Source organism: Pinus tabuliformis, chromosome J, assembly GCF_031772625.1.
Source record: "Pinus tabuliformis cultivar Carrire ecotype Pingquan chromosome J, CPIR1, whole genome shotgun sequence".
In the NCBI taxonomy this organism is placed as follows: Eukaryota; Viridiplantae; Streptophyta; class Pinopsida; order Pinales; family Pinaceae; genus Pinus; species Pinus tabuliformis.
In genome coordinates, this window is record NC_142295.1 from 156,310,824 (window position 1) to 156,455,002 (window position 144,179).

Sequence of the window (144,179 nt, forward strand, 5' to 3'; positions counted from 1 at the left end):
AAGGAATGAATTGTACAAGATGAAGATAACAAAGGAAGGAATAGCTCCCTACTTCATGAAAATCTTTAAAATGAGATATGACAACTGTAGTACTCAATGCTCTACCTAAGGATTGGGGCAACTTCACATCAAGCATAAATGCCAAGAAGGAAGCAACCACTCTCAGTGAAATTTGATCTCTATGCAGGACAAAGGAAACCAAACTTAAGGCAAAGGAAGATATGGGATCAAAGGAGCAAGCATTTGCTACCATGGCCAAGAGAAAGGGAAAATTTGGCAAATTTGGTCCACGAAAAACAAACAACAAAGACATGTCCAAAATCCAATGTTTTGGATGTCAATAATATGGACACTACAAAAGGAATTGTCCTAAGCTTAAGAAGGACATCAACAACAAAATAAATAGGGAAGAAGCTTACATGACTAAAGAGGTGAAAGAAGAAGAAAAGAAGCAAAAGAAGGAAGATCCTCTAGATCTCTACTATGACTAGGTCAAACTCTTTACTTCAAGTCTTCTTTCAAGGTTTTTAGTAGGATAGGAGCAAGTAGGAATAAAATAAAATTACATGAATAGAAACATCTTCTAGAATCTAGAAGCATGAAGTACATAGAGTTCTAGATACTCATGAAGATATAGCATTTATAATGAGAATAAAAATGCATGGGCAGAAATATCTTCTAGAATATAGGAGCATGGTAGATATAGCTCAAGATATTCATATAGAATGAGCATACCTAGTATAGGACCTCATCCATGATAAAAGAAGATTGATCATGATTAATAATCTTAGAAGACCTCCATCATCAAAAGAAAAGAAACATTTGCAAGGCAAGGGTCTTTAAGATCCTATAATGGAATCTTCAAAAGAAGGTTCATGAACCAAAATAGATGTCTCATCGGGAATCCCATTCATGGGATTCAAGAAAAGGATGATATGTAGGCAAGCTAATATGAAGCAAGAAGGGCCACACCAAAGATAAACAAATGAAGCTAATATGATCAAAGGAGAATCAAGATGAGGTATGTATGCATCAAAGTTTAGTCATGTTATCATTTGTATATTATTGAGTCATAGAAATAGTTCTATAACATGATCAAGTTTGAAAGAATCTCTTTCACCAAGGACATGCATGAAGGCATGTACTACATTGCAATGAAGGTCAAAAAAATAATATGCTCACATAAGGAGTATAAGATTGATGACTACAAAGAAAGAAGAAATGTTGACTAGTCCAGGAAGCAAGCAATGAAGTAATGCTCTCACAAGAAGTATAAGATGGTTGACCCATATATAAAAGCAGGAACAAATGAATAAAGAGATAAATCATGTGAAGAACACCATGATCACTGTGAATCACTATCTGACAAGATACTTTGAAGATATCTCCCGAAAGAAGGCAGGACAACTCTGGAAAAGGAAGGAATGACACTTGACACTGATGAAGGCCTTGGAGATATAAAAATACAGATAATTGATTCTACTCTACGAAGATGTCGTGATGAAGAAGCCATCCAACAAAAGAAAAAGCAATGTTGAAGCAATATCAAGATGAAGTCATGATGGGCTACTAGGTCAAAGCATGTAAACAAGCAAGTACAACAAAGCATCCAAAAGAAGAGTATTCTGAAGCATGAATAAGATGACAAAAGAGTAGCCAGATGACAAGAAAACCTAATGAATGACATGAAAGCCACTTTCCACGAAGGAAGCAATGACATGAAAAACCAGTAAGGAAAGTGATCGATGGATGGTGCCCTACCTAGAAGAAGTTTGATCAAAGACTTCCTGACATCAAGCAAGGAAGAAGAGCGAGCAGTTGAAGGGCCCAGGAAGAAGAAGTTGTTGATGAATGAAAGAGTCCCTAGTTAAGAGGGATCTCTGACAAGTCCTTGATCAAGAGGGAATTTTGGATCACCCCTGATTACAAAGAAGTGACAATTGCGTTTTTCCATGGGTCATGCACTAGACCAAGACTAACAGTCGTAAGTCTAGATGAATGCCATGAATGGAAATGTAGACACAATATAGACACAACATTCTTGTCTTCACTTGGGAAGAAATAATGGGAGGACTGGGTAATCATCTGACATCTGATACTCTTTGAGGATGTGTAGGGAATCCAAGACAAGAGTAGGCAAGAGGACCGTTATTCTTTTAGGGTTGGGAACCCAAGACAAGAATAGTCCTAGAAGGTCATACTCAGTGAACACCCAGGTGGGGTATGTACTTTGAGAGACAATGATGAAAGTGTTTATAAATCATTGGTCTTGCCAGCATTGTAGCTCATGGTCTCATAGAGAGATGGATTTGTTATTAAAGGCCTTTCACTGTGAAAATGTTGATGGATATGATGCTATAATAGATGGATTGCAAATCTGATTTCTCTTATGTGAATTCTTCAAGATTGATAAGGGCCAAACACCTTGTAATGATGTATGAATACCTACCTAGTTAAGAGGGAGTCTTGAAGGAAATGTAACTAGATTCGGTCTTCATAAATGTACTTTTGATATTTGTATTTATTCAAGAAAAGAAATATTATTTTTATGATACATGTCAATGAGTTTCTTGCTCGTTGAAATAGGTCTAGCACTAGTTAAAGTGTTATAGGTGAGTCAAATAGTCAAAATAAAAAGGTTGAAGACCTTAAGGGCATGTTACACCTTGTATAAATATGTATTAAATTCAAGAGAATACCTCCAAGCAAAGTCAAGTCTCCTCCTATGCTAAGGCACCATCAAGAAGCTCCTTTAAGCATGCAATACCACCAAAGAAACCATCTAAAGTATACTCTTCAAGTCAGCCTAAATGGAGGGACAGTCCTCTATATATAGAGGTTGTCCACTCCTCTATAACGCATTCAATCAACTCTGAAATCCGGAAAGTAAACGAGGCAAAAGAGGAACGAAGGAAGACGAAGTAAAGGGTCTACAAGGGTAGCGAAGTAAGGAGGAAGAACAACAAAGGTAGGGGATTGCTTCTAGGGCTAGAAACAGTCACACGTGAAGGAGAAGGAGGAAAAATATGCAAATATGACAGCAAGGACAAGTAATCCATAATCTTGTGTTGCTTGGGTTTGAAACTAGGCCTACAAGGCCTCCCAAGACAAGAGAAGAATCTTATCTATATAACAAAGGAAAAGGACCCTAATTCTCTAAGGTACCTCTCACACGTGCGAGACTTGGGGCTACACTGCTATCACAACAGCCCTCCCTTGACAGTCATAAAGGTTCATTGGTTGGCTAAGAGAGTGAAGGGGTCACCATAAGGGAAGGGTCTCATCAAAGGCATGTCTTCTAGAGAAAGTATAACAAGACTTACCAATAATTGAAAGAAGAACAAAGTGTCGGAAGAAGTGTCGGGGAACAAAGTGTCGAGAAACAAGGTGCAGAAAAAGGGAAGGACTTGACTTGTGCTTGGAGGATATTCTTGTCAGGGGTCTAAGGTTTGGCATTAATCAATAGAAGCTTCAATAAGAGAAATTAACTAAAGGGCTTTCCTCTCAAGAGAAGAGAGGTTTTGGCCCTAGCAGAGAGCCAACATCTTGTGTTCTTGTTTTTATGTTTGGGTAGCAATTTGATGAAGTACACACATATGCACTAATAAGAAGAAGAATAAGAAAAATAAGCTAATAAGGAAAAGTAAAAATACTCCACAAATTGTTATCAGGTAATGAAGAATCACACTACACTTAATTGCCCTAGATTCTTCAACATGGTATCAGAGTGAAGGTAACACGCCAAGGAAAGGGCAACTCAAGAACACTCATCAAGGAGAAGCATCTACAAGGTTGAAGCATCAAGCCTGGAAGTCTCAATCACTTCAAGACAAGAAGGTCTACGATCCATCAATTATCAAGGAAGTCTACATAGCAAGAAGAAGAGCCTTACATAAAGGCACCTACAAAGAAGAGAAGATTGAAGCAGGACCTACATTAAACTACAAGTCATCAAGCAAGTCCACTTGAAGAAGGCAAATTGAAGAACATCAAAATCCAAGGAAGGCAAGCCATCAAGTCTTCAAGGAGGAAGAAAATCCATTACATTTCAAAAATCTATCAAGTACATGTCCCCTTCTGAATATACATCAACGTCTTTTTGCAAGGAAAGCAATAAATTGGTAGGTACCAATAACTTTCTTGCATGGAAGAAGAGGATTGATCTACTCCTCAAGGATAATGAACTCCTAGAACATGTCAAAGGGAATATCACTATATCACTATCCCTTCTAAGGAATAAACTCAAGCCTGAGCCAAGTACAATAAGGATGAGACAAGAGCTCAAAGGATTCTGATAGAATCAATCAAAGACTATCATTCCCTATGTCTCCAAATTCGAGACATCGAAATAAATTTATGATAAGCTAGTATAGTTATTCTCGGTATCCACAACCGGAGAAGTAATATCTCTAAGGAATGAATTGTACAAGATGAAGATAAAAAAGGAAGGAATAGCTCCCTACTTCATGAAAATATCTGAAATGAGAGATCAACTTCAAGAGCTTGGGGAAGTCATGTCTGACAGAGAAATGACAACTGTAGTACTCAATGCTCTACCTGAGGATTGGGGCAACTTCACATCAAGCATATATGCCAAGAAGGAAGCAACCACTCTCAGTGAAATGTGGTCTCTATGCAGGACAAAGGAAACCAAACTTAAGGCAAAGGAAGATGTGGGATCAAAGGAGAAAGCATTTGCTACCATGGCCAAGAGAAAGAGAAAATTTAGCAAATTTGGTCCACGAAGAACAAACAACAAAGACATGTCCAAAATCCAATGTTTTGGATGTCAAGAATATGGACACTACAAAAGGAATTTTCCTAAGCTTAAGAAGGACATCAAAAACAAAATAAAGAGGGAAGAATCTCACATGACTCAAGAGGTGAAAGAAGAAGAAAAGCAGCAAAAGAAGGAAGATCCTCTGGATCTCTACTATGACTAGGTCAAAATCTTTACTTCAAGTCTTCTTTCAAGGTTTTGAGTAGGATAGGAGAATGTCGGAATAAAATAAAATTGCATGAATAGAAACATCTTCTAGAATCTAGAAGCATGAAGTACATAGAGTTCTAGATACTCATAAATTTATAATGAAAATAAAAATGCATGGGCAGAAATATCTTCTAGAATATAGGAGCATGGTAGATATAGCTCAAGATATTCATATAGAACGAGCATACCTAGTATAGGACCTCGTCTGTGACAAAAGAAGATTGATCATGATTAAGAATCTTAGAAGACCTCCATCATCAAAAGAAAATAAACATTTGCAAGGCAAGGGTGTTTAAGATCCTATAATGGAATCTTCAAAAGAAGGTTCACGAACCAAAGCAGATGTCTCATCGGGAATCCCATTCATGGGATTCAAGAAAAGGATGATATGTAGGCAAGCTAATATGAAGCAAGAAGGGCCACACCAAGGACAAACTAATGAAGCTAATATGATCAAAGGAGAATCAAGATGAGGTATGTATGCATCAAAGTTTAGTCATGTTATCATTTGTATATTATTGAGTCATGAACAAAGTGCCGGAAAACGAAGTGCCGGAAAACGAAGTGCCGGAAGAAGTGTCCATGAACAAAGTGTCAGGAAATAAGGTGCAGAAAGAGGGAAGGACTTGACTTGTTCTTGGAGGATATTCTTGTCAGGGGTCTAGGGTTTGGCATTGATCAATAGAAGCTTCAATAAGAGAAATTCACTGAAGGGTTTTCCTCTCAAGAGAAGAGAGGTTTTGGCCTTGGGAGAGAGCCAACATCTTGTGTTCTTGTTTTTATGCTTTGGTAGCATTTGATAAAGTACACACATATTCACTAATAAGAAGAAGAAGAAGAAGAAGCTAATAAGGAAAAGTAAAAATACTCCACAAATTGTTATCAAGTAACGAAGAATCACACTACACTTAATTTCCCTAGATTCTTCAACAGACTTGAAGTTCACTGGTGATTTATTGCTACTGACCTTTGAAGCTGTTGAATACGGTGTTTTGTATTTAGGCATCTTTTGAGGCAGATTATTGGACTCTTTTGAATTTGTTTGCAATCCTCTCTTCCAACCTATTTAGAGCAAACTTAGCGCAGTTGGTAAGTGTCTTTTGAAGTGTTGGAGACCTATAGTTGTGAACCTTGGAGGCTTGTGTAAGTTGAATAACTTTAAGAGTTTGAACAGTGGAACATTTGGGGATTTGCACAAGAGAAATATTAGATCTTGAAGAACTTTTTGGAGAAGCCCATTGAAGACTCTCTTGAAGAAACCCATTAAAGACACTCTTGGAGAAACCCATTGAAGTCACTCTTGGAAAAGCTTATTGAAGCCATCATGAGGTGACCTTGAAGTTTTTTGTTTGGGTACCATGAAGGACAATGGAGACACCTTCATGTGAAGAGATCAAGGTTGTCATTGATGACATAACGTGGAGACTACAGTGAAGACGAAGATAGACAGGGCTCATTGAAGAAGACATTGGGAGCCATGAAGTATAACCAAATACATCTTGACAAAGTGAAGCTAAGGGTTGGAGCCTCGAAAAGACAAGGTTGGTGCCTTGGAAGATAGGGTTGGAGCCTTAGAGGATCGAAGTCCTCAAGAAACTAGGTCAGAGCTTGAACCGGATATAGGGTTGGAGCCCTTGGGGTTGGTGCCTCATAATTGACAAGGTTGGAGCCTTGGAAGTCCAAGTTGGTGCTTCACAAATACAGGTTAGATCCTGGAAGATTGAAGATCGATGTCTTCATCTGGGGTTCTATCCCTACATATATTGTACTTGATTCATTGTAAGGAATAAATTAATAAAAGCATTTATTATTATTGTTTATTTTGTGTTCTAAATATAAGTGATCTAACTGATAAAAATAACAATTGAAAAGAAATATCGATTCACCCCCCTCCCAGTGTTTCCAACATTGACCTTGTGCACTTTGACTTGTGTTGGCCCCTAATTTTGACATTTTTCACCATGCACATTCCACCATTCTATCATCCCTTAACACCATATCATGATCATATTTGTCATATTTTGGCCTCTTTTTGCACATTAAGGTAAAATAATTGTATTTTAATTTTTATAATTTTTAGTAAAAATTGGGTATTAAAATTTATTTTTGGCAGAAACAGAATCTCCCGTAATGGCTCCATTGAAGTCGTATATGCAGGACACCTGGGCACAAACTAAAGATAGATTCGAGAAGTACAGGAACTAAAAATGAATGGACTCCTATTGGCACACTCCAAATGAGTCAGAATATGCCCAGTCAAAGCTGGTCAAACTTGACCAGTCACTCAAGGAATCCCCTGATTTAAGGGCAGTGTTGTCATTTTGTGGAAACTTCTCATATTTTGTGCAACAAAGGGATGAATTCAACCCTAGTAGGTGGAATAGGACTCTCATTGGTTGGTATAGCCATTATAGCTAATTTAATTATATTTTTAGCTTATTTAAGCACAACAACTAAACAACTATGGACATATATTATTATCATTGTGATTACTCTCTTTTTGAATACATTTGAAGACTTGCTCTATATTTCTTATGCTTCATTGTTGTGGGATTTGAATGGTGAATTGTTGTAGCTGATTGTTTTAGAGGTGTACCAAGCAAAGGTGGAGGGCCCCCATTCTAAGCTAAGTACATTATTTTGTGAATTAATGTGCATAATTGTGAATAAGTTAGCATTTTAGTTTTTTGTATGATATATTGTGAATATTTTCTATATAAATTCATTAGCATGTTATGATCATTTAGATTTTGGAATTGATCTCCTTTCAGTGACTAGTTTGGATAAAGAAGGACAACCTAAGCCTCCAAGTTGGAGCCTCTTCTTTGTGGACTAAGAATTGGATTGAAATCTCTTTCTATGCATTCATCTTTTCTTATTTTCTTAAATCAAGTGTTATGCTTTATGGTGGAATTGGTTTTGTTGGAATAGGAATGATGAGGAAGGACAACCAGGACCTCTAAGTTAGAGTCTCTTCCTTGTTGGCTATACTCCACATAAAATCTTTGCACATTTTCTTTTAGATCAGAATTTCAATGCTTTCTTTACAATCAGTAATTTACATTTATAATTTGCATTTCCATTATTTTCATCTAAACAACTACTTCCTACGTTAGTTAAATCTAAGTTCCATATACCTTGGTGTGCTTCTAAGTTTACCAACCCAGATTGATATTTAAATACATTCTCTCATTTATCCCAATAAATTGGACTAACAGCTTGTTTGAGGAAGTATTATTTGGAGGGTTGACATGGTGCTTGAGGAGGTCTTGGTCTTGGTCCTTGGGTCTTGAATGTCTCACTTTGAACTGATTCTATAAGAAGAGAAGAATTTTTTCTAGGTTTTCGCATTGGAGGGGTTTTACCCTGGCTTGGAGCCTCTATCTTGTGTTCCTCTTGCTCTTGTGATTTTCATGTACTTTATGGTTTTGGTAATTGCTTAATGAAGAGGACATAACAAAAAAATTTAAATGCCAACAAATTTCACAAGTAATTATCAAGTAGGAAGAATCAAACCCTAATCTGTAATACCTTAGATTTCTCAACAAGTAATCCCACAACCCTTGGGGTACTAGGTTGTGTGGAGTTGACCCACCAAAATGATGTTTTGTGGGCAATGTATCCAAGTGGTGGGCCTTGGACAAAGCTGGTGGGCTAAAGACCCAAAAGAAATTATTGTTTATTCTAATTATTGTTGTGGAGGCACTTTAATGAAGCTAAGAGCCCCTAAGTCAATAGTTAGAGAGGATATAAATACAAGTGACCTAAGAGAGGTCGAATAAACATCATAGTGATCATCTTATGTCTATCTTTGCCCAGGAAAGGAGACGCATACCTCAGGAGGAGCCGCAACCTTGGAAAGAAGAGTATCTTATGGTTTGTCTTGTGTTGAAGAAGGCTGAGTATGCTCAAGAAAGGAGGTGAGTTTCTGTGTGAAGTGTGTGCGCTAGAAGAGGTATGTCCACATCAAGATAAGAAGTTGAATTTTGTGTGAGATTTGTTTTTGGTTTTGTGCATAAGGGTGGAGGACCGAGACCTAAAAGATGCCTACCGTGCCTCAGTTCAGCTTGTTGTGGAGAGTTGCAACGCCTCAAGAACAGCACAAAGTTTCTATGGTAAGGTTTAGCCCTAAAGGAGGCCAAAATTAGCCTCAATCCTGGACAGCAAAGCAACGAGTTATCTCAAGGACGAAAAGAGGCAAGAGGGACAAGTTGTGGGCTAATGTGGTGAAGTAGATTCACTGTTGAGGTTGTCCTTAAGTTTGTTCTTCTAAGTGTGTTTGAACAGTGTGTCAAAGGGCATTGTATAGTGACGTGGAAGGAGCTTACTCGCTATGAGAAACTGACCTTATTGGGCTAAGAATTCAAGATATTTTAAGGTACAAATAACCTTGTGAGTAGCTGGAGTGCAGAGGCAATGGAGCAGCGAAGTTTTTTATGAGAAAGGTGGCAAAGGATCTGCCAGGTACACTAATCGCAAGAGGACAAAAGGGTTGTAAGTGAAGGTCATCTACAGCAAGTCAGTGATTTGTTTCTTGTTGTTTGGGCAGATTGAGGATCATAAGTAGTTGACCGCAAGTCCTAGTTTTCCATGTATCTGGGCTTTGTAAGGGCCATGATCACTGGTACGGGAGCACTATGTTTGTTTTATCAAAGTTGTAATAAAAACAAGTTTTGGGTCTGCAAAATTTGTGTACTTAAATGATTAAATGTTGTTGCATTTCTATTATGCAAAGTGCTTCGAGTTGTGTGTATTTCAGTGTGTTTATGATCGTGATTAGACATAGACCCGATCTAAAGTACTAGGAAAAACCAACACCAAGAAATGAAGGCAGGCCTTGCCCTTCCCATCTATGCAACCATAAGACATCTGTTAATTTTAGGTATGTTCTATGCTTAGAGCAATTTATTTCCATTTTCACAGTTAGCTCAATATCTTTTCTAGATTAGCAATACCATCAGCATTAAAGTAAACTGCAGATAGAATATAAACATAAATTGCAGAAGACAAGCCAAGACAAGAAGACACAAGATGTGGCACTAGCCAGGGACAAACCCCAATGTGGGGAAACCCTTGATCAATTCTTCTTATATGTTCTTCAATAGTTCAGCAGAGAGAGAGAGAGAGATAATACGTTTACAACAGAAGTCAACACTTTGACTTATCTAGATAAGAGCATAGATCATCTCTAAGAAGATGATACATGAGATCAGTTGAAGACATGCTGCTTCAACTGATTCTCCAAGGTGACTCCTTCACCTATCGTAGTGCTGCATCTCGTCCACTTGTTGCACCTCACCGTGCTGCACCATGTTGCACTTATCATCACAGTGCTGGAACTAATGACCATACTATGCACTTCATGTTGTTGCTCCTGTCACTGTGCTACTCCAATCATTAAGCTGCTCTTATCACGGATCTGCACCTAATGTTTTACCATCACTAATCGATACTCAATGACTGCTATGTTGCACTTCATCATTAGTTGCACCACTGTCTTGCTGTCACCTACATGCTGCATACTGCAATACTGTAGCTCTGTCATGGAATAGCCTTAGCTGCTTGCTATGGCTTGCAGCCTAGCAAAGCAGCTAGTTGTAGCAAGAGATTCTTCCAACAGATCTCATGAACCCTTTATACATACCCCAACATAATCTTGTTACAACATTGTTTGTTATACTTGACTTAGTTGTCAGCACTTTGATTCACCAACCAAGTAAACAGTCCTAGGAACAAATCATGTCCAAACATATACGCTGCCACCTACAGCATCTTGTTGTAATACAATAACTCTTGCTGCAGTTTTAGATCCACTTTCCTTGTTGTGTCTAAGGGTCCTTTCATACATAGATAAGGGCTCCTTCAATTAAGGTTTTCCTCCTATATTTGTTGTAGCGAGGATGTCCTCCATTAGGACTATGACAAAGGGCAACACTAGCCCTCCTTTGACAGCGGATGAGGGCATATCGGAACGCATCTTAAACTTCTGTTTGGACAGCGGTTTAATGGACAATTTGACAACTGCTAGGAACCTTGTTAGCAGTGGCTTGAACCTCCTTCTTGGACTGCTGTTAGGGCAGATAGGAGCCTCATCAAACTGCGGATTAGGGCTCCTAGATTGGGCTACATATTAGTGCCTCTTGACTGCGTTAAAACTGCGGATTAAATCCCTTCCTTGGACAGCATATAACTCTCTTCCTTGACTGTGTGTGCATCTCTCCCTTGACTGCGTCTAGGGCACCAGATTGTGACACTTGATTGGATTGCGGCTAGAGCTTTTCAAGCCTTTGTCTTTACAGGGAATACATGCCTCCTTTTGGTGCCTATGAAACCCTTATTGACTCCAGCCTAGGAGTCTTCTTTCTCTATGGATATGACCCCTTCAAGACAACGTTAGGTTGCTTAGCATATAGGCCTCTCCTTGAAGCGTAATGGAATCATCCTTCACCTTCTTGACAACGTTATAGAGTATCACCTTCCATGGTTGTGATTTTATCTTCCTTAAGGCATTAGGGCATTAGGGCATCATGAGGCTTCTTCCTTTTACTGCTGATTAGGGCATCGTTAGGCCAGCGTATATCCTAGGGCACTCCCTCTAGATCTCATCTTCATCAAACCCAAAAACAGGATAAAGAGAGATCACAAGAGTGAGTGTGTGTCAAATTACTTAAAGTCCTCTTCTTTTATACTAAAACGTAGAGCACAAGATGGGATTATTTGGTTGTTGGCCGACCTTGACGAATTGTCCCATAACACAAATAAATTCATATCTCCATGACTTCTTACCGGAATTGGATGATCTTTAGATCAATCCTACACCTCTCGATGAGAGGGATCCAAGAAAAATATCATCTTCCATTAATAAGATGATCCACATGGAGTTTTGGCGCTAGTTGCCACTTTTAACATCACTATACATCCAATCATCAATGGCTTTCCATGATTGTCTTGGGTCCTCCAATCAACAAGAGATGTTGAACTTTCCAATTTTAAGGATTGGCCCTTGCAACTCATAAAAGGCAGGGGCCTTATACCCTAGGAAAACAAGTAAAAAAGATTGCATTCAAACCTTGCTTGTTCTTGACAATGCTAAACATAGCATTGTTCCATATGAAACACCTCCCACAACCTTGTTTACTTCTTCCTTCTCCTTTCTTTTAACCACTTATATGAGAGATGTTATATGTTGAGTCACCTTCTCAAAACAAAGAAAGGTGAGGTCCTTATGAAAGTTGAATCCAAGGAATCCCTCTCATGGTCCCCATCTCGAATATGCTTATGGTTCTTGAGGTTCTAGCTACTACAATAACAATTTGAAGTTGGAGAGTGGTTTTATCTTCCTTCTTATCCTTCTCATGAATAAAACAATGAGCAATGTGCATGATTTCTAGGCTTGAATTGGTACAAGTGTCAACCTTATGCTTTGGGATTCTTGCAAAGTGGTTTCTAAACAATTAATCCCTCCCATCATAGCTTTTCCACATATATTCGCTTTCCCACATAGATTACAACTTAATTTTGGTTTGTCTCATCCTCATGTTTGGAATAGTGCCAAAGTGGAGAGATTTGATATGTTGGCAATTTAATGTTCAACGTCAAATCTCGAACCTAGGGCAAAAACATGAAAATAAAACATTTAAAAATCTCATTAAAAAATAAACCTGTAAACTCATTATCTAACCCATTCAAAAATGATAATAAGCAATATCGCTGAAATCTGCATCAGGTAAAATCCACAAGGGTCAAGAAATAATGAAAAAATCGTAAAAATCAAGAAAATATTGGTAAAGATAGACAAACATCGACAATTAAAAAAAAAAATACAAATAAAAAGTGACTCGAGGCAATTCTTTTGGATCTTTTGGCAATTTTTACGATTTTTTTCCCCAATTTTATTGTGATTTTCCCTATTTTTTCAAACTTAAAAACTGGCAATTTTTCCGCCAGAAAAAGAATCATGAGGTGGCAATGTTATCACAATTTTTTCACAATGTTTGCAACACTGATAATAAGAGGCAAGCATTACGCACTCTGCAAATCCTTGTATAAAACTCTAAAAATTCAACAAACAAACAAAACAGAACCATTCACAACATAATTTTTACAGAACTCTTTTGTTCTCAATCCCTAGCAATGTAGAGAAAAATCACGTCAAAAGATAAAATTTTAGGCTTGTATAGTCATTTTTTATAGTGTAAATGATTTATCCCACAAATAAGGGGATCTCATACACCAATTTGGTGTTTGGCTTAGCCATGACCCTAAATATAAATCATTATAATTATTATTATTCATATAATTCATATAGTAATGCAAATTTTTGTATTAGGATGTCTTGATATATGGAGGTGCTTTAACAGGAAGGTTGGAGAATCGCAAAAAGTGGCCACATTAGTGCAACAAAAGTGTGTGCAAGGGGTTGTTTCAAAGTTGTTGAAATTATTAATATTCCTTGAAAATATCAATTATCTATTTATGTCAACCACATGAACACCTCCTCAAAACATCTCATAAATTACGAAGCAAAAACTAAACACATCAAAAATCTTATAAATAATAATATGAACCAAATACACACCATAGTTTTAAAAACTAGTTGGTTAGAATTGATAATCATTCAAACTAGTCAGTCAAATAGGCATGGCTAATGAACCAACAGAAAAACCTAACGAAACAGGTCGCCTAGGGTTTGATTTGTATCAGTTAGGTACCAAACCAGTTGGTTTGGTACCTAATCAGTACAAATCGGCACTAAGCGACCAATTCCAACCCCAACCGACCGGTCAGTTCTCATGTGTGGAGGAGATCGAGAGCCTCGATGGTGGTCTTTTAGGTGGTTTTGGAGGAAACTAAGGGGTTTTCCCTCCCAAAATAGTCGCCCTTGGCTATAAAACCAATCCTCCCCCTCCTAAACAATGTTGCATTAATCGTTATCGGGATAATATCGGCGCGAGGAAAAAATCGTTTGGTACAAAAATATTCATTTTTTTTCAATTTTTTTCAATTTTTTTCAATATCTAAACCATCTACAACATAAAATAAATACATTGACACATAAATATGATAAAATAACTAATATATAAGATGTTTAATATCATTTCTAGTGTTAAAATCACACATAACATTGAATCATGTCCTGAATAGTAAGTCCCGACTCCTGAGTCCCAACTCAGCGTCAAAATATCAACAAAAAATATAATAATGTATCTCATCATGTCATAATGTCATATACAATAAAATGAAGAAAACAACTAAAGTCTAATCCTATTGATTTCCTCTGCCCCTCTTGCGAGAAAATGCCACAGCTTTCCCTTTCCCTCTAGATGTAGATGTTGGTGCTGGTGGAGTTGGCAGTGGAGTCTGCTATGCTCTAGAAGCTGAAGAACTAGAAGTAGGAGCTATAGGAGATAGACCACATCCTCTACTGGTGGCAGGGGTAGTCCGGGCAGGTGGTGTCACCTGGAAACATTACAATCTCCCAATCCTGAAATCCTAAAAAACTAATAACTCTGCTGGATTTTGAATGAAATCTAAAATTCTACTTTCTCCATATGAAATCCAATGAGGCCGAAACCACTCTCAAACATCCTAAGTCATTTCATGGTAATGTTAAAAATTTAAGTAAAAGTGACATTCTCCTTAATCTTCATTTTCGTCATTTTACTTTAAGAATTTAACATTACTATGAATAGCATATCAATACTAGGGCCTAGACTTTATCATTAAGCTGCCCCGCTCAAAAATTATTTGTTTCTTTCAAAAAATTGCATTTCGAACATTTAGCATCCCTTATAAAACCTCGCTGCCCCGATTGCCCGTGATAAAATTGGAAAAAATCACGATTTTTTCCAAAAAAACGGGTATAAAAAAAAACTGGCGAAAATTTCGGATATTACTCGTGATAATATCGGCAGCGGGAAATTAACGCGATAAAACGATAATATCGTGATATTATCGTGATTTTAACAACATTGCTCATAAACCCTAAACCTAAATGAAAAACCTAACTCAACCCTAGGAATGCTAGCAATCAATGGTAATGTTAAATTCTTAAAGTAAAAGGATAAAAATGATCATTTCTCTTAAATTTTTAACATTACCATTAATTGTTTTAGGATGCTTGACAGTGGTTCCAACCTTATCGAACTTCACATGGAGAAAGTAGAATTTCATATCACACTCGAAATTCAGTGCATTTTTCAATTTTCAAGATTTTGGCATTGGAAAAATTGCAACATTTTCATTGAATTCCATCATGTATTGAGGGTATAGGATTAGCATTTGATCAAGAGCATGAACCCATTTAGTACCTTGATGTTGTCATTATCCATTGTTGAACTCCTCTAATGTTTTTGGTATTGATTGTCGAACTCCTTTGCCATGGCCTTAACAAAAATGTACCCTTCACTCGAACCAAAATAATTGGTTACGCATGTTAAGCTTTTTCTGATGGTTAAGAGCATGTGTTTCCTCCTACGAGGTCACGGGTTCAAAACCAAAGGGGGGTAGAGTATGTATGCCTTCGTAGACTTAGCAGTCAAATTGATGCGCGGAGGTGGATCCCTTGTCCCACAAACAAGGGAGTCTCATACACCAATTTGGTGTCGGGCTTGGTCGTGACCTTAAAATTGGATAATAATAATAATAATATGGTTTAGGAATCTGAGTCTAAAGACTTTGAGCTGGAGGATTTTTATGTAGTTGTTGATGATCCCATTTCCAATAGTGGTGAATGAATGATGAGTTCCATGAGTGATCATGTTGATCACTGATTTGTAGTAGTCCAGTGGCCTAGTAGCTTGTAGCATTGTTTTTGGAAACTCGGTTAGATAGGTGGGATGGTTCAAACTCAGTTCCAGTTTTTAAAACAATGCATCATACATGCGAAAACGAAGAAACAATTAAACAACAAAAAAAGGTACAACAAACAAAGGTGTATGCCCCCCACGGGGCTTTAAATAGACAGTGGTTTGATGTACTGTTAAAGCACTCCTTGATGTTAAGGTCATCAATTCAAAACCCATAGGTAATCCTAACTCCCTAACCAAAAAAAACAAAGGTGTATGCAAGATAGAAACACAAAAACCATCTAAATGATTGTCAAGAAATGGTGGGTTTAAGTTTTAACACTCTAAACTACTCGCTTTACCAACCCTTATCCAAGAGAAAATAATATGTCAAACAACCTGAAATAGCATTATAGAAAGTAAAGTCAAGAGTACAAATGGACAAAAAGAATACATTATCCATATTAAGTAATCGTAAAATGTTTGAAAATTTAAGATAGAGAAGGTATTTAACTTTTTAAGTAAACAATATCACGACTTGACTAGCTTAAATGCCATGTTGATGTACCACAATTCTTATTTACATAACATGGTAAGAAATAATAGTTGATCACAGAACCAAATCAATATTATCAGAAGTTTATTTTCAACAAAATAATGACAATCTCTAACTTCAAACCTGATTTTTGGGTCTTCAATTAGTAGTGTACCAGGAATCCACAAAAGCCCATGTTAAAAGCATAAACATCTCCAAGTTTTGGCATTGTTATCTATCCATTCCACATCAAAAAAATTGAGAACATCTGGATGCAAAAGGCCAGTAAAGCTATCTCGCTGGACAAATGAAAAGTTAAATTTTCCTTGCCTTGATTTTTTTATGCCTGCAAATCCTGTGATTATGGAATTATATAAGGCAAACAAATTTCAAGTATAATGTACATGGGAATATCAATCTACAGTGCACTTATCTGACGTGCTGGGGAGAAAGAATCACAGCATGTTTAAAGATAGAGGATGTATCCTAAGCTACAATGCGTTGCCATTGCAACTGAATATTACAAGTGGGGCAAAAATACTAATAACTCAAGTCTGCAGTGACTGAAATGCCTCAATAAAAGCTGAGGAATCGTTGAGTGTCTTTCTTGCACGCCAATAAACTGAACTAGCTGCATTGGATCTTCCAGCCTATACATGAAAATAAAATTTATTAAAATAAGAACTGAATATGATACACTTCCTTTCATATCAATTCTTCTGATTTCCGACAATCAAATGAAAAAAAAAAAAAATTAACAGAAGAGAAGTGTGACCTTTAACTCTTCTGCGCAATAATCCAGCCATAATTCTATGTTCTGATCATAAAGCTTCAAGGCAGAATCATATAGTTTGCACATATTTTGAGCAGCCTCCTCACAACCAACTGCTGCAAGTTGTGACTCAAATATAATACAGTGTTTGTAAAAGTCAAGACTTGGACCTGGCAATGCTAGGAGACTGCAAAAAAGAAGCAAATAAAAATTAAGGTCACACAGAAGCAAAACTTTGATTGTTAGTTTTCACCATCATAGAAGGGTTCAAAGAGTCTTTCTTGAGTACAACCAGAATCACAACCATAATAATTTATTCTCAAAATTTAAAAGATATAAATTGTATAAAAAACTGTCACTGATTGGCACATTCCATCTCAAGGCAAATTAAGAAAAATGATAGCAACCCAGCTGTCAACCTATGCTATGCTACTCAATGAGAGATTGTTGACAAAGTAGTTCCTTCATCAACAAATACTCAGTGATTGGAAGCTCATGAGAAGGAGTTCAGAGCCATGCAAGTAATCTTGGATGCAGTGAAGGATCATTTCATTACTCACTTGTCTGAGAAGAAGGCAACCAAAGAGATGTTTGGCATTTCGGTAAACATCGTCTCTACGAGAGTGAAAACATAACCAGGAAGATGGTATTGAGATGGTATTGAGGTATTGAGATGTCCAGATCAAATTCATTTATCAGTTACTTCATGAAGATCACTCAGATCCGTGATCAACTTGCAACAGTTGGGGAGAAGATTTATGCAGAATTGGTAAATACATCATTGAATGGATTCTTAAAGCCTTTGGAACCATTTGTCTAGGGTATCTGTGCATAGGAGAACCTTCCCACTTTTGAGAGACTTTGGGATGATTGTGTCCAAGAGGAGACTCGGAGGAGTCTAAAGCCAATAGGCAGGAAGGTGATGACAACTTGGCTCTTGTCAATCATGTTAATTTTCCATTAAACTCTGCAACTACTTAGATGAATAAATGAAAACAAGGAAACTGAAAACTGAAACCAAATTTACTTTCACCAAGATAAAAAGGTTCTTAACAATCTATAAGCAACAGAATAATCGAGAGATAAAAACATATCACACAAATTGACATGCTTGTTTAGCCAAGAAGCCCAAATGGGAAAACCTGTTTTCTTTGATGTGGTATTTTATTGATCGTTCTTGAGCAATTGGATCTATTACAAAGCAATTTGTCTTTGAGAAAGTGTTCTGCTTCTTCTCATTGATCTCAACTGATACATTTGATCTCGGCCTGCCTTGATCACTGCTTGATCCCAGCCCTATAACATGCAATTGTTGCCCTGCTGAATAGCCTTGACTTGCCCTACCTCTTGCCTGATCCCAGCTCCTATTCCCGTGTGCATTGGAGCCCCTGCTTCCTTGCGCACTCCTATTTCCTTGCGTACAAGGGAGCTCCTATTCTTTAGCACAAATCCCTATTTTCTTGCACACTTGTGATCTCCTATTTCTTAGGACACAAGCTCTCAATTCTGCACACAATCTCCTAAATCTTTGCGCACAATTAATGCTCAATTTTGCGCTCTCCACAATCAAAGATTATCTCACAAATTTGTGTGTATTACGTGCCTTCGTCCTCCTCTTTATAGACCCAATTTGAGTGTGCAAGGGAGGCCCATATCAATTTTAGAAGTCAAGTTTTGATAGCGAGTTAACTGAGAGTGATATTCTTTATCTCTCCAATCAACACTTGGAGTCTTCACTCGTTCTTCCTTCAATCAAGACTAAAGACTAACTCGCTCTAATTGAACTTATAATTGCCACCTCGTTCTATAATCAAACTGATGAAGACTCCACTTAACTGAAGCTCCAACTCTACACATCCCATCTTAATGATCATTCCAGTAAACTGGAAATAACCTCATCCTAACTGAAGTCTAACTCATGAGCTCGCACTCGTGCTAGAGAAAGACAAATTGAGATCTTCACTGGCTAAGGCACAAGCCAAAAGACCTTTACTCGCTACATTTTCAACAGATCAAATAAGGGCAAAGGAAAGGGCTTTGGTAAAGGAAAGAGTGAGAAGGGCAGAGGGAAGTTGCAACAACATGAGGTAGCAACGTTGGTAGAAACTTAGATGAGAGAGTTTGCTGCGAAATTTGACTTGTTTATTGCATTTCTACTAGCACAATTTCCAAGAATGCATGGTATGTGGACACTGATGCATCTCACCATATTAAATCATCATGGGATATGTTTACCAGTCGATGAAGCAAGACTCAAAAATACATGTGGAGTTTGATTATGCAATAAAAGGAGTCAGGGAAATGTCATTTTAGCCTGAGTCAGGTGGCTCGTTGGAAGTGAAGGGCATGTTATACGTTCTAGGGCTCAAAAAGAACCTGCTTTTAGTCTTGGTCATGGAAGATAAAGGTGTTGTCATGGTGTTCTATAAAGGGCAATCTTATTTGACCGAAGGATCTAGCCCTGACACAGCAGAAGTTATTTAGGTTAGGGAGAGCAATTTATATAGGTTACAAGGTGAGCCTATTCAAGCCTGTGCTCATAGCAATGACAACCTATGTGAGTTGGGACACAGGAGGATGGGACCCTTGCATTATAGGGAGTTTTCGATTCTGAGAGAGATTATCACTGGTCTTCTAGATTTCAGTATTGAGTAGCAAGGGGCGTGAAAAGGGTGTGCGCTTGGCAAGCATACCAAGGCTACTTTCCCATGCATCATGTCTAGATCCAAGGAGATTTTGGATATGATACATTGAAATGTATGTGGGTTGATGCCATTAGCATCAGTATGATGAGGCACGTATTACGTATCTTTTATTGATGAATTTTCTAGGAAGACATGTATCTACTTCATAAAGACCAAGGATGAGGTCTTCAATCAGTTTTGGGAACTGATATATTCGAATGCATGTGAGTTGATGTTAGTAGCATCGATATGGAGAAGCATGTATTACATATCTTTTATTGATGACTTCTCTAGGAAGACATCGATCTACTTCATGAAGACCAAGGATGAGGTCTTCAGTCAGTCTTAGGAGTTCAAGACTCTTGTGGAGAAGTAGACAGGAAAGAAGATCAAGGTCTTGAGGTCAGACAATGGGGGTGAGTATACCTCTAATCACTTCAAGAATTTCTAAAAGGAGGCAAGAATTAAGGAGCTAACAGTTTCTTACAACCGATAGCAAAATGGGGTTGTGAAGACGAAGAACAAGAACAAGTCAATCGTATAGGTTGCTAAGACCATGATCCATGATCAAGATTTGCCCATGTTCCTTTGGGAAAAGGCATGCGGTATGGTGGTCTGCATCTAAAACAGGAGTCCTCACAGAATCTTGGAGGACAAGACACCAAAGGAAACATACACTACACTGGTGTGAAGCCAGCGGTGAGCCACTTATCTATCTTTGGTTGTCTAGTGTATAGACAATACCAGGAGAGAAGAAAACCAGGATGAAGCCCTCCAACATAAAATGTGTGTTTGTGGGATATAGCAAGACTTCGGAGGCTTATAGTATTTTCATTCCAACATAGCGGAGGACTGTGGTGAGCCAAGATGTGAAATTAGAGGAGGACCCTTGCATCTAAGAAGCCACATGAAACTCTACCAGTGACAGAGGATGCGGAGCAAGAAGCTCCAAAGTTTGAGTCTAGATCAGTAGCTTCTAGTTCAGGAAGTCAAACTTCAAATGAGGAGGAGAGGTCATCTCCTCCTAGTTCTGTCAGGAAACCTCTAAGTTTCATGTAGACATTGAGGAGCATATGGAGGGTCCTTGGAGGGCAATCAGGGAGAGCAAGCCTTTGAAGAAATTTTCAAACTATATGGCACTAATAAGTAGCAAGAAGAAGCAGAAAACAGGAAAGTTTGGAGGAATGATATGTGGGGCATTGTGCCAAGACCAAAGGGAAAGCCAGTCCCAGGTGACTCTTCAAGAAGTTCCTTCCACACTAAGAGGGAGTGTTGATGTTTATAGCATCAGATAGGAACTTCTACACAGGTCTAGTGTCAGAATTTGGAAATCGACCAAAAAGGTCCTTTCTATTTTGTAATTCACTTCAATTAAAGTGAAGAATCTTTTATTAGTGAACTGATCAATGTCTAATAAAATGTAAAGTATTTACATTTGTGATTTACATGTTGATTGGGATTTAGTCTCAACCGTCAATCTAATTGAGACATTAGGGTTATGGAGACTTGGTCATCAACTCAAACTATATGGCACTAATAAGTAGCAAGAAGAAGCAGAAAACAGGAAAGTTTGGAGGAATGCTATGGTGGAGAATGATATGTGGGGCGTTGTGCCAAGACAAGAGGGAAAGCCAGTCCCAGGTGACTCTTCAAAAAGTTCCTTCCACACTAAGAGGGAGTGTTGATGTTTATAGCATCAGATAGGAACTTCTACACAGGTCTAGTGTCAGAATTTGGAAATCGACCAAAAAGGTCCTTTCTATTTTGTAATTCACTTCAATTAAAGTGAAGAATCTTTTATTAGTGAATTGATCAATGTCTAATAAAATGTAAAGTATTTACATTAGTGATTTACATGTTGATTGGGATTTAGTCTCAACCGTCAATCTAATTAAGACATTAGGGTTATGGAGACTTGGTCATCAACTCAATGTTATAAAAGAAAGATAAAGTTAAAAAAAAAAAAAGACAAACAGTGTAATACACACAGAATATTTGAAAAAACACAAGTGAGTGATAAAGGATTTTCACTCCGTTTGCAAGTCCAAAGGAGAAAATAAGAAACAGTGTCAACAACAAAAGAAGATTCACCCAGCTCTCAAAAATTAAAGGGGTCATACGCAGCAGGTGCAGAGGCAACTTTAGGAGGCTTTACAAATTACAACCAAGCAAAAGGGAAGGGAGGCCATACAAATTTATGGAACAAATTCCAGAAGTAGCAGCAGGGTTTTACAGCAGGCTTTCGTAGGGCCATACAGGCTGTACAGTATACTAGAACAGCCATGTTTTTCTGTAATCTTTTCTTGTTCCTTCAGTGAGCTATTTTCCCAGTTTGGGAGGGTACTTGTAAGCTTGTAGTAATTTTAATAAAAAGCTGATATTTGAAGGGAAAAAATCGATGTTGCAAACATCGGCATCGGGATAAAAATGGTAGGGATTTGGAAAACCAAAAAATCATAAAAATCGAGAAAATATTGGTAAAAATCAGCAAACATTGGCTAGGCCAACAATTTGTGATTTCAAGATTGTGTCGCAATAAAATCAATATGTTTGCAACAGTGGAAGGAATTTGTGTGTATTTTGGAAATTGGTTTTCTGTAGCTTTTGTTGATTTTCTATTTCCCGTTAAATTTCAAGCCAGTGTGTTTTATTCCATGAGCTAAAGAATTCAATTTAAATTAATTTTTCAGTAAGGAAATCATAAAGATTTAATTTACTTAGGTTGCTGGAACAGATATTTTACCATCAATTCACTAATAAAATTGATTTACAAGGGCAAAATGAGGATTTCCATGGCCAAATGATAACAGGAAGTTTTGAGCTTTGTATGCCCCAGTTCACAGATCACTTATACATGAAAAAGCCAATGCACTAACTGTTTTAGTCTCAACTCTTTAGCTTGGTGAAGATCTGACAAAAATTGTAAAATTTGACATCATCTTCCAACCTTTAATCCCCAGTGACTAAGTCGACTTATAGATTTGTCAAGAATGAGATTAATTCGAGAGAAGGAAGGATCAGGGAAGCAGTTGAGATACAACAAGATCTCAGGCAACATGTAGATGAATGATGTAGAAACCAACCATGAAGACGTACTTTTCAAAAGAATAATGAGAACTATCAATTCCCAAAGGCTCATTTCATAATCATGTGCATGAATCTTTCTGTTGTTCAGCAACCTATCAATATCTCCAAATCTACCCACAGATAGGACCACTCTAGGCACAAGGCTACAAAATTTTTGTGTATGGTTGTATTCCCAAAACATGCTTGTTTTCTGTAAAACTAAAACATTAGACACTGAATGATAGCCAAATTAGCATGATTTGCTTCAATACACAAATAATAGGAACAGATAGTCAAGACTCAGCTTTCAGTATTCAAAACTGACAGTGAAAACAACAACTGAAAAGTTGTTTTGAGAGATTGGATAATTTTTCACAAGCTACATGATATTTTCTTCATTCTTGAAACAGAAAGAGAATTCCTAAAACATGAAAATACATCCACTAAATATATATCTTATTCTGGCATTTTTTTTGTTAACATAACAGATATTCCAAAGCAATAACAATCAGAAAATGAGTTCAGTCCAATTGACAGAAATGAAAGCAATCATTTTACAAATTTCATGTCAACCAAATAGAAGTTTGGCACCTACAAAATGGTTTAAAGCTTGACTCAAAATACAAGGCAGTGGCAGATATGCTCACCGATTGTACATTTCTCTAGCACACTGAACCCCTCGATTTTGAAGAACCCAATCCAGAGCAGTACAAGCAAGGGTAGCTGCTTCCCTTCCTCCACTTCCAACAGAAATTACATGTCCAAGCATGTCCAATATCCAATCAAAATAATCCCTTTGGCTTGAAAAAAATTCCATGGCCTGCAGCAAACTAGAAAAAGTCAGTGCTCACTACTTCATGCTCACATGCAAGACGGAATTCATATAAGAAAAGAACTATACGTCAATTATATTTGCACTCTGAACCACAACCTGAAAAACTTAAAAAGTTTGAACGTATAACTACATATACTTCTTCACATACAACCTTACGATATTTAAGTTCTCATACTTGAAACTTCACATAGGTGGCGGTACCTCTCTACTTTCATTGTATAATCCAGAACCATAAGTAACAAATAATAACAGTACTCCATGCAACCAACTCGGTACCTCTCTACTTTCATTGTATAATCCAGAACCATAAGTAACAAATAATAACAGTACTCCATGCAACCAACTTAAGCAAAACATAACAATTCTGCCACAAAAGGGTTCTTCATAAGAATAGTTATTGCAAAAGATAATACTATAAATCAGTGAGACAACCAAGTAATATGACACCCATGCAAAAGAAAAAAAGAATGGACAAAAGAAAAAAATTTATATATCAATCATTAACGTCCACTAGTGATCAAAGATAGGGCCATGAGATTAAGTGTACAGCAATTAAACTAAGATAAATGGCAATTCTAATAGTTTGTGTTTTTGTGACACAATGATTGAAACAACTGGGCTGCAGCTTTTCATGAATTTAAATGATAATGAACTTTCAGAATAGGCAATTCCATGGCACTGTGAATGGGGGAATCAACTTTTGAAATTAGGGTCCTTTTTAACAGCATAATTTGCCTGCTCATCTGCAGATTCTTTTAGAAATACTAGTAAAAGGCATGAAATTTGAAGAGACATGTGCATGTAATAAAAAGTAGCTCAATAAACAAGACTGGAAAGAAATAACGAGTTGCCAGCAAGCATAGGACCAGCCTTCTCTCAACGAAGATAGAAGTTGAATCAATAGATCTTTATTATTTTAAGGGGTGGCTACTTCTAGCATCATTGGCCTTAAGATGAAGAGAATTTCTCATGTAGCCAGGATCCTTTCTAGTTCATCCCCTTTGGTTGATTTTGGAGGACTGGAGGCCAAAACTTGACCATTGCCCATCAATTGACTTTAGGGCCAGAGTGGTTTGTGCCTATCACCAAAGCATGCTTTAATGTCAGTCTGTAAAAGTGAAAAAGTATTGGGCATGTGCTTGAAGTTTTGAACTGTCTCCAACAAAGAAATAAGAAGCACTAAGCAGTACTGTCAAATCATCAAGGGGAAAGAGAACAACCAATATTGACATATAAAAGAGGTAAACATCTCAAAAATACCATATTTTCATAGGAAACAAAAATGGGTAGACCAATAGATTAAAACGTTTTCATAATTCCAGGTGAAGACTCTTACCATGCCCAGTGTTACTCCAATGTGACAAGTTCCTTGAAATTAAGAAATATATCTATTCTCTGGATAGGGTTCCACCTGAGCTGCATCCATCATCCTGTCCTCCCACTAAAGATACTGCAGTCCTAAGTGTACAGGGAAGGTTCCAGATACTGTTGCTATATCAATGCAACTTTTTATGTCTAATTTCAACTCAATCCCATTCATTCAAAATTTCATTTAGGTCCATATCCCAACACTGAAGCCAGACAACCTAGAGGGGCCATTTATATCAATCTCGTACAGATACTGAAGTAAAAAAACCCTCTAACATGCCTTTTGGCTCCTCTTTCAAGCAGGGCAGCTTGAAGCCGCATCCAAAATATCTGTTAAGGTGCATTGGTTAAACCCCCCCTCCCTCTCTCGCTTTCCAAGGGGTAGAGTCTCAAGATGTTATTTAGTGGATTTGATCATTTCCCAGTGCTAATATTTCTTTTGAAGAGTCTTATTTTAGCTAATGTGGTCCATGAGCAGGCTTTCATTTGCAGGTTTAAAAACTGGTGCAGACTGTTATTTCTTGAAGGAATGGTTGAAGTTGAATTGGACGGGGAAACTAGAGGTAAGCTTTAAGTTTTATTTGATTATCCGAGAGATAAGCTGCATATCATGCAAGAGGGCCATCAGTTTTGTGGGTAGATCATATTGTTACTGAATACTTGAAATCCCAATTTTAAGTAAACGCCCAGTCATCTTTATTCAACCTTTGTTTGTGTTTGCCTTATATCAGGATTTGGTTTCTCTAGAAGCAAAGTCAATGACTTTGTGTATTCCAAGGTGGTTGGTGATCATTTTATTTATTGGCTTTGTATGTGGATGATATGTCGCTGATTGGAAAAAACAAGAAAATCATCAAGGATGTCAAAACTCAGTTATATTCTGAAATTGATCTGAAATATCTTTGGTATTCCAAATTTATTTTGGACAAGGAAATTAGAAGATATCAGGCAAAGAGGGAACTCTGGCTAAATCAAAGGAGATATGTTGAGACAACAATGTAGAGGTTTAACATGTGAGAAATGAGAATGCAATCCAGTCAAGGTTCCTATTCCTGTGGATGTAAAGTAATCTACAAATCAGTGTCCCAAGGCACAAGAAGAGGTAGAAGACATGGCCGGTGTACCATACATGTGTGTTTTTTAAGTCTGATGTATGCCATGATCTACACTAGATTAGACATTTGAATTTCCCATGCATTGGGGGTTTTGAAAAGCTATGTAACAAAACCATGTTGATTTTATAGCCTCAGAAGTCTTCTACATTGGCTTGGTATCTTTATCATGTAGAAGATATTTGATTGCCTTCCTTGGTGGAGTAAGTGATTTCATGATTTCTTTCCTAAGGTTAACTTAGGAAAAGTACAATGATTAATTTAATTTTACTGTGGATCATTAAGCCAAAGTTCTAAGGATAAATAATAAAATTCTCTAAGTGATTTAGATATAAACTCAAACGTTGATCTCAAATCAGGCTTAAGATTTAATCCTAGCCACTGATCACTTAGGAGATTAGGGTTAGGGATTTTGGCTTATAATGAAATTATAAAATAAACATAAGGGAGAGGTAAAGACACACAATTGTTGAGGAAGCAATTTTCCCAAAAGTGAAAGGCTAAATTAAACTGAATAGAAGTGAGGAGAATTGCAGCAAGGAACTTCAGGAGAAATTTCAGGGAAGACGAAGCTAGGAAAGAGGCAGAGTCAGTTGAAGGGGAGGGCTGAATTGATGGAGGAGGGCCAAGATATCCAGAGGCCGAATTTCTTAACTGCATAGGGGCCATAGGAGGAAAAAGAGAGGGACCAAATGGCTGGTGAATGAGGCTAAATTTTCCAGAGGTCAAGTTTCTTCAGTAGTGCCAATTTCCAGGGGCTGATTTCCTTGAGGCCAATTTTTCCCAGTGGAGCCGAGTTCCAGGATCCAACAGTAGTATTTTTCTGTGTATTCTCTGTGGGTCTAGACCCAAATATTCCTAAGAAAATTAATATGAAGGAAGATTGTGTTGGATACAAATTTGTTGTTACAGTATGATTGATTACTCCAATTTATTTCCGCTGCATTTTATTTTCAGAGTTAATATACCAGTGTGCTTATTTTATCAGCAATTTCAGAAATATTTAAGATAAATATTTTCTGGGTTTCTAATAAATTGTTGAAGTAAACTGGATCTAGTATAAAAGGATTTAACATGGTATCAAAGCAATACCAACTCTGTGGTGGAGATTATATATCATAACGATTTTATGGCAGCGAATTATTTTTTGCAGCAGAATTTTATTTTCAATGAGGGTTTTGTGGCTAAAGTCAATCTAGTAATATGGCATCATCAAGTCTGCGATATGAGGAAAGGTTGGAGGGGCTGTAAACTTCAGTACATAGCAGCAGATCACCATCGTTTTAATGGAAAATGTTTTGTGGGAAATTGGAAGCCAAGAGATTCAAGTTCCTCAGTGTCACGCCCCCAGGCCGGCGGTAGTCTTCAACCGCTCTTGGCGAGGTGCGGCACCACCGAACGCTTTCTTTTCACCAATACTTATGTTCGTGGACTACGCCTAACCACTTATCCTACTTAGTTTGTGTTTAGCAACCAAATAATTATTAATGTTTCCTTTATAGCAATGAACACCCATACACATTTATTATCATCAGCAATTATACACGAAGAACATAATTGCACAGTATAAAGGAAGGGGCAACTCCATGAACAATGAGTCTGCCCGAATAATATATTATACAGTCTTTCAATATTACAAAGCTTTACAAGTATACTTGGAAACACCAAGTTTCATACTTAGCCAATTTTACAACTTCATCACACCTCCATGTGATAACCAAGATTTCCTTGCCCAAGGCGGGCGGGTGCGCCCTCACACGAGCTGCCTTCCGCACTTCACAACCAAACCTTGTTTTCGTGCACGACGGGCAGGTGACTCCACCAAGTCACCAAGACACCCTCTTCGCACAACCGGCTTCACCAACGTTCCACCATGCACCCGGCTTCACAACGTTCCACTGTTCACCAACTTCGCATGGCTTCATCAACCGGCGGGTACTCCTACCCGTGCCCTCACCCAAAACCAAGACAACGTGCTACCTTCGTGTGGCCTTGCCCAAGAACGGGCGCATCACCAAATTTGTGCCTATCCTTCTATTGTTGCAGCTACACAAGTCCTGCGCACTTCTCCTTCGTGGATGATGAGCGAAGTTCGTTGATGCCAAATGAGCCTCCACGCTTTGCTAACTTATACGCCTCCATGGTGTGGTCATTCCACCTCCCGGCCGACCTTCATTTAACTTCAAACCAACGCCTTCATTACCTTTGCGGTTGGTCGGCCCTTCGACCAACGCCCCAAACATAATTCTCCATCGTCAGTTTTACCAAGTGAACGCCCATGCTTTGTTCACCGTATATATATGTGTGACTCGCTCCTCACTTGTACGCACGCACTCCAAGTGTTTGCTCTGTCGTGTTGCTAACTCGTGCGCTCGGTGGTTGAACCAACTCGTCGCACTTCGGTCGTAGTAAGAACCACATGTCCTTACACTCAGGATGCTACCTAAGCAGTTGAACATAAGATAAAAGAAAAAAGAGACAAGAGCATCATTTTGGATGGTGTGAAGGATCACATAATCCCTCACATAACAAAGAAGGATTCAACCTATAAAATGTAGACGGCTTTGACAAAGCTATACTATAGTGACAACCAGAACAAAAAGATGGTGCCAAGGGAGAATCTGATTTAATAGCATTAAGATGAACAGATCTGAGACTGGCCCTCATACTTTGCAAGAATTCAGCAAATTTGTGATAAACTTTCAACTGTTGGGGAAGAGGTGGATGAGATGGATCTTGTAAAAGTAGCATTGAAAGGGTGTACCAAGCAGTGGGCTACATTTGTGACAGGTATCCTAGCTAAAAATAAACTTCCTGATTGGATTAGATTATGCAATGATTTCACCCAAATGGAGATTTGGGGGGAATTCACAACTAGTGGACAGCACAATGGTGGAGATGAGGAGAACCTTGATCTTGATGGGCAAGCAAAGAAGGGCAAAAGGGTAAAGCCAAGTAGAACCGGAGTGGAGGAGCTCCCGCACAAGGAAAGAAAGACATGAGAAAAGTCAATTGCTTTGCATGTCACAAGTTCGGTCATTATGCGTACAATGTCCAAACAAGAAGGGCAGGGAAAAACAACAATAGTTGCATCTACACAGATGGATGAATTGGCGAAAAAATTCGAGAAGGAATTTGCTCTAGTCTTTCTGGCACCATTACAAGAGGGGTGTGGTTTGTGGACAGTGGAGCATCTCATCACATGACGAGATCTTGTGATATCTTCACCAGTATGGCCAAGGAGCATAGAGATCTACATGTGGAGCTTGGTGACAACACCAAGTATGCAAGAAGGGCATTGGCAACATACAGTTCCAACTAGACTCAAGGAGTCTTATGGAGGTGAAGGAGGTAATGTATGTACTTGGGTTGGAAAAGAATTTACTCTCAGTTTTGGCCATGGAGGATAGAGGACTTGAGGTCAGTTTCATGAGAGGTGAGGTAGCTATTAGGCCGAAAGGGGCTAACCCTAGCATCAGGCGAGTTATAGGCAATCGAGAGAATAACTTGTATCTATTGAGAGGATAGCCAACAAAAGCCCTAATACAGAGCAATGGTCACTAGAGTGGGATTTGGTATAAGAGGATGGGACATTTACACTACAAGGCTCTAGCAGTATTACAAGAGATGGTCAATGGTTTTCTGGAGCTCAGTATAGAGCATGATGGTGTAAGGGCGGTGCACTTGGCAAACAAGTCAAGGTAGCATTTCCTAGTAGGAGCTCAGTATAGAGCATGATCGTGTAAGGGAGGTGCGCTTGGCAAACCAGTCAAGGCATCTTTTCCTAGTAATGAGACAAGGTCCAAGGGTGTGTTGGATCTAGTGCATTCCATAATCGGTGCCAGGTGGTCCTATGTTAGTGGAGTCTATCTTGGGATGTAGTTATTTTGTCACATTCATAGATGACTATTCCACGACAACATGGATTTACTTCCTGAAGGCCAAGGATGAGGTCTTCAGTCGGTTTCAAACTTTCAAGAGTTCAAATCTCTTGTGGAGAACCAAACCAGGAAGAAGATCAAGGTCTTGAGATCAAATAATGGCGGCAAGTATACCTCCAACGAGTTTAAGGATTTTTGCAGGGAAGCAAGAATCAAGGAGTTGATAGTTCCCTTCAATCCGCGGAAGAATAGAGTGACAGAGAGGAAGAACAGGAGTATAGTCGGAGTAGACAAGGCCATGATACATGGCCCATGATTAGGATTTGCCTATGTTCTTGTGGACAGATGCATGCAATATGGTTGTATACTTGTCGAATAGGAGTCATCACAAGGTAGTGGAGGACTTGGCTTCTAAAGATACTTTTACAGGACTGAAGCTAGAGGTGAGTCATTTGCGCATTTTCAGTAGTCTAGTGTATGTCCACATTCCTTCAGAGAATAGGCCTAAACTTGAGCCCTCATCAAAGAGAGTCATTTTGTTGGATATAGTGAGACTTCAAAGACCTACATGGTCAACATTCCAAGACAGAGGAAGATAGTTGTCAGGATTAGGATCTAATTATCTTCTTGTGGACAGATGCATGCAATATGGTTGTATACTTGGCAAACAAGAGTCCTCACAAGGCAGTGGAGGACTTGGCTTCTAAGGATACTTTTATAGGACTGAAGCTAGAGGTGATCATTTTCGCATCTTCAGTAGTCTAGTGTATGTCCACATTCCTTCTAGAAGATGCCGAAACTTGAGCCCTCTTCAAAGAGAGGCATTTTTGTTGGATATAGTGAAACTTCAAAGACCTACATGGTCAACATTCCAGGACAGAGGAAGATAGTGGTCAAGAGGGATGTTAGATTTGAGGAGGGTAGAACCTTTAGTAGGTCCCATCGAACAGATCCAACAGTGGCAGAGGATCAAGAGTGATAGGCATAGAAGGTTGAGAAGGGACTAGCGACATCAATAACAAGGACAATATTTTGATCAAGAGGAGGTGCAAGAGGTTCCTTCGAGCTCTGTCGAGAGGAGGCTGAGATCACTTAGGAGCATGTGGAGGCTCCTAGCATCACTTTCAAAGAGAGTAGACCAACAACCAGATTTTCCAGCTATATGGCCTTGACAAGCAGCATCTATGAGTCTGATCTTGTTGAAATGTAACTAGTGTTGGTCTTCATAATTGTACTTGAGTCATGACTTGATGTAATTATTGATCTACTTGTCAAAAGAAAAGAAAAGAAAAATTATTTTATTGACATGGGTTTCTTGCCCATCACGTTGTGGTCCTAGGTCAAAGCACACATTGAGTGCTCTAGGGTTCTTGTTGACAAGTCAAAAGGTAAAAGTCATGATGTTCTAGCCCCTTGAAGTCGCATGTAACAAAGAAGGAAAATTATTATTGTATAATGTGATGCCTAGAAGCCTCTAAGGGATGAGTCGTCCAACCCTCTTCATGTCGGCCCAAGGAGGCCTAATTCACTCTTTTGAAAGCCTATATAAAGAGGAACCTCACCTCATTTGGTAGACATCAATCAAGTGAAGTATCTATGTTTTCTAGCGATGTTTGGGCAAGGAAGAAAAGAGGAAAGTGAAGTTCTCATGGAAGCCAGCGAAGTTCTTTGAATATCAGCAAAATCTCTGTCCCTGCTGCCCACACATGTGAGTTTTGGAGGAGAACCTAGGGTTTCCTCAATCTTGTTTTGTAGAGAAGTTGTTTAAGGGTTTGGCTGGCTCATCTCTTGGAAGGTTTGGTCTTGGGTCAAGGTCAAGGTCTTGGAAGTCTTCATTGAGATTCTATAAGAAGATATTTTTGTGGGTTTTCCTCTCTAGGAGAGGTTTTGGCCCTAGCTAGCAGCCTACATCTGGTGTTCTTATGTTTGCATTGTGATCTTCTTATTGGCATTTGTCTTGATGATGAACAGAACTAAATAATAATGCTAATGCTCTAATATAACTCACAAGAAAATGTCAAGAATTACAGAGAAATCAATTTAATAATCACCCTAACAGTCTGCCCTAGATTTCTCAACATGGTTTCAGAGCTTGGTTCGCTTGCATAAGGGCAGGAAGGAGATCATTAAAGGCTTCAACACAGTCAAAGGACGACTGTTGGCTAGGACCAAGCTCCTAGAAAAGGGAGTTCCAAAATATAGGCATAATTTCTAGCCCTTGTCAAAGGGATAAACTCGCAGCCCTGTACCAAGAGAGTGAAGAGTTTTTGAGAACCTTAAGAGCTCTGTTTTCAAGGTCTGAGGAGTTGATCCTATGGGTCAAGGAAAGCCGAATTCATCTAGCAAAAGATCAAAGTCCTGGGGATGTTTTTCATGGTCTGAAATATTGTTATAGGAATACGAAATCTTTGTGCTACCTCAGATCCAGAATTTTCTGAGTATGAATATGAGTATGAATATTAATTCTTTTGGCTGAATCTCCAAGACCAAGTTCATTGAAATGTTTCCACCTTGAAAAGAGGAGCCGAGACTCCTATTGCAAAGTTCTGGGCATAACTATACATATTGAGAAGCATAACGTGAAGCTACAGTCGTTTGAAGAAAAGAACCGAACCCCCTACCTGAACAGAAAAGTGTAATCACAGACATCCTATAAGAAGACCGAGACTCATTCTAAACTTGTGCATTATAAACGGATTGTTTGAAAAGTCTGTCATCCATCTTCAAGTTCACTATAGTCTCCCTAAAGGAAGAAACGAAAGTCCTGGGCATAAGTATCCTTGGATTAGTGCTAAGTGTATTCACTGTCCCCTTGAACGAAGGTCAAGACCTCCTTTAGACTTGGGTTCAAGCATACTATCCTATCCATCTCAGAATTTGCATACTAGCCTAAACAAACTTATGCAAAATTGTAAACGGTGTCAAGGGTGCAGGTCATTAAAGTTTCTACATTTTTCATTTTACAATGGAATTTGGTCTAAGAACAAACAATCGAGCTGAACCAATGGCATGTAAAAATTTGTTGATTTTTGTAAACGAAAAAGGATAATCTCAAATCCAAGTTTATGGGGATTCAATGCTCATAATAAACTGGCTAAAAAAATCACAAGCATGCAAAATCTACTTCTAATCCCCATCTTGGAAGAATTATGGAGGATCAAAAACTCATATTTTCTTTGTATGTTCTCATATCTACAGGTAGCAAAATGGGCTGACTGATAGGCTCTCAAAAGCAGGTTTGACTATGGATCATGTTCTCTGGCACATCCAGGAGCAGCATGAGGATTCCTCCTAAGAGTACTATCACAGGCCATACATAGATCAAACAGTCCAGGCTGAAAGGACTTAATCTTTTGTATGAACACTTCACAGAAAAGATACATTCAATCTTATAGTCCGTATGACAGTTTTTCTAAAAAGGGTGAAAACAGTTGATTTTTTTAACCAATTTTTGTATAACACGATCTATGTAGCCATTTCTGAAAATCTAAGTCACCTAACACGGGGATTCGGGACACGTAGGATTCGATATTCGTGGTGTCGGATTCGGACACGCTGACCCCCCGGAACAGGACACGTTAGGACACGTTATATATTATTTTATTAAATATATATATATATATATATATATATATTTAAAAAATATACATATATATTAAAAATTAGATATTATCATATTTCTTACACAAATTTTAATTAATGATACAAATTTATTGATTTCAAACATAGATCTTCATCTATAGCTATTAGCATGCATAGTACACACAAAATTCAAATAAATGTCAGTGGTACTGGTCACATAAATGATAAATCTATTAAAAATTTAAATCATGATTCATAATTCATAACTGAAAGACAACTTACAACTACAAGATAGTAAGATAAACACACTGACAACTGTAGTTTTCTCATTAAGTCATCAAATCAAAATGTGTTACATAGGTAGTGTTGGTGCAATGCCAATGGCAAATAGAAATAGAAAATATAAAACAACTACAGGTATACAAGCCTCAAGGCATCAATCAGCATCAGAATCAGCATCACTGTCCCCATCATCATGGTCCCCACTGCTTTCCTCTACATCCTCCTACTCCGTTGTATCCATAGTCGCCTTTGCATCTGCTGGTATGGAGGTTGACCCCTCTAAGTCATCAAATCTAACAAGCTCTAGCACTGGATCATTGAGATCCATGTTGGCCAATGCCAACTCAACAGTGGTGTCTAGACCCATATCATCAGGAACAGTGTTACTTGGGAGCGGGAGCGAAAGCGGGGAGCGGGAGCGAAAACGGGAGCGGGAGCGGGAGCGACATATTCAGAAGCTCTTGGTTTGGTGCTCTTTATTAAATACGAGTTCCATACCCTAATACATGACAAAATTCAATGGAAACATTGCAATCCCCCAATCCTAAAATCCTGAAAAACTGATAAGTCTGTTGGATTTTGAATGAAATCTAAAATTCTACTTTCTCCATATGAAATCCAATGAGGCCGGAACCACTCTCAAACATCCTGAGTCATTTCATGGTAATGTTAAAAATTTAAGTAAAAGGATGAAAATGAAGATTAAGGAGAATGTCACTTTTACTAGGGCCTAGACTTGATCATGAAGCTGCCAAAATGCTTTACTCCTTGCTCCAACAGCACAAATCACTTGCCAACAGCACAAATCACTTGCCAAATGACAATTTTAATGAGCAAACACGCCCTTTTCATTCCCGCGCTGAGCTTAGCGAGTCCTGGAAACCGGACACATGTCCTAAAATCGCGACACGCTTTTGAAAATTGCGACACGCCCTCGGACACGACATGTCCTGTGATTTGGACACGAATCCGGACCGAATCGTGTCGGATTCGCCGGATTCGGGATTCGCAGGGGGTTTAGGACAAATCCGGTGACTTAGCTGAAAATCGTAAGGCAAAGCTGGAAAAACGTATCAGGCAGAAGCATGCTAGTTCTCAGTACAGGCACTCAACTTTTTCTTGGAATACACTTAAGGGAGTATCTGCAGAATGTAATCTTTGAATCATTTTATAAATGAATGAAAATTGTTTTTTCCTGTGGAGAAAACCTATTGGGTTGCTTAGTTCATGCTTGGAAGTTGAAAATATATGGTTTAATGTTGATCTTGCTCCATTGACAAGCATTTAAGTCATTAAAGGAAATTTCAGCCTAAACGTGCCAATGAAATTTTCATGTAATTTCCATGTCATAATATGTAAACCAATCAAAATCCTTTAAATTTGAAAAGAGGTACATGTAAATATTTAGGAAAGAAAAGAAGAGAACTATTTTTTTAATTGTATTTTTGGCTTATCTCCTTTACTCAAATTTCAAGTGTAGACACTTATTGAATGCGGGATTAAATTCCACATCCAACGAGTACCCATTATGCATATTTTTTAGAAGAACCACATTGATAAAAATTGAACATGTTTTTTAATGTATCTTCATTTTTTATCAATGTGGGTCTTCTCAAAAGTATGCATAGTGGGTACTCGTCGGATGTGGAATTTAATTCCGCATCCAACAAGTGTCTACACTTGAAATTTGAGTAAACCTATAAGGAGATAAGCCAAAAATACAATTAGAAAAAAACAGTTTTCTTCTTTTCCTTACAAAATTCAGAACTCTTATTTTATTATTTTAAGTTTTAACTATTATTTTGTTATTTTTCCTAGGAGGCCACTTTTACGCTGAAGTTTCCTTTAATGATTTATATGCCAATGTTGAGCTATTTTCATGACTTATATCCTGGATATGAATGAATCGATGCGACAGTGCAACAACCTAACTTTTTACTAAACGAATTGCATGTTTTGGAACTAAAATTTATTCTCAAAGCTTGATGTCTTATTTAAGTCCTCCTTTTCAAATCTGAACTTATTCGTAGTGAAATTGACAATTCTTATAGCATAATAGCACTCTTGATACTCACATGAACGAATACTTGTTATTTCACTTTTCAACATGTGGTAAGGGTGTTTACACACTGCTTAAAGTGTAACATTCCTTTTCTTAATCCCTGAGTTTTGTAATATAATTAAAGAATGATAATGTTGGAGGGCCAACATGGATATCTTGCAAAAAATGATTGATGTAAATATTCTACTAATTAAATTATAAAATGTTGAAGTTGAAGAGGAGGACCAGCTTATACAAATCTCGATGTCTGAAAAGATAGCTTGCTTAAAGAAGCCTATAAGGGGGATTGGGACATTTCCAATGTTCCGTGAAATTAATGTTTCTAACCCTTGATGTTCTAGTAGATCTACCAACTGCCAAGCAATTATGAGAAGAATGGGGGAGGAGGTACTGGACTACCCAAGCATGGGCTACGTACCATTCAACAAAGTCTTGGTTGACTCTGCAGCCAGGTCCCCAGACCTCTCATACGTGAGACAATGCGCATGAGGTGGAAGGAGGATGTCATTGTAGGCATTGTGGCCAATTGGAGTTCAAGTATTGCAGAGACCATGAGTGACTATAGACGTGAATCCTTGTGAACCCATCACGTGCCACAGAGTGGTAGCGACTTGTGAACCCATCGTAAGCAGGAAACTAGTAAGCCTGTGTTTAGAAATTGAACTATAGCGGCGACAAAAGGTTGACACGAACTAAGGGACACATAACAATCCCCTGGGTCATAGCGAGCCTATGAGGGAATCCATGTTTGAATTGTATTAATTGACGAAACTAGTGAGAAAGCCCTCAGACTGAGTCGGGCAGACCAAGAGGAATTCAGTTGTTTGGTTATTTCATGCACGTGAAGCACTGAAGAGAATGAGAACCCCAAGGGACTATAGGAAGCAGTGAAGGGATTTCCTTTTGTGTTGTGCAGGTCTTCAGTGGCCATATTTTGCTGTGTGATTAGCCCAAACTCAGTGCTTGAGAGGTAACATCCCTGTTTCCTGCTAATGAAGGAGAATGGCCTTCATACTTCCTACCCTGAGTTAAATCCTTGTTGAATCTCCCTAACTAAAGCATCCTTCAAATATTGGATCCGGCTCAAGGGTGGTCAACCGCAATAAATTTGCAATGTAACCGAGCCTAGATTGGGTGGAGAATGGTTGACCCTTCTTTGGTTTCTAGCAATTTTATGTGCAACAGATAAGTGTATTTCTTCCTTGTAAATGAAATGTAAATGTTGTTCAATGCTTCATGTTTAAATACTATGATGAATTCACTGTATATGTAGGCATTGCTGGGCTGAAATTTGTTGTATTGTCATATTGAATATGTATGATAAATGTGCTAAGCAACTAACATGGCTTGCTTGAACGTTGAATGCATTTATTTACGAGTAAAAACGTTATACGTGATGGAAGATTTTTATTTATCCTACTTGAGATCATTGTATGTTGTTTGTTCATAGATTAAGAGGTCAGTGTTGGTTGTAATAGTTGCATTTATTTATTGTATTATAACGGTGGTCATGGTGAATTATTGTATACCATAATGATGAAGGGAAGCTAGTATGTTCGTAGGAGCTTAAGCCTCTATATGCCTCTCAAGATAAGCCAATAGGTGAGCCTCTCTGTGGTATAAGAGCTAGAGATAAAGAGGCTTGATGCAGCCTAGTTAAAGGCAGTGGGTTGTTTTGTTTGGAAGCAGTTGAACATCTTTGTGTTATCGAATGTGCAACTAGGTAGAATTACCAAGTTTCCTTAAAAATTTGGAGATTGGAGTCTCATCCTAGTCCTTGGTCACATGGCTCCACAAGTGTCGTGACCAAGAACCAGTTGGGAGGAGGGGCTTATTGGAACTTCGAGCCTTGGAAGAATCAAAAGAAATGTCATTAGGAGTTGTCTAAAATAGCACAACTCCGGTAGATGGACCAACTCTTGACTATAAAATCCCTGTTGACCAAGCACACGAATAGACAACACCAAAGTATAGGAGCAGCAGGACTTCTAAAGATTGACGTCAAAAATGATGATGTGGTAATGCAAGGAGGACACATGTCACCTAGATTTGGCATTTTTGGCCTACCAACTAAGGAGATTTTGAGTGGCACATGGCAAACGTCAAGAGTATCACATGGCAAAGGACACATCAGCATCTACCACATGTTAAGGGGTGATTGGATGTTGGAGAATGATGTGGCATGTTGAGTTGTTATGTTTTGGCATATCTAGATTTTGTGAGGTTTGTACTATGGAAAATCTCTAATATCTCGGTATTTTGGTATACACAACAACAATGCCATGTGATGAGGGGCACGTCAACTTTTGCCACATGTTGAATTGTGATTGAATGTCAGAGACATGAGGTGGCATGCTAAGTTGGCCACTGGCCTATTGGGGAATTGTAGTTATAAGCGAATTCTAGATAACCCGATATTTCAACATCGGGATATCGACAAACCTGGATATTGTCGTATCGGCACCTCGAAGGTGCATTATGATGGATATCAATGTATCAAAGTTTCGAGCCACCAATATATCAGCATACCAGAGCATCGAAACATTGGGAAAGTGCACTTGCATAGAAACGTTGATATGGCGGAGGCTACAATATGATATACGACAACACAGGTGGACCAGTACGAGGAAGACACATGGCTAAGGGCCACCACATGTCAACCATGTGGCCTGTACGGAGCTGATGTAGCCACAAAAGGGTAATATTTTCAAATGGGCATACATTTGTGCATGGGACTTAAAATGAGATGAAATGTATATCATTGGAAAGCTCTAGACGAGCAAAAAACGATGGTGGTATTAGAATTATGATTCGAAATGAGGGGGGAAAGAGAAAATTTTGATAATGTCATCTTCATAATAAGCCTTGATGATCAAGTCTATTTATACCCTGCATCCTTAATCAGGCTTTAAGGGGATCGGTATGTTACGTACGGGGTGATTTTTAGTCTCGTTACATCATCATTTGGCAACGTTTTGGTACATTTACAATCTTAAATCAAATCGATGCAAGAAATGGTGGAACAACTTGGTTCTTAATGCTAATGTCACACTTAATTAAAAATTGCTTGGGGGTTTCAACACTTCTTTACTGCAGAGTTTGTGCTCCTTTTCGTAAACAATTACAACAGATAATCTCAACCAAACACATTTCATTGTCAGTACCTGTTACCCCTCTTTCAGCAGGGGTACCTATATCTATTGCAACATTCTTAAACACCATTGTAAGCCCATGGTCATAAGTCAAAAGCCATGTAACAAACATGAGGCACTGTAGATATCCTAGACCTTATGCCATGTTGAGTCAAAGTGTTTTTGGTCAGACCATCATTGGTCCCTTTGAGTTCATCTCAGATTCCTTTTGTCCTAAATAGGATTGGAGGGCTTTGGATGGGTTTATATTTAGACTCATGGTTTTATGGGAGCCTTGCTCATGTAGGGGTGATCACCAATGTAGGGGCCAGTCTAGCCCACATTGGGTGAACCTGTCTTTCCAGATGGTTAGGATTCTATAGAATCTGTAGGTGGACATGGCTTTGGTGTGTATCCCTTTAATGTTTCTCAAATATGGTAGTCTCGTGGTCAATAACATTTCATGCTTCCCATGGCAGTTCATGTTTCCCAATGCAAAGTGATCTTGAAAGTAAAAAATGTAACAGGGTCTTAGATTGCATAGCCCATTTTGCGAAGGCATCTCAAGATATGACTGGTCAAAGCTAGTCAAACAGGTGACACAGGTTTCTAGGCAACAAAACAAGGGGAGCATTGGGCGAATTTTCACATGCATTATGTCAAAAGTGGTCTACTCAACAATAGGAGTAAAACCCGTGTCTTTTATTTTCCAAATCCTCAAGGGCATTAGACATCATCTCTTTGGGTACAATGTCATGGCGGGACAGATTTCAGGTGGCATAACAGAGGCAAATTTTGTCATAATTTCACATGTAATATGTCACAATTAGTCTACAAAACAAGAGGAATAAAACCCATGTCTAAATTCCAAATTCCCAAGGGCATTAAAAATCCAACACATGGCATGATGACGTGGTAGACAGTGATGATGTGGCAACGTAGGGCTTAATTTGGTCCAAAAAAGCATGACCCAAATGAAATCAAGCCGAGCTATAACAAACGTAGGTGGCAGAAATAGCAAATTCATCAAGGCATTTGAGAACTAGAAAAGGCGGTCAAGTTCAAATTTCTATGCATGGAAAATTCAAGTCAAAGGGTGAGATAGCTATTAGAAAGGTTAAGGAGAATGTTGAAGCACTAAAGGCTACTATTATTCATCTTGTCCACTTTTGGATCCTTTGTTAGTGGAACATTGAGTTCCTTGGGTTGCGAGAGTCAATTCGACCCTTTAGTCGGCGAAGTCATGAATTTAATGTAATGTTTTATTTTAAAAAAAAATTATGAAGTCTCCACACATGGATGACTAGTAAATATTATTTTCTAGAGGGGGTCAAACTAACTGTTAACTGGCCATTATCTAAGTGTTATAGAATGTTTCATAAAAGGCTAGCCTCTCCTCTAGTAATTGTTGTTGATTGTGAGCTCGTTTGTTGCCATAATACAAAGAAACTTGTTTGCAAGACATATTCTCATATATTGAGTATTAAGTTGATTCTTCTATTCTCTTGTTTCTTGATTTTGTGCCTCTATAATCGTTCTTTTATGAAATTTGTTATGCAAGTACACTTCTTCCGACACAAAATCAAGGTAGAGATCCATTGAGGGATAGATAGCACATAAAAAGGAAGATTTCTATCTTGTCCTTAGCTAGTCACTAAGAATACACTTTCAAGTGTTGGACAAGCCATCTAGAGGGACTCTATACCAAAATTTGTCAATTATTAGTGCTACTATTTCTACTATGGTTGGGGAACCTTGAATGAGCATGTCCTCCTAGTGAGTGAGAATTTGTTGCGAACAAGGTCAAGGCTAAGAGAGTGGAATAGTTTCACCCCCAATTCTTCAGTCTTTAGTCTCAAAAGGGAAAAATCGACGAAGGAAGGGATGTGATCGCAACTCTACGAATTGGTAAAAGTAAAAGGCGAAAGCAAAGCCTCACTATCCAACTCTCTAATTATTTTTAAACTGTGTTTCACGGGTACCCGCACCCGGGGGTGGGGTTCTCGAACCCGTCCCGAGTTCCCGCACCCAAGTATCGGATTCAGGTACGGGTTCTTCCCAGACGAACCCAGAAGAACCAGGGTCTTCCATGAAGAACCGGGTTCTTCAAAAAAAAAATTGGGTTCTTTTCCTTTAACGGGTTGTTGGGTTCTTGGGTTCTTCGGGTGCTTGGGTTCTTGGGTTCTTTGGGTTCTTCGGGTTCTTCGTGTGCTTGGGTTCTTGGGTTCTTCGGGTTGGGTTCTTTGGGTTCTTCAGGTTCTTTGGGTTCTTCATAAAAAAACTATATTAAAAATTTAATTTCCAAATAAATTTTTTTTATTGAAATTTAAAAAATGATATGCCATAAACGAATGATATGCCATAGAATATAGAATATATGCCATAAACGAATGATATCATTTTTGGAGTCATTGATGGTCATTGGTCTGGATTGTCCTTCAGAGATGGTTGTAAGGTCTTCTGAATGTTTCTCAAGGAAATTTTCTGCCATCATTTCCAAAGATTACAGTTTCCAAAGACTGTCTTTGTTCACATGCCTTAGCATTGCTCTGTGGGCATGACGTGCTGCTCAAGGGTAATGAATCATTGTAAAAATTTATCAACAGTGATAAGTTTTTCAAAACTTATGAGCGACACAGTATTCTGAAATCATATATGATTATGATATCTGAATATTATAAAAGGAACATTATGGGTGTACAATCCCACAAGCAGAATGTCATATCATATTGGTTGTAGCTTTGTGGAAATATTTAATAAGGTGATGACCATAGTTGGAAAAAAAAGGGTAGTTGTTTGCACATTCATGAGTCCCTTCCTACCGCAGGAGACTCTTATGATCAGTCTCTCCATTAGTCTTATGCTATAAATTTATAAAAACAATTTCAAAACTTATGCCCAAGGTTTGTTAGAGTCTCAATGTAAATTATGGATCTCCTGTATTTGTGGATCTTCAATGCCTTTAATATTATATGGCATCGAAACCAGAACTGGAAAAGAGACCTCTTACTCTGTAATTTGAGCCTGTAGATTCTTGTAAATCAATTTGGAATGAATTTATGAAACATTCATTCCCGAGCCAAATAAGTTAATAACCATCAAATTATAAACTGTAAATTCACACATACAGGTTCAGACATTTTCAGTCAAATAGAAAGTAGGATTGAGACCAGCCATAAGCTGTAATCAGCTGATGCTGTTAAATGGCAAAGGGCTATTTTGGAAAATGGCTAAATTAAGTATCAAAATCTGCCAATTTCTCACAGCATTCTGATAACATCATGTTAAGATTAAAACTAGGAAAATATGCCTAAAAGAATAAGCATGTTTTGTGGAAGGGTAAGGCTGCTACTGTTTTAACTTTTTGGGATTGCTTTACCACAGAGCACACCATGCATGGGGCAGGTGGATGATTAGACATCAAGAAAAGTCTAGACCACTATCAGGTTGAGAAGAATCTCCTATGAAAAATTTGTGTTTTTATATGGGAGAGACTAAACATGTTTAAATGATTATCATTAAAGTTTTCTTGTTTAAAGTTGAAAAAATATACAAATTCAAATTTAATATATATTATTAATTATAAATTTATAATTTATAAAATATAATTATTAAAATTTAATATTATTGTATTACCCGACGAACCCACGCACTTTGTTTCCAAAAATGCCGTCCCCGTCCCCGTCCCCGCACCCACGTTTCCTGGCAACATAGTTTTTAAAAATTCCAAAAATATTTTCCTTTTTTTATTTTATTTACTAGCTTGCTGAAAATTATACATATTTCTAGCTAATAGTCCTAATATTAAAACTTAATTTATATTTAAACCAAGGGAAAGATGTTTGTTTCTTGAGTTTTATTTGCCACAATTTACACAGGTATATCTAGTTTCTATGTGTATATCTATAGGAACACATTGTTGTAGTGAATTTTCCTATTGCAGATCTTCACTATCAAGCACTCAACAAGGCATCATTATGTAAGTAATTCCTCTTTGTCTTGTTTTAGCTCAGATCTGACTTAATAACTTTTATCTTATATTTGTAGCTTAATTTCATTTGTTTCAGAATTTTAGAAACTTAATTTATAGCTGAAATAACTTTATGAGCAAATACCCAAGGGGTTTCGACCCAAAGACTTCCAAAAGTAAAATTTCAGCTTGCTGGAAATTCAATTTTGCAACAAATCTGAGGCTTGAAGTTGGTCTAAATTGACCAATCTTTAGTCTTTTAATTTCTCCACCAGTAGATCCAAGATTTAGAAGTGTTTCGGCACTTAGGGGGCCTTTTAGGGATTTCAGCGTGTTGATTTCTGCATTTTCTGCAGCAATTACAGACCTATAAAAACAGGGCAGCAAGCCATTTTACATAGCAACCCCCCAAACAAATGTTTGATTCGTAAAAGTACCTACATATTTGGTTAGCTAATAGCCCCGAGGGTTAGCTCAATTGGTCGTGTCCCCATCGTTAAAGTACCTTTGCTCTTAAGAGGTCACAGATTCAATTCTCTCAATACTTTCGGGGTCAATCTCTGTGGTTGATCCAGCAGGAATTGAGACCTTCGGGTGGATCTGCCTAGTACAAATATTTTGTGGAGTCTGGACATAACGGTCACCTATATCCGGGGTCTGTGAACCACATAGAAAAAAAAATTGGTCAGCTAATTTTCTATACACCAAATTTGACTGGTTACACTATATTTAATAAAATTTGACTGATTCTTGCTTGTTTAGTATTCTATTTGCATATCTGCAAACCTGTCAAAACAGGAGAGCAAGTAAATTTGTACAGCAACTCTTTTAACCAGGTGATAAATCATAGAAATAATTACATTTATGGTTAGCATATTTTTAGTATATTAAATTAGACTACTTACATGTTATATCTTGTCAATATTATATTTGTTTGCTAGTTTCGTACTTTATTTACTGCAGATTTTTATAACTAACCTAGCAGCCCAGCAGAATGAAACTCCTCTCTTCAGCCATCAAATTCCATTATAAAGCACTAGTCTTGTAGTGGTTTGTTGGAGTTAGATTACGGGAAGCCTCCTATAGCCCTATGGCAGGAGTTGGGCTTACAAAGTGGGGACCTAGGCCGAGGCAACAATGGGTCTCTGTCATGTGTGTGCTGACCATATCGAATTGTACGATCTTCAGCAATCCACTAAATGGAGCGATAATAGTACCTTTTATTCAGAGTCACATAGAGCTTGAGTTTATGGTAACTGCTGCCAGCATTTAGGGTATTTTATTCACTGCTTATAGTAATGTTCACCGTGTTCTTAATGTCTGATCTTTAAATGATGGCAATGATGGTTGATATGCTTTGAATATTGATACAAGCACTATGGGTATTCACTCTTTACTTGACACAATCTTACTGCTTGGTTCACCACTGAACACTAAAGATAATCTGCCCTAAACACAGCAGTGTATGTACCTTAAATAGAGATACCCTTTAATGATTTCTGAGTATGGTGGACTGCTCACTATATGGAATACCCTAAATGGTATCTTTGAAGGACTTTTGATGCATGGATTTGGATCATTTGATCACTGTTTGCAATGACATAATTCCAGTACTGTGTGGCACACTCTAAATCTGCTCTTATCATAATAACAGATCTGAAGTGATGTGCTCTGAATGCTGTTAAAGGATCACTGTTTTGATGGTTATAATCTGCTCTGAACGTACAGTAGCAAACATGTTTTAAACACTCGCATTTGCACTTGTTTCTAAGTGTTTTTCACACATGGAATGATCACTGTTTGCATCATACAATTTCACATTAAGCACACAAAGGATCTCTGTTCTCGCGTTTAAGAATGTAAATTGAACATCACTGTTGAATGAACTTTGCTCACTTTCAATGGTATAACTCTGGTATCATACACTGTAACGATATATGCTTCCTGTCCTTGTCAATCTCTAGCAGCGTAACTACATTTGGTAATATTTTGGCATATCATAACAAACACATAAATCTTGGCATACAACTCTTGATGATAATAACAAGTTTTTTTTAATCCTTGATAATGATGAGACAATTGGTTGATATAATGATTTAAATTTCATGATCACATTGTGCAGTTGAACACAATTTATTCCATGGTATATGATGACTAAATGATACAATTCTGTGGTCATTTTTCATTCTCACCTTCCAAGCATAACCTTTGAAGCTTAGTTTGTGATTTGATCTACCTATGTTGAAACCAGTGTTGCGAACATTGCAATTTTTTCGCTGCGCCGATATAATCACCAGTTTTTTTGGCGATTTTTTTATTTTCAGACACGGCAAAAGTGAGAGCTAAGGAGGAGAAAAATTCATCTACAAGGGCAAGAGAGGAGAAAAGTGAAGGAATTTAGCATACCAAGCAAGAAAAATTCAAGGTTGGACCAAGTTTTTTCAACAAAGGGTGGTTTTCAGGTATGGGCATCAAATTTGGCCCTTTTTTTTGTTTTTTCTTGTTTTTCTTTGGGTTTCTATCACCCATTTATTTTCAATGATTTTTTATTGGATTTGATTGTGTTTTTTTCATTTTTGTTGCATATAGTGGAAAGGGTTTATTTTGGTCAAAAATGCAAAAACTTGATTGTTAGATTTATTAGTTTAATTTCTTCTTGTACCCTAGTTTTTTTTCCATCATTTTTGCTTGTGTTTGAATGTGTATTTTTTCCATTATTGTTGCATTGAGTTGATTTTTTTTGTCAAAAATTCAATATGTTGTATGTAAATTTTATTTTTATTTTTTTAACTTCCAATTCTTCTTGTGCCCTAGGTTCAACTTCAAACTTCAAATTTCATCTTACATTAAAACTCAAGAGTTCAACAAAGTTACAAACATGCCAAGGAAATTGGATCCTCTATGGGAATTTGGTGAACTTGATGGAGGGTTTGACAAATCAAACTTGACTTGCAAGTTATGTGGGCCTCATATGACAGGGGAGTATACAAATTGAAATATTAACTTGCACAAATTCCTAGACATGAGGTAGGGCATTGCACAAATACAAATCCAGAAGTCATCCAAAGAGCCCTCAGACCATTGGAAGAAATAGAGGAAACCAAATTGTCCAAGGCAGCTCTGAAGAGTCAACTAGCAAGCACTGGGAGTAGAGTGTCAGGATTGGGAGGTGAACATGAAAGTAGTACTAGTTCTACTTCAGTGTCAGTATCTACAACCAACTCTGTAGTTGCCTCATCATTTTTTATTCCTAGAACCACACCTGGTTCACAACCATCTATCTCTTCAATTATTAAAAAAAGGGAGAAAGAAGAAGCTGACAAGTTGTTGGGCAAGTTTCTTCTTTGGAGTGATATTCCTTTCAGCGTTGCAAGGAACAATCCATTTTTCCAACTGCGGTTGATGCTATTGTTGTTGTTGGCCCAAGGTACAAAGTCCCTTCTTATGATGACTTTAGAGGGTGCATTCTTCAAAATGAAAAGGTTGACTGCACCAAGAGATTGGAGGAGTTTAGGGCATCATGGGCACACACAAGATGCACTGTGATGTCAAATGGTTGGACCGATCAAAAGGGTAGAAGCCTTATAAACTTCTTGGTTAATTGTCCCAAGGGGACAATGTTTATGAAATCTGTTGATGTCTCTGCTCATATCGAAGATGCACGATTATTATGTGATTTGTTGGATGTGTTCATTATGGAGGTGGGTCTAGAACATGTTGTCCAAGTCATCACGGACAGTGCTGCAAATTATGTGTTGCTGGCAAGATGCTTATGGAGGACACCTTGTGCTGCACACTACATTGACTTGATGTTGGAGGACATAGGAAAAATTCTTTTTGTCAAGGATATTGTTGAGTCATCAAAAAGCATTACAAAATTTATATATAATCATGCATTTGTGCTTCATTTGATGAGAACATTCACCAACAACAAGGAGTTGGTGCACCTTGCCATTACACGGTTTGCCGCCAGTTTCAGATCTCTTCATTCCCTCTTGAATTCTATGTGGGATGTGAAGAGAATGTTTCTTTCAGATGAGTGGCGTGCTTTGGCATTTAGCTACAAACCAGAGGGAGAGACCATATGCAAATTAGTTTCATACCAGGAAAGCTTTTGGGCAGGAGTGCAGGAGGTGTGCAACATTACTAAACCCTTGGTAAAGGTTCTTCGATTAGTTGATGGAGACAAGCCCGCAATGGGCTACTTGTATGAAGCCATGGGTAGGGCCAAAGAATCCATTCGGACCTACTATGATGATAAGGGGGATAAAGGGTTTCAGAAACAACTCTGTTGGCATTATGACACAGGTTTGGCACTATGACACAGGTGTTGTCCTTGATGGCAACTCACTCAGATGGCAGATCATTGTTCAGGCTCTTAGAATGAAAGAAAAAGAGATATACGCAGGTGTCCTTTGACGAAGTCGCATATACACGCGGGATTGCCAATCAAAAGTCGCGTATGCGTATGCACGCACTTTCATGCACGAAAAAGCGCGTACGTGTGGGAAAACTTATTTTTGGTCCATGGTATTTAGTCCTTGGTATTTGGACCTATGGTTTTGGACCATAGTATCTTGTCTGAAGTGTTGAACCCAGGTATTTGGTCCAAGGTATTGATTCTTTATGGTTTTTGACCATGGTATTGTGTAAGGCCTAAGACTATAAAAGGGGAAGGAGATCATTAGGCATGGATATGGACTTAAGCATTGAATATCTGATGAAGAGCTAAATCTGAAATACTGATCATTGGGTTATGGTGCATAGTTGGATCTGAATCAAGGAGGAACCTGAGCGCAAAAAGAAGAAGAAGTACTATGGATGGGTCAAGATCTTAAGGCTTGAATAGTAGTTTCTTTTTGTGATTTTGATCTGTTATTTTTGGGGCATGACTTGATCTATAAATTTGATAATCTGGGTATAACTGATGTCTGAATAAGTGAAAATGATGAATTATCTTTTATAGATCTGTACGCAGGTTCAGCGAAGCAAAGGTACGTATACACGCTGGTTATGTGAATCAAAATAGCGTATACGCAGGTTGGCCTTAATTCAAAAACGTATGCACGCAGGTTGTACACATTGAAGTAGCATACGTCTCTTGATATATGTTTTAGCTACTTCTGTTTATTGCTGCATTGTTCTGGGTTCAGAATTGGTGTCTGGTTACTGTTGCTATTTTCTGGGTACAGCATTCAGAGAAGTGACTATTTGATTCAGTTTTGTTTGGTGCAAAAGAGATTGGTTGATACAGATATATTTGATGTTTGATTGATGTTATTCATGGATCCAGTCTGAAAATTTATGAAACGTGGTCCCTGGAAGAAAAGAGAAGGTTGTAGCCTTCTGTAGGTCAACACCTACGTACTAGTACCTCAGCTAGTACAAGAGCTAAGGGGGTTGTAGCTCCCTTCCAAGAGAAGCTGGAGAATGAGAAAAGGTTGTAGCCTTCTGCAGGTAGCAGCCTGCGTACTGGTATAAGACTACACCAATACAGAATCATTGTAAAAGAAGTTTCTCATTAAAAGAAGATAGAAATGAATTGCAGCAGGTGGTTTTCACCCAAATTGGGTTTCCACCTTATATCTTTGTGTCCATGTGTGTGATGATCTGTTCCGTTTTACTGCTCTTGTTTACTATTCTTATCATTAATGAAGTCCTGATGCACTGATTAAAGATCAACAATTAATTAATCTTAAGTTTTCTGATATACGCTGGTTTCTTTAGACACAGTAGCGTATATAAGCAGTTTCCCATAGCTGAAGTAGCGTATACAAATCTGATTGTGAAATGAAAAATAATTGATTTGATAATACTGATTTACCCCCCTTCTCAGTGTCATTTCCAACAATTGGTTTCAGAGCAGGTCCTTCAGAAGAAGCTTGATCGCTTGAAGGAAGATCTATCATCATGAGCAACTACGAAAAAGAGGCATCGATCAGGCCACCAATTTTTGATGGGAGCAACTTCGTCTATTGGAAGGTAAGAATCACAGCCTATCTTCAATCTCTTGGTACAGAAGTCTGGGATATCGTGGAAACAGGATACACATTTCCATCAGCAACTCCTACAAATACGGCTGGTAAGAAGCAGTATGAAACAAATGCAAAGGCTGTCAATACTCTATTAGGGAGTTTATCTCAATCAGAATTCGTCAAGGTTATGCAGCTCAAAACTGCAAAAGAAATATGGGACAAGATAGTTCTGAGCTATGAAGGAGATGATCAGGTAAAACGAGCAAAACTACAAACTCTCAGAATTCAATATGAAAATCTCAGAATGCACAATGATGAAAGTGTGGCTAACTATTTCTTACGTATAGATGAGATTGTTAATTGTATGAAAAATTTGGGTGAAGAAATAAAAGAAGTTGTTTTGGTTGAAAAGGTTCTAAGATCTTTGTCTTCTAAGTTTGAATCAAAAGTTTCTGCCATAGAAGAAAAACAGAATCTACAGAGCATTACAATGTCACAGCTACACGGAATCCTAACTGCTTTCGAAATGAGAAAAGGAGGACCATCAGACAGGAGAGAAGCCGCATTCAAAGCCTCAGGAAAAGGAGATTACAATGATTCAAGACATATGTCAGAAGGAGAGGAAGAATCAAACTTTGTCAAGAACCTTCAACGGGGTTCTGGAAGATTCAGAGGTAAGCTACCTTTTAAATGCTTTGCTTGCGGAAGAGTCGGTCACTATGCAGCCAAGTGTCCTCATAAAGATAAGCTTGACAAAGGTAAGGAACCAGTTAGATGGAACAGGAAATAGAATGTAAGTAAAAAGAGCTATTATACTCATGAAGAAAGTGATGGATTTTCAAATAGTGATAAAGATGAACAAGATAATGATTATAGACTTTTGATGGTTTTTGAAGATGATGATTTCTTGGATGCTATAGATGAAGAAGGTCTTTATGAAGAAATTTCTCAACTCAAAATTTGTTTAGAAGAAAAGAATATGATTATAGATACTCTGACATTCCAACTTGCTGAAAGGGAAAAACACAATGTAAAGTTAGAATGTGAAATTGTGGGACTTAGAAAAGATATTGAGAAAACAAAAGCTCTTAATCTTAGATTTGCTTAAGGATCTAAAACTTTAGATGAGATTATCAAAGTGCAGCGTTCTCCTCTAATCAAGACAGGTCTTGGGTATACTGAAGAAACATCTCAAGCACAGAAGCCATCTACCTCCAAAAGTTATCTTGAAGCAGCAAGGAGAAGTGAACAGGTTGACAATCGACAGCAAAGGCACAATGAAGATCACCAGGTAAATCAGGGACAATTTACTTCAAGAATGAACAGAAATCACCAAGTAAATCAAGGGCAATCTACTTCAAGGATGAACAGAAGCTACAACCAACCACAGGTAAATCATTCTCAATTTGCCTCAAGAACGAATGGCTATTACAATCGCCTAGATGGAAGGTTTGATGATCGCAGGAATTTCTTCAATGGCCAATGTTTCTCTTGTCATAACTTTGGACATAAAGCAGCTCAATGTGTTGCCTACAAGACCATCATGACCAAAGAAGCACGAAATCAAAGGAGTGTGACTAGAATCATGAAAAGAACCTACAATAACTTTTCTGCTCTTGAAAATGAAATAGAATGTTCTATTTGTAACAACTTTGGTCATAAAGATTCTGAATGCAGGAGTAGGTTTCGGCAAACAACTCAGAAGGAGCAAGCTTCATTGAGCCCCAAAACATGGAGGAAGAAAGAACCGCAACCAGAAAGATGTGGTATAGCCTTATATGCGGAAGGGCAGGAAAACCAGTGGTACATCGACAGTGGATGCTCGAAACATATGACAGGTGATAAAGAAAAACTTCAATCATATAGTGCCTTAGAAAAGGAAAAGAAGGTCTCATTTGGAAATGACACCCCTGCATTCATAAAAGGTAAAGGTTTTGTTCTTTTGAAAGAAAAGGTCAAAGCTAGGAATGTTATGTATGTTGATGGTTTAAAGCATAATCTATTAAGTGTCAGTCAAATGTGTGATCAAGGAAATGAGGTAATATTTCGATCAAATGGATGTATTGTTCATGAGCTTGATACAGGAGAAACAGTGATCAAAGGCATAAGAACACCAAATAATTTATACATACTCAAGGGAGGACAACAACAATGTTATCTAAGCAATAATGATGAACACTGGCTATGGCATAGAAGATTGGGTCATCTAAGCTTCTCTCAGATAAGGAAAGCATGCAAATATCAGGCGGTTCGTGATCTCCCTGACATCAAAATTCCAGACAATACAATATGCAAATCATGTCAGTTTGGGAAGCAAACCAGAACTAATTTCCCTAAGAAGGATGGATCAGCTAATAGGCCACTTGAACTTGTCCATACTGATGTATGTGGTCCATCTAGGAAAAGGTCACCTCGAGGAGAAGAATACTTTATATTGTTCATTGACGACTTTTCCAGGATGTGTTGGATAGGACTTATGAAGCATAAAGACAAAACTTTCGAAAAGTTCAAAGCATTCAAAGCCTTGCTTAAAAACGAATCAGATCGCAGAATCAAAAGCCTCAAGTCCAATAGAGGTGGGGAATTTACCTTGAATGAATTTTTTTATTTTTGTGAAGAACATGGAATAAGAAGGGAATTCTCTACTGCTAGGACTCCTCAGCAGAATGGAGTAGTAGAAAGGATGAACAGAACAGTTCAACAAATGGCTCGAGCTATGCTTGATGAGTCTGGAACTCCTGCAACCTTCTGGGGTGAAGCTGCATTTGCTACCGTCACTATTCTCAACAAGACAAACGTTCGGGTGAACAGCACTCAAACTCCTCATGAACTTTGGTATGGTAAGACTCCTATGGTAAGATACTTCAAAATTTTTGGAAGCAAATGTTACATCAAAAGGACTGATGAAAACCCTGGCAAGTTTGAACCAAGAGCAGATGAAGGCATTCTCCTTGGTTACTCTCCCCATAGCAAAGGATATAAGTGCTACAATAAAAGACTTGGAAAAATTGTTGAAAGTATTGATGTAGTGATTGATGAAGAAGGAAACACTCCAAGGCAGGTAAAATTTGAAGATTTCGAAGATGATGAGGACTATCCTTCAACATCAAATCAGACTTATGATGAAGAAGAAGAAACCTATGAGGCACCAGAAGAACAGATAAGGGTGGAAGAAAAGACCCCATCCAGGTACGTCCAGAAGAATCATCCAGAGACTCAAATTTTGGGGCAGAAAGAGGCAGGTGTACAAACAAGAAGAAGTATTTCTGAAGCTTCAAGCTATCTAGCATTGCTCTCCTCCACTGAACCACAAAATGTAAGAGAAGCATGCAAAGATGAATGTTGGGTCAAGGCCATGGATGAAGAACTTGAGCAGATTGAAAAGAACAACACTTGGGAGTTGGTTCCTAGACCAAAAGATAAGAATGTCATAGGGACAAAATGGATATTCAAAAACAAGCTGAATGAAAATGGAGAAGTTATTAGAAACAAGGCCAGACTTGTTTGTAAAGGGTATACTCAACAAGAAGGTATAGACTTTGAAGAAACTTTTGCACCAGTTGCTAGACTTGAGGCCATAAGAATGTTCCTTGCTCTTTCTAGCTTTCAGAAGTTCAAAGTTTTTCAAATGGATGTGAAATCTGCCTTTTTAAATGGAGACTTGGAAGAAGAAGTGTATATTGAGCAACCAAATGGATTCATCCTTGGAAATGATCCAAAACTTGTATGCAGACTTAAGAAGGCACTCTATGGTCTTAAACAGGCTCCAAGGGCTTGGTATTATCGTCTGGACAAATACCTCCATCAACAAGGTTTTTCAAAAGGATCAGCAGATAGCAATCTATATGTAAAAATTGATAATGATAAATTGCTAATACTTGTTGTGTATGTTGATGATATCATCTTTGGTAGCAATGAAGAAGCCATGAGTCAAAATTTTGCTTTGCTGATGCAGAAAGAGTTTGAAATGTCCTTGCTTGGTGAGCTGACATATTTTCTTGGTTTACAAGTCCAACAAAATAAAGACGGTATCTTTTTGTCACAAACCAAGTACCTCAAGGAGATCTTGAAGAAATATGGCATGGAAGATTCAAAACCAGTATGTACCCCTATGGTAACAGGATGCAGCCTCAGCGCCAATGATGATTCAGCAGCAGTACATCAACCAACCTATAGATCCATGATTGGTAGTCTGCTCTATCTGACAGGTACCCGACCAGACATCATGCATGCAGTGGGAATAGTTGGAAGATTCCAGGCAAATCCGAAAGAAGCACACCTTCAGGCAGTTAAAAGAATCTTCAAATATCTTCAAGGGACACAAAACTATGGCTTATGGTATCCTAGAGATACAGATCTCACACTTCATGCATATACAAATGCAGATTGGGCAGGAAGCGTGGATGACAGAAAAAGCACTAGTGGTGGTGCATTCTTTATGGGTTCCAGATTAGTCTCTTGGTTCAGCAAGAAGCAAAGTTCAATTGCTTTATCTATAGCTGAAGCGGAATATGTGGCTGCTGCATCTTGCTGCACACAACTCCTTTGGATGATGCAAATTTTGCAAGATTTTCAAATCACTTGTACTCCACCTATCTCTATTTTATGTGATAATACAAGTGCAATCAACATTTCAAAAAATCCAGTCATGCATTCAAAGACCAAGCACATACCTATCAAATATCATTTTCTCCGAGAACAAGTGCTTGAACAAAAGGTCAAATTGGAGTATGTTCCCTCCAAGGAACAGGTTGCTGATATACTCACCAAACCACTGCCTAGGGAGACATTTGAATACCTCAGACAGAAGCTGGGAGTAGTTGATGCATCATCTTGCTGTTGAAACTTGTCTGTTTCAGAGAAAAGTGGTTGTACACGAGTTTAATAAGGAGAATCCGCGTACATACGCCGGTTTATGTGGTTACAGTCGCGTATATGTTGGTTTGAAGACAATCAGTGGGCCAGGCTCAAGATGAAAGGAGTCTAATATGGGTCCGACAGAGACCATCTGGCACAGGTTCAAGGGGAGCATATATATTCTTCTAACAATGCATTGTTGGCATTATCCTAGAAGATCTTGGTTCAAGATCACAGTGTTTTGGTTTCAGAGAGAACATGGTTGCTGGTCTGAATGATGATTGACAGATGCTGCTGATGATAGTTGTTGATAACTATCATAGTCTGGTTGTAGATATTTCGTCTCTATGTCATGTATTTCTTTTCTTATCAAGGTCATGTAACGGCCTACTTTGGTTTCCCCACTATGCCTGGGATGGATAATGTAATGTTCTTGTTTTATCTTGTGTAAACTTTTGGTGTATCCCCACTTGGTTGGGTGAATGAGTCAATCCCCACTTGGTTGGGAGATGGATGTATGTATGAGTCTTTGGTGGTAGGAAGGTCATTTATGATGTATAAAGTTATGTATCTTCTTGTAGAACATCTTCTTGCAGACCTTGCCTACAGTCAGGGGGAGCATGGACAGCACAGCAGAGCAGAGATTTCAGCATGAACTCAGGGGGAGCATAACCCTTTGCCCTTGATGTCAAAGGGGGAGAATGACTTTGAGTGACTTGGGGTTGCCATCAAGTCCAAAGGGGGAGATTGTTGGCATTATGACACAGGTTTGGCACTATGACACAGGTGTTGTCCTTGATGGCAACTCACTCAGATGGCAGATCATTGTTCAGGCTCTTAGAATGAAAGAAAAAGAGATATACGCAGGTGTCCTTTGACGAAGTCGCGTATACACGCGGGATTGCCAATCAAAAGTCGTGTATGCGTATGCACGCACTTTCATGCACGAAAAAGCGCGTACGTGTGGGAAAACTTATTTTTGGTCCATGGTATTTAGTCCTTGGTATTTGGACCTATGGTTTTGGACCATAGTATCTCGTCTGAAGTGTTGAACCCAGGTATTTGGTCCAAGGTATTGATTCTTTATGGTTTTGGACCATGGTATTGTGTAAGGCCTAAGACTATAAAAGGGGAAGGAGATCATTAGGCATGGATATGGACTTAAGCATTGAATATCTGATGAAGAGCTAAATCTAAAATACTGGTCATTGGGTTATGGTGCATAGCTGGATCTGAATCAAGGAGGAACCTGAGCGCAAGAAGAAGGAGAAGTACTATGGATGGGTCAAGATCTTAAGGCTTGAATAGTAGTTTCTTTGTGTGATTTTGATCTGTTATTTTTGGCGCATGACTTGATCTATAAATCTGATAATCTGGGTATAACTGATGTCTGAATAAGTGAAAAGGATGAATTATCTTTTATAGATCTGTACGCAGGTTCAGCGAAGCAAAGGCGCGTATACACGCTGGTTATGTGAATCAAAATAGCGTATACGCAGGTTGGCCTTAATTCAGAAGCGTATGCACGCAGGTTGTACACATTGAAGTAGTGTACGTCTCTTGATATATGTTTTAGCTACTTCTGTTTATTGTTGCAGTGTTCTGGGTTCAAAATTGGTGTCTAGTTACTGTTACTATTTTCTGGGTACAGCATTCAGAGAAGTGACTATTTGATTCAGTTTTGTTTGGTGCAAAAGAGATTGGTTGATGCAGATATACTTGATGTTTGATTGATGTTATTCATGGATCCAGTCTGAAAATTTATGAAACGTGGTCCCTGGAAGAAAAGAGAAGGTTGTAGCCTTTTGTAGGTCAACACCTACGTACTAGTACCTCAGCTAGTACAAGAGCTAAGGGGGTTGTAGCTCCCTTCCAAGAGAAGCTGGAGAACGAGAGAAGGTTGTAGCCTTCTGCAGGTAGCAACCTGCGTACTGGTATAAGACTGCACCAGTACAAAATCATTGTAAAAGAATTTTCTAATTAAAAGAAGATAGAGACGAATTGCAGCAGGTGGTTTTCACCCACATTGGGTTTCCACCTTATATCTTTGTGTCCATGTGTGTGATGATCTGTTATGTTTTACTGCTCCTGTTTACTGTTCTTATGATTAATGAATTCCTGATGCACTGATTAAAGATCGACAATTAATGAATCTTAAGTTTTCTGATATACGCTAGTTTCTTTAGACACAGTAGCGTATATACGCAGTTTCCCATAGCTGAAGTAGCGTATACAAATCTAATTGTGAAATGAAAAATAATTGATTTCATAATACTGATTCACCCCCCCTCTCAATATTATTTCCAACAAACTCCTCCTATGGGAAGTGATTGATGAGCGATGGAACAATACACTCCATCGTCCCATTCATGTTGCAGGGATCTACCTGAACCCCACATTTGCTTACTCTTGTGGTTTCTTATTTGATGTTGAGGTCATGGATGGATTCTTCACTTGTGTTCAGAGGATGGTGCCATTTCTAGTAGAACGTGCAGAAATCTCCAAAGAAATGGAGATATACAGGATGGCAGGTGGCACATTTAGCTTTGACATGGTTGTGGTTGATAGGAAGACTAAAATTCCAAGTGTGTTTTAGTTTGTTTCAAATTTCATTGTCTCTTCAAGTTCATAACTTCATACTTTGCTTCAACTTTCAAATTTCATATTTTTTCTTATGTTTATCTTATTTGTTGTAGATGCATGGTGGAAAAGCTATGGTGGCAGAGCACCCAATCTCCGAAGGCTTGCCATTCAAATGCTCAGCCAAACATGTATCTCCTCAGGATACGAGCGCGACTAGAGTGTTTTTGAAAAAATACACACCAAGAAGCACAAAAACTTAAAATATTCCAAATTTCCAATTAATTTTTTGAATTCATTAAATAATATTTATTTATAATTATTATTTTATTATTTATAATTTATTAATTTATGACCCTTGTACAGGTTGGAGTGCCAACAACTTAATGACATGGTCTACGTCTACTACAATCTTCAATTGTGAGTGAGGCAACTTGAGGGGACACCTGATGTGGACGCCATCTCATTGAATGGGATTGACACCATTGTTGCATGGAGGGTTAAGGCCGAGAGGCCTCTCATGGAGTTAGAGGTTGATTGGTTAGAGCAAGAGGTAGTGGAGGGGGTAGAGGAGGAGGAGGAGGAGCAACAGGATGAGGAGGTGACACCACCTACCCAGGCTACCCCTGTCACAAGTGGAGGACGTGGTCTACCTACTATAGCTCCTAGTTCTTCAGCTTCTAGAGCACAGCAGAGTCCACTGCCGACTCCACCGCTATCTACATCTAGAGGGAAAGACAATGCATTTTCTCGCAAGAGGGGCAGAGGAAATCAGTAGTATTAGTTATTTGGTTCATTTCATTGTATATGACATTATGACTCATGATATGAGATACATTATTATATTTTTTGTTGATATTTTGAGGCTCAGTTGGGACTCAGGACTTAGTATTCAAGACATGATTCGCTGTTATGTTTGATGTAGCACTATAAATGATATTACACATCATATATATTAGTTATTTTATCATATTTGTGTCAATGCATTTATTTTATGTTGTAGATGTTTTAGATATTAAAAAAATTGAAAAAAAAAAATGAATATTTTTGTATTTGACGATTTTTACCATTTTTTCCCTATTTTTTCGATTTTTTCCGATTTTGGACCCTCGCTGATTTTATCCCTATCACGATGTTCGCAACACTAGTTGGTACTTGTAGCTTGGGAGGTACTCCAAACCCTAGGCTAGAGGATTTTGGAGGAATGGGCTCCACAAAAGTGGTTTGTGGGCTTACAACCCAAGGTGGGGGTTTTGTACCCAAAGGTGTGGGGCCAAAACCATGAGGAGATTTGGTGACTTGGCACATGGAGAAGGAAGAGCACCCTTAAAGGAGCAAGGGGCAACTTCAAGAACCATGAGATCCCTTGTCAAAGTGAAGATATTAATTTTTGAATGTTTTGTGTGGGTGATTTTGTCTCAAGATCAAGTCGCCTTAGTACAAGGTGCCCCTCTTGATAGGTTGGACATCACCCTAAGAGGAAGTGTATATTTAGGAGTGACAAGGAGCCTCATTCTTCACTAATCAAGCCATTCAATCAAGTAAGACAAAAACAAGGAGGGTGAGTACTCTGAGGTGGCTATAGCCATAGAAGGAGAAAATATCAGTTTTGTTTGGGTTGGTTTTTGGGATTGTTTTTGGGTTGCGGTAATGCAGGTAGAGGCAGCGAATAGAAGGGGACAAGGCTAAGACTTTTGAAGGCGAATCTGAGCATGAAAACTCTCTCTAAATAGGCTAAGATTTCTAGACAGCTACAGGTGGACAAAATTGTGTTCCTTGGAAGGCCAAGTAGCCTACTTCGCAGCCAAGGATAGGTCGCATTCATCTACAGTAGGTGCAAAGAAATCAGAGGACGATAGAGTGAGTTTGCAGGTAGGTTGGATCTGCTTCAAGTTGCCCTAGTTAGAGCTGAGTTTCTTCAGAAAAGTCTCGCTCAGATCCAAGCGTTTTGGAGAGCAGAAGCAGATGTCTTCAAGGAGGTAAGTTCAAGGATTGGAGTCCTAGTTTGGGCAGAATTGGAAGGTCATCTTAAGGTTGTTAGGAGGGCAGCAACTAGATGGTCTTAGTAGCCCTAGATCAGTTGACAAGAAGGAATTTGGTAGCTGTAAGAAGGGTGAATATTTGTGTAATCTTAGGACTGATCCTTGAAGGACAAAGGAAGGAGGTCAAGGTGAGCAAATTACATCAGCCCTAGATTGTTGGTTGGAGGACATCTACAACATAAGTGGGCAACCCTCCATGCCCTAAGTGTGTCTTCATCAAGCAGCACAGGAAGGCACTAGTGGGAAGAAAGTCCCTAAGAGTTGTGTCCTTGAAGGACTAAGGAGCAACTAGTGGGCAAGAAGTCCCAAAGGTGTTGACTTCTTGAAGGAAAAAGGAGCAGCAAGTGGGCAGATGTGAAGACCCGAGGTGTTGAGTCATTGATGGACGAATGATCAACTAGAGGGCAGATTGGAGCCGTGTTCAGTGACCTAAAGGAGTTGGTTCATTGATAGAGGCAGGTTGGTGTTGCTGCAAATCAGTGCCAAAGGATTGCGCAGATGTGTTCAGGGTATGTGGACTGAAAGGGTTGTGTGTGGCCACCATCAGCAAGTAGGTCAGATTGTATCTTGTTCCGGGTTGATTCGTGGTCACAATTGGTGACATCAAACCCTATTTTATATTCTTGTATCAATGGATGTATGAGGACCATTATCCCTGGTAAGAGAGCCCTCGACAGTTGCATTACAGTTTGTTAATATAACAAAGTTGGGTTATTGAAAAATTGTAAAAAGTTGTCTATATTTTGTGCACTGATTGATTTACTATTGTACTTTGTTTCACTATGCAAAGTAGTTTGTTGTGGTATATTGGATTGGTAGTGTCAGTTATTTAAGACCCTAACCTTGATTCCAGTACCGTGGAACAACAACATGGTATCAGAGCTACTTTGAAGGGCCAATGAATTAGAGTGTGCACAAGGAAGCAGCTCAAAGAGAGCTGAGATTGTCTGGATCATGGAGCAAAGGGTTCAGCTGAAGACAAGGAGATGTGGTCTTGACTGGCTTGGCAGCGAGATTGGCTGGGAGTTCTGGTGGATTAGTGGTGAACCTGGTGAACAACAGTTTGTTATAGGGCAGGTTATTGATCATGGACTTCTTATGACTTGTCATGGATCGTTGGGACAACTCGAAGATTTCTTTGGCATGGACAAGATTGGTATGATCAAGATTACTTCATGTGATGGACAGCATGTTGGCAGGCTAGTTTCTTCATTGGATCGTGATGTTGCATATCCAAGATTGGAGGAATGTGCACGAGTTGTGTTTGATCCAGGAGGATGAGTGCTTGCAGGACTGGGTTGCAGTGATGATGGCCCGTGTTCGATCGCAGCTCAGATTGACCTTGTAGAACACGAGATCAGTAGCAGGTTGAGCCAATGGAGATCGTGTAGACTTAGAGGGAGTCTAGCTTCAGAGGGAGCAACCTTATGGAAGTGTTGAGGTCTTCTGGTTCAAATGAGATGAGGTAGAGGCACTACTGAGATAGCGTGGTTCGTTCTACAGAGTATGTTGCAGTGATGGACGCCAAATGGGCTAGTGTCATTAGTGATGATGATGGAGACATCCTAGTGTTGAGTACCTCCCTTGCTGAGAGAGATTGTTGAAATTTGTAGCTTGGGAGGTACTTCAAACCCTAGGCTAGAGGGATTTGGAGGATGGGTTCCACAAAAGCGGTTTGTGGGCTTAGAACCCAAGGTGGGGGTTTTGCTCCCAAAGGTGTGGAGCCAAAACCATGAGAAGAATTGATGATTTGGCACATGGCGATGGAAGAGGACCCTTAAAGGACCAAGGGGCAACTTCAAGCACCATGAGATCCCTTGTCAAAGTGAAGATATTAATTTTTGAATGCTTTGTGTAGGTGAATTTGTCTCAAGATCAAGTCAGCCTTAGTATAAGGTGCCCCTCTTGATAGGTTGGACGTCACCCTAGGAAGAAGTGTGTATATAGGAGTGAGGAGGAGCCCCATTCCTCACCAATCAAGCCATTCGATCCTCAAGGAAGACTGAAACAAGGAGGTCGAGTACCCTGAGATAGTTGCAACCCTAAAAGGAGAAAAGAGTAGTTCTGTTTAGGTTGGTTTTTGGGATTGTTTTTGGTTTGTGGTAATGCAGGTAGAGGCAATGAATAGAGGGGGCAAGGCTAAGGCTTTTGAAGGCAAATCTAAGCATGAAAACTCTCTCTAAACAGGTCGAGATTTCTGAACAGCTACAAGTGGACGAAATTGTGTTCATTGGAAGGTCGAGTAGCCTACTTGGCAGCCAAGTATAGCCCACATTCATCTATAGCAAAGGCAAAGAAATCAAAGGATGATAGAGTGGCTTTGCAAGTAGGTTGGATCTACTTCAGGTTGCCCTAGTTACGGGTGAGTTCTTCAGAAAAGTCTCGCTTAGATCCAAGCGTTTTGGAGAGCAGAAGTGGATGTCTTCAAGGAGGATAGGTGGAGGATTGGAGTCCTAGTTTGGACGGAATTGGAAGGTCATCTTGAGGCTGTTAGTAGGGCAGCAAGTCGATGGTTGTTAATTTTAGGTATGTTCTATGCTGAGAGCAATTTACTTCAATTTTTCATATTAACTCAATATCAATTCCAGATTAACAATCACATTTGGCATGACAGTAAAATGCAGATAGAACATAAACATAAATCGCAAAAGACAAGCCAAGACACAAGGACATAAGATGTGGTGCTAGCGAGGGACAAACCCCAATGTGGGGAAACCCTTGATCAATTCTTCTTATATGTTCCTCAATAGTTCAACACAGAGAGAGATAGCACATATACATCAGAAGTCAACACTTTGACTTGACAAGATAAGAGCAGAGATCTTCACTAAGAAGATGAACACATGAGGTAGCTGATCTAAACTCCGGTGAAGACATACTGCTTCAACTGATCCTGCAAGGTGACTCCATCACCATGTTGCACCCATCACTGTGTTGCACCTCATCATTGCACTGCTCTCATCATTGTGTTGCTCCCATCCCAAAGCAGTACCTCATCATTATGTTGTACCCATCATCAACAAGCTGACGTAATGCATCGTGTTGTTGCTATACATCCATGCCCATCATCACCATGTTGTACCATTGTTCTACACCATACTTGTGTTGCACTGTACTGCACCATGTTGCACCCGTCCTTATTGTCACCTATCTGTTGCACTTCTATCATTGTGCACTATGCTGCACCATTCATCATGTTGCACTAATCATTGTTGCAACTAAGCATGTCTCTAACACCATGCTGCATCCAACATACACTCATCCATGCTTGTTGTAATACATTATCATTATGTTGCACACACAGCATCCAAGCTGCCCACAAAAGTCACTGCATTTATCATGCTGCATCCATCCAAGTATGCTGCATTATGCACTGCTAGTCTAGGGCTACTTTGGACATCCACACGCTGCCCTCCAACAGTCCAAAGATGTCCAATCCACTCACTGCAATATGTGCTCCTAAGAAAGGCACTTAACTCTCCAAGTCAACCTTTCTAATTGGCTCCCATTGGCTGCAATATCAAACTAATCCAAACTGGTCAACTCATTGACCTAACAGACCTCAAACGCTGCTCCAACCCTGTTTGTATACTGTTGTTTGTGACTGTCTCGTTAGGGCACACTGTTGTAGCCCTAGACTCCTCCAACAGACCCCAAAAATCCCTTTGAAAGATTGCGGCACAATATAAGAGAGCCCCTCCCTTGCTACGTTGTTGCCCCAGGGCATATGCCAGCCCTTCAGTGCCCTATGCAAGCCCAGCTGTGGTGCTATGGCTTGCGGCCTAGCACAACAGCAACTTGTAGCTTTTGGTCCCTTAAAACATGCCCAAAGAAGTGTCAAAATCAACAGCATTTAGCCCTCAAGAACTCGGCCTAACAGCTAGCACCCTCGACCTCCATGACATCAACTCAAACCCTTGTTTTGACCCTAAAACAGCCCTTATCTCCTCACTATTTCTTCCTTCTGTGTTGCAACTAGGAGACTGCGTTTAGGGTTAGTGCAGTGGCCAGATCTCTGTGTTTAGGACTCTTCCTTATTGCGGCTAGGATCCCTTCCTTTAGGACAAAGTCAGGAAGCCTTTTTAGGACAGCGATAGGGTCTCTCCTAGACCTGTGATTAGATCTCTACTTGTTGCGTTATTGTAGCTTCATTAAAGCCTCCTCCATGGCAGCGTAAAACTAGGGCTTCTTCTTATTAGGGCTGCGTCCTCCCACCAAAACCCAAAGACAGTGGAGAGGAAGAGATCACAAGAAGAGTGTGTATGTCCAAATGACTAGCAAGCTACCTCTTTTATACTAAAACATTGAGCACAAGTGGGGGCGATTTGGTTGTTGGTTGACCTTGACGATTTGTCCCATAACACAAATAAATTCATATCTCCATGAATACTTATCGAAATTGGATGATCTTTAGGTCAATCCTACACCTCTCGACGAGAGGAATCCAAGTAAAAATATCAGCAAGCATGAATAATTATACCCACATGGAGTTTGGCCCTAATTGCCAATTTTAACACTCCCCCTCAACTAGGGAGAACTCCATCTGCCAGACTGTACTATCTCTGCCATCAGTGCCCTGCACTACTCTGCGCTGCTCTGTTGAACTATCAAGAAGAAGTGATCAATAATGTATCATACCATCCTCTACTGACCCGAAGTCAGTCCCATATAAAAGAGAGTGTTTCATACCACTCTTACTGATCCGAAATCAATTCCAAATAAAGAGAGTGTATCATACCACTCTTACTGATCCGAAATCAGTTCCAAATAAAGAGAGTGTATCATACCACTCTTACTGATCCAAAATCAGTTCCAAAAGAGAGTGAGTTATATCACTCTTACTGATCTGAAATCAGTTCCAATAAAGAGTGTCAAAACACTCTTACTGACCCGAAGTCAGTTCCAATTGATCCCAGATCAATATCATCCTAGCATAGGGAGTACGGTAGTAACACGATGCGTCCATCGGTACTACTATGGTCCCTATCCTCGTTTCCCTACTCATTGGCCAGATGAGAGGTACTTCCCATGAGTCCCAGACTACATGGGTAGGATGTCTCAGCAGGAGAAAGATGAACCACTTACCTACCTACATGTCACCATCGGGTATCCTAGGGGTACGCTAAACCACTCACCCTGTACACAACAAATCACTAGGGGCAAGTTGAACCATTCACTCCATGATTATCTCAGCAAGAGAAGGATGAACCACTCATCCTGCCTACATAGCAGACCACTAGGGGAAGGTTGAACCACTCACCCTATGGTTGCTCATCGCTCCAAGAAGTACCCCCAAGCCCCCCGGAGCTCCCAGAGCTCAATGTCCATATCATACAGGACCTTCAGGAGAGAGTCTCTCCACGACTCCTAGTCATTCTTGGAAAGTCAAGAATTTGACCTTTCCCAAGGGCTTCATCTGAATATCGGCAACCTGCACATCAGTCCCAATGTGTTGGAGCCTTCTTGCTCCCCGTTGTACCATATCCCAGATAAAGTGGTACCTGATGTCTATATGCTTGGAGCGATCATAGAACATGGGATTCCTCAACAATCAAATCCCCCTCTAGTTGTCACAGAAGATCACGATGGTATCTAGCACGAGTCAAAACAACTCACTGAAGAGCTTCCTCAACCAGGCAGCTTCACACGAGCTCATACTCGTAACTATGTATTTGGCCTCAGCAGTGCTCAAAGCAACCGACTTTTGCTTCCTGCTCATCCAGGATATCAAAGCAAAACCCAAAGAGAACCAGCACCCAGAAGTGCTCTTGCGATCCTCCACACTGCCTGGCTAATCAGCATCAGAATAATCATGCAGCATCCCATTTCCGATAGTGTATCTCAATCCATGAGAGATTGTGCCCCGAAGATATCTCAAAAGATTCTTAGCACCAATCCAGTAAGGCTCAACCATATATGAGCTCAATATGCTAACTGCAAAACATATATCCAGATGGGAATTCACCAAGAACATCAATGCTAGAATGAGTTTATGAAACTCAGAGGCATTTCCCAAATCAGGTCCGACATCACTACCACATAACTTCTGAAAGTTAAGCTCCATCGAGGTAGTCATGGGCTTGCAGTTCATCATTCCAAATCTGGAATCCAACTCCCTCTTACTTTTGCAAATGAGAGGGTCTGCACCTGTCAGAAAGAGGTCGTCCTCATAAGGTGCTAGTATGAGAGGTCTATCATCCATAACCTTTAAGCAATGGTTTGGATCGGCTTCACTCCTAGTGAATCTCAGCTTCATCAGACAGCTATCAATCCTCTCATATCAAACCCGGGGTGTTTGCTCTAAGACATAGAGAGCTTTCTTCCACCTGCATGCTTGAGATTCCCAATCATGAATCTCAAACCCCTCAGGTTGTTCCACATCTGAGGTCTTGCTACATGAGGGGAATGGTCCCCTTGTAAGTTTTCCTTCGGTACATCTCGGACATGTACCTTCATGCTCTTCTTGAATTCAGGCATCCCTGTCACCATCTGACTCACATCGGGTAGGGCCCCATAATAAGCAGACCTTCGGTGCTATAGAAGAGATGTGTCAACTGACATGGTCCCCAATGGACTTCCTGCAACTTGATACAAATTTCCAACCCTGAACCCAAGAATAAAAGCATCTTTGAAAATTCCATTTTCAAACACGTACCTTTCCATCGATGAATGCCACCTTGAAACCTTTGACTTCCATTGCTGAAATGGACACCAGGTTCTTCTTGAGATCAAGTACATAAAGAACTTCTTGTAAATGAATTGTGTTACCCTCATTCAATTGAGGGGTAACATTCCCTACACCCTTTCCGGGATAGGTGGCATTGACTCCAAGTATAATCCCCACGATTGTTTCCATCTCTACCAAATTAGAGAGAGCTTCCTTCTATCCGATGAAGTGCTTTGAAGCACTACAATCAATAAGCTAGATTCCCAAAGAGTCTGGAGAGGGCCGACATAAGATAATTGTTAAAATTGGCAACCAGGGCAAAACTTCATGTGGGTCATCTTATTCATGGCTGATAATATTTTTATTAGTTTCCTCTCGTCGAGAGGTGTAGGATTGATATAAAGATCATCCGATTCCGATAAGTATTCATGGAGATATGAATTTATTTTAATTATGGAATTATTATCAAGCCGACCTACAACTCATGTAGGCTCAGAAGCCCAACAGTCGCATCTATTCACCCACCAATGTTGTGTATAAATATAAGAGAAATTTTCCTCATTTGGACTCACTCATCTCATCACATCTCTCTCTCTCTCTACTGCGCAGATATGAGTCTCTTCTCTACTGCGCTGAAATGGGTCTCTCTCTCTCTCACATGTGAAGCCGGAAGCTGTTGAATTTGAAGCTGCAACTGCAGAAGTAAAGATTGACTTGCGTGGCCTAGAAGATCTCCTCTTTGGAACTGCGTTGTAGGTTCATATGAACCTCCTTTGAAAGCCGCAACTTTTGGTGGTGGAATGAAGTCAATCCGACGAACGGTTTGCAAGATATCGACTGCCCTAGTTTGAAGCCGGAAACTGCTGAAACTGAAGCTGCAACTGCAGAAGTAAAGATTGACTTGCGTGGCCTAGAAGATCTCCTCATCTGAACTGCGTTGTAGGTTCATCTGAACCTCCTCTGGAAGCCGAAACTTTTGGTGGTGGAATGAAGTCAATCCGACTGTCGGTTTGTGAGATATGGTCTACCCTAGTTTGATAATGAAGCCGCTAATGCTGATGCTACTGATCTAGGGTTTGCTACTGCTGATATGAATCAGATTTATTGTACTATTTCTCTCTGCTGAATTATTGAAGATAAAAGAAGATTTGATCAAAGGGTTTCCCCACACATTGTGGGGTTTGTCCCTGGCTAGCCGCCACATCTTGTGTCTCTTGTCTTGGCTTGTTTTCTGTCGATCGTTTAATGTTCTATCTGCACTTTACTTTATGTACATGTGATTGCTAATCGGTGGAATATAATAAGAAAAAGAAGTAAACTGTTATAAGCATAGAACATACCATAACTTAACATGGTATCAAAGTTGAGGTGAAGACAAAGCCCGAGCAAGAGCAAGAGCAATCATCGAAGAGAATATTGGCAAGGCTATCCTAAAAGAACTATGGGGTCCTCAACACTCTTTCCTGCTGAAGACAAGCTCCGTGAGAAAGCTGACTATCACGGATGGAAGATGTCTATCGATCTAACCCTTGAGAATCAAGGAGTGTTGGATCATGTGAGAGGCAATATTGTTGAGCCTCCATCAAATGCATCCGCTGCTGCCTGGAACAAATGAAAAAATGGAGAAGTCAAAACAATAGAAGATCATCCGGGATACTATCGACAAGCACTTGGTGGCCTACATCTCTGAACTGGACACCTCCAAAGAAATCTACGACAGACTGGTGAGTTTATTTAAAGTTAATGATGCAAATCAAGTTTTGTTTCTTAGAAATAAGTTGAGGGAAATCAAGAAGGGTAAAGATGAAAGTATGCAAGCATACTTCTTAAGAATCACCGAGATCAAGAACGATCTCCTATCTATTGGGGAAACTATTACTGACAGAGAAATGGCACTCACAACTCTTGGAGAATTGTCATTTGAATGGTATAGGACTACTCTTTTGAACTATAACGTAATGCCTGGTTTCGAGGAATTAATGGCTAGATGCATTCAAGAAGAAACAAGGGAAAAAGTGCAAGAAATGCCCATGCCTAAAGGTCCTCCTGCTGCCTTTTCTTCTCATGCAAAGAAAAGAAATAATTCCGGGACTAAATCAAAAGGAAAGGCTGGACCTAAGGCTAGAAGAAAATGATGATGTTACATTTGCGATAAAGCAAGTCACTATGTATGAGATCATGAGCATCATGATGAATGAGATCATGGACATAAAGGGCAACATGAGATCATGAACATATAGGATAGCATGATGATGATGCACACTAGTTTGAGCAGCATTATGATGGATAAAATCATGGACATGGGTAGCATGATGATAATCATGATTAGAGAAGCATGGTACAGTATGCAGTGGTGCAACTCGAAATCCCTCTGATGGCAATCAAAGGAATGACAAATTCAACAGCAAAGGTAAGAGGAAAGTTGGGAATCAAGGAAGAGGACAAGCATTCAAGAAGGCTAGAAATTCTAGGATGTATTAAATGCACCTGACCTCAAAAGGAACCTAGTGTCCATCTTGGCAATGGAAGACAAAGGCTACAAGGTAAACTTCAGCAATGACAAGATATGTATATGGAAAAATAATGTTAAAGATGCCTTTACTCTTGGGTTTAGTGTTGATTCATTATATCAGGTCGATGGAAGTCCGCTAGGTGTCATGTCTTGTGACATAACTCTTTATTCCGAACTTTAGCATCGGAGGTTTGCCCACCTTCATTACAAAGCTCTACCCGATGTAAGACAGATGGTAACAGGGATGCCCGAATTCCAAGTAGAGAAAGAAGGTGTATGTCCGGGATGTGCCAAAGGAAAGCTCAAAAAGGGGACCATTCCCCTCAAGCCAAAACAAGACCTCCGATATATTACAATTGGTTTACTCAGGCATACCTGAGGTTGGCATTAAGAGGGAGACTACACCACATACTCCTGAGCAGAATGGTGTGGTGGGAAGGAAGAACCACACGATGATGGAAGCTGTCTGGGCCATGCTACATGATCAAAGACTTCCAAAGTTTCTATGGGCTAAAACTACAATCACCGCTGTATATGTACAAAATCGATGCCCTCATCGAGCATTGGGTTCCTAAACTCCTGAAGAAATGTTCACCACCGGTCAAAGGGAAGTCGTGATTAGTCATGATGTCACCTTTGACAAAGATATGGCTCTCAACAAGGTGGACTATCTGCTGACTTTGAGTAGCTCTCAAGAAGCCAACACCAGGGAACTGAAAGAAAATGATGATGAATCAATGCCTGATGTAGAAGAACCCATGGATCCGATTCCACATGAGCCTTCCTCTTCTAGGAAGAGGCCTTCCTGACTTAGGGGGATACTTGATGATGCTGAAGGACATGCTGCACCCTGAGGAACCTTCCATAAAAGTAAGAAACTTAACAGGTATCAGAGATACCTGACCATCATGAGCACGATCATACAAAATGAGCCTTTGTCATTCTCAGATGCCGTCAAGCATCAAGTATGGAAGGATGCTATGACCGAAGAATATGAGTCTATCATAAAGAATGATGTTTGGGAAGTAGTTCCCAGACCCCAGGACAAGACTTTTGTTACTTCCAAATGGCTTTACAAGATAAAGCATACAGCAGATGGAAGCACGGAAAAGTATAAGGCTCGTTTTGTTGCTCGAGGTTTCTCCCAAAAGGAAGGTATAGACTATGATGAGATATTTGCACCTGTTGCCAGATATACGACCATCCGCTCGATCATAGCCCTTGCCGCTTCACAAGGATGGAACCTACATCAGATGGATGTCAAGACTGCGTTCTTGCATGGCTCGATCAAAGAAGAGGTCTACGTGGAGCAACCCGAAGGATTTGAGATTTATGATCGAAAATCTCATGTATGCAGGTTGAAGAAAGCTCTCTATGGGCTGAAGCAAGCACCCAGAGCATGGTATGAGAGGATCGATAGCTACTTGATGAAGCTGGGATTCACTAGGAGTGAAGTCGATCCTAACCTTTACTTTAAGGTTGAAGATGACAAGCCTCTCATACTGGTATTGTATGTGGATGACCTCTTTCTAACAGGTGCAGACCCTCTCATTCACAAATGTAAGAGGGAGCTGGCCTCTGAATTTGAAATGAAAGACCTAGGACTGATGCACTACTTCCTAGGACTTGAAGTGTGGCAGAAGCCAAGGGAAATTTTCCTATCTCAAGGAAAATATGTGGTAAATATATTGGAAAGATTCGGTATGATGGACTGCAAGCCTGTGACTACCTCGAGGATCTTAACTTTTAGAAGTTATATGGTAGTGATGTTGGACCAGACTTGGGAAATGCCTCTGAGTTTCAAAAACTCATTCGCATTGATGTTCTTGGTGAACCTCCATCCGAACATATGTTTTGCAGTTAGCATTGTGAGCTCATATTTGGTTGAGCCTCACTGGATTGATGCCAGGAATCTTCTGAGATGTCTTTAGGACACAATCTCTCATGGATTAAGATACACTGCCGGAGATGTGAGACTACTTGGATATACTGATGTTGATTGGGCAGGCAGTGTGGTGGACCGTAAGAGCACTTTCGGTTACTGTTTCACCTTGGGATTTGCTTTGATATCCTGGATGAGCAGGAAGCAGAAGTCGGTGGCTTTGAGCACCACCGAAGCAGGATATATTGTTGCTAGCATAACGTCGTGTGAGGCAGTCTGGTTGCGAAAGCTCTTCAGTGAGATGTTTGGATTTACATTGGATACCACTGTGATTCTCTATAACAACCAGAGGTGGGATTCGATTATTGAGGAATCCCGTATTCATCGATTGCTCCAGTAGATAGACATCATCTGGGATATGGTAAGTTGATGAGCAAGGAGGCTCCATCGCATTAAGATGATGTACAGGTTGATACACCTTGTCAAAGCCCTGAGGAAAGATCTAATCTGTGATTTTCCCAAATGACTTGGAGTCGGCAAGAAACCCTTGTACAAGGGTCCTACATGTTGCATACATTGAGCTCTGGGAGCTTTGAGGGCTTGCGGTTATTACTGGAGCAACATACGACCACAGGGTGACTCACCCTCCCCTGGTGGTGAGCACTGGAACAAGATGATTCGCTCTCTTGTGGGACAAGATGATTCGCTCTCTTGTGGAACAGGATGATTCGCTCTACTATGTAGCAGGATGATTAGTTCTCCTGTGAGGCCTAGATTGATGTGTTCTCCATGGCAGCCTGGATTGATGTGTTCTCCATGGCAATTGTAGCAGGATTGATGTGTTCTCCTGTGAGGCCTGGATTGATGTGTTCTCCATGGCAATTGTAGCAGGATTGATGTGTTCTCCTGTGAGGACAGGATTGATTAGTTCTCCTGTCGAGGCATCCTACCCATGCAGTTTGGGACTCATGGGAAGTACCTCTCATCTGATCAATGAGCAGGGAAATGAAGTTAGGGACCATAGTAGTACCGATGGACGCATCGTTGTAACTACCGTACTCCCTACGCTAGGATGACCTCCATTGATCTGAGATCAATGATATTGGTCTGGGACCAGTGGTAGAAGTGGTACTTACTATGAAGCTGACTTCGGGTCGGCTGAGACTGGTCTGGGACCAGTGGTACGCACTCTGAGACTGACTTTGAGTCAGTGGAGGATGATACTGGTCTAGGACCAGTGGAGTTGTACTCACTATGACGCTGACTTCGGGTTGGTTGAGACTGGTCTAGGACCAGTGGTACATACTCTGAGACTGACTTTGAGTCAGTATGATACATCCTTGATCATTTCTTCTTCTTCATAATTCGGACAAAAGCAGAGCAGAATAGAACAATGCAAGAGCAGAGCAAAACAAAGCAAAACAGTACAGATCAGTGCAGGGTAGAACAAGACAAAGCAGAACAGGCAGAATAGAGCAGAGCAGGGCAATGGTCAGGCTATACAGGGCAGTGCATTTGATGGATGAATAGTAATGACTGATAGACAGATTGCAGATGAAGTTCTCCATGGTTGAGAGGGAGTGTTAAAATTGGCAACCAGGGCAAAACTTCATGTGGGTCATCTTATTCATGGCTGATAATATTTTTATTAGTTTCCTCTCGTCGAGAGGTGTAGGATTGATATAAAGATCATCCGATTCCGATAAGTATTCATGGAGATATGAATTTATTTTAATTATGGAATTATTATCAAGCCGACCTACAACTCATGTAGGCTCAGAAGCCCAACAGTCGCATCTATTCACCCACCAATGTTGTGTATAAATATAAGAGAAATTTTCCTCATTTGGACTCACTCATCTTATCACATCTCTCTCTCTCTCTACTGCGCAGATATGAGTCTCTTCTCTACTGCGCTGAAATGGGTCTCTCTCTCTCTCACATGTGAAGTCGGAAGCTGTTGAATTTGAAGCTGCAACTGCAGAAGTAAAGATTGACTTGCGTGGCCTAGAAGATCTCCTCTTTGGAACTGCGTTGTAGGTTCATATGAACCTCCTTTGAAAGCCGCAACTTTTGGTGGTGGAATGAAGTCAATCCGACGAACGGTTTGCAAGATATCGACTACCCTAGTTTGAAGCCGGAAACTGCTGAAACTGAAGCTGCAACTGCAGAAGTAAAGATTGACTTGCGTGGCCTAGAAGATCTCCTCATCTGAACTGCGCTGTAGGTTCATCTGAACCTCCTCTGGAAGCCGAAACTTTTGGTGGTGGAATGAAGTCAATCCGACTATCGGTTTGTGAGATATGGTCTACCCTAGTTTGATAATGAAGCCGCTAATGCTGATGCTACTGATCTAGGGTTTGCTACTGCTGATATGAATCAGATTTATTGTACTATTTCTCTCTGCTGAATTATTGAAGATAAAAGAAGATTTGATCAAAGGGTTTCCCCACACATTGTGGGGTTTGTCCCTGGCTAGCCGCCACATCTTGTGTCTCTTGTCTTGGCTTGTTTTCTGTCGATCGTTTAATGTTCTATCTGCACTTTACTTTATGTACATGTGATTGCTAATCGGTGGAATATAATAAGAAAAAGAAGTAAACTATTATAAGCATAGAACATACCATAACTTAACAATAATACTCAGAAGCAACATTTGATTCTTCATACCTGGAGTTCCTTGCTTTCTTGAAGAGTCTGCCATTTCCTTGATGACCTGCATTCCTTTTCCTTTGCCATTGTACCTGTCATTCCTTCAAGATGCCACTGGAATGATTGTTGTCATCATCAAGTGATGTCTCCCTTCTATTCGGACACTCCTTCGCATAAGGGCCAAACTTATTGCAAGCAAGGCATCTGCCTTTCCTTCCACCCATAGATCCAGACTTCCCATTGGAGTGATCTTTAGGTAGACCATCAGATGCTTCCGTTGCACCACTCTGATAATATTCTCTGCTTCGACTTCACCCTTGGTGAGTTTGAAGAGGGATGAGGAACCCATTGACTTCACCCTTGGTGAATTTGAAGAGGGATGAGAAACCCATTGAGTCTTTTGACCTTGTCCAACTATCTTCAATCATTGCTCTTTCACTCTTGCTTGGGCTTTGTCTTCACCTCAGCTCTGATACCATGTTAATTTTAGGTATGTTCTATGTTGAGAGCAATTTACTTCAATTTTTCACATTAACTCAATATCAATTCCAGATTAGCAATCACATTTAGCATGATAGTAAAATGCAAATAGAACATAAACATAAATCACAGAAGACAAGAGGACACAAGATGTGGCGCCAGCCACGGACAAACCCCAATGTGGGGAACCCCTTAATCAATTCTTCTTATATGTTCTTCAATAGTTCAGCAGAGAGAGTGAGATAGTACATATACATCAAAAGTCAACACTTTGACTCGACAAGATAAGAGCAGAGATCTTCAATAAGAAGATGAACACATGAGGTAGTTGATCTAAACTCCAGTGAAGACATACAACTTCAACTGATCCTGCAAGGTGACTCCATCACCATGCTGCACCCATCACTGTGTTGCACCTCATCACTGAGCTGCTCTCATCATTGTGTTGCTCCCATCACAAAGCAGTACCTCATCATCATGTTGTACCCATCATCAACAAGTTGTTGCAATGCATCATGTTGCTGCTATACATCCATGCCCATCATCACCATGTTGTACCATTGTGTTGCACCATACTGCACCATGTTGCACCCATCCTTACTGTCATCTATATACTGCACCTCTATCATTGTGCACTGTGCTGCACCATTCATCATGCTGCACTAATCATTGTTGTAACTAAACATGTTGTCTCTAACACCGTGCTGCATCCAACATACACTCATCCATGCTTGTTGTAATACATTATCATTATGTTGCACATACAGCATCCAAGCTGCCCACAACAGTCACTGCATTTATCATGCTGCATCCATCCAAGTATCTTGCATCATTCACTACTAGTCTAGGGCTACTTTGGACATCCACATGCTACCCTCCAACAGTCCAAAGATGTCCAATCCACTCACTGCAATATGTGCTCCTAAGAAAGGCTCTTAACTCTCCAAGTCAACCTTTCTAATTGGCTCCCATTGGCTGCAATATCAAACTGATCCAAACTGGTCAACTCATTGACCCAACAAACCTCAAATGTTGCTCCAACCCTGTTTGTATACTATTGTTTGTGACTGTCTGGTTAGGGCACACTGTTGTAGCCCTAGACTCCTCCAACAGACCCCAAACAACCCTTTGAAAGATTGCGACACAATATAAGAGAGCCCCTCCCTTGCTACGTTGTTGCCTTAGGGCATATGCCAGCCCTTGACTACCCTACGCAAGCCCAACTATGGTGCTATGGCCTGCGGCCTAGCACAACAGCAACTTGTAGCTTTCGGTCCCTTAAAACATGCCCAAAGAAGTGTCAAAATCAATAGCGTTTAGCCCTCAAGAACTCGGCCTAACAGCTAGCACCCTCAGCCTCCATGACATCAACTCAGACCCTTGTTTTGACCCTAAAACAGCCCTTATCTCCTCATTGTTTCTTCCTTCTGTGTTGCGACTAGGAGACTGCGTTTAGGGTTAGGGCAGTGGCCAGATCTCTGTGTTTAGGACTCTTCCTTATTGCGGCTAGGATCCCTTCCTTTAGGATAGCGTTAGGAAGCCTTTTAGGACAACGAATAGGGTCTCTCCTAGACCTGCGATTAGATCTCTCCTTGCTGCGTTATTGTAGCTTCATTAAAGCCTCCTCCATGGCAGCGTAGAGCTAGGGCTTCTTCTTATTAGGGCTGCATAGTTTCTTAGGATCTCTCCTCCCACCAAAACCCAAAGACAAGTGGAGAGGAAGAGATCACAAGAAGAGTGTGTGTGTCCAAATGACTAGCAAGCCACCTCTTTTTATACTAAAATGTTGAGCACAAGTGGGGTCAATTTGGTTGTTGGCCGACCTTGACGATTTGTCCCATAACACGAATAAATTCATATCTCCATGAATACTTATCAGAATCAAATGATCTTTAGATCAATCCTACACCACTCGACGAGAGGAATCCAAGAAAAATATCAGCTACCATGAATAAGTATACCCACATGGAGTTTGGCCCTAGTTGCCAATTTTAACAATGGTCTTAGTAGCCCTAGATCAGTTGACAAGAAGGACTTTGGCAGAGGTAAAAAGGGTGAAGATTTTTGTAAACTCAAGATTGATCCTTGAAGGACAAAGGAAGGAGGTCAAGGTGAGCAAATTATATCAGCCCTAGTGTAGCCTCCATGCACTAAGTGTGTTTTCATTGGACAACACAGGAAGGCACTAGTGGGAAGAAAGTCCCTAAGAGTTGTGTCATTGAAAGACCAAAGAGCAGCTAGTAGGGCAAGAAATCCCAAAGGTGTTGACTTCTTAAAGGACAAAGGAGTAGCAAGTGGGTAGGTGTGAAGACCCAAGGTGTTGAGTCATTGTTGGACGAATGATCAACTATGGTAGATTGGAGTTGTGTTCAATGACCTAAAGGAGTTGGTTCATTGATAGAGGCAGGTTGGTGTTGTTGTAGATTGGAGCCAAAGGACTGAGCACGTGTTCGGAGTATGTGGACTAAAAGGGTTGTGTGTGGCCACCATCAGCAAGTAGGTCAGATTGTATCTGATATGCCCACAAGTTGCCTTGAATTTCAAGCCTCAAACTACCTCGAAATTCGAGCTCTAACAGCCTCAAAAAATAGTGCTCAACAACCCTCAAACAACCTCAAATTTCGTGCCTCTAATAGATGCAGCCCAGTTGCCTCAAAAATCACGCTATCTTTGCCTTGAATTTTGTGCATGTTCTCTACCTTGGAATTTGTGCTACCTAGCTGATGTCTTCACTATTGTACCTATTGTACTTTTCCCTTCTCTGCTAAACTTCTCCCTTGGCTCTCCTCCTCTTCTCCAAATCTCATGAAGAAAGAAAAAAAAATTGCCTCTTCACTCACCCTTCTCCTTTTATAGAAGTTTGTTTATAAAATATGTGATTTTGAAAGGCTGAAATGTAAGAGTATGTGGAGGAGTTGAGTTGTTGTTCGTGAGTTACCTAGAAGAAAGAAATAGAGATAGAAGAGCAGATGTAAAGCATATTTGAGAAGAGGCAGAGACAGAGATGAAGGTATTCAAAATTATTGTCCAAGTAAACCAACACATTATAATTTTTATGTATTAAGGGATTGTAGTCTCCTTTCAAGTTGTAGCTTGAAAAGGAACAGGTTGGAGCCTATTGAGGTAGGAGCCTCTTGTGAGTTGTAGCCTGCAGAAAAATTATGTAAGTGGGAGTAGGAGCTTCCTAGCAAGTTGTAGCTTACAAAATAGAAGAGAAAGTTGCAGCCTCCAAAAGTTGATGTTATAGAGGAAATAGGAGCTTGCCTTTGCATGACAACAATAACAAATTCATGGTTTTCTCCCTTTATGGGTTTCCACTTATATCTAGTGCCCACATGTGATTGCTTTTACGTGTTGATTTTATGTTTTCATGGAATGTTGTTTATATGTTAAATCTATTCTCTATATGAAGTATTGTTGTTCATTGAACAGTTCAAATAAATGTTAAAAAGAAAAATAAACATAGTTTGATGTCCATTGAATGCACTAAATTGATTCACCTCCCTCTTAGTGTAGTCAAGTTTCCAACAAAAACCACTAATCCTTGATCTCAATGGCCAAGCTTAACTCTTGTCATCTCAAGATCAACGATTATGACTTAATCTCTCATTGAGATCGCTTAAGTCACTTTTAGAAAAAAACACTTTCTAAAATCACTTAAGCTACTCAAACTTTATAGAGTCACTTTTAGTAATTAAATAGAAAAAGCCACTTACTAACTTTATAAATAAAGTTACTTTTTCACAAGGGGTTCACTTTACCACTTTTCCTAAGCTAGGCACAAAGCACTAGGAAACACTTCCATGGTACCATTTCTCAACACTCTCATCTTGTCCCTGAAGTAGATGTGCTTGCCCCTTGGCAAGGACTTCATGAGAATGTCTATAACCTACTTATCAGTTGTTATGTACTCTAGGTTCACTGCTACTATCTAAACCTAATCCCAAATGAAGTGGTATTTGATGTCAATATGCTTTGCCCTGTCATGAAATACTGGATTCTATGTAAGTTTGACACAATTATGATTATTGCAGTAGATCATGGTTGGTCTTAGTTGTTGACCAAATAATCCATACAACGTCTTGTAAAGTCGAATGGCCTCACAACTAGCCTGACTAGTTGCCATATACTCTGTCTCTACAAAACTCAGTGCCACTGATCTTTGTTTCCTGTTGAACCATGACACTATTGTCGAACCCAACATGAAACAACATCCTGATGTACTCTTCTTGTCACTAGCACTGCGTACCCAATCTGAGTCTATGTAGTCAGTCAACCTGACTCCATCCCCCTAGATATAGTCCAGTCCATAATCCACTATGCCCTGTAGGTATCGCAACACATGTTTTGCAGCCACCCAATGCACCCTCCTGGGCTCCACCATGAACTGACTCAATGTATTGACTGCGAAACAAATATTTGGTCTGGTATTGACCAAATACATCAACAAGCCAATCAACTAAGGATATAAAGTGGGATCTACCAACTCGGAATCAGAAGCATGCAACTTCTTCTAGTTGGTAATCATGAGCATGCTCATGGGCCTATAGTCCTCCATATGAAATCTCATCAGTAAGTCCACTGCGTACTTGCCTTGTCCTAGGAAGATATGCCCATCCTCCTACCAAATCTCAAATCTTAGAAAATAGTGCATTAGTCCTATATCTGTCATCTCAAGTTCTAAAGCAAGGTCTCTCTTGTAGTACTCAATGGGTTTCTCCTCTCCTGTAATAAACAAATCGTCTACATACAGTGCAAGAATGAGCGGATCTTCGCCAACCACAATGTAATATAGGTTCAGATCCACGTCACTCTTCTCGAAACCCATCTGCTGCAAGTAGAAATCAATTTGTGAATACCATGCTCTCGGTGTCTGCTTCAGCCCATATAAGACCTTCTTCAGTTTGCATTCATGAGAATCTCTCCCATGCACCTCAAAGCCTTGTGGCTGCTCGATATATATTGTTGGAAATATTGAGAGGGGGGTGAATCAATATTTCCTTAATAATTCACAATTGGTTAGTTTTCTTAACAATTAGAGCATTAAAACAAACATATAAATCATCGTCATATCAATGAACAGTACAAAAAGATTTTGTCTCAACCAAGTGTTTTGTTATGTATGATGTACACACAAATTTACCAGATAAATCTGGAAGGAAGTACAAGACTCCCCAAATGTTTTACCAGCAAGCTGAAAGGAAGCAAATACTCTCTGAATGGTTTTGACTCCCGTACCAGGGATAATGGCCCAACTACAATCAAGCTGCACCTCACTGCCACTGTTGTCCATTGTTGCTGCTGTTGTCCGCCACTACCACTGCTACCATCCACCACTACTGCTGCTACCACCACCGCTGCCACCCACCATTGTTGCTGCTACCATTACTGCTACCATCCACCACTGCTGTTGCTACCATCACTGTTATTATCCACCACTGCTGCTACTAATCACTGTTGCAACTGCTGCTCCAACCTTCTTTACTGTTGCCACTACCTGCTTACCTTACTGTTGCCCCACTATTACAATACCTTAACCAGATGAGCTCACACTGTTGTAATACTCCAAAGATCACTTATACTGCTGATGTACACTAGCCAAAAATGTTGTCAAGTTACTGCCATATCATATCCTTATCAAACAGGTTTCATAGTCACAAACTCTGTCAAGGCAACATATAAACTCTCACTGACACCCTTTCTTCAATAATCCACAACCAAACTCATCTCACTGACAGTCATGTACATTCAGCAAACATAGCCTTCTGCACAGACCTAACTGCTCACGATCTCTGTGAACAACACATCAATCCCATAAGTCCAACAAAATGATATCAATCTCATCAAGCTCTCACACAAACAGCTGTGCCATCATGCCATCAGTAGCTATCAACACAAAACTGTAATATGGAAAATGCAAAACAATCTCTGTCTATAAGTTCATCTACAACACAAGCTCTTCTGGTAGCTGTGTCATTTCTTTTTTAAGTATGCTTGCAACACGAACAGATGATGCAGACATTGCTCTACTCCATATGCAGCAATTCAAGCCTTTTCTGCACTTAACATGTTGGCAGTAGCAATATAACATTGAATCAAATCTCCAGCAGTTTCAACATGATCTGTACTCTTGTATATTGGTTAAGTGCCTTACGCCCAGAGCTTACACCTCAGTCAAATCCTTTGAGTATACTTTAGATTAGAGAAACAACAAATAGATCTCTGCAACTTATAGCAGTCGTATTAAAATGCAGCTCACCCAGTCATTCGAAACCTCCATCACTTATTGCATATGCCATTGATCTGCTTTACCCAACCATTGCCATCACACCATAGTCATGCACATTTTACAGTGTAAATGTATTGTGTCTCGTCCATAATTCGCACAGAGATCTGCCCTTAGTTAAGGGCCAAATAGACAACAGAAAACTTAAGTATTTGTGCCCAGAAACAGCTGCTCCAGGATGATACTTGATGTGAGTTTTAGCCAGAGTTCATTTGCAACAGATCTGAGCCTCTTCCAGCAGAGCAAATTCGCACTTCATAGACAAGCGCTCGGGTCATTGGTGCATACTATTCTAATTTAAAATGCAGTGTGTCCAGGCAGATAATTTAATGTGCAGATGCTCTATATATATATATATATATATCAACACCTATCAATCTGATTCAGAATGCAATAGACAGTGCACAGGATTGGATTATCCTTGGAGAAGGACAGGGCCCGAAGGCCTCAGAGATCAACGAAAAACCCAGACCCTAAAATAAGGATTAGCACACAAAAATAGTCCTTCCTAGCCACAGAGGATAGAGATCATAAAAGATCTACGCCACAGCGAGATCCACCTTCAAGTAATTCACGAAAACAAGCATTCATATGAAAAGTCACGATCTCATATTAGGTCCGCTTTAGAGATTTGTTTTGCTGTTGAAACCCTGACCTCGCTTGAGGTCCGCAAATCACAGACTTCAAGTCACAAATTCCAGAAAACTTCGAACTGGCCAAAGAGTGTTTCAAAAGTTCTCTTGCTTCAGGTAAGTGTTTCTGGAAAATTCACATCATGTGCGCTCCTCTCAAAATTTCAATAAGCCGCAGTCATGAATGCTGCAGAAAGAAAAAAAAAACAAAACAAAACTTTGCACAGAGGTTCTTCAAGGATTGAATTAGTTTTCAACATATGCTTCAATCCCAACCTTCAACTGTTGTCTTTCCAGGTGAAAGGACTACAAACAAATGTTCTGTTCCAGGGCGTATTTCAAGACTAAATGCTCATAACAAAATGACGCAAAACTTGCCTATCCTCAGAACTTATGGAAGCTCCCAAGTTTAGGGCTTAGACGACGGCAATTTGAGGACTGAAACTAGGGCTAGACCACCATTTCTGGGAGACCAAGACCGATGCTAAATAGAAGTGAATGAAGGACTGAAAAGTACTTCTTTCAATCTTCCTTCACCATTCCGAACTATCATGAGTTTGCACAGTAGTTTGCCTTACGGAGGGATGAAGACTATTTCAGATCTATGTCAAATCACCAACAAATATAACATGATAGCCCAGCGAAACCCATGAAACCAAATCAAAATGTAGCCCAGAAATTAGTCAACATGCCTGCAATTAGGTCACTGTGATTTGCTTCAAAGATGGTCCTTGCTGCTTCACTGAACCATACTAGTTAACTTCTTCGTTGTAGCAGAGATAAGCCTTTTAGTCGTAGGAAGAGACCCTTCTTCCTACGATAGAGCACTGAATCCTATAGCCAAGCCCAAACACAAACCAAAACCCAGAATAAAAAAATAAAAAAAAACCTTTAGCAGACTTCGATCTCTTCCAAGGATATGTTGGCCGCAGGGATATTTCTCATCAGAGAAACATTGCACAAGATTAGTGTGTTTGATGATGCCTGCGGAGGACAAAACTAGCATATTTATATAGGTCAAGGTGAGCTTTAAATGGGCAGCCGACTTATACATTTCAAGCAAAATAGAGATTAACAATTTGAATTTTAAACTCAAATTATTGGAGCCAAAATACTCCCTTCGAATTTTGGACCAAATTTGAATTTTACCTTTTGGACCAAAATAATATTTGACTTGAAAATTTGATTTTTCTCCTAAAAAAGAACTATGCTTCAATGTAATGATGCCACCTATTTAATTTGATTTTCAATAAGAAGGCCTCTTGACTTCATGATTTTTCCAGACAATAACAAAATGCCACATCATCTCCCTTTGGGGCTTTGAGCCACAAATTGGGTGTACCAACTTTGACTGAGCATTGAATCAACATGACGAGGAGAATCCAATGGCAAATGGTACAAAGACAAACTCACTGATCTGTTGCTCGAAAAACTCCAACAAAATCAGGGTATGAACATCATTCAGAGAATCCAAACCCTAAAGCTAGGGTTTCATCAAGCATCATCAAGCTGCAACCTGCATTATCCTGTGGATATCATCACCTCAATGATCTCCAACTAACCTTGACATCAATGACGATATCTGCACTCACTCTACATCCTGCACCCGCTTTGACATCAATGACAACATACTCAACATATACCTCCTCCTAGATGATCCCATTGAGAAAAGTAGTCTTCACATCCATGTGATGGATCTTCCAACCCATCTCTGTTGCAATGGAGATCACTACTCTAATCGAAGTGTACCGAGCCACAGGTAAGGTCTCATCATAGCCAATTCCCTCTACTTGTGAGAACCCCCATGCCATAAAACAAGCTTTGTACTCCTCAACGTCGACATCTGCAGCATATATGATTTTGTAGAGCCATCTTGAAGTCACAATTGATTTCCCTCAAACCTAGGCACAATCACCCACACATCGTTCTTCGTGATGGAAGCATACTCTTCCACCATGGCATCCCTCTAGACTTGGCCTGGAGCCTCCTTGTAGCTAGATGGCTCGGTCTCCACAATGCTACTCCCCACAACCAAATAGCTACCAAGCCTTTCGGATGGTATGCTTTCCCTAACTAACCACTTGGGCTTTCCCACTGTCTCTTGGGCTTCCTATAAGGTATCACGAAGCCATTTAGGCTACCTCTTCCCTAAAGTAGCCTCCTGAACTAGGATGGGTATATCCTCCTCAATAATCGGTACTCTTGATGATGATGCCCTATGGTCTGCAGTGAACCTATACTCTGGGAACCAGTTCCCAGTGTACCTATAACCTATGGACCCGTCACCCCTGAAGCCTGTGAACCACCAAACCCCTGTGATCTTGGACCCTATGGTGAACCTCCCTATTGCGCACTACTCTATTGTGTACTCTATTGCTCTACATGACCCAAATCTCTTGACCTCCTCAAGGCTCGCTCCTCCTTGAACCTCACATCCTGCCTCACCACCACCTTCCTCAAGGTTGGAATATAGATCTGATAAGCCTTTGAGGTCTCGTTGTACCCAAAAAAAATGCCCTTCTCTATCGTGGGCTCCAACTTTGTCCTCTTCTCTAAAGGGACATGTGAATATGTAAGGCACCCAAAAATCCTAAAGTGCCCCACCTCTAGCTTCCTCCCAAGGAAAGCCTCCTCAAGAGTCTTGCTCCCCAACACACTGTGTGGACTCTTGTTCTGCAGATATACTACAGTGTTGCATGCCTCTACCCATAAGAAGAATGGTAACCCCTAATCATGTAACATGGCTCTCACAGCCCCAAATATGGCCTTCTTCCTCTCAGCAACACCATTCTATTGTTGGTTGTAAGGAACTGTCCACTCTCTCTTGATGCCTGCACTAGCACAAAAATCTTTGAACTCATGGGAGGTGTACTCGCCCCCATTGTCAGACCTCAAGACCTTGATCTTCCTCCATATCTAGTTCTCCACGAAAGCTTTGAACTCTCGGTACCTCTTGAATACCTCATCGTTGGCCTTCAAGATAAACATTCAGGTCTTCCTGCATTAGCCATTAATGAAGGGGCATAATAGAAGTATCCACTCAAAGAAGATGAAGGCATAGGACCACATACATCTGAATGAATCAAGTCTAGGATACCACTCACCCTGTTGTCACTACTCAGAAAGGTTGTCTTGGTGTACTTTCCCAAAGCACACCCCCTGCACACATCATGATGCTTTGTGCCAAACACTGGTACACCTATAACTATCTCCCTCAAAATGTGCAATGCCACATGATGTGAGTATGCAATCCTCCTGTGCCATAGCTCACATAAATTGCTACTACTAACAGTGGATACCTATGCTCCCATTGGTTGAAACAAAAGTCTGTATAAATTCCCAAAGTGAACTCCAAAAATTGATGTTGGATCCCTTGGGATACATGAGGACCTCCTCAACCCCGAAACATATAGGACCTCCGTCACTTTCAAGGGAGGATGTGACTCCCTCTGAAAGGATACGATCCCCACACCAAATGCTCTAATTGTAGAGTCATCACCCAACACTACTTCCTGATCTATGTCTCTTGCAACCAGATTTATGAAGTGCCCTCTGACACCTGTCATGTAGCGTGAAGCTCCACTGTCTAAGTAGCACTTGTTGGAGGATAAATCTGTGACAAGGTTCACCACCATAGAAAACTCTCTGTCTAGACTCTAACTGTGTGGCAATCTCATTTATCTCTGCAGAAGCTGCAACATTCTTCTTCTTTCCCTTCTGTTGGGACACTGAAAGGTATAGTGACCCATTTTTTAGCAAGCAAAGCATATCACTTTGCTCATGTCCTTGTCTTGTGTCTTATGTTTCCTTTCTACTTGGCTCCTGGACTTCTTCTTGCCCTTGGTTGCAAGGGCAACATTCTCCTCCTCATCCTCCCCACCACGTTGACTGCCACTCTTGGCATTCCTCCTGATCTTCTCCTAAATGAAATCATCCCACATCCTTCCCCAATTTGGAAGACGCTCTCTAGCCATAATGCCATCCACGAATCCATCCTACTTATTAGGGAACCCACTCAATGTCATCCTGACCAATTGGTCATCGGGAATAATCTCTCCCACTGTAGCCAACTCATCTCTCACCTATGTGATATTGGTAAGGTATGAGGTCATTGTGTCAGTCTTGGTCATCTTGGTGTTTCTCAGTTTCTCACGTAACACCATCTTCTTGTTTTCATTAGTGCTCTGTCAAGTTTTATCAAGGAAACCCACACCTTGCAAGAAAAAAATTTCCCATAAACATAAGGTATAAGGTGGTCTTTAACCACATCAAAAAGGATTATCTTAGCCTTCACATTGCGCTTGTTGAAGTCTGACAACTGAATAAGATCAATAGGTGGTTGTACTGCCTTCTTGACAATATCCCACGACTCACTCCTCAAGCACCAAAATTATCCTCTCCTTCCATGGGCCAAAATTTTCAGCCCCACTCAACCTATCCACCCGCAAACCAATAGCCATTTGACCCTCTCAACCAACACAACTATCCAACATTGAAAATGGAAATAGTGTCTCAACTACCAAATCTCTGGGTATGTAGGTTGAATATGCTTGTTGTTCAACACTTCTCAGCTGATAGGTTCATTGTTGCTTTGATACCATGTAGAAAATTGTAGGCCCAACCTGGTTTCGTTTTAGGAATCGCATCAGTTTAATACCAAACCTAGCATAGATTTTTGTTCATGTTTTTAAACATGAATATTTGCTAAAACATGAGACACATAAGCCTACTCTACTCTCACTTTCTCTGAGAATAAATGCAGTAGTCACGCAAATTTAACACAGTGATTTTTGGTCCACGCCAAGAACCAATATTAGACTACCCAAGATACCAAGACAAACCCTTCTCCAAGTCACCTGCAAAAGTCAAAGTCAACGCTAGTCAAATATGCTCCAATCTAGTCAAACTCAGAAAATTTTGGTCTTGCAACTAGGGCCAAAATTTGGCTTGCAATTACCCAAGAAGAAACTCAGCCTAATCACAGAAATTAGTCCTTCACACGTGCAAGTTGGTAAAAGTCTGAAATTCGGTCAAAGATGTTGATTTCTTCTTGCTATGACTTGCCTCTCTCTCTCCTTTGACTCGTGTTTTTTCTTCCTTCGCTAGGTGCAGATGATAATTGTTGTGTTTTTGAATGAATGATCTCCAAATGGGTCAAATGGATCTTCAATACATAGTTGTCTAGAAGGGTCAAATAGGTGTGACTTGGAGGGCTAGGTCAACTTGTCCAAGCAGGGTTGACTGTTCAATTTGTGGGCTTATTATGACTCATAATAAAAATGCAAATTCTTTTTCTTTTAAATGTCCAAATGGGACATGAAATACATAATTTTTGTTTTGACTAAAAAAAAATTCTTTTGACTCTAGCATGAAGAACATGCTTCTGACAAATCATAATAAATACATTAATGACAACTATACATTATGAAGACCAGACCTAGTTACAATTTCAACAATTCCTTCTATGGAATTGGATGGTTTAAAAGGTAGGAATTTTCCAAAGCATTAGACTACTAGGGTTGACCCTTGGATAAGTTGTGGAAACAAGCACATTCTTTCTAAAGGCAATACAAAGCTAAGCCAGTATGGCATAATACATCTTGTAGATGCTATATATCTAGGTAAAGGTATATTATAGTAGCATGGATGGAAGGAAATAAGGATAGAGAAAAGACTTAACAAATTTGAAAGGGGAGTTGGTGGAAAATTTACCTCTAGATGCTTCATTGGTTTAGTCTTGGAACCCATCAAGGGAATACTTTGCCACTAAGTTGCATGATATGCATTTTTGAAATGGAAGTGTGTTGGGAATGTGACGCCCCCAAAATTTGAAAAAAGGGAAACACTATATATATATATATAGAGAGAGAGAGAGAGAGAGAGAGAGAGCTATTTTGTAAATAGCACATTATATTGAAACTTGGAAAGAAATAATTATAAATAAATGAGCAAGAACATTTAAATGACAATCATAAATGTCGAGCAATTTTCCACCATCTCTTACATTGGGATCCTCATCATTAGTAGCACCCTTTGCCTCTACCTCAATCCTCTAAGGGCATCAATTAGCAACACCCAATTTTGATGAAACTACCTAATCCAAGCTTTAAAATATGATACAAAAAACTTAACATGCCTAGTCAATAATTTTGGCTTAAGTGAAGCCTGAAGGATACATTTTTGCTAAAGCCGCAACAAAGGAGTCCAACAACCAATATCACTAACATCAAGGTACATAAAGGACATGGTAAGTTGGTTCTCTTGATTAAATGCCAACCCCATACCCTCAAAAAGCGATAGAATCTAGTGAAAATGTTGCAATCTACCAATCATGAAATCCTAAAAATCATTAAGTTTGTCGAATTTTAAATGAAATATGAAATTCTACTTTCTCCATATGAAATTTGATGAGGTTGGAACCACTACGAAACATCCTAAAACAATTACTAGCAATGTTAAAAATTTAAGTAAATGGATGGAAAAGGAAAGATACAAGAAATGTCTAGCATTACCATTAATTGCTAGCATTTTTGGTGTAAATCCAACCTTAAAGGCTTCTAGAAGTCTTAATTCATAATTAACCTCTAATTAGGCTTTAAAACCAAAAATTCAGGTCCCAACAATCAAATTAAGGAAAAATCAAACAACGTTTTTTTTGGAAATGTGCATATGGACATTGAAACACATTTCAATCTGTATGATACATGTTTCCCACAAGTGAAACATGTTTCAAGTGTGTTTCAGCATTTTGATACAAAAACACAACTGATACAAGGTGGGGGGCATGAACCTGCAACATAGCTCTGCCAATATGGATTATGAGGCCATATTAGTTGATTGTAATACTAATGAATGTAGGTGGTGGAAGCCATTGTAGGTTCACTCTGGTTAGTTCTAAGTCATAGTCTTTTAACTTGGGACAATTTCCAAAAGAGACGTTGGCAAGGACCAAGTTTCAGTTATCTAGGGAGGTTAGAAGAGGAGATCACTTAGAATATTCTATTGGATTGCCCAATTACAAAATAACTCTAGAAAGAGGTATATAGTTTATCTAGAGGAGTAGGGCAATGGAATGGTGGTGGCATCATACCTAGTGATGTACTATAGGGGTTGAAGGGCCCATTAGAAGTAAGGTGGACATTTAATATAATGTGGATTGGATCCACTATGTTTGTTATTGCTAAATAAGGCCCATTGGGTAGTTATCATGCAATAAATGGAATATGGCCCATTGGGTAGTTATCATGCAATAAATGGAATATGGCCCATTCATTAATATTGAGGCCAATAATGGCTAAGGTTAGGGCTTGTTAGATACAAATAAATAAATACATCAATGGTTGTTATTGTATTGGAGCATTGCTCATTTGGAGGCTCCCGCCTTGAAGAGGTAAGTGAATAGGAGTTTATCATTCCATTCAATATGATGTTTCCCTCGCTTAAGGGTTTTATGATTTTTAATGAACTAATAAAGTAAAGGGGAATTTCTATCGTGTTACTCAATATATTGCTTGTTATTCATCTTCAAAATCAAAGAACATAACAAGCGGTACCATGACACCTTTTTAAGGCATAATGGGAAGAAATTACCTTTATTTTTTTCCTTTTGCAAATTTTGAAGAGGTAAAATTAGGTCACAACATTCAAATCAATTTTTTAAGTTCTCTCTGCAGAATCTTATAGAACAAATTGCATATCTAGATTCCTTTCAATTTCAAAATATATATTGACGGCAGATCGGTATTGATTGATTAAACTCTTGTTGATATGCTTACTGGAAATACAAAAACAACAAAGCCAAACATTCCCCAGAAAAGCAATCATAACAAACATTCAATATATAAAGATGGCATGTATGACAATCCTCATAAAAAATACATGATTTCAAAAAAAAGAACAAAGTCATTAAAATTGGAGTCTAGAGTATCGTTCATTTAAAATCAGTGATTTAAGGGTTTAATATGTTATGGATGCAAATTTATTTTAGGTGTTGCTTTTGACAGGCTGCCCAGAATGAAGCCAGATCAAAGCCATGTTAAGCACTTCAACAACTACAATTTGACATACCAAATGATATATCTCTGATCCATATTAAGGGAGTTACAGTGATTTGCAATTGTAGCCTCAAAACCCTACTGAAATGACCAAAAGACATGGATGGAAAAGCATTCAAAAAACAGAGGGAAGTATGTAAAAGTATTATGGAGACATGTATAAATTCACATTTGAGTGGCCATCGACAGGGTAAATACCAGAGAAGAGAACAAACAACCAATTGCAAGGTATGATTTAGAAATAACTTGTAAAGAATAGTAAATGGACATTTTTCACCTTCTATTTGATGAAACTACACCTCTAAATGAAGCCAAAATCAACATAACCAGCCTTAAGCATGTGGCTGATTAAAAAAATTTAGCTTAATCTTCTTCAATGGCAATGTTCCACCAAATACACAACCAATTTTTGACGTTCGTAGCTATTTTCTAGATCAACATGACCATGGTGGGCATTTTGCACACAACACTCAACCATTCATCACTTTCATGTGTCATTAGTAGGAAGCCAACATGTGCACCCATACATGGGTCCCAGGCTTGTGTACTCATTTCTTGGATGACTTCATTCTCAACATTGAGCGTAGCACCAATACTTGAGATCTGGACTTATGGGTGCATTTCTTGCATGACTTCATTCTCAGCACTGAGAACAGTGCCCATACATGGGACCCTACCTTATATATGAGCCCCTTATGGACACAATTCCTGGACTACTTCACTCTCACTCAACATTGACAGTGATGCACAACCCTAGCTTATGGGTGCACATCCTAGGTTCAAAAGTTGAGCACAACACTTCTCAAAGGGGGATGGAGTGGTGGAGATCTCCTTAGTGATATATTGGGGGTTGAAGAACCCATTAGAGTTAAGAATAGTATATGTACGGTAGCCATTTAATGTAATGTGGACTAGGTCCATTATTTTAATTATTAAATAAGTTCCACTAGGTAGTTATAATGCAATAAATCTAATATGCCCCATTCATTAATGTAAATGCCAGTAGTGGTTAGGATTTGTTAGATAAATACAAATAAATATGGAGTCCTCCTTGACATTGTCCTCATAAAATGTCAAAGATTGTTATTGTATTGAAGCATTGCTCATTTGGAGGTTGTCCCTTTGAAAAGGCACGTGGACAAGAGTTTATCCTCCCATAAAAGAATTATTTTATGAAGTACCTATAGTGCTCCGCTCTAGTTGACTGACCTTGATATGACATTAACATCGATTTAGCCTTAAGGCTCACACATTATTCTTTGAGGGCCTCAGGTTGACTCTACTATTTGTGGATGTTATGGATGTGTTTATTTCCTAGTTGGTGTTAGGATAATGATAACTTTGATGGATATGTATATTTTCTATTGATGATGATAGTTTTGATGGATATGTATATTTTCTATTGATGATGATAGCTTTGATGGATATGCATGTTTTCTATTGATGTTATGATGATGACAGCTTTGATGGATATGTATGTTTTTTACTGATGTTATGATGATGATAGTTGTGATGGATGTGTTCCTTATGTTGGCTACTTACATTAGTTTTGGTTCACGATGAATAACGATGTGGATGACTATGTCATGTTGATGATGCTATTATGACAATGACTAACATTGTGAAACTTTGTTACTGATGATTATCGAGTATGGCAGGAAACCACCAAATGCACTCGCATGTGATGAGTCGATGACATCTAGTTTGATGGAAATGAATATTTTGTCTTTGAAATTTTAAAGTTCAGTTTGAATCTTGCTATAAATTCTAATGACATGTTAGTGGTTGCAGGCACATGTTAGTTGCACTCACACATGGGTGATGGGGTTGTACAAATGGATGAAACTGCATGGGAGGGGTGGGACAATGTCCCTAATTTCACCCGCTAGCACTCTCGTTGTGACTTGGGCTAGAAGGGTTGGGACACCTTCGCCTTGGAGTTCACGATGTCATGGGGGCAGGTCCCAAATTACGTTGCTCGCGAGGATTTACTGGGTGGCGTTCACAAGGAAGATTCATTGATCCCCAACATCGTTAGTCTCATTATAGCGGAAAACACGAGAGATGATAGCAGTCTTTGTCGTTGCACCTAGATTTCCCGTCGTAGCCACTGGATGCTTGAAGGGCAAGCGGCATGGCACGCTTGAAATTTCAAGGGAAGTTCTTTAAGGGCACGACCGACTTGGTACCCTTGGAACTTCAAAAGGAAGTTCTTAAAAGGCACGACTGACTTGGCACCCTTGGCATCAAAAAAGAAACTAATAAATATAATCAAGATATGAAAATCCCACTAACTCACATCAGGTGGTAAATGAGGTTAGAACCAAGGCAGTGAAATCATTAATAAAACTTGGAGTAAAGGGAGAATAGCAAGAAATAAAAATATTGTACCTTAAGAACTCTACCCTTCCCACATTGGAAAAAATACTTGGTAGATAATGAAAATAAGTATTTTAATTGGAAAAAGGGGGAAGAGGGACATAGAGTTAATTATAAAGAATAATTCAAAAATAGTTAAACTCCATTAAGAAAAGCGGGTGGTGAATTAAAATAAATATTAATAAATTAAATTGGAGAAATTTAGAGAACCCCCATGTGGCAAAGAGCCAACATAATAATATGCATCTTAAGAGGCAAATTGAGTTAAACTAGGAGGTAGTTAGGGGACCAAATCTGAGACTTATCAATTGACTTTAGTAATGAACACAAATTAAGGAGTAGAAAAGGGGGATCAAGAGACAACTAGGAAAAGAAATAAGGAGTCTTGTTGGGGTGAGGAAAATTATTATTTTTGAATTAAAATTTGAGTTATAATTTTGGAGAACCTTGGTGAATAATCAAACTTTTGGATTAATAGAAATTATTAATTATGCATGGAGTGCCAAGTGTCACCTATGAAGCCCCTATAATAGAAGGGGCAAGCCATCACTGAGAGAACTTTTGCTCAAGGTTACTTGGGAGCAGGAGCAAAAGCGGGACGCGGGAGCGGGGAACAACATTTTCAAAAAAACTTGGATTGAACCATATAACATCAATCATCTAGAAGTTATAATCTTCATCAACCACGTCCACAAGTTAGTAACATACAACATATTGAGTCCCATGATGCATCAATCTTAAAGTCTCAAGCTTTCAAAATTCAATATATAACATTAATCGTCATTGATCACTAAAGTTGTAACTTGTACTTGTAACCATTACCATTACCAAGTAACCAAATGATAACAAAGAATATCTAACATGAAATGAAATGTTTCAACTTTCATGAAGCATCATATTCATAATTCATTACCAATGAGTTATAAATACCAACATCAAACTTCAAACTTAAAATTTCCATATATTGTTTACAAAAAATACCATAATAAATATGAAAGAATCAATAGTTATAAAAAGTACTAGAAACTAGAAAAGACAAGTAAATCTATTATCTATTGCTTGACCCTCTTACCACGAGAAATTTCTAAATTCTTGTCTCATGCTTTATTGGAAGTCTCCTCCTGCATAGTCGAACAGTCTTGTTGCTCTTGATTGAATACAAGTTCTATAACCTAATACCCTAGGTGCTCTTGATTATTGGGAGTCTCCCCTGCATAGAGGGCTTGCTGCTCTTGATTAAATACAAGTTTCATACCCTAGTACATGACAAAATCCAATGGAAACATTGCAACTCCCCAATCCTAAAATCCTGAAAAAATGATAAGTTTGTTGGATTTTGAGTGAGATCTAAAATTCTACTTTCTCCATATCAAATCCAATGAGGTCGAAACCACTCTCAAACATCCTTAGTCATTTCATGGTAATGTTAAAAATTGAAGTAAAAGGATGAAAATGAAAGATAAAGGAGAATGTCATTTTTACTTTAAAAGTTTAACAATACCATGAACTGCATATCAACACTACGGCCATAGGCTTGAACATTAGGGTGCCCCACTCAAAAAAAATTGTTTCCAATCTTTAATAGCTCCCTCTATCATTCCTGAATTGGCAGGGAGCGAAATTTTTTTTAGAAAGCACGCTCCCAAAATTCACTCATGCTCCGAGAGCGGGTTCGAGAGGGGGGGGCGCTCCCTCGCAACCCTACTTTTTCTTACCCTATTGCTGGATGGATGAGATTATGTCATTGAGTGGCTACGAGCTATAGTTAAATTTGGTGTGGTAGAGGTGTTTAGAGAAGGGATTCTTGAGCCAAGGAGTGCTCACCTCTATTAGCTAGCACACTTCCTCCATTGTACAGCCTCATTGCAGCTCGGGGGTCTACAGGGAAGAAGAGTACCCCAAGGAGTAGGTTGAGAGGCCAACCGGTGGGTCACTACATTCGGTCAGAGCACATCATCATTGATACTTAGAGGCGAACAATAGCAAGGGATTGAAAGTAGCGGCAAGGCCAAGATCGAATCTCCTCTACTGGTGAATGGTACCTATGGTATTTATGATGTTCTGTTATATGATTTTGTAGTGCCTATGGTTCATAGAATGTAAAACACATGATAGGTGGAATGTATTGTAATTCATGGATGTTTGATGTAAATGCCTTAATATCTCGGAGTTTTCAATGTTTCTCTGCTTGTGATTGTATTCCAAATTTATCTGCATTGTTTACAAAAAAAATAGTATATGGACGGTCCCTCCAGTACCTTAAGGATTTTATGATTTAATGAAGTAAAGGGCCATTCTATCATATTCTTAATTATTGTTTGTAAAGGAGTTTGGATGAGAGATTCTACTTTGGTAGAACATAAAGCCCTCCTATGTGTTATTGTTGGGGCATTACGGATCATCCAAAATGCAATCTTGTTTTAGGATAAATCTTTCCCTCTACTAGAAGACTTCCATAGCAATAAATATATTTATCAAGACATGAAGAAAAGCCATTGTTCAAAAGCCTTCTGAATACCTAACCCTCCAACAGTAGATAAATCATATGCTTGGGTTATTTTGATGGAGCCAACCAAGGCAACACAGGTCCATATTGTTGGGGAATTACGGATCATCCAAAATGCAATCCTTTTTTAGGATAAATCTTTCCCTCTACTGGAAGTCTTCCATAGCAGTAAATATATTTATCAGGACATGAAATCCTAAAACCTTGAAAAAATGATAAGTTTGTTGGATTTTGAGTGAGAACTAAAATTCTAGTTTCTCCATATGAAATCCAATGAGGTCGAAACCACTCTCAAACATCCCGAATCATTTCATGATAATGTTAAAAATTGAAGTAAAAGGATGAAAATGGAAGATAAAGGAGAATGTCACTTTTACTTTAAGAGTTTAACATTACCATGAACTGCGTATCAACACTAAGGCCATAGGCTTGAACATTAGGTTGCCCCACTCAAAAAACTTGTTTCCAATCTTTAACAGCTCCTTCTATCACTCTTGAATTGGCAGGGAGCGAAAAAAAATTAGGGAGTGTGCTCCCAAAATTCACTCCTGCTTCGCGAGTGGGTTCGAAAGGAGGGGGGCGCTCCCCCACAACCCTACTTTTGCTTACCTTATTGTTGAATGGATGAGATTACGTCATTGTGAGTGGCTACGAGCTGTGGTTGAGTTTAGTGTGGTAGAGGTCTTTAGAAAAGGGATTCTTGAGCCAAGGAGTGCTCACCTCTATTAGCTAGCACAATTCCTCTATTGTACAGCCCCATTGCAGCTCGGGAGTCTGCGGAGAAGAAGAGTACCCAAAGAGTAGGTTGGGAGGTCAACCGGTGGGTCACTACATTTGGTTAAAGCACATCATCATTCACACTTGGAAGCGGACAACAGCAAGTGAGTGCAAGTAGCGCAAGGCCAAGATCGAATCTCCTCTACAGGTGAACGGTACTTGTGGTATTTGTGTTGTTCTGTTATATGATTTTGTTGTGCCTATGGTTAATAGAATGTAAAACAGATGATAGGTGGAATGTATTGTAATTCATGGATGTTTGATGTAAATGCCTTAATATCTCTGAGTTTCCAATGTTTATCTGCTTGTGATTGTATTCCAAATTTACCTGCATTATTTACAAAAATAAAATAGTATAGAGACAGTCCCTACAGTACCTTAAGGATTTTATAATTTAATGAAGTAAAGGGCCATTCTCTCATATTCTTAATATTGTTTGTAAAGGATTTTGGATGAGAGAGGCAGAACATAAAGCCCTCCTATGTGTTATTGTTGGGGCATTACGGATCATCCAAAATGCAATCTTGTTTTAGGATAAATATTTCTCTCTACTGGAAGTCTTCCATAGCAGTAAATATATTTATCAGGACATGAAGCAAACCACTGTTCAGAAGCCTTCCCGAAGACCTAACCCTCCAACAGTAGATAAATCATATGCTTGGGTTATTTTGATGGAGCCAGCCAAGGCAACACAGGTCCATATGGTGCTGGAGGTGTCCTGTATTTGTTTGATGGATCATCTATGCAGGACCATGTGGTGCTGGAGGTGTCTTGTATTTATCTGATGGATCATCCTTCTCATTCAAGTTATCCCTAGGGCATGGAACAAATCACTGAGCTGGAATGCATGAATTCCTAAACCCTTTTGAAATTGACAATGGGAAAAAACTTTGCAATTTATTCAAAGCCATGAGTGACTCCAAGCCAGTTTTTGAATGGGTTCAGGTCACTTTTCGACTGCAGAACCTCTCTTAGACCCTTCCAAATCAGATAATGAATGCTGCTGAGTTCTTTGAGGTAGTAAGTTTCAAATATGTCTATCAAGAATGGCATTCTGAATCTGATGGATTATCCAAAGCAGCAGTATCAAGCCAATTAAGCTGGCAATTACTTGAATGAAAATGGCCCACAGATTCAGTTAGCGAATATCTTATTGTTTTTCTTAATGTTTTTTGATCAGATATGAAAGCAGGTATCATTTTCGTGATACGTTTTATTGTATCCAAGGATGAAAGCACCTCCTTTCTGACAAAATATGTAAGGCTGAGGCATAAGCTGGACTTTAATCTGAACTTTCCTAGAGATTGATTAGTTACTAGGCTGAACTTTCGGACTGTTTGGTAGACTATTTTTTTCTGCTTCTTCAGCACATGCTGAACATAGCTTTGTTTTTCATCTCAACAATATAAGTTACAAATTTTCCTTTCGAAAACAATGTGTACGTATGCACGTGTGCATAAGCAGTAGTAAATAAGAAACCCCCTAAAAAACAACCCTTGGGAACCCTACTGTGAATTTCTCCAAGAAGAAAGCAATGTTATAAAATTTCAACAACTTTTGGTGAAAGTCACAAAAATGGGAACTGAAAGGTGTATGGAATCTAATTAATTACCCAATGAAAATTTCGAATAAGACAAAAAGCAAAAAAATGTTACAGAAATGCATCTCGTCAAAAAAAAAGTGCAATAACGTATAAGGATCTAGATATTTTCAGCCTAAATGTAAATAACTCAAATAAGAATAGGATATCCCATTTGGAATCTTCAGATTGTACCCCAAAAAACACAAGGCTGTGGAAATATTAAAGTACATCATAAGAGACACATACAAAATAGAGAAATAACAAAACAAAAATTAAATATACAGTACCAAACACCAGAAAACCAAAAAAAAAAAAATATGCCCAAAGGGATATATCTACCATAAAGAAGGAAATTTTAGCCATCTACTTGATTGAGGTTTTCAAACCATACAAATGAAATGTCGATCAACAGCACAAGGGCACATACGTGCCACTAGAAATTGATAGAGGTACATATTTTTCATTAAAGAATCCCTACAAGTTATCTAAAACATACATGCAATAGTATAGACTTTATATTTAGCATGCCAATAGCATATAAGAATGAAATAATTGCAATGGAACCAGTTGAATGGCCTCGTACCATGTGCCATAAGTCACGAGCATCTGAAACTGGCATTCCCATCAATGTTTTTTTGAAAAGTTCAAACAAGTAGTGCAAATCAGCATTGCTCATTGTTTCTGACTTCATCATCGCTGACTTTATTTCCAGCGACATCCTTAAAACCCATAATTTCACTGCCTTTGAAAACTCGCCTGTGCAAAATTTTGTTGCTAACTTCCTTGCTGCATCAACATCTCCCACTTTCAAGAGGAAGGAAACATGCTGCTCTGCAAGATCTTCATTTGAACATCCAGAGCATGCAGCCCTTTCATAAAGCTTCGGCAAGTTTGTCATAATTTCTTCTATATTGGATACAAATTTCCTAATAAAATGCAGGCCATCCACAGATTCAGATTTATCAAGGTCTATAAGGTCCTGCAAAAACTTAGCATAATATCCATACATCTTTGCAGATGGAACAGATTTCAGGGCATCTTCATAAACCTGCAAATAAACATGCTAAATTACTTCAGATTAGAATGGAAATTGTTATCCACTAATTCATTTGAAAAGTAAGGTAAAAAGAATGCTATTTGACACGGAACAGTTTCAGAGCATCTCTATAAACCTGCAAAAAGGCATGCTAAATTACTTCAGATTAGAATAGAAATTATTATCCCTTTCATTTAGAAAGTAAGGGAAAAAACATAATATTGAAGCCTCTGCCCACCATGAGAAAGATGGATACAATATAAGTTTTCCCAAAAACATAGAAGTGGCATTTTTTTGCATCAAAGCCTGTTCCCCTCCTCTCCTCCTCAAACAAAAAGAAAAGAGCAGAACAGAAAACTCATCTTCTGTATATTCATTGGGCATAACAACGAAAAGCCAGATATAATCTTTAGAACAAAATTCTCTTCTAAACAAGCAAATACAACCAATAATTACTAAAAAAAGGGAAAGCTTCATCTCCCCAAGTGATAGGTTCACGCAAATGGCAATAATTTTTGAAATTTCTCAAACCATGGTAAACAGATTATGCGCTCAAAGAATCACTAAACCCTAGGTAATTTTAAAACTGAAAACCTACCAAAACAGAAATCTTTGAATATGCTAATTTATAAACACATGCTGCTGGAAACACTAACAGGAAATACATGGAAAAACAAAGCTCTCAAATCTGAATCACTGTTTTAAATTCAATCTGTCAACTAATCAATTCTAATGCTATAGCTCAAAAGCATAAACTCCCCAACCAACACAATGATCCATCCTCCATCCCCTTTATAGAGACAAGAGAAGATGCAATGTATCTGGACTCATGCATGAAGTGTCCCTAGCTGACAGAATCAAAGTCAAACCCTAGTTCTAATCAATTCAGCGAGTGCACCCTCCAGCATGAATAGCAATGCCAAATATAGTGCACCCCAAATGGAGGGTGACTGTGAATGCATTCACACTACTCCTTGGATCTGCATCCTCACTTGGCTCCTTACGCCAAAGCCCTAACTACCTAGGGGTCTGTGCCCTTCTCTAACATTAGAACCTAGATGGTGAAAGCAAAAAATCAAAGTCTAGTTAATGGAAAGCCAAATTTGAAGAGCCGTTCTAGTTCTGGAAAAATTAGATAATCCATGCAAAAGCAAATTCTGCATGCTTACCACCCTCTCCATCTCTGTCCTACATAAACTGCTGTGCACCTACTTAACTCCACTCTACAAACTGTTCTCTCTCTGCTTCTGCGCACAGGAACCAAAAACAGTCCAGCTGGTGCACCATTACTGCTGGAGAATACTAACTGAGCAATCATGTCAAAAAACTAACAATAATGAGGTGACGACTACCAGCCTACTTGGCTGTCAATAAGACTTCATGAATCATAGTATCAATTATCTTCTTTGCATGATGTCCTTCGATATTGTATTTTCTGACAATGTGACTTTTGGGCTTCGTTCTCACAGTTTTTGAGTTTCCTTTGCAAGTTTTTCAGTTTCCTTTCTTTGATTGTCAGGTTTTCTTTTGTATATTTGTTTTTTTTCTAATACACATAAACATATTATGTATACAGGATTAACCTACAGGGCAGCTAAGAGAACGGAAAAAACAGTATTTAAGCTTTGCTTTGCTGATTGGAATCAAGAATATATGTATTGAACAAGATATGAAGATGAAGCTATAATTCACTCATTCTGGCAATTTGATGATTTTAATCATCCTTACAGTAGCTTCACAAGTCCTTGGGAAAGTTCTTCCCTGTATTTTAATTTTATTCATCAAACATTAATTTATCCTCATCAAGAACAAGCATCAGCCCCTTCTGCCAATTTGGTCTAGCCCGGGCAGTTGTGAGACACAGCATTATCCTCCCCACCCATGTTCAATTCTCCCAAGTGACATGTTGAGTTCTTAACAAGTATGTTGTTTTAACAACCTTGAGCCCATGTGTTGACAAAGCCTCAAGCTTCTGCAGAATCCAGTTTACCCTCCTCAAAAAGAAGAGATGTACCTGACAGGTTTCCTCAGGATGTGTATTTCAAGGAAAAATCAGCCCATCCAGAATGACCCTTAGAATAATGATAGAGGAGTTTCTAATAGAAACAGCCATGTTCTTTGACATGTTGCTTCAAAATTTAAATTTCATTAGTCAATCACTAGTTGAACTGTTCACTCAAGCTTAAAGTACAGACGCATAATTCATAGAAAGACCAGATACGGGTAATACAGTGGACATTGAAAGCTGATAATAATCATCATGTCGTTGCTGCATCTATTTTAGATCACACTTTTATCACTATACATTAGTTCTAATTTAATCAACAAGTTGTTGTGGAAAAATATAAATGTGATTAAAGGCACTTGAATATTACCATTACCTAGTAATTGCATTGTATGCAAATAAAGAGGGGAAAAAATGACATGCAAATAAATAAAAATATTCTGATGCACGGCTGACCTGAATTGTTTTATTCAATCCAGCCACAACCTTTTTTTTCCCTATCTGTTTTCCCCGCTGCAATTTTGTAAGATGTCGCCTTGCTAACCAGTCCCAACAACATTCATCGCTTGAAAAGTCTTTCAGCATAGTTCTGCATATTTCATCCTCTAAGATAGTTGCTTTTTCAACTTCAAGACTGTCTAGCATTTCAACAAAGAGCTGACGAAATCTGAGACTAGATGGAATGGCATTGATTGCTTGATTAAAAATAGCATAAGCCATCTTGAAACTCAACTCCCTTATGGCAATCACATCTGCATTAGTTTCCGATTCATTATTCTCATTTTCCACAGTCCCTTCATCGTCGAGCTTCTCTCCATTCAGTGGCATAAAAAGATCACTATTCTCTTCTCTCCATGTTTTCTCGTCTTCCTCCTCGTGCAAAGATGAGATGTTGTCAAGTCCCAGAGCTATTTTTCGAGCTCTCAATTTGTTAACAAAAGTAAGTTCCATGCGGAAATACTCTATCCAGAGTATCTCTGATTTGGGGCATGCTCGTATTCCACTTAGCATAAGAGCACGTGCAGCATTTACATTCAAGTTATATTCAAACTCCCAAGCTGCAGCATAAATCCAAAGACCAGGAACATTTGGATGAAAGCTCAGTGCTTCGCCAAGAACCTGCATGTTTCAATTTATTCATTAGTTGTCCGATCTTTCCAATATGAATTTTCACACAATTTCAGTCATTTTCTCTCTTCTTTACTCCACATTGAAAGAAAATAATATTTACAGTCTCAAACTCACTCATCAAACAATTGCTCATTTAATTCCTATATCCAACAAAATTCGACTCAACAGGAGTTCATAATAGGATTTAGGGTCTGGTATTTGGGGTTTTGGGTTTAGTGTCGTAAAAATACGGATCACACCACGTGAAACAACCCAAAACAATCCATCCAATATACTATTCTGAAGGGCAAAACAAATTAATATACGTCTAAATAAAAAACCGGAATAGCATGAGCGCGTAGTGAAAAAACCTAAAAGAAAAATAACAGACCTGTCTTGTGTGACGACTCTCCTGTTCTCTGCAATACTCAGCGTACTGAAACCAGAGGTTCAAATCTCCCTTGTACTTCGAAACTAATTTTCCATAAATATACTGGATCCTCCCTATACTTGTCTTATCACACAGAGAAAACGACCATTTTTTGTTGTTTTCTTTCAGGCGTCTGACTATCTCCTTCTTCCTCAACTTTCTCAGAGCTTCGAGTTGTTTCTCGTATTCAATATAGCGGAGGTAATCTTCCTTAATGGGGCTTGGACGCTTCAGGCGATATTCGAAGTCCCTTCTTTTCTTCACAATTTCTCTGATCTCCGACTTACTGAAGAGGCCTCTCTTTTCTAAATCATCGAGTTCCGGAATCATCTTCTCGAGTCGGTATTGAACCACGTCAGCCATGGTTAACTTCTATAGATTACCTCCAACTAAGCTCGGTACCCTTCGAACAGAACCTCAGTAGGGAGTACCTCAATGGGCGTAAATAGCTATCTAGCGCAAGACGAACACACCAATTAGGCTGTATGGGCTGGGCTGTTCGTCGTTCAAGAACTACCCAATGGTAGTTGGTTTAATCCCAGGTTGCACCCAGTTAAGAGGAGTAACTGTTTTCACTTAAACTGGCTAAGAGGAGTTACATAAGGCCAGGTTGCAGATCCTTCCTCGATATACTAGGTCATTGAACCGACCGTTGTTCAGTCCCCTCGGGTAATCGAGTCCGAAGGAGCCTCTGGGTTCTGTTTCGAATCTTAGCTCGTTTCTGTGTTTTCCCCTCTCTATTCTGAAGGGGAATTTTAGGGTTGACGGGTAAATTGTAAAAATTTTCGGGAGACTGCGTTCTGTTTTTTTTTAGACTCAACAATTTCTACCTTACCAGTGAGAAACCGACCAGCGCGTTTAGTCCCGGTATTAAGAATCTTCATTTCAAAACAATAGGTGCTTATGGGGTTGTCCCCTTTAGATTCATGTAATGAAAATGAAAGACGAGTAAGACACGCTGATAACGCTAGTAAGAGTGGTAATGTAAGAGTGGAATGGTTAAATCACATATATGAAAATATGTCATTGACAATATTGGGCATGGGAATGGGGATTAGATTTGGGGGAGTGGTTGTTGTCTTTATGTTACGGAAAAGAGCTAAAGACAGGGTAGTGCCCCAAACATACCTCGTCCTTTCTTGGAGTATATCGATTCCCTACTTAAAAGGGCTAGCCAACTCAAGAATTTTAGCTTATTGTATGGAAAAATAGAATATATGATTAATTAATAATTTATATTAATATTGACGTAATTACTGAATTATGCATTGTATTCCCATAATGGAACTGTGAGCTCAATGAAAATGGCTTACTCACCTATCATGATGCAACAATTTCAAGCAGTTGATTGAATAAAGTGATTAAAAAAACTTATCCCAAAGAGAAAAATGATCCATGTTGCTACAACAAAGTAACTTATGATTAATTCACTTCAAAATATTATGCAAATATGAACTTGCACGTTGATCTGCAGATAATATATGTGAGTTCTATTTCAAATTAAAATTATATAGTGATAACATGATTTATCTTTGGCACTTCCATAATTATAGATTTCCAATTGTCCTATGGAAGGAAATGTTGAAAAGGACCAACCTGTTGTAGCAGCTACAACCACCCTCCAAAATTTTGCCTTAGCCTGTTTTGGAGCCTCCCTACCAACCTTACACAACACTTTGTCTTGCTTCGTCAAGTACTCAAGCTTCAAGTGTTTTCCTCGCACAAAGGCAGCCTGTCAATCACAGTTGATCCATTCCCCTCACAGGTTGCTCACCCAGACTTGGTCCAGCTGCAGGCTGAGCAGCTTCCCCTTGAAAATTGTGCATTTCTAGAGGGCAACCAGCCTTCCCTCCAGGAATTGTGCAATCCTCTTTGACAGCCTACTGGGCTCCAGGATTGCGTAATCCTGCCAGCCAACCCTCCCAACAGGATTTGCGCAAATTTTCCCAGCAGCAGGTTGTTCAGCCCAGGATTTGCGCAAATCTGGGCAGCAGTTAGCTGCTCTGCCCAAAAATTGCGTAAATCTCCTAGGCAGCCAGCCCAGCTCCCAGCCAAAAATGCGCATTTTTCTCTAGCAATCAAGTAGTCTCTTGCATGTGTAGCTGAGTTGACTAGTTCCCTCTGGGACTGAGCAAAGCATACTTGCATGCATGGACTACTTCTCCCAAGGTAGCATGCAAATGCATCCCTTGTTCCAAAGATCTATGTTTAGCAGTTGGAAGTTACATGCAAGGAGCAATTCTGAAACCTCCCACCAAGTGTCGCTTCCCCTAGATTCGTGGCATGCGCGTCACAACCTCGATGTTATCAAAACTCATCAATCGGACGTTGCAGAGCTCATTCCTCACATCAACCTTGCAGCTCTGACATCCCACATCACATCTAGGAGCAGTGGCACATTCAACTCAGCTGTTTTGGGGTAAGCCCACTTCCCATGCCTTGTGCTGCATTTCTGTCGCTTTTTGTGTTTTCACTTGTAGGAGTATTGTTTTCTTGATTTATTTGAACGCTTGTTGTCGTTTACATATATACTAGTTTTTCCTAGCTCTGTTTCAGTTTTTGTTGCTATCTCACTGTTGTCGCATGCATGAAATTGTTTTGCACGAACATTCGCCCAACCGACGAACTGCCTCACCCACATGCATGTTGATCTGTTTGTTGAATCTTTCATTCATGTTTTGCATGCATTGTCAATCACTTCTGTTATCACTTAGTGTCGCCATGCATTCACTGACTTACTTGCTTTCAGTCGCTCGTCGGCGAGTTGGGCCAACCTTGGCCCGGGCTCTGCCTTCACCAAGGCTGCATTGCGCAATCTGGGAAAGGAAGGCTCACCTTCCTCTCTAGATTTGCGCATTCCTGCCTGGCACTGGCCTCCAGGACTATTTTGCGCATTCCTGGAGGACAGTGGCTGCTTGGCCCAAGAATTTTCACAGATATGTCCCTAGGCCAGCACTCCTTCCCAGCGGAAATTGCGCATTGCGCAATCCCAACTGTCAACAGCCACACTTAACTGTGCATTGCGCAGTTCCAGCAGTCAACCAGTCTCCCAGCAGCCCTGACTGTGCCTTGAGCAGTCGGTCTCCTAACCTCCCGGCCGAAATTGCACAACCTTCATGATCATTCACCGAGGTATGTTGCAAGTCAGTTCTCATGTTCATTTTGGTTTTCGACTGGGAAATTGCTTGCTATGAGTGTTGCCATGTCTCCAGATATCGCAAGTGTTCATCTGCCTCTCAGCAGTACAAGTACAATGGTTTCTAGGAGAGCAGAGACGAGGACACCGTTCAAAGCACGCTTGGGGATGCAGTGGGTCAAGTGTTTATGAGCTTGCCTACTCACGAAGACATCAAGTTGTTCATAGACAAGGACATCAAGCAGCAACATCACAACGAGCAGCATCATGAACATCAGCTGAAGAAAGCATACCAAATGCAACTAATGCAAGAGGAGAGTTGTTGACAACACGGAGGCGGAACAAGGTTGCAAGCTCAAGCAGGTCCATTAATGATGAAAGCAACTTTGGAGACTCCGGCTATGGAGTGACGGCGTGACGTGAAGATCGTGTAAAGGCAAAAGATGTAACAAAGAAGGAGTTGCATGTGTTGAAGCAGCAACTCAGGAAGAACATGAAGCTGCACAGACAGAGGAATGAGTTGCAGCTTGATCAGGAACAACAATGGGCGCAATGTGCACTCACAAATGAAACTATGCCTGAACAAGTTAAACATCCATGCGAGCAGCTAACATGGAGCAGACATGGTGAGCAGTGTGGTTGATCGCATGCAAGGGATTCAACAGCATGCATGTCATTGTGTGCACGCATGCAATCTAACCCATTCAACAGACTCACCAAGGCGAAGATAAGAAGCAAGTCCAACTGGAGCCGAACGGGTACTTTGACAAGTTGATGTGCATGACCACCAGCACACACTTGAAGATCAACACGGACACTATGCATTAGTGTGTTGCCGGTTCAGCCGCACCTAAGAAGACCATGCGCATGTTAGCAGACGAGTTGGATGAAGGAGCTGAACCAATGCACCGGTTGCAACGGAAGCAAGAGTTCGCTTCAGCAAGATGTCACCATGAGGTGCATGCACACCATCACGGATGACCAAGCTTGGCATCAACTCACCAGCTTCACCATCACAAGCATGTCAAAGAGTTGGTCTCACCATAGTGGACCAAGTGTCAATGATGTCTTGCAAGGCTTGCTCAAGCCATGTTGTCTCACATGAGTACATGTGCATTGTAATGTTGAGTCATGTCAAGTGTAAGTCAAGTGTCAATGGTTGGATGTAACAGTCATAGAGTAGGCGAAGAGTCATGAGGGTAGTTGAATTGTCACAAAGGGGAATGTCAAGGATCACCCCACCCTTTGCTATAAATAATCCCTCATAACTCATTGTATAGGCTTTTGGTCAGCCAAGCTTCTACTAAGATTATTTTGAAGAAGGCTTGGATGGTATTGTAATGTGTCTTGGCTTGTCCACTGCACAAAGCTAGTACATCTCTTTGGAGGAGCAAGTGGATGTGGCTATAATGTTCCATTGTTGGGGCTAGTAGGTTTACATGGATGTATTGTATGATTGTGACTTACACTTCTTTATATAATAAGAGCCAGCACATTTTCATGCATATGTTGTTATTGTAGTTGGACTGCTCCAGTTTCTTTAATGATATATGTTGTTTAACTTACGTACTTGTGTATGAACTAATTCACATGCAATTATATGAATCTTGTTGTTAATGTGTTACATATGTTGTTAATGTTGTCACCGTCTATGTCGACTGCTTTGTCGGACATCAGACAGACCTTTCACTTGAACCTTGCCATAACAACCATCGCACTCGTCTCAGATTGATCTGTGAGTGTTGTACGTGTTATCTTACCTTGTATGATGTGACTACCGCATCCGAGTGGACTGCTCCACCGGAAGCTGTGCATGTCCTTTATGTTGTGTGTTCCTAGACGAGTTGGGACTGATCCCTTTCAACCTAGAACTCACCTTCACCTCTTTCCCCCTTCGAAGTGTTAGAACCTCTCATACACCTTCCTTGACTCACTGCATCAGTCACACCCTTTCTACTGACAAAGTTATTCTACTTGCCTCTGTGCGACATCGCGATCAAGGCAGTACCTTACAACCCACTGCTGGGACTCCTACACCAAACAGTCTGAGGTCTAATTGGGACTTCTCATCGGGGAGATCCCCTTGACATGTTGGCGGGTCCAGCACCGTCAACATTTCTGGCGCTAGAAGGAGGGTCTGATAACAATCAGTGTCCTCTCATCCAGTTTTGAACCTTTGCATATCTTTCATCGAGTCTTGCACTCTTCTTCCCTCGAGGTGTTTTTCGAATCGTGAAAATGTATCCATCTCAGGGAAGCTTTTCGATCTCTTGTCCACTCACACGTATGGTGGTGAAGGCGAAGTGGCCTAGCCTGAGAACTTACATAACTTTCTTTCCATGATTCATGAGGAAGATGAGTTTTTTGATGAACATACCAGTTTGTTGCTTGCATACACACTTCGCGAATCTCCATTTCGTTGCGTGCTCAGCCTACCGGCTGATGCCATGCACTCGTTTGAGCACTTTTGTGATCTTATTGAAGACATGTTCTATCATTTTGATCCATACCATCTTGACCGGAAACTGTTACAACAACGGAGGGCTCTACATGAATCCATTATTGATTTTTGGTAGCGCTTCTGTGACTTGTAGTTTCAAGCTCCAAGGAGCCACATGAAATTTTCTTATCTTTGGGACCGGTTCGAGTACTGCCTTAAGAAATCTGCTCGTCCTAAGAGAAAGTTTGAGATCAAGCCTTGCTCAACATTCTTGTTGATGGAGCTGCGCAATCTCATGTGGAAGCGGTCACTGTCTCAACTGACTATCCGCCTTCCTCTTGTTCAACAACTCCACCACTGCTCAGTGATGTTGAGGATCATGCTTAAACACCTATTTATCCTTCACATCCTCCCAACATCACTTCACTCAATTTTCTTGCAGATTTGGTTGTGAATCCTTCGAGTTCTCGTATTCATTCTTTTCTATGACCTCCGTCTTCACACCCGGGTGTTCCTCCATATGATGTTGTCTTATGTTCGTCCATTGCAGACTCTTCATTTGTTGTGAACGAGGAACAACCCACTGACTGAGTTGGTGTTGCACAACTGACATGCGTTGTCATTCATGAAGAGTATGAGTGGGAACTTGAGCATCAACACTCGGCGAAGGATGACTCCCTTCCATCTGAGCCCCCTTTGTTCTTTCCTAACATCGTTAGTGAACCTGCCATCCATGATTTCGCATGTGTGTCTTCATCCATGGATGCACCCATTGTTGATCTTTCACAGGACACACCGTATGTTAGCCCATCATCCAACAATGGAGAGGACCAATCATTCATTGGAAATCCACTTCATCTTTCATCTGCCTTTTCCGAAAACGCGGAGGATGAACATCCTTCCTCCTCATATACCCCTCTGTGTGATTCATCAAACCATGAGGATGCCGACCAACATCCTGAATTTTCTGATCTTGGTTTTCGTGATCTCTTCACCTCATCATCCGATCACGATGTTGATTCACTCATTGTTAATTTGTCTAAGCCACTGGTCTACGAAGATCCATCTATCAACGAAGTCGAAACCCCATAAACCGTCGAGGCACTTCAACCCGAGTTGATGGTTATGTCAAGCCCTCGTTGTCTTGAGGTTGGTTTCGCTTCCGATCAGGAAATTGTTCAAACACTCAAGGCTCCTCATCACTCATCTGTATGCACTCAAGATCAATCTAACACTCAGATTTTACTTCCTCCACTCGAACTACACGATCCCATTGCTCATGCATTGGAGGAGTCTTACATTGCAAGCACTCATGCGCGACACAAGTTATCTTTGTTTCTTTCATTTGCTTGCATGTCACAGTCAAGAGTGTGCTTATGCTTCAAAGTTGCACATAGTGTCACACAACACCATGATAAGTCCGCGGACTTCCCGTCATGCGCATGCACTCACTTATCTACCGTGGGCACTTTGAATCACGAAGTGTAGTTGTCTTCATTGTTTTATCTTTCTTGCTTGCTGGTTCGCACAACTGGGTTGCTCGCGGACCAAACCTTCACCAACATGGGTCTACCAATGCGTCGACGGCTACATTGGAAGTATCACTTCACGTGATCAGGCCCATTACTGTTAGTGTAGGAGTAGGAGTAGTGTTTTCTTTTAGTTGTTTGCTTACATTCTTTGTTTTCTTGTTTATTTGCTTTCTTGTTTGCTTACTTGCTTTGCTTTCACTTTTGCTTTGCTTTTATGTTTGTTAGTTCGTTTGTTTTGTTCGTAGGTTAGTCTTGCATGAAACCATGTATGACTCTTGAAGCAAGTTGGGTAAAGTACAAGAGGGCTTGTACAACTATCACTACTTGGTTATCTGTCATCTTGCCTCTGTATGATGAGCTTGTTACTCTTAGTCCATGATACGTCGAAGGAAAATACGTACTGTTCGAAGTGAACCTTGGTGAAAACACAACGCTTGTGTGTTAACTAGTGTCACCTTCTCTAGTCGGTTGTTTTTGGGTTAACCCTTGTCAGCCCAGTCAAGTAGAGTAAGGTGAGGGGGAAAACCTTAACAGACACGTCAGAGATATAATAAACTACTTCTCTGTTGGAACAACCTCTTCTGCTCTTAATAAGTCAGGATCCCTCTTCCGCCTCTGAAATGAATAAGTGCTATGCCCAATGAAAATGAAAAAAATGAAAAGTCAAAACAAAAAATTCAAAATGAAAAATGAATAAGGCAAAAGAAGAGAAATACTTCTTGCGCAGGGAGGTGATGCAAGTAACTCTGTCGGGGTACTGACCAGGCTCGCTGGCAGCGGAGCCATGCTTGTGTTCCTATGTGACTCCATTGAGGTACTGTCCAAGCCTGCTGGCAGTGGAGCAACACCAGAGATGAAACTAAGACTCTGGCGACTATACTGCTTGTGCACCATATACCCCTCAACCCCAATCGAAATAATTGTGTTGCCTTGGCTTGGAATGTGTGTCAATCGACCAAGAGTCTGGCAAATGCTACATCTTATAATTAAACTAGTGTGAAGCCAAGATGAGCTGAGAGCTGAGCAATACTTCTAAAGGTGTTATACTTGCTTTTCATGAACAAGGTCCATTCATAGAGCTGGAGTTCTACCAGTGTGTCGCCAAGTGTTGTAGCAGTTACAACCACCCTCTAAAATTTTGCCTTAGCCAGTTTTGGAGCCTCCCTACCAACCTTACACAACACTTTGTCTTGCTTCGTCAAGTACTCAAGCTTCAAGTGTTTTCCTCGCACAAAGGCACCTTATCAATCACAGTTGATCCATTCTCCTCATAGGCTTCTCACCTGGACTTGGTCCAGCTGCAGGCTGAGCAGCTTCCCCTTGAAAATTGCGCATTTCTGGAGGGCAACCAACCTTCCCTCCAAGAATTGTGCAATCCTCTCTGACAGCCTGCTGGGCTCCAGGATTGCGCAATCCTCTCTGACAGCCTGCTGGGCTCTAGGATTGCGCAATCCTGCCAGCCAACCCTCCCAGCAGAATTTGCGCAAATTTTCCCAGCAGTAGGCTGTTCAGCCCAATATTTGCGCAAATATGGGCAACAGTCAGCTGCTCTGCCCAGAAATTGCGCAAATTTCCTGGGTAGCCAGCCCAGTCCAGCTCTGAGCCAGAAATGCACATTTTTCTCCAGCAGTCCAACATTCTCTTACATGTGTAGTTGAGTTGACCGATTCCCTCTGGGACTGAGCAAAGCAGACTTGCATGCATGGGCTACTTCTCCAAAGGCAACATGCAAAGTCATTCCTTGTTTCAGGGATCTATGTTTAGCTTGGAGGTTACATGCAAGGAGCGATTCCAAAACCTCCCACCAAGTGTTGCTTCCCCTAGATTCGTGGCATGCGCATCACAGCCTTGATGTTATCAAAACTCATCAACTGAATGCCGCAGAGCTCATTCCTCACATCAACCTTGTAGCTCTGACATCCCATATCACATCTAGGAGCAGTCGGCACATTCAACTCAATTTTTTTGGGGTAAGCCTGCTTCCCATGCCTTGTGCTGCATTTCTGTCGCTTTTTTGTTTTCGCTTGTAGGAGTATTGTTTGCTTAATTTCTTTAAATGCTTGTTGTCGTTTACATATATACTAGCTTGTCCTAGCTCTGTTTCAATTTTCGTTGCTATCTCACTGTTGTCGCATGCATGAAACTGTTTTGCACGGACGTTTGCCCAACCAACGAATTGCCTCACCCACATGCATGTTGATCTGTTTGTTGAATCTTTCGTTCATGTTTTGCATGCATTGTCAATCACTTCTGCTATCACTTAGTGTCACCATGCATTCACTGATTTACTTTCTTTCAGTCGCCCGTCGGCGAGTCGGGCTAACCTTGGGCTGGGCTCTACCTTCACCAAGGCTGCATTGCGCAATCTGGGAAAGGAAGGCTCACCTTCCTCTCTATATTTGTGCATTCCTACCCAGCACTGGCCTCCAGGACTGTTTTGCGCATTTCTAGAGGACAGTGGCTGCTTGGCCCAAGAAATTGCGCAGATCTGTCCCTAGGCCAGTAGTCCTTCCCAGCTGGAATTGCGCATTGCGCAATCCCAACAGTTAGCAGCCAGACTGGACTGTGCATTGCATAGTTCCAGCAGTCATCCAGTCCCCCAGTAGCCCAGATTGGACTGTGTATTACGCATTTCTAGTAGTTAGCCAGTCTCCCAGCAGCCCAGACTATGTTGAGAATGCAACAAGATGATGGAGCTTAGTGGAAAGGAGTCGCCTTCACTAAGTGGGCCCGCAGGCAAATTATGGCGCAAAGTCTATTTTTAGACTATGTCTATTTTTAGACATATGGATCATGGTCTATGAGTTGCAAGATGCTGTTTATGGATGATTGGTCATGTTGGGAAAAAATAGATGGACTTCTATTTTTGGATCACAGCAGGAGTGATTAGAGTCTATTTTTAGACTGCTAGTCAAAAATAGAAAAGTCAAATATTATTGTCTCATAATAATATTTAGACTATAAACATTATCTTATCCTCTTATAGCACTTCAGTTTGAGCTACAGATGTGGCACATGCAGCTGTCAGAAGGAAATACGCTTTCTTTGTGGGTCAGTTGAGCTATTGCATGCAGGACTTCAGTTAGAACTCAAGCAGTTGAGTTTGGTGGAGTTGAATGTGGAGTTGATGGAGTTTTGTTCAGTTTGACTTGGTTAATCTAGTTGTAATTAGTTTAACTGCAAATAGACTAGTGATGAGTTATGTGAATTAATTATTAACTCATAAAGCAACTAAAGAATACATCAGTTAACTCAGTTGCATGTCAGTGCATGTACAGTTCAGTGGAGACAGGTGTTAGAGGTTGAGATTGCTATCAGTTGTGACTATAGTTGTGCATGAGATTTGCACAAGCAGGGATTGAGTTATGCCAATGAGTATTGCGCAGTATTGGCCAATGCCCAGTAGAATAGCCTGTGCTCACGTGATTTCCAGTGTGAGTGATTCTTAGCAGGTATTGTGCAATAGAGGCAGGCAAAGCAGCAGAGGAGATTTGAACCTGTGACTTGTTCGGATCTGAGCTAGTTTTGTGTGTAACAGGTGGAGATAGTACTGAGTACTTGTGAGGAGTATTGTACTATGTAATGTTACATGTTCTCAATCATTAATATATAGATAGTGTGGTGTTTTCAGCTGTAAGTTTTCCTCGGGTTACATACTGTGTTAATGTGTGCATGCAATTGATGTTTCATTGTTTTTTACGCTGCTAAATTGATGATCAACGTAGAGGAGGTTATGTATTATGCATGTATTTCGCAATAATGTATAATCGGGATAATCTCTGTTGAATAAGTGTTTATTATTCAAAATTTCTACATGGTATCGGAGCTGTTGATCATCAGATCTCTTATTCAAAAAGTGTTTACATTCTATTTCTTCAGGCAGAGTCTGTAATCGGGCTAGGTAGCCTCTGGATTCATCCTTCCTTTGGAAGGTGAGATATCCGGTAAAAGCCCATACAATCAATCTCTGTACGAGAAATACTTTGTTCTCACGAATTCTAGATTAGAGGCGGTTGAGTTTGGAGCTGGTGGAATTCGAATTTGCAGCAGTGTTTTCTTGGTATCAACGTGGCAATGTCTTTCAACGGATTGCGATTAGAGTATGATTTTGAGGGCAGCTCGAACTATATTGCATGGAAGGACATGATGGAGGCAATGTTGGATGATAATGGGTTGAAGGATTTCATAGAGGCTGATGTCCCAAAGCCTACTGATGCTGCGCAGGTTGATGCTTAGCAAAAGAAGACAACAAAGGGTCGAAGGATTCTATTGGAGGGCATGAAGGATCACATTGTGTCCAGCCTGCATGGTAAGGCTTCTCCATACTTGATGTGGAAAGCGTTGACAGATCTATTCCAAAGCAAGAGCGATCAGAGGAAGCTGGCACTCAAGGATAAACTCAGAAACATCAAATGTGAGAAGGGAGACAATATGCCCAAGTATCTCACGAAGTTCACTTAGTGCATAGATGAGCTGGGAAGTGTGGGGGTGACTGTCGATGATGAGGAATTGGTGAGCTTGGCTCTCCTTGGTCTTCCGAAGAGTTGGCATTCCTATCAGGACTCTGTCAATGGTCGGGAGAAATTGCTAGGATGGGAGAGACTTTGGTCAGATCTTGTGCAGGAGGAGATCAGGCGGAATACTAGGGACGGATCTTCATCAAAGGGAACTGATGAAGAAAATTGCGCTTTGGCTGCCAAAGCAAAGAAAGGGAAGAGCAAGAAAGCTTCTCAGTCCGGTGCGAAAGGCAAGAAGCAGGACATGTCCAAGGTGAAGTGTTTTCACTATCACCAGCACGGACACTATGCCACTAATTGTCCGCAGAAGAAGAAGAACAAGCAAGCTGCTTGATCTGCAGCAGGAGAGGCTCTAGCCTCACAGTTTGAGCTTGATTTTTCATTAATCGCATGCTTGGTTTCAAGTGTGATGGGATCGGTATGGTTCTTGGACAGTGGTGCGTCTTTTCACATGACAGGAGATCGAGATTTGTTTTCTGATGTGGAGGACAAAGATCTTGGAGTGCACATCGAGATGGGCGATGATGGTAGATACAGTGCGACCGGTATTGGTACCATTTCCTTTGAGAGGGAGTCTGGTAAACCCTTCGTATTGAAGGAAGTGATGCATGTTCCAAGATTGAAGAAGAATCTTATCTTTGTGGCGATGTTAGAAGACAAGGGATATGATGTTGTTTTCAGTGAGGGAAAGGCTTTCCTGCGCAGCAAGACAACTGGAGAAACCCGGAAGATAGGGGTTCGAGTGAGGAACCTTTATCAGTTGCATGTAGATGGCTGCGCAGCAATGGCATGCAAGGCAAAAGGATTGGTGAGCCGGGATGATGGCGAGCTGTGGCACAGGAGATTGGGTCACCTTCACCATGGAGCCTTGAAGATACTGTAGCAAATCACTACAGGGCTTCCTAAAGGCACTCTTGCGCAGTCAGATCAGTGCAAGGGGTGTACTTTGGGAAAGTTTATGAAAGCCACCTTTCACGAGAAGGATAGTCACACCACGACGATCCTTGAGAGAATTCACACAGACGTGTGTGGACCTTTCTTAGTAGCTTCGACAGCAAAACACAGGTATTATGTGATTTTTGTTGATGATTTTTCTCATAAGTGCTGGATCTTCTTCATGCAGAAGAAGAGCGAAACATACTCAAAGTTCTGTGAGTTCAAAGCACTGGTCGAGAAGGAGTCGAGGAATAAGGTGAAGGCTCTTAGGAGCGATAATGGTGGTGAATACATCTCTGGCGAGTTCAAGGATTTCTGCAGTGCAGAAGGGATTCAAAGAGAGCTCATAGCTCCCCATAACCCACAACAGAACGGGGTTGTTGAGCGGAAGAACAGAATGATCGTGGGTGCTGCACGGGCGATGTTGCATGATCAGGGCCTACCCCTTCACTTGTGGGTGGAAGCATGCAATACAACAGTTTATGTGCAGAACCGTTGTCCTCACAGGATACTTGGCATGAGTACACCCGAGGAGGCTTATTCTGGTAAGAAGCCTGATCTTTCTCATTTGAGGATTTTTGGTGCTAACGTTTACATGCATGTGACAAAGGATGCCAGGAAGAAGTTGGAGCCGACCGCAGAGGTTGGGATATTTGTGGGGTACACTGATACACCCCACAACTATCGTGTGTATTTGCTAGATAGTGGTAAGACTGTTGTGCGACGGGATATAAAATTTCAGGAGGAGAAAGCCATGAAGTGTTCGCTTGAGAGGGAGCCACCCTTGCATGTAGATGAGGAGCTATTAGTTCCTAAAGATGAGCTTTAGGATGTGGATCAGCCACAGGACGAGGTTCATGGAGTGGAAGAAACCACTCATGCAGCGCCAACCATCAGAGGGCGAAAGTGCTTGACAGAAGCTGAGCGACTGGCTCAAGATGCAGAGAAAGTTGTAAGACCACCTACAGCCCAACGCAGGCAGAGACAGTCACCTGATCGGTACACTAGATACATGGCTCTCGTGAGCAAATGTGTTGTGACTAAGCCATCCTCTTTCGAGGAAGCTGTGGAGTATCTTGCATGGGTAGACGCCATGGTGGAAAAGTATGATTCGATTGTCAGAAACAATGCATGGGAGATTGTTCCTAGACCGGAAGGGAAATCAGTGGTCGGTTCGAGATGGATCTATAAAGTTAAGCAGGCGGCTGACGGGAGTGTGGAGAAGTACAAGGCAAGATTTGTTGCCGAGGCTTTTCATAGATAAAGGGGATTGATTATGATGAGACCTTTGCACCTGTCGCAATGTATTCTTCCATACGGACGATTCTTGCTCTCTCAGCGCAGATGGGGTGGCACATTCATCAGATGGATGTGAAGACTACGTTCCTCAACGGAGTCATTGAGGAGGAGGTGTACATAGAACAACCCGAAGGTTTCGAGATCTTCAGCAGCGAGTCGCATGTGTGCAGGCTCAAGAGAGCGTTGTATGGGTTGAAACAAGCACCACGTGCTTGGTACACACGGATAGACAATTATTTCACCGGACTTGGATTCTCTAAGAGCGAGGCGGATCCTAACCTATACCAGATTGTGGTGGAGGGAAGTTGCTTATCATTGTACTTTATGTAGATGATTTGATTCTAACGGGTGATGAGCTGTTGATACTTTCATGCAAGGATGATCTTGCTAAGGAGTTTGAGATGAAGGACTTGGGCCTCCTTCATTATTTCCTGGGATTGGAAATTTGGCAGCGCAGTGATAGACTATTTTTTTCTCAGGGTAAGTATGCTCGGGAGATACTGGAGAAGTTCAACATGCATGGCTGCAAGCCTGTTGATACTCCTCTTCCTGGAGGTTGGAGGAAGGAGGATGCCACTTCGGCAAAAGAAGTGGATGCCACTGTTTATCGACAGTTGGTGGGTTCGCTTATGTATCTGGTCAATACACGACCCGATATATGCTATGCTATTAACCAGCTTTCACAAGCTATGGTTAAGCCAACTAAGCTCTTCTGGAAGGCAGGCAAGCATGTATTACATTATTTGAGAGGCACATCGAGATATGGATTGTGGTACAGACAGGAGGATGAGGTGAAGCCATGTGGCTTCACGGATGCAGATTGGGTAGGGAGCCCAACGGACAGAAAGAGCACATTAGGAGGGGTCTTCAGTATCGGGTCGACAGAGTTTCTTGGTACAGCAGGAAGCAGAGATCCGTGGCACTCAGTTCAGCAGAGGCCGAGTATATGGCAGCAAGTTTGGCTGCATGCGAGGCTATATGGATGAGGAAGATCCTGGTCGGTTTGTTCGGTTCTCACTTGGATCCTACTGTGATTTACTGGGATAACCAGAGTTGCATTAAACTCTCGGCTAATCCTGTATTTCATGATAGATCTAAGCACATTGACATCAGGTGCCATCATATCAGAGATTGTGTGCAGCGGAGAATCATGTTACTTTCATACATTCCAACGGAGGATCAGGATGCTGATATCTTGACAAAGGCACTCACCAGGAGCAAATTCGAATACCACCGAGGCAGGATAGGGGTTGCTGATAATCCATATCTTGTTGAGAGGGAGTGTTGAGAATGCAACAAGATGATGGAGCTTAGTGGAAAGGAATCGCCTTCACTAAGTGGGCCCGTAGGAAAATTATGGCGCAAAGTCTATTTTTAGACTATGTCTATTTTTAGACATATGGATCACGGTCTATGAGTTGCAGGATGCTGTTTATGGATGATTGGTCATGTTGGGAAAAAATAGATGGACTTCTATTTTTGGATCACAGCAGGAGTGATCAGAGTCTATTTTTAGACTGCTAGTCAAAAATAGAAAAGTCAAATATTATTGTCTCATAATAATATTTAGACTATAAACATTATCTTATCCTCTTGGAGCACTTCAGTTTGAGCTACAGATGTGGCACATGCAGCTGTCAGAAGGAAATGCGCTTTCTTTGTGGGTCAGTTGAGCTATTGCATGTAGGACTTCAGTTAGAACTCAAGCAGTTGAGTTTGGTGGAGTTGAATGTGGAGTTGATGGAGTTGTGTTTAGTTTGACTTGGTTAATCTAGTTGTAATTAGTCTAACTGCAAATAGACTAGTGATGAGTTATGTGAATTAATTATTAACTCATAAAGCAACTAAAGAATACATCAGTTAACTCAGTTGCATGTCAGTGCATGTACAGTTCAGTGGAGACAGGTGTTAGAGGTTGAGATTGCTATCAGTTCTGCATGAGATTTGCACAAGCAGGGATTGAGTTATGCCAATGAGTATTGCGCAGTATTGGCCAATGCCCAATAGAATAGCCTGTGCTCACGTGATTTCCAGTGTGAGTGATTCTCAGCAGGTATTGTGCAATAGAGGCAGGCAAAGCAGCGGAGGAGATTTGAACCTGTGACTTGTTCGGATTTGAGCTAGTTTTGTGTGTAACAGGTGGAGATAGTACTGAGTACTTGTGAGGAGTATTGTACTATGTAATGTTACATGTTCTCAATCATTAATATATAGATAGTGTGGGGTTTTCAGCTGTAAGCTTTCCCCAGGTTACATACTGTGTTAAAGTGTGCATGCGATTGATGTTTCATTGTTTTTGATGCTGCTAAATTGATGATCAACATAGAGGAGGTTATGTATTATGCATGTATTATGAAATAGTGTATAATCGGGATAATCTCTATTGAATAAGTGTTTATTATTCAAAATTTCTACAGACTATGCCTTGAGTAGTCTTGGCAATTGGTCTCCCGACCTCCCATCCGAAATTGTGCAACCTTCATGATCATTCACCCAGGTATGTTGCAAATCAGTTCTCATGTTCATTTTGGTTTTCGACTAGCAAATTTCTTGCTATGAGTGTTGCCATGTCTCTAGGTATCACAAGTGTTCATCTGCCTCTCAGCAGTACAAGTACAATGGTTTCCAAGAGAGCAGAGACGAGGACACTGTTCAGAGCACGCTTGGGGATGCAGTCGATCAAGTGTCTATGAGCTTGCCTACTCACGAAGACATCAAGTTGTTCATAGACAAGGACATCAAGTGGCAACATCACAGTGAGCAGCATCATGAACAACAGCTGAAGACAGCATACCAAATGCAACGAATGCAAGAGGAGGGTTGTTGACAACACGGAGGCAGAACAAGGTTGCAAGCTCAAGCAGGTCCATTGATGATGAAAGCAACTTTGGAGACTTTGGCTATGGAGTGATGACGCGACATGAAGATCGCGCAAAGGCAGAATATGTAACAAAGAAGGAGTTGCATGTGCTGAAGCAACAACTCAGGAAGAACATGAAGCTGTGCAGACAGATGAATGAGTTGCAGCAAGATCGGGAACAACAGTGGGCGCGACGTGCACTCGCGGATGAAACTACTCTCAGACAAGTTAAAGATCCATCCCAGTAGCTAACATGGGGCAGACATGTTGAGCAATGTGGTTGATCGCATGCAAGGGATTCAGCAACATGCAATCCAACCCATTCAACACACTCACCAAGGCGAAGACAAGAAGCAAGTCCAATTGGAGCCGAACGAGTACTTCGGTAAGTTGATGTGCATGACCACCAACACACACTTGAAGATCAACACGAACATTATGCATTAGTGTTTTGTCGGTTCAGCCACAGCCAAGAAGACCATGCGCATGTTAGCAGACGAGTTGGATGAAGGGGTCGAACCAATTCATCGGTTGCAACAGAAGCAAAAGTTCGCTTCAGCAAGATGTCACCATGAGGTGCATGCACACCACTGTGGATGACCAAGCTTGGCATCAACTCACCAGCTTCACCATCACAAGCATGTCAAAGAGTTGGTCTCACCACAACAGACTGAGTGTCAATGATGTCTTGCAAGGCTTTATCAAACCATGTTGTCTCACATGAGTACATGTGCATTGTAATGTTGAGTCATGTCAAGTGTAAGTCAAGTATCAATGGTTGGATGTAACAATCATAGAGTAGGTGAAGAGTCGTGAGGGTAGTTGAACTGCCATAAAGGGGAATGTCAAGGGTCACCCCACCCTTTGCTATAAATAGTCCCTCATAATTCATTGTATAGGCTTTTGGTCAGCCAAGCTTCTACTAAGACTATCTTGAAGAAGGCTTGGACAATATTGTAACGCACCTTAGCTTCTCCATTGCACAGAGCTAGTACATCTCTTTAGAGGAGCAGGCGGATGTGGTTGTAACATTCCACTATTGGGGATAGCAGGTTTACATGGATGTATTGTATGATTGTGACTTACACTTCTTTATATAATAAGAGCCAGCACATTTTCATGCATATGTTGTTATTGTAGTTGGACTGCTCTAGTTTCTTTAACGATATATGTTGTTTGACTTACATACTTGTGTATGAACTAATTCACATGCAATTATATGAATCTTGTTGTTAATGTGTTGCATATGTTGTTAATGTTGTCACCGTTCGTGTCGACTGCTCTGTCAGACATTAGACAGACCTTTCACTTGAACCTTGCCATAACAACCATCACACTCATCTTGGACTGATCCGTGAGTGATGTATGTGTTATCTTACCTTATATGATGTGACTGCCGCATCCGAGTGGACTGCTCCGCCGGAAGCTGTGCATGTCATTTGTGTTGTGTGTTCCTAGTCGAGTTGGGACTGATCCCTTTCAACCTGGAACTCACCTTCACCTCCTTCCCCCTTCGAAGTGTTGGAACCTCTCATACACCTTCCTTGACTCACTGCATCAGTCACACCCTTGCTGCTGACAAAGTTATTCTACTTGCCTCTGTACGACATCGCGGTCAAGGCATTACCTTACGACCCACTGTTGGGACTCCTACACTAAATGGTCTAAGGTTTAATTGGGACTTCTTACTGGAGAGATCCCCTTGACATGTTGGTGGGTCCAACACCGTCAACACAACCATAGTCAATGCAACAATTGTGATGATTATGTTTTTAGATGAAGCCACTAAGAGCCACACTAAATAGAGAAACAAGACATTAAAATATTCCCAATAATCATTGTGTTACATATTCTTGTATTAGGGTCACCATGGACACATTGGGAATGATTGTTCTCCATTGCTATAAAAATGCAACAAAATGCAAAATTCTTAGAGCCCTTGCAAGGTAGAGGCTTGAACTTATATTTTTCAAAATTTTCATTTTGAATTTGATGGCAATGCGAATTCAAGGAAAATAAACATCACTATTGCGGAGATCCTCAATGCCATCACTTCTTTTTTCTCAATCTGTAATATTACAGAGATATTATGGGTTTAAAATGTATTTGTATAGTGTTCTCGATCTCCTGTCTTGCTTGCAATGCAACACCATTATGGGTCAATCTTCAATACATATACCAAAAATTTATCATCTAAATTCACTAAAGGATATGCATATCAAAGGCATCAAAATAGTAATATTATACAAAATATTTCAAAACCCTTCAATGGATACACGTAAGAAATAGGATGAAATGAAGGGGGAATTTGTGTCTTGTAAAAATCCACAAGTATCAGCACCTACCATTGGGATTCTAAACAACCAAAAATGGCTAAAATTCAAGAAGAGAAAAAATAGTAATTAAAACACCTACAATTATAGACAAAGAACTGAATAAATAAAATTACCCTTGTGTTGAGAAGCTCCTCGATATGACCCTCGAGGAACTGACCCAACAGACATTTCTCTTGCCCAAGCCACGACATGCACTGGAATGTTTGAATCTCATCTTCCCTGACAAAGAACAAATCCATGCCCTCTCCATAGATTTGAACCAAGGCCTTCCTAAGCTTTTTCCCCTTCCTTGTCTTCCAATTACACTAAAATACCTCATTCGTCATGGCACGCTTGAGAAGCGTGATTTCTAGATGATTTGCATCCATGACATCCCTCCAATTTAGTGCCAAGGAGTGCAAAACAAACTTGCCTTATTTAAGCAGCTTGCCCTCTATGTACACAAATTATGAACGTCATTACCCCAATTTTCTCAATCTAAAAATAGTGGTTTGGTGCACTGTTGTAGTTGTATTTGTTGTCTAAGGTAGAAGAGGGCCATGACAGACATACTGATATAGATTTGCTAAGTTCTTTTGGCCCTAAGAAGATATTTACCATGAAAATGACAAATGTATTTGGAATATGTGAAAATTTGTGGTTATAAAGAGCTCTATTTACAAATGACTGATAGATAAAAGTATACTCTTCCACATGACATGGATGACGAATCTAAGTACCATTGAAAATCAGTTGTACCTACACATCATCTCCATTGCATTTAGTACTAGTGTGGATGCATAACATATTTTGACATAGCAGACATCTTGTTATGTATCTATAACTGTGAATGTAACGTGTGTGCAGGTTTGATGAACAAGACTGATTTTATCAGAAGAAAATGAAAGAAACTATTGTTTCATTTAGTTTAGTGTGGACGCATAACATATTTTGACATGGCAGAGGTCAAAGATTAACACTCAAAGGTTGGATAATTGAGCTATCTATGACAACTTGCTTTATATCTATAAGTAATTGAGATTGTAATGTGTGTGCAGGTTGGATGAAGGTGAGTGATTTTGATGAGCCACTAATCACAAGATCAGTAGAAAGCTATCTCCTCATATGGTTTGAAATTTCTTCTTCAATGTTGAAATTGGAATCTCATCTGATGTTACCAGTTTAGAATTGAAGGCTTAAAAAGGTTTAAAAATATTTTAGGTCTACAACCTTCTGAAAATGAAAGTGTGTCTCTTTTGGGCTTCAGAGGCCTCGAGCTAACTTGATGGTGTTGGTGTGTTGTGTGTGAGTGATAAAGAGATTTGATTTATTATAATTGTGTTTCTCCTTCCTTGTGCATACCCAATATAGTTGTCTTGAGTGGAAAATTGTTAATGTCTTTCTTGGTTGATGCAAAGAGCATTACTATTATGATGTATAGGTTGGTTGTTTCTATAATTATGGATCTCAAAAGAAGATTCAAATCCATGTGAGAGTTTTTGAGGGAAGATGTCCATGCATCAAAGGCCCAAATCCACCTCCAATCTTTTCTCGGGATACCAATAACGACGGATTGTTCGAAACATGTCAACTTAAAGTTTCTTTATGTGATTTTTACCAAAATATCTCTCAACATTCAGATAAAAGGATATTCTTCCACATAACAGGGATGACGAATCTAAGTACCATTGAAAATTAGTTGTACCTACACATCATCTCCATTGCATTTAGTATCAGTATGGATGCATAACATATTTTGACACAACAATGGTTGAAGATTAACACTCAAAGGTTGAACAATTGATCTATCTATGATAACTTGCTTTGTATCTATAATTGCAAATGTAATGCGTGTGCAAGTTTGATGAACGATAATGATTTTATTAGAAGAAAATGAAAACATTAGTCATCTTGGCTTCAAATATCTTCTCTTCGATAGACTTGAAATTGTATTTATCAGCAGAGGTATGGCGAGGAAGTACTATTGGAAAAGTTGATGCATGGATCCCATCAAATAGGTAGTGATCATCAATAGAACCACTAAACAAATATTTTCCTAAAGAGATTGTAGTATGGTCTGCTCGCGGTGTCATAATTTTGCCAGTCGTTTAATCTATTCCCAAAAAAGAGTTTAATGGCCATGGATGACTTTGATTTTTTGTACATTTTGCACATCTTGTATAAGAAACAATGTATGCAAGACTGCAAAAGAGTGCTCCCCTGTAATTATTTTTACTATCGCAACCCTTTGTAGTTCCCAAAGTATGAGACTGCCACTGGTTATAAGTGATGCTCAATTTAAAGAATGAAGAGGATGTGCTTGCTTATCCAGGGCTAAAAATGAAGACAATGCTGGATATATAGCTCACAGGAAGCATCGTGGCTCTAGAGCACCGAAAAGGCAATGAAGATAAATCCAATAGTTTGTGGGGACACCCTCTTCATGAAGTAGCACAAATATAAGTCTTGTTAATGGTTGCAGGTGTGGGCAGTGCGAAAATGCAACACCAAGTGAAACAGTGACACAAGGCCTCCCAAATTCAACAATTTTGTAGGCATCTAGGCTCCAACCATGATGCTTGAAATTATGTCCAAATTCATTTTGGATGATACAGGCAAGAAGATGTTTCTTGTTGTAAGCATCATTTTTTATCAGGTGCTCAAACAAATACGACAAAGAAACATGACCCTAATCGATCCATAATGTCGTAAAGATTGTTTTCTAAAAATAATTCAAGCATAATATATTCGATGCCAAAGAACAATCATGTTCACATTATATGGCGAGACTCTGCAATAAATTAAAAATAAAATTCATGAACAAGAAAACCATAGACATTCATAAATGCATAATTTTATACAATTTTTCTGTGACAACGACTATGGTCGTAGAGGGAGTGCAATCATTTCCTCCTTGTGCGAAGGAAAACCAAATTCCTACTTCGAGAACATGGTGTCAAACGCAAATTGCCTATAAAATCCAAGGACAACAATGGTGACCCATGGAAAATTTTAAGGGCTAATATTTGCAGGTGGGCTAATTTTCCATTTTTTTTCAAAAAACAGATTCGTTAATTTCAATTTTTTCTAAAAATTTTTCACCCAAATTTTATGGTATAAAATTATTTTCGCTTAAAAATTGCTAATATTTTATGTAGAGACTATATAAAATTACTAGAATTTTGATTTTTTTACATAAATATCACCAAACATTTTACAAAATAAATATCATGGACTAGTGAGATTCGCCAAAGATTCTAAATTTTAAGATGAATTTCCATTCTTAAATTTTTCCCTTGAATGGTCCGGTTAGTCAGTGCAAACATAGTGAGTTAAACTTTACCTAAGAACCATTTCAAAAGGGAACAAACAAGACTAAGGAAAAATCCCGCCAATCTATAAAATTATCTATCAATTTGTTAGAGATTTTGGAGAGATTTTGGAAAGATTTATGGAATAACATTGTGTAATATGTGTGATATGTCCAACGTTTCGGATGGTAACTCCATCCATCATCAGGGACCAAAGAGAGCCTTGTGAGTAAACGAGTGCTTGATAGCCTATTAATAGGAGAAAATGAATTATGCACTCGTTAGATTAATGGTCAAATTTTAAAAATTAATAAATAATCATTGACCAATTTCACTTTTGACAAATAAAAATAATGATAAATTAGGATTTATTAATTTTGAGGAAGATTAGAAATGAAATAATTGAAATAGGAATTAGATTTTAATTTTGAAACTTAAAAAAAAAAGATTAGAGATGACATAATTGAAATAAAAATTAAATTTTTAATTTAAGAATTAGCTGAGAAATGGTAGCATAAAATTAATAACAAACTAGTTGAATTTAACCAAATTTTTATATAAAATAAATATTATTAAGATGAAAAGGAATTAATATTTTTATTTTTATTTTATAGTTAATAGTAACAAATAAAGAAACTAAAAAGTAAAGCTAAAATATTTTTTTTATTAAACTTTGTTGATTTATAATATATATATGTATCTATATTTATTAATGTTTTAATAATTTTTTGGTCATCTTAAAGAACTCTTATTTCTTAATTTTATCTAATTAATAACAAATATATATATATATATATATATATATAACAACCAAATTTAAAAGAAAAAATTTATTCTTGCTTTAATTTTTAGTCTCTTTATTTTCTAGTTATTTTTTACTATTAGCTATAAAATAAAAATCTTTTTAATTTATTAATTCCCTTTCTTCTTAATAATCCTTATTTTATTTTAAAAATTGGTCAAATTCAACTAATTTATTATTAATTTTATGCTTACACCCCCTTTTTCAACTAATTCTTAAATAAAAAATTTAATTCCTATTTCAATTATGTCATTTCTATTTTTTTTAAAATTAAAATTAAAATCTAATTCTTATTTCAATTATTTCATTTCTAATCTCTCTATATCAATTTTGTTAATTTTTCAAAATTAATAAATCCTGAAGTTGGTCAAAGATTATTTATTAATTTTTAAATTTTGACCATTAATCCAACGAATACATAATTCATTTTCTCCCATTAATATGCTCTCCAACACTCAATGAATACATAATTCATTTTCTCCTATTAATAGGCTCTCTAGCACTAGTTTACTCACAATGCTCTCTTTGGTCCCTAATGGTGGATGGAGTTACAATCCGAAACGTTAGACCGATCACACATATTACATTATTCTAGAAATCTCTAACAATATGAATAATTGTGGAAATCTCCAATCACCCATTATCTATCAATTCTAAATGGGTATGTTGGTAGGGTTTCTCCTATGAACAACATGCCATCTAACACCCAATTCAACAACACTTGAATGCCTTACGACATAATTATTAACTAATATATCTAAACCACATAAAATTTTATATCAATAGATAATTTTAAAATATCACAAAATTATATATATTATTACATTGTGTCTATTTTGGAATGAGAATTCCATAATTTTAATCAAATTATCAACAATTATTAGGTGAACATTAAGGAGCTAACCTCCCCAAAAATGCTAAAATATTTTTAGTAGTAGTCACAAATCAAAGGTTGAGATTTATCTCTAACTAGTTATGCCCTTTAATTAAATTTATTAATTGAAAAAATATTGTCAAATGAACATGCGTAATATGAATATGAATTTGGGTATTTTGATCACGTAATATTAGTAAGTTATTGTATTAGCCCATAATAATATAACAAAACTTATTCACAAATTACAAATTTCTATAGTAAAGTAAAAATAAATCTTCATAATTAAAAATCTTAGAACATAATTTTTTAAGTTATGTATCTATTTAATTAATACATTAACTTTTCTCATACTTAATAATACTAATAATTTAATCTAAATTTATAATTTAACTATGATTTTATTTATTTATTTTTAACCTAATCTATCTCAACACACCAAACAAACATTATTTGACGGCATGAGCTAATAGAGGGGCGTATATATATGTTTCTTGTTCCCAAACCAATCCCTCTAAATGAGAGATTTTGGGTAGGAGGGAGAATATTTATTTCACACATGAAATGAGATAGAAAAGGGGCCCTTTCTATAGAATGATTTGATAACAACGGATAAATACCTTTTTCCATATTTCTAAGATCAATGTATGGAATGGAATAGGCATCTGCTCGGAGGAGGGTGTGGTTTAGGAGTTGGTCAAGTGTTCGGTTTGCAATATTAGGCAAAGTAGTAACATTGTTTTAATGCATATCAACATATAACTATGTTAACTCGTAAATATGAAATAACATATTATATATATATATATATATACTACAACCACCATTAATAAATAATAATAAAAGACACTATTAATTATTTTATTTCACTGTAACAAGACGACATAAAGTTTGAAGACAAAACTCAGTTGGAAGTCGTTGTTACCCAAGCTCTTTGACCAATGAACGAGAATTTACAGAAGTACAATATGTATAATAAAGAAGAATAAAATTTCAGGGCCAACCAGGGGGCAACCTTGTTGTTTGACCAAATGTCAAAACTCATATTAGTGGTTTCTTTCCCTTGCCATATCTATTGTTATCGCTAACATTCAATATTTACTCCCACTCTACCACAAATTTCAAAGGCCGAAAGAACATCTGTGATTAATATCCATGGTTGTTGTCATCTAAAATTTTTGTGCAATAGGCTTCAAACAACAATACAAACTTTGAAATCATATTCGAAGCAACGAGTTTTATTAGGGGTCGTGAAAATCTGTGGAGGTGGAGGAGTTTTGGAGGTCTTGGGGTGGAATCCTTCTTCAGACCCACACACCTGCCTTTTTCGCAAACTCGATGGTATTCACCACCGTCTAGCTGTGACACTTGGTGTCTGCGAACGGAGGTTCTCCAAAAGTAACGTGAGCGCTCAGGGAGTCTAGCAAATTTTTATTGCACTCGACGTTCAGGTAATTGTGGGTTCAGGTGATGCAATAGTTGTGGGTTTTGTAGCAGTTGTCCAACCCATCACAAGGAGCTTCTTCGTGGCATCCCGTGTAAAATACTTTGCAGTATCGCCTGTACCTTCGAATTGGAGCCTCTGCAGTTAAACTAGCGATTGCATTGAGAGGTGCAAAGGAACTTCGAAGGAATAGAAGATTCAAGAAGATTTTATAATTTCATTCTAATGTTCTGTTTCTACAGGGAATAAACATAGTTACCAATCAAATAGGAACTATTACCTCAAAACGAGTACTCTAGCCCAAAAACTCCAAAAAACATGAAAAAACAACCTAAAAACGAAATGGTGCATGTGAGAATGATGTTTTTTTTAGGGTAAATTTTCAACATTTTTTTTTTTTTTAAATGGAAGTAAAAACCATTTTTTTTTTGCAAAATAGATGAAAAAAACACCCTAAAAAAAGTGTTGATTTTGGAATAAAAAAAAAACGGGTTATAATTTTGACATTTTTTAGCAATGGAATTAAAGATAAAATATTCGAACTTTGAAAAACTCTAAAATTCCAACAATTCTCGAACATGATGTTAAAGATAAAATATCATGTCTCAAATCCCGATAATTCCAACAATTTCCATCCATGTTGTTAAAGATAAAATATATATATATTTTTTTAACAAGATCGAGTACTTATGTATTATAAAAAACTGCTAGGAGCAGAGGAAGATACATATATGCTGGAAGAAGAGTGAAAGAGAGGAAACTAAACTGGGACGCAGCCCTGGAAGCCTTATAGATTAGCTTGAAGAAGAAAAACTGAAAAAGATGCCTGCTATACTGTCTTACAAAAATGCCATCTAATAGGCAGACTTTACAGGTCATGAGATTAACACCAAAATTGATTGACGGTTTCCTCCATGTGGTCCTCTTGTTGCTGTTCCTTTTGACTTTCCTTAGTGGAGGCTTCTGCCTGCTTACTCGCTGTGATGGACTGAATGTGCTTGAGTGCCTCCTCTAGGTGCTCACATCTGTCCTGGAGGTTCTCTATTTCCTTCTTGCGCTTCTCTAATTTCTTACGTTTGGACCGGCTATCCGCGATGAAGTCTTCACGCAGGTCATTGTGGTGCTTCATGAAACGGGAGATCAGATAACAATGGTCTTTGCACAGTGCGCATGCTTCATTACCCAAGACTCTTTCGAGGGGGTTCTCGCGGGGGCCGGCCCTTCCTTGAGCTTCCGGTTGCCGTCCCTCTGCCATGTCTGCAAAACAGATTAATAGCGAGTAACCTTGCAAATAACTTTTGATATACCTGATATCTTCGTGGAGAGTCGGGTTGCTTGTAATGTCTTGCTGGTTTTCTTGATGACTGCTTCCTGAGTGAGCTGGGGCGGGGATCCACTTCTTGCTCCCTCGGAGTCTATTGGCCTCAGAGAGAACTTCACACCCAAAGTGCTTCTCGGAATGCTGGTGGAAGGGAGGATTAGGAGGTGGGATATAAGGACGAGGGAGAGGGTTAACATAATGATGATGCTCAGGATATTTCCGAAGTTTTGCAGAGGGGAAATCGGGTAGCAGATTTAGGGATCTCATATCACTGAGATCGAAATGATGTATGCCCAGAAGAAGCGTGAGATTGTCACGATGAGGGGAGGTTTTGAGGTTGAGAGGGGATGGGAACGCCGGCATAATGGTATGGAATTGATGATCGCGGGTGTGTGGATCATGTTTCTGACTTTTCCTGGTGAACTCTGCCCTGTGGTCAGACTGGCAGCTGCCGTCCTTATGGGATGGGTCTTTCATATGTTCTGGTGTTGTCTCTGACCTGTCCCTGCTTGCGATTGACCGCATTGTTTGCGAGTTTATCCGCCTCTGCGTTATGTTCCCTCAGCACGTGCTTTAAAGTAGTTTTTCCCAAGTGGCTGAGGGTGTCGTTTATCCTTGCCTTGATGCGGTTGAGAGAGGCTTTGCAAAAATCCTTGCCTGTGTTCATAGCTGCTATTATTATGGCTGAATCCCCGAGGATTAAGGCATTCTGTAGACCGAGCCTGTGTAGGATTGATGTGCCTAAAAGTAAGCTGTAGGCTTCCGCTTCATTGTTGGTTGCTTGCCCGAGACCCCATTCGTAGCAGCTTACTGTGATCCCCTTCTGATCTTTTATTATTCCTCCAGCGCCTGCTTTCCCGGGATTGCTCTTTGATGCTCCATCAAAGAGGAGGATGGGGCGATTCTGGGCTGTGATCCATTTATTTACTTCTTCTTTGTCCCCCCTAAGTTTCCAGTTTTGCCCCTTCTGCCTGATTTTGATCTGAGGAGGAAGATTTTGGGAGTGGCTAAGATTGAATCTTTTGTACCAATCCGTCTCCTCTTTTGTCCATCCCTGCTGATCAGGGAGAGTTATGTGATTCGCACTGATTGCCTCAGAGATCCCAGCGATAGTCCTTGCAATTATCTTGTCAATTTTGATCTGCTCGTTGTTAAAAATATAGTGATTTCTTGCCAGCCAGATATTCCAGCAGAGAGTTGCTGGGATACAATTCCAAATTCGGAGAAGATTTCTTTTCCCTTTCCTGCTCAGAGGGTAGTCTTTTTTCCAGTTTCTCTGTAAGTTGTTTACCTGGTCATTCCTGCTTCTGGTTTTTAAAGGGCTAAGGAGCTGGTTCCAGCAGTTTTGAGCGAAAGTGCATTGGAGGAAAGTGTGAAGAATGGATTCTTCCTCAGCTTGACAAAAGCAGCAAATTGAGGGACCTTGTATTCCTCTTTTTCTCAGGTTTTCTGCAGTAAGAATTTTCCCTTTTAGAAGGGCCCAATTAAAATGCTTTACCTTGGGTATGCACTCATTGTTCCAGGCTGCCTTGTGAAGGTTCCAGCTTGCACTGTGAGTCTTATCTTGCAATGATTTGTAGCCCTCACGCACTGAGAAACTGCCCCCACAGGTGTCCCATATGTAACTGTCCTCCGTCTCCTTATTCATTGGCGCAGCTCCGGCTAGTGAGATTTTTAGTTTATGCCATTGATCTCTGAGATCCAGGGGCAGGTTTAAGACCTTCCAATCTGACCATGTATTTTGGGACCATGTGGAAATGTCGGATAAGGAGGATATGTTGTGGGTCTGCATCCAAATTTGAAGGGGTCTTAATTCTTGAAGAGATTCTCTGGGACTTGATCCCATGATTCTGTCCAGCCATATTTGGACATTCTTTCCGCTGCCAGGTTTCTTAGAGACATGCTCTTTAAAGTGAGGGAGAACTTTTTTAACCAATCTCCACATTGGAGTGCACGGCCTATCCACGATTGGGTCTTGGAGGATGTTCGAGTTCGGACCATTAAGGTATTTCCTTTTGATTATTTCGACCCACCATGATCCTTGTCCTGAGATGATCTTCCAAAGTAACTTGAGCCCCATAGCCTGATTGGATAGACTCGGGATTTTTACTGACAAACCTCCTTTGTCATACGGGAGGGTGACTTGATCCCAATTGACAAGACTGAACTTCTTTGAGTCCTGCTTTCCTCCTTGCCAGAGGAAGCTTCTCATGATGATTTCCATATGCTTGTGAATACTTGCAGGGGCCATTATTATTGCGTACTGATAGATAGGAAGGCTGGATAGGACCGCTTTGATAAGAATAGTTCTACCTGCCAGATTTAACCAGGAAACACCCCAGCTCTGCAATAAGCCTCTCATCTTCTCAATATGTTTAGACCAGACCTCTGCTTTAATGTGCTCCTTGGCCAGAGGGAGGCCCAGATAAGAGAAGGAGCTCCAGCTTCTTTGGAGAGGAATATCTAAGATTTGAGAAATCCTTTGCTGAATCTGAAGAGGGACATTCCATGTATAAATTTTGCATTTTCTGTTGTTTAGCTTTCCTCCCGAGGCTAGAAGGAAGGCATCCAGAACTCCTTTAAATCTTCTGGCCATCAGGCTGGATGCTCCTCCAATCAAGAGAGTGTCGTCCGCGAAGAGGGAGTGATTGAGCTCCTTTGTTCCCCTTTCAATGCGGATACCCGTGATTTCTTTTTTGCTTCGGAGATTTTCTAGATGAGCACTCAGTGTCTCAGCCATTAGGATGTAAAGAAAGGGGGAGAGGGGGCAGCCTTGCCTTAGCCCCCTTGAACTTCTAAAGTAATTACTTGGCCGTCCATTGATCAAAGGCGCGGTCCATGGATTGGTGATGCATCCTTTAATGATGTTTACAAAAAGGGAGGAGAAGCCAAATTTAAGAAGGACTGCTGTGAGGAAGGAGTGGTCCACTCGATCAAAAGCGTTAGCCATGTCTAATTTAATGATCATTCCCCTTTCTCCTCTATTGAGGCTGCTATGAATGGCTTCCTGGACTAGGATGACGTTGTCAATGATCTGTCTGTTTGGGACAAACCCACCCTGGTTCTCAGACACTAATAAAGGAAGGAATTTCTTTATTCTGTTGGCAAGGATTTTGGTGATGAGCTTGTAAGAGACATTGCAAAGCGAAATGGGACGAAATCTATCGAAGGTTTTGGGGTTTGCCTCCTTAGGGATTAAAGCTATATGGGTGGACTTTGTGTTTTCCCCTACTTTTTGATTTCTGAAGGCGTTCTTTACCATTCTTACCAGATCCTTTTTTATAGTTTCCCAGTGCCGCCTGTAGAATGCAACTGTAAAGCCGTCCGGCCCCGGGGCTTTGTCTTGTTGCATGCTGAAGATGACTTCTCTGATTTCCTCTTCTGAGGGTTCTTGTTCCAGCTCCTTATTGTTCTCCTCTGTGATTTTGCCTTTGAGAATGTTGAGGAAGGTCTCGCTGTCATGATGATGATTGTCTGATGTTAGAAGGTCCTTGAAATGATTGTATGCTGCCCCTTTTATTTCATCTTGACCTTTCAGCTCAACCCCCGCTACTTCGATTTTATCTATTTGGTTGCATGCTCTTCTGAGCTTGATATTATTATGAAAGAAGGAGGTATTTTTATCTCCTGCCCTTAGCCAGAGACAGCGAGATTTTATTCTGAGTTCCTCTTCCTCTGCGCGATTTTGCCGGTAGAACTCTTTGTAGAGAGTCTTTTCTTTTTCAATATCCTCTGCCTTGTATTGAATTTGTTCCATTTGAATGTGCCAACGCTCCATTTCGTTTAGCAGAACTGTTTTTTTCCTCTTATTTATTATTGCTTGGTCCCTTGCCCATTGTTTTATCGCTGTCCTAAGCTGCTTCAGCTTTGTTTCCCAAACGTAATATGGCGACCCAATCACTTCTCTTGCCCATTGAGTTTGAATAAGTTGACTGAAATCTTTATTGAGATCCCAATTTTTATTGTACTTAAAGGGAAGAGGGCCGAGGTTTGGGCTTTTGTCCATAGAGAGAACCACCGGTTTATGATCCGATGCTGATCCATGGATTAGTTTACTTCTAATTGAGTAGCTTTCGGTTACCCTTTCTTGAATTAGAAACCTGTCAAGCCGTTCCTTAATGTTGTGAGCACCTGTCCTTTTGTTAGACCAGGTATATTTCCCATTTGACAGAGGGGTGTCAATTAGGTTGAAGAGCTGTATTATATTTTCTAGTTTGTCTCTTGAGGGGTCTGAGTGATACTTCCCTCCGTATTTTTCTTGCACATTCCTTATTAGGTTCAGATCTCCTCCAAGAATCAATCTGCTGTCTTGTATAGAGGAGATGTCTTCTTCTAAGGTGTTCCAGCAACATGCTTTATCCCTGTAGTGGTTGGGGGCGTAGATGTTGTAGATATGATAGACTTCCTGTGAGCTTTTGTTCTTTAGATCCGATCTAATCCACCATGTGCCTTGATGAGAGTTGTAGATTTCCCACTTTGTTTTATTCCATAGTGTTCCAATCCCTCCTGATGCTCCATCTGAATCATTGGATAGTCCTGAGAAGTTTTTGAATCGCTGTGTTTGTTGAAGAAAGTCCTGATTAGTGAGTTTGGTCTCCTGAATAAGAAGGATATCTGGCTGCTCCTGATTAAGAAGGTCCTTGATGGCTTTTAGTTTTGGAGGGGTGCCCATCCCCCTGCAGTTCCAGGAGACCAAATTCATTATTTGCCCGCTGAAGGGTGGGATCCTGCTTTCTCCTTTGTTTTCTCGCCGCTGCCTTTTGGCCGTCCCAAATACGAATCCAGAGGTTGCTGTGTCCCTGTGGCCATTTCTTTTGCTGCCGTCTCATCCCTGAGCTCCTTGTTCGATTTCCTACCCACTTTCCTTGGTGGATCTGATTGCTGGTTGGTTTCTTTTGCTTTGTTTCTGGTAAGAATTCTTTCAACTGTGTGAGGAGGGGAGGGGGGGGGGGGTTTGTGCAAGGAGAGGCAGGGCGAGGGGATTGAGGAGGCGAAGAGGGGGTTTCAGCAGTTAGAGATTCGAAGGGGTTTGAGGTCGAAGGGAAGGTTGAGATGGGAGGGGGAGGAGGCGGGGGGGAATGCCTGAAGCTGGGGGGACTGAGGTACTGAGGCCCTGGTTTTGGGAGGGTTTCTTTCTTTTGACTTGTTCCCATGGTCCCTCTGTGTGTTCCTCATTAATATCTATTTCTTTTACTTTTAACTTACTGCACCTATTTGCAAAATGGCCATACTCATGACATACCTTGCACTTGAAGGGGAGTTGTTCGTAGTCCAGCTGCTGAATGTGCATCCACTTGTCCACCTTGATTTTGATGGCTTCTGGTAGTCCTTTCCCGAGATCAACTTCAACACAGATTCTTGCGCATGCGTGCATGTTTTCTCTTGGTTCCGATCTATCAATGTATTTTCCGAGTGCATTGCCTATAGCTCTTACCGATTCATCCCCCCAGCAGTGAAGTGGGAGATGGGGGAGGCGAACCCAGACAGGAACAGCGTTTGGGATATCCATTTCCGGATCAAATTCCGGGGTCCATTTGTTCAGGTATAAGCCTCTTGTGTCCATGAAATAGGGCCCATTACGGAAGATGAGGTTCTTATCCTCCTTTGATTCGAACAAGAAAGTGAAGAAACCACGTCCGCAAAATCTTATGGCGATCTTGCCCTGTATCATTGGGCTCCAGTTGCGTTCCACCCATTTCTGAACCGTTCTTGGTGATGGCCAAAGCCCAGTAAACTGGCCAACCAGTCCTCTTTCCGCGAGAGCTATTGCTGATTTCCTTGGCAGAGCAGGGGGCAAATCCACCTCAGGAATCTCATCCAGCTTTTTGATAAACTTAGTTTGAGAAGGCCTTGGTCTTGGATCTGAAGATTCAGATAGCAGAGAGTCAAAAATTTCTTCGTGGGTCTCAGGGCCAAGAGAAGGAGAGGCGGATCCTGCCATGGCAGGCCCGCTGGGAGAGCGGAGGTTCAGGGCAACGGCGACGGAGGGACCCGAGGGGGTCCAAGCAGGACTCTGCTAGGGCGAGGGCGAGGGAGCCCGGCCAGGCTAGGCCTGGGGGCAGGGCGGAGACGCGCAGCGTAAGCAGGCAAGGGTTCTCGGCAGCGGCTCGCGGCAGCACAGTCGAATGCTTCGTTAAAGATAAAATATATTGACTCTAAAAAACCCTGGAATTGTAATTGTTTTCAACAATAGCATTAAAGATAAAATATCATGATTAGAAAAACATTAAAATCTTGCCAATTTTTCAGCCATGCAATTGAAACCAAAGATTATGACTACAAAAAAATCTTAAGTTTTCAAAATATTTCAAGCATGACATTATGGAATAATTTTATGATAAAAAACATTAAAAAATGAACACATGAATGAAAGAGTTATTATACCAAGAGTAATTTATTCTTTAAATGTTAAATATATAATGATTTTAAAATTTTAGCCTAAGACAACTTGATATATTGCAACAAAAACTTAAAAATCAACCATCAAATTGACACGCATTGTAGGTGAACTCGACCCATTGTAATGAAAACTTAAAGACCAACCATGAAATTGACACATTGTGGGGGCAGACTCGATTCATTATAACGGAAATTTTAAAATCAACTATCAAATTGCACATAATGGAATCGAGTTGCTAGACGAGCATCGACACAGGTCCTTCTAAAAAAAATAAAAATAAAAAAAATCGAATCCATAATTATTTGAATCGACGTTTCGAGCCATCCACCGTGGCTCATCATCAAGATAAATAAAAAAGTATATAAGCTAGATCTGGACGGAATGAATAAATAGAGGTGTGAGATAGTGATGGAACGAGAATGATGGTAGCCGACATGTCTTAAGTTAGGTTAATTAATGATTAATAAAACCTAATAATTATTACAGTTAGTAATTTAATAAGAATAATTGAATTTTAAATTAGGATTGAAATGATTTTGATTATAATTAATAATAATTTTAATTTTATTTAATTATAATATAGAATATTATTAAATTTTTTATAATATTAATATTTAATCCAAAACTTTATTTTATTTTAAATTAATTTTACAATATAATTAAAATTTTTAGATTATTATTATTATTATTTTTTTCTTTATTTTTTTTTAATGCAATTTTTTTAGAATTAATTGAATTTAATATTGAAAAATAAATTTAATTAATTTAAATTATAATTAGTTTTCATTTTATTTAATTATAATTTTATTAGGAATATTATTAATAATTTTGGCATGCAGTAGTTAATAATTAATAATAAAACTTGATAATTATTGTAGTTAGTAATTAATTATAATTATAATTGTGTATGTTTATCGGATACAAAGTAATGAAGATATCCTTCCAAACATTTGTTCACTATCTTAGTTTGCCCATCAGATTGAGGATGATAAGATGAGCTATGAGCTAACTGAGTACCCATACAAGAAAATAATTTTGTCCAAAAATTTCCAGTGAAAACCGGATCCATGTCGCTTACAATAATCTTTGGGTTTCCATGTAGCTTTTGAATTGTTTCCATAAATGCGGTAGCAACTGTAGTGGATATAAATGGATGAGATAATGCACAAAAGTGTGCATACTTGGTAAATCTATCAACTACCACCATGATGACACTCTTTCCTTTGGACTTGGGTAAACCTGTGATAAAATCCATTGAAACCTCCTCCCAACGTTGACTTGGAATGGATAAAAGTTCTAATAGACCCGGGGTCTTAATTGCATCAACTTTGTTTTGTTAGCAAACCAAACATTCTGCCACAAACTTTTGAATATCATATTTAAGGCCATTCCAAAAAAATTCCTTCTTAACCTTGTGGTAAGTTTTTAAAAATCTTGAATTGCCTCCTAAGGGAGAGGTGTGCAATTTCAGAAGAATATTTTATTTGAGTTAGAAATTCTTACAGAGGTATAAGTGGTCTTTGTACCATAATGAATCATTTTTTCAGCTAAATGTATCATTTGTACTGGGATCTTGCTGCAACTTTTGAATGAATGCCCACACTTCTTCGTCATTCTTCCATTCATCCCTTGCTTCGTTTATCCAATCTTGTTGGATAATAGAAATGGCACAAAGCAATGCTTCCACATCCTCATCCTTTCTTGAGAGTGCATCTAAAGCAATATTTCACTTCCCTTTTATGTAGATGATCTCAAAGTCATAACCCAACATCTTTGTGACCCATTTTTGCTGCGCTTCTGAAGATAATCTTTGTTCTAAAAAGTATTTAAGACTATCATGATCCGTTTTTACCTTGAAGTGTCTTCCCATTAGGTAAGAATGCCATTTCTTAATGCATGTAGTATTGCTAACATTTCCTTCTCATTAATAGCTTTGTGTAAATACTTTCCTTTGATTGGACGACTTTCGAAAGCAATAGGTCTTTCTTCTTGCATTAAAACAACACCAATTCCATTTCCTGAGGCATCACATTCCACAATAAAGGTTTTGTTGAATTCTAACGTAGCTACGACCGGTGCTTGGCACATTGCCTCTTTAAGATGTTCAAAGGCCCTCGTTGCTTCTGGAGTCCAAGAAAATGCATCTTTCTTCAGTAATGTTGTCAGAGGTGCTGTTATTCTCTCATAATTCTTATAAAACTTGCGATGATACCCTGTCAACCCGAGAAATCCTCGCAGATGCTTTATGGATGTGGGGATTTTCCATTCCTTAATGGATTTAATTTTGCTAGGGTCTACCTTAACACCTTCATGAGATACAATATGACCCAAATATTCCACCTCTTGTACTCCAAAGAAACATTTGGAGGTTTTTGCATATAATTGTTTCTCCTCCAATAGTTTGAGCACTCTGTCAACATGTTGAACATGATCCTTCCAACACTTGTTTTAGATTAGTATATCATCAAAAAATACTAACACAAATTTTCTAAGGAAGGGTTTGAAAATGGAATTCATCAAACCTTGAAAAGTAGAAGGTGCATTGGTAAGGCCAAAAGGCATGACCACAAATTCATAATGACCCTCATGAGTTCTAAATGTTGTTTTCAGAATGTCTTCAGCCTTCATTCTAATTTGAGGATATCTTGAACGAAGGTCCAACTTGGTGAAGTAAATTGCTCCATGCAATTCATCCAATAATTCATCAATGATAGGAATGTGAAATTTATCTTTAATAGTGAGCTTGTTGAGCTCCCTATAATCCAGACACATGCGCCATGATCCATCCTTCTTGTGCATCAATACTACTTGGAGCAGAGAAAGAACTTTGACTAGGTTGAATTATACCAGCCTCTAACATTTCTGCAACCATACATTCAATTTCACTCTTTTGGGCATAGGGATATATGTAAGGCCCGATGTTTAGAGGAACACTTCCTAGAATCAAATGAATAGCATGATCATGATCACAAATAGGTGGGAGGCCTTTGAGAGTCTCAAATACCTTGGAATGATTGTCCAAGACTTTTTGGAGATCTAGATAAATAAATGATTTCGATGTGGGAACCTCTAACGAACATAATTGTGCAATTACGCCTCGTTGTTATTTCTTTAGAAGCTTTGTCATGCCGTTAGAGCTGATTATCTTTCCTATTTTCCCTGCGATACCCCTTAATTCAACTTCCTTTCCTTCCGGAAAAAATTTCATGAAAAGTTCTTGAAAATAAAAGTTGTCGTACCCAAAGATTGTAGCCATTGGACTCCTAGTACAACATCAACATCACCCATTGGAATGGAAGCATTGGACTATTCAACACATATTCTCCCATGGATAGCTTGATATTATGGAACTTTCCAAAGCAATTTATGATTCCTCCATTTGCAACCATCACTTGACACTCTGGTGTTGGATATAGGAAGCAATTTAATTCCTTGGCTATCTTACAATGAATAAAATTATGGGTACTTCCCGAATCAATCAACACTATTACCTTGTTCTTCTAGAGAAGTGGTAATTCCAGCCAATGCATAAGAAGATATGGTCGGATTCATTTCTTCTTTCTCTAGAGTTTGTTCTTGGTGTGTATCCTCTTCTTTTGATGTTTCTTTTTCCTTTCCTTCCTCTTCACAATCTATGTAAAATATTTTTTTCTCAGCACACTTATGACCTTTAATGTATTTTTTATCACAAATATAACAAAGCCCTTTTGCTCTTTTTTTTCCTTCCAATTGTTGTGGTGTCAACCTTGTAGGTTGTGGAAGGCTAGGAGCAACAACACTTCCATCTTTATAGTTGTGAGTGGTAGGCTTCCTTGTTGCCATAATTTTGCTTTCAATTTTTCTTGCCAACCTGAATGCCTTCTCTAATGAATCAGGTTCCCAAAGGTGAACCTCATGTTGGATGTTATCCTTTAAAGTCCCTATGAACACATCAATCCTATGCTCCTCTGGAATATCTTTTACCCTTATATTCAATTTTTGGAAGTCCTCAATGTGCTCCACCATTGAACCCTTTTGTTTGAGATTTATCAATTGGCTAAAAAAAGTGTTGCTTTTTGTATCCTCATAATGTGATATCATTTCTTCCATAAAAATTGCCAAAGTGACAATTTGTTTACGAGAGAAAAGCCATCGATACCATACAAATTGATTGGGTTCCAAATATAAAGTTGCAATGCACGCCTTTTGTGTGTTTTGCACATTATGGAGATCGAAATATTGCTCCATCTATAGTATCCATGTTATGGAATCATTGCCATCAAAATTTTCATATCGATCTTTGGAACATGGTGGGTCTTCAATCCAACGTTAGAGTCTATGAAATCATGATTAACATTTCTTTTGTTATCATCATGAGTTTCCTTTACTACCCTTTCGCCATTAGTAAGCATTTCTTGTAGCAACTTTGTCAAATCTATCTTCAAATCTTCCATGTTGCCTTTAAGTTTTGCTTCTATACCATTCATATTAGCTTCCATGCCATCCATCTTAGCTTCCATTCCATTATTTAAACCATCCATCTTAGCTTCAGTTAATTTTTGTGAGAGCGAAATTTGTTGTACTTGGTCTCGTAATTTTGATATATCATGTTGCATTTCTTCCTCTTCTTGATGTGTCATAGTAGAGATTTCAGGTTGCTTACTAGGTGTTTCCATTTTCTTTCTTCGGGTCATCAAAGAATGATAACTATGCTTCACAATTCCCTTTGAATCACTTCAAACTACTTTTTCAAACAAAAGTTATGCAAATTTAAAAAAAAACTACACATTTTTTTTTATATGAACTCGATCTTCAAACAACTATAACTCTATAATTTAAGATCTCTAAGTTCTGAATTTTCAGCCTGTGATATCCCTCTATGTCCTCTTTCCAACCCCACAGGTCTGATTGATATTGGATTCTCCAAGAAAGAGTTATGCCCAATCTCCTGCAATGACCTAATTATAGAGTAGTTCAGTAGAGCGAACTTGTACGACGTGTCACTATTTCGACCTTCGGCTTTGAAAAAGATACCCAACAAACTAAAGTCCTTCCTCTTTCTGTCACTTTTTACGAAATTTGAATATGAGGCTCAGAGAGAAAGTTATGATGATTTTCCCAAGGTGACCTGTTTGAGATCGAATTCTAGAACCTGCAAAAACACTAAATTCCTCAGTTCATATCTCCGCAAATATAGCAAGACAAGGTTTTAAATTCGGTCACGAGGTTCATCGCGATTTTGGCTCAAATGGGTTTTAATTTCAGCTTCTGAAGCATCATAGAAAAAAGTTATAGCAAAAATTCCACGATGACCTATTTGAAGCAGCGAAACCCTAGAATCCAAAGCTCTGATACCAATTGTTATGCAACTAGTTCACAATGTAGAAGAAAGAGATAGATCAATGACTTCAAAAGTAGCCTCTTCGAGGGGGCAACCTTCTTTAAATTACAAAAAATGAACAATTCTTGGAGGATAAAAATGACAATACCTTATTTCTATATATAGGAGTCTAAGGGGTCACAATATAATCAGAGCTGACATAACAATAATAATGTAAGGGCACAACAATAACAATAGTGGGCTTCTATGGGGCACAATAATAACAATATGGGGACAACATGAGCACAACAATAATAATATGGGGCGACAATGACAACAATAATAAGGGAATACATTAGTATTATAGGGACCTAAGAACGCTCGTTCGTCGCACAAAACTAAGAATGCCTCCGCATGACTCGTCGCACATAAACGAGAATGCCTCTGCATGACTCGTCACACATAACCGAGCTCGAGCGTTTGTTGCACACGTGGGTGCGCTCATCTCGACTCGTCGCATAAAATCGAAAAGTCTACCCATCGTCACACATAACCGAGCTTGGGCGTTTGTCGCACACGTGGGTGCGCCCGTCTTGACTCGTCGCATAAAACCGAAAAGTCTACCCACCATCACACATAACCGAGTTCGCCTCCGCACAACTCATCGCATATAACTGAGTTCACCTTCGCACAACTCATTGCACATAACCAAGTTTGCCTTGGTACAACTCGTCGCACATAACTGAGTTCGCCTCCGCACAACTCATCGCACATAACTGAGTTTGCCTCTGCACAACTTGTCACACATAATTGAGTTCTGGCACCCGTCGGACATGGGCACGCCCGACTCAACTCATGGGCCTGACACAGGGGCTGGCAGGGCCGATTCTTGGAATCGGCCTTGCCAGCCCCTAGGCGGGGTTGGTTGCGGGTGCGGGCGGGGAGGTGGGTTGCTCCCAGGGTTGGCCGCGGGCGCAGGTGGGGAGACAGCCTGCATGGGCAGGGTTGGTCGCGGGCACGGACAGGGAGGCGGGCTGTGTGCCAACCCCACCTAGGGTGGTGGGGTTTTTTTTTTACTTTTAATTTTATTTATTTATTTATTTTTAATTTTTTAATTTAATTTTCTGTAATTGTTTTTTTTTTTCATTTAATTTTTTTATTTTTTGTTTTGTTTTAATTTTTATGATTTTGTTTTTGTTTTGTTTTGTTTGTTTCTTCTTTTCTTTTCTTTTTTCTTCTTCTTTTTTTTTTTTTGAAATATATTTTTTTTCTTTTATTTTAAATGTGGTTTTATTTTTATTTTTTTAGCTAAAAAAAATTGTTATAGATGTGTTTTTTATGTTTGTTAATTTCCAAATTTTTTATTTAAATTATATGTTTTTTTGAAATTTTTTCTTTTTATTTTATTTTATTTATTTTTTATTTTTAATTTTTACAATTTTTACAATTTAATTTTGTTTTTGTTTTTGTTTTTTTTTTTTACATTTTTATGGGTGTTTTTTTTTTAGTTTTTATTGTCGTGTTTTTTTTTTAGTTTTTATTGTCATGTTTTTTATTTTATTTGTATGTTTTATTACCAACATGAAAATCACAAACATTTAAAAAAAATATCCACACTTAATACTTTAGAAAATTTAAAGTGTAAAAAATAAGCCCTCTAAACAATAATGGTTGATGTTGCATCAGCACTTTTGAAAATCAAGATGAAAATCACTAACATTCTAAAAAATGTTCATACTTGATACATGAAAAAATTTGAAGTGTCAAAAACAAGCTCTTTAAAAAAATGTGTTGATGCTCTATCAACACTTTTTAAAATCTGCATGAAAATCACTAACATTTAAAAAAAAATGTTCATACTTGATACATAAGAAAATTTAAAGTGCAAAAAATATGCTAAAAAAAAGGTGTATTCTGAATCACCAATTTTCAAAATCGTGTGATTTTTTGCAACCTCAAAAAAGCGGGTATTAGGTAATTTTCCTGTTTGATCGATAGCTATGTTAATATAAAACCTCACTGGGTGACACCCTCTTGACCAATGCCATATCCCTAAATTCTTCAAGAAGTTTTGCTAGTTTAGGAAACCCCAGATAATTGAGGTTTAAAACTTTACCAGCAGCCTGGTTGAATTCTTAATAAATAACAAATATGGGGTACCTTTTTCTTCCATGCTCTTTCCTAAGAAATTCAAGAAGCCAAGATTTAACATCTTCCATTGAAGCTTTCTCCATGTTTGAAGGTCCATAATTTTTGATATAAAACACTGGAACATTCTGATAATCTGCAGTCTGGATTTGATGCAGATATCTTGTTGAGTGTAATTCACTAATTCCAGTTTGCCCATTAAAGCATTGATCATGTGGCATTTGGCAGGGAAGGCCAGGATAATTCCCATGATATTCACTATACCATTTGGGATCAGTAAATGACCAATCCACTAGCATTGTAGGAATATAATCAGAAGGCCTACAATGGCTAGTAAAAGTAGAGAATGAGGACATATTTTCAATATAAGGGACTACACCCATAGTGTTGAAATCAATATTTTCAAAATAAGCTGGGAATATCATGTCCCTCATGTAATAAAAAAAATATACAAAGGAAAGTAATCTACGAGCCAATTCTATTGCTGGTTAATAAAGTTGCCCTTGTTTCTACAGCATGAAAAAATATCCAGTCAATAAGTTGGAAACTTACAGCTAGGCCAGACTCCCAAAAAGCATCAATGGAAAAAACTTGAGCATTTTTGGCATTGTATGCACTCAAAACAATTTCACGCAACCATCACTAGTAGACGGTCCTATTCATGTTCTGTTCTAGGGTTTTGTTTTCCTTAGGCCCATTGATGACAATTTGTGAGCCTTCTTTATGAAAACTCTTGTGGCTACATATAATACATGCAAAATATCTACTTTTCAAAAATAGTAAGGCATATTAATCGATATTCACAATGTCTCTGACTCCTGCCTATTAATCAGGTAATAGGATGTGTTACAAATACTTTAGATTTTCTCAAATTGAAAATCGTTAAGACTCGAGTATTTCTGCTGCTGCTAGTCTTCGGTTTGAACAATCTAAACTTTTAGAAGATAACAAATCACTTTAAAAGAACATTGAATATCTTCACTCCCTCGGCCAACAGTTAGAATTTGATGTATAAGATTTAAAAGTGTCTGTTCTTTTTAGGATATGTATAAAAGAATGTAAATATACTGCAACATAAATATACAAAATATTGGAAAAACTGAAATTCCATTTCAAGGAAAAACAAAAAAAACAAAAAGAACGAGGGAAAAGGAAGAATCGAGGTTAAATATCACTATGATCATAAAAAGATAAATAGAAACCTATTATGGTGGTAAAATGTTATTTCCTCCTGGAAAATACTATAATAGGGACTGGGCATCATGTATTAACGTAGGGCTGCCACCTACAAATTTATAGAAAAACAATGTTTCTTTCAATTTTTTTGGTTAAATTGTTACTATGGCTCATGGTATCCAGAGAAATTATGATAAGAGATGATTCGACCTCAATGCAGAAATCAATGCTTCTTTCAAAATTTTTGGTTAAACTATTACTATGGCTCACGTGATATCTAGAGAAAATCTTGTAAGAGTTGATTAACATAAAATATATGTTACAATTTGAAATAATTTCCAATATTGCAGTGGAAATTATTAATAAAATAATATTGGGTTTTTGTAGCTTGTTGATAAAATAGACCTTTTAAACTCAAATTGGAAACAAAATTGTTTGAAAATTGTGGAAGCCACTACAAGACAAGCTAGATGGTTTTAACTGCCTTGAAAAAAATAAATCTTAAATGAATTGTCTATTTTACATAAGATTGAATGTCCAATATAAATATTATCTATTGGAATGTTGTATACTTGATACCTAGAAAATTTGTATACATCTATTAAAGATTCTCTAGGTGGATAGCCCTTTTCAGATGAAAGTAAGAATCAAAATACTAAAAAGAGAAAAAATAAACCTCTCTAATTTCTTGGATGACAAACTTCACAGATCTAGAATAAAGAGTATAATACAAGCGTATCCTTTGCAGTTCTAGACATTTTACTGGAGGTAGATGGACCTTGGTAGGAGTTGTATTCTCACCGCAAGAAACAAGTGTCTTACTCCAATACCCAACACAATGTCGTTGGATTCCAATAGTTACCTAATACAAAATCAAATAGTAATTTAAGTCATAAAAGTTCATAATGTAAAGTCTGTCATGATACTCTCAGCAATGGTGCATGCAACATACCTCTTCATTGACATGGATTTCGTGGTCTCCATACAACTGCAATGCCTCCTCAACATGGGTACCGGTGTATACAAGATATGCACATTACCATCAACCTTGTTCAGCCTTTACCTGCTTGTTAGAATATCATAAAATGGGATCACACATCAAACATCAAAATTTTAATGCAGAATGGTGGACATAACTTACCAAGCACAAGACTCAATATTGAATATATTCATATATTGAGAGTACTAAACCAAATTGTCTTCACGAATCTAGGGATGGTCTTGTCCCAATAACTGAAGGTAATTAGACCAGAAGCAGCTTCAGTGAATCTGAAAATGGCATATTTTTTGTGTGAACTAGTTGAGCCATGTTACGATGCCTATTTTTTCTTGTATTTAAGTATGTTTAGGTGATATGATTTAAAGATTTATTTTTTAATAGACTCGGGACCATAAATAGCTCATTTTTTGGACAGAGAGGCAAATCAACAGTAAAAAGAATGCCACAAGGTACTTAACAACAAAAGAAAATAATATCTGAAGTCGCTTCAGTGAATCTGAAAAAGGAAGCTATTTTATATCTGGGCCTAGTTGAGCCATGTTATAAGGCCTATTTTTGCTTGTGTTTAAGTATGTTTTAGGTGAAATTATTTAAAACTATGTTACTTGAACATTCTCAGTGTTATAAATGGCTCTTATTTTGGACAGATGATGGTTGTTTATTTTGGACTATCTAAAAACTCTACATTTTATAAGTATAAGAATTTGAAGCTAAGATTTGAAATATGTAGATGATAGAAGGTGAGGACAAGACTTGTTCAATTCCTTCGAATGTAGAAGGCGAATACAAGACTTGTTTCAATTCCTTCGAATATACCAGCTTCTAGCTTACGATCAACGCAATAGCGGGAGGGGTATATGTTACTCAAATTACCATTTTGAGGAGGCTGCAATAACATCATGGAAGTTGCAGAAAACTAGTTAGAGTATCAAGTTTTTCATCCCCTTGAATAACAAGCTAAAAATGTGTAGGAGTGATATGTTTGACCTTCAGATCTTTGCTTGCATTTCCTGCCAACTCCAAAAACTTTGTAGTCAAATACTCCAAAATAACTGCAGAATATACAATAGCAGTTGCTCCCACTCTCACATTTGAATATATATGAGATTTCAATAGGCGATGGATACGTCCCATTGGGAACTGCATTAGGAAAAAGATACTCAAGGTGAGTGACGTTGAGGCCTCTCTGGGGTTGTTTCTTTATACTTGGTAGTAGTGTAATGGTTGTCGCCTTGTCCTAAGCCCAAGGGAAAGACCCGGTTGAAGTCTGCTGCTGAATCATATCTAAAAACATAAGAGCAAACTCTCTGGTAAAACCAAATCACCTTGCGTCCAAATCACACCGATGAGAAAATTTCCACAACGAGGCTGATAATGAAGAGTAAAACCCCAGATTTGACAGAGAAATATCGTGTTGGGTGAGATAAACAAATTTGAGAAGTGGAATTTCCGATATGGACATTCTGAGTGGTGAAGAGAAAAATACTGATATCGACCAATCTTCCGGCCATTAGCATCCAGGTTGAGAGTACTTGCAGCCATAAGCACACCAAACCGCCTGAGAAACAAAGAAAATGATTAGGTCACGCTTTCTTGAAGTGATATTATCAATCTAATGATTGGACATGTCTAAGGTTAATACAAACCTGAAATCGAAAGAAGCCCAAAAGCACTACTCAATCTTAGAAGAAGGAATGATGAATATAAAGTTAAAATGAAAATTCCCAACAACTTTCCTAAGCACATATCATTCATGGGAAAAACCACCAGTACCCACAGAAGCCCCGTGACAAGAAATCTGAGGGTGTAAAGAAAACTAATATCTTTTGGAATAATATAAGCAGTAGGTCTCTTGGACCAGGATCCCA

The 144,179-nt window shown here is 39.3% G+C and overlaps 1 protein-coding gene across 1 annotated transcript; it reads right to left on the bottom strand.

Moving 5' to 3' along the window:
* Positions 1 to 16,622: 16,622 nt before the first annotated feature.
* Positions 16,623 to 100,373, bottom strand: LOC149226103 (U3 small nucleolar RNA-associated-like protein). Its single transcript, XM_089377412.1, has 6 exons — positions 99,463 to 100,373; positions 98,418 to 99,080; positions 95,504 to 95,968; positions 23,482 to 23,654; positions 17,088 to 17,271; positions 16,623 to 16,962 (listed from the first exon to the last, which is right to left on the bottom strand). The coding sequence occupies exons 1-6, from the start codon at positions 99,862 to 99,864 to the stop codon at positions 16,861 to 16,863; spliced, it is 1,989 nt and encodes a 662-aa protein (XP_089233538.1). The 5' UTR covers positions 99,865 to 100,373; the 3' UTR covers positions 16,623 to 16,860.
* Between the last annotated feature and the right edge of the window lie 43,806 nt (positions 100,374 to 144,179).

Coding starts and splice junctions, on each gene's coding strand:
- LOC149226103 (XM_089377412.1), bottom strand. CDS start 99,864: ATGGCTGACGTGGTTCAATACCGACTCGAGAAGATGATTCCGGAACTC. Junction 95,969..98,417: donor GATTGAATAAAACAATTCAG/GTCAGCCGTGCA, acceptor GTTTATTTGCAG/GTTTATGAAGATGCCCTGAA. Junction 23,655..95,503: donor CTCGTGACTTATGGCACATG/GTACGAGGCCAT, acceptor AGTTTGCTGCAG/GCCATGGAATTTTTTTCAAG.